Genomic DNA, 144,179 nt, shown 5'->3' with positions numbered 1-144,179 from the left:
TGAGAGGCCCGCATACCGCAAAAAAAATAAAAAAATTAAAAAAAATGGTGAATCAATCAAAGGGTGATTGGAGAATTGTGGCAGGTTTTGGAGTCCCATCAAGGAGACAGTCTGGTGTAACAAACAAAGGATAGACTCTCCTTCAGAGACTTAGACCCTAACAGTTCCACTTTTTAGATTTTTTGGTAAGTTACGTACTGACTCTGTACCTCAGTCTTGGTCTGAAAGATGGATAGAATAAGCATCAGAGAAAACTTGTACAAAAAATAATTTTAACTAGATTGCAAAAGCAACCAATTATGAAAAAATTAACTAGTGAATGTGTTCGTCTCATGCCTTAAAGAAGACTTACACTATGAAGATAATTGATTTAATTCACATCATCCGCATCTGCCTTTTAACACTTCAAAAGGCTTCTTCCTACTTTTGATGTTTTCTTGCCAAAGCATGTTTTTTTTCCAACCCTACTGCTATTATCTGGATGGCAGACATTTCTTTCCTACCAAACTAGAGAGAAAAATTCACTAGATTCATTTAGTTTTTCTCTAGGTATCTCTAAAAGTTACTAAAGTAAACTTTATCTCCACATTTATTTTAATTAATCCCTATTCAAGGATTTTCTCTGAGAACACAACCACAGCTTTTCCCAAGGATACCATCACTGACTGTCTGTCAGTTACAAAGCAAACCCTTTCGAGTTTGCTCAGGCTGCACACTTATATAACCATTTCATTCCAAGGATCACTGAGACCTTTGCTGGCATACACACCACTAAGCAAACACAACGTATGGAAATTCAGATTGACCCAAAAGATAAATATAATATGGAGAATATTTTTCTTTACAAAAGGAATTGCTATAGGCTTTGTTCTGCCTATGCTGATGCATATCATCAAACACATTTTAAAAACATTATTAAATGCTACCTGTAAGTCCACTCTGTCAGGTGCAGTGGAGAATGACTGACTGCCCCCAAGGAATTTACAATTAGAGCGGGGTAGAGCTATGTAAAAAACTAACTGTATCTCAAAAACTTTAAATCAATTAGAAATAGGGGTTCAACCAACATATTGTAAATGTGGAAAAAAGAGAATAATACATTCTGATTGAAATATTACTGAAGATTTAGTAATTATCATATCATAAGCATTAACATATCAGAAACATTCTGATAAACTGGTGCAACAGACTGTCTTGGTGGCCTGCTCATATCTCCTACCATCCCTTTTACTGGTTTGGTTGATGTACCCAAACCCTAGTCGCTGTAGGGTGCTTCAGCTAACAGTTCACACCGCCAATCCTCCATGGAGGCGTGCCTGTGGATGACTGAAGCTACCTTTTCTTGTTTGTTTTATTTTATTTTAACATCTTTATTGGAGTATAATTGCTTGACAATGGTGTGTTAGTTTCTGCTTTATAACAAAGTGAATATACATATACATATACACATATCCCCATATCTCCTCCCTCTTGCGACTCCCTCCCACCCTCCCTATCCCACCCCTCTAGGTGGTCACAAAACACCAAGCTGATCTCCCTGTACTATGTGGTTGCTTCCCACTAGCAATCTATTTTACATTTCATAGTGTAAAGATGTCCATGCCACTCTGTCACTTCGTCCCAGCTTACCCTTCCCCCTCCCCGTGTCCTCAAGTCCATTCTCTACATCTGCATCATTATTCCTGTCCTGCCCCTAGGTTCTTCAGAACCACTTTTTTTTTTTTTTGATTCTATATATATGTGTTAGCATACGGTATTTATTTTTCTCTTTCTGACTTACTTCACTCTGTATGACAGTCTCTAGGTCCATCCACCTCACTACAAGTAACTCAATTTTGTTTCTTTTTATGGCTGAGTAATATTCCATTGTATATATGTGCCGCATCTGCTTTATCCATTCATCTGTCGATGGACACTTAGGTTGCTTCCATGTATTGTAAACAGAGCTGCAATGAACATTGCGGTACATGACTTTTTTTGAATTATGGTTTTCTCAGGGCATATGCCTAATAGTGGGATTTCTGGGTCGTATGGTAGTTCTATTTGTAGTTTGTTAAGGAACCTCCATACTGTTCTCCATAGTGGCTGTATCAATTTACACTCCCACCAACAGTGCAAGAGGGTTCCCTTTTCTCCACACCCTCTCCAGCATTTACTGTTTGTAGATTTTTTGACAATGGCCATTCTGACTGGTGTAAGGTGATACCTCATTGTGGTTTTGATTTGCATTTCTCTAATGACTAGTGATGTTGAACATCTTTTCATGTGTTTGTTGGCAATCTGTATATCTTCTTTGGAGAAATGTCTACTTAGGTCTTCTGACCATTTTTGGATTGGGTTGTTTGTTCTTTTGATATTGAGCTGCATGAGCTGCTTGTATATTTTGGAGATTAATCCTTTATCAGTTTCTTTGTTTGCAAATATTTTCTCCCACTCTGAAGGTTGTCTTTTCGTCTTGTTTATGGTTTCCATTGCTGTGCAAAAGCTTTTAAGCTTCATTAGGTCCCATTTGTTTATTTTTATCTCCAGTACTCTAGGAGGTGGGCCAAAAAGGATCTTACTGTGATTTATGTCAAAGAGTGTTCTGCCTATGTTTTCTTCTAAGAGTTTTAGAGTGTCTGACCTTACATTTAGGTCTTTAATCCATTTGGAGTTTATTTTTGTGTATGGTGTTAGGGAGTATTCTAATTTCATTCTTTTACATGTAGCTGTCCAGTTTTCCCAGCACCACTTATTGAAGAGGCTGTCTTTTCTCCATTGTATATTCTTGCTTCCTTTATCAAAGATAAGGTGACCATATGTGTGTGGGTTTATCTCTGGGCTGTCTATCCTGTTCCATTCATCTATATTTCTGTTTTTGTGACAGTACCATACTGTCTTGATTACTGTAGTTTTTTAGTATAGTCTGAAGTCCAGGAGCCTGATTCCTCCAGCTCCATTTTCCTTTCTCAAGACTGTTTTGGCTATTCGGGGTCTTTTGTGTTTCCATACAAATTGTGAAATTTTTTGTTCTAGTTCTGTTAAAAATGCCATTGTTACTTTGATAGGGATTGCACTGAACCTGTAGATTGCTTGGGTGGTATAGTCATTTTCACAATGTTGATTCTTCTGATTCAAGAACATGGTGTATCTCTCCATCTGTTTGTAACATCTTTAATTTCTTTCATCAGTGTCTTATAGTTTCCTGCATACAGGTCTTTTGTCTCCTTAGGTAGGTTTATTCCTAGGTATTTTATTCTTTTTGTTGCAATGGTAAATGAGAGTGTTTCCTTCTCTTTCAGATTCTTCATCATTAGTGTATAGGAATGCAAGAGATTTCTGTGTATTACTTTTGTATCCTGCTACTTTACCAAATTCATTGATTAGCTCTAGTAGTTTCCTGGTAGCATCTTTAGGATTCTCTATGTATAGTATCATGTCATCTGCAAACAGTGACAGTTTTACTTCTTCGTATCTGATTTGGATTCCTTTTATTTCTTTTTCTTCTCTGATTGCTGTAGCTAAAACTTCCAAAACTATGTGGAATAATAGTGGTGAGAGTGGACAGTCTTGTCTTGTTCCGGATCTTAGAGGAAATGGTTTCAGTTTTTCATCACTGAGAATGATGTTGGCTGTGGGTTTATCATATATGGCCTTTATTATGTTGAGGTAAGTTCTCTCTATGGCTACTTTCTGGAGGGTTTTTATCATAAATGGGTGTTGAATTTTGTCAAAAGCTTTCTCTGTGTCTTGAGATGATCATATGTTTTTTCTCCTTCAATTTGTTAATATGGTTTATCACATTATTGATTTGCATATACTGAAGAATCCTTGCATCCCTGGGATAAATCCCACTTGATCATGGTGTATGATCCTTTTAACATGCTGCTGGATTCTGTTTGCTAGTATTTTGTTGAGGATTTTTGCATCTATGTTCATCAGTGATATTGGCCTGTAGTTTTCATTTCTGTGACATCTTTGTCTTGTTTTGGTATCAGGGTGATGGTGGCCTCAGAAAATGAGTTTGGGAGTGTTCCTCCCTCTGCTATATTTTGGAAGATTTTGAAAAGGATAGGTGTTAGCTCTTCTCTAAATGTTTGACAGAATTCGCCTCTGAAGCCATCTGGTCCTGGGTTTTTGTTTGTTGGAAGATTCTTAATCATAGTCTCAACTGAAGCTATCTTGACGCCATTTGCCCCATTGCCAATGGCCCATTATTGACTAAACAGGAGTCTAAAAGCCTCTCTTCCTGTCTCAAGGTGGGACAGTGCTTGTGGTGCAATTTACATTCCAGCATTCCCCACTGTATCATGATGATGACTCTTCCTACAACTACCAGGGATTGGTTTCTTCCACAGCTTCTTCCCCTCTACATTGTTTCCACCCCTCAGATTTTACCCTGAAGCAGCTACAAACCCTGAGCTTTATCAGCTGGAACCAGGAAAGTATGCCTGGGAAGGATGTTAAGGGTGCTGGACCAAGGCTGGCAAAATGTAAGCCTGGATAAAGCAGAGTTTATCAATATGGGGGCCTCTCCACATTAGACAGATTTTAATGTCCTGGTAAGAGCCCCAGTCCTAAAGCACTGCGAGGAAGGCTCTTAGACACTTGGGAAAGTGTTAGCTCCCATTAAATGGGTAGCAATACCAGAACTGTCCTGGCAGAGTATGAAAAAGGATCAAAGGCTCAGAGGAGTGGGCTTGCTAGAATGGGTCTATTATATAAGTCCTCAAACTCCTAGTGGACTGTGTTTTTTGGAATTCTCAGAGGACTCTCCTTACTTGGTGGACTAGCTACTGGTCTCAGCCTCAAGGAACAGACCCTGAGGGCAGCAAGCCTTGTCCTGTAGGGTGGATCTCTCCAGAGTGTATTTTAAAGGGACCCCTGTTGAGTGTGGCCAAATGGACAAAGTCTGAATTCACAGATCAAGTTTCCTTTAAAAAATAAAAATATATGGGAAATAAGCAGAGAAAAATAGAAGGGAACTTAAATCCTTCCAAGAAAATCAGTGAGATTGGAAAAATGATTCTGAATTAATCAGAAATGCTCTCTCCTCCTTAGAGAAAGGCAGTAACAATGGACATTGATCAATTCCAAGGTTTTGTGTCAGGGCCAAGTCAGGACCTGCATCACCCACTCCTTCACTGTTCAGCCTAGCATCTTGGAGTGGGAGATTAGGGACTTGCTATGTAAACATGAGACTCTGGAAGCAGCACAGAGCAAAACCTCTACATGCCCGTGAAAGCTCTTTCCCATCAGGAAGGAAAACACTGTAGATGGTACTGAGTGTACCATAACAAGAGCAATTACAGCGAGAGAGATCACAGCCTCAAGGATCAGTGCTTCTGTTACTCTGTCACAGAAGGAGCATTTGGAGTCATTGACACATGGTGTGCTGGGAAGGAACATAATGTTAGCCCCAGAGATAGGTGCTCCATAGCCATGAAAAGTATGGCCCTCCTCCTAGCAACATCTGTCACCTTTGCTGTGCCCAAAGTGTCGTTACTGTAGCTTTTTTCAGAATATATTTTAGGCTTTCATTTTAGACAAGATATCACACGCACATCGCCATCGACCCCATTACAGCATTTGCTGAGACATATGGGAAGAAGAGCGAGGAGCAGGCTAGCACTGGAAAAAGTGAGAAAAGAGCAGAGCCAGGATTGGTTCTCATTGTTAACCCAGAGTTTACCCAGAATGGAATCCTAGAAGCAAGAATGTTTGCAAAACAGAAGGTATGTTAGTTGTTTTTATAACATAAATCTCTTGAAATAAACTCTGTCCAAAAGCTGTCACACCTGTGTTTGAAGATCATATAAGTCAGTACAACATATACAAAATAAGGCGCTCAGTGTTTGCACACACTGGCAGCTCCACTCCAAGCACCATGCATGATCTGTATGTCTTTGGTTACCGTTAAATCTTACATGTTAGTAATTTCTATCTGAAATCAGCTGGGCACTGGAAAAAAAAAAGCAATCTGCTTTGATTTAACCTGTATTGTTCCTAGGTTTGCTTATTATAGCAAAGCAGCCACAAGACAGCACCACAATCCTTTGTGATCTTATGCCAACCATCTAGCCTCTCTGAGGTATAAATCTGTCATCTGAAAGTCTCTTCTTGGAGTTTCTAACTATAGACCTGCTGACTCTTGGACCCGAGATTCATGTGTAAGTTATTTGCAAGGTCATGAGAAACCTATGTCAATAAATTGAATTCAACTGGTCTACTGCAGGTTGGGTTCTCCAGAATCAGGGCTGAGGTAAGAGACTGAGGGAGTTGTTTATTAGGGATGAACGCCTGGGAAGGGAAGGAAGTGGGAGTAGGATGGGGCAGAGGGAGAAAATGAATAGTGATGCATGACACAGCCTCAGCCAACCCAGCGAGGTTATATGGAGTGAGTATTGTCATTCAGGGTATCCCGAATGGGGCAGGTATAGCCAGGCTGTTAAACCTGCTTCATGATCTCAGGTGCTGTGGCTTCCTACAGTTGAGCAGAACCCAAGTGGCTAAAAATTAGAGATCGTCTGTTTAGCACACTCTCTGCAGTGGGTCAGCAAGTTCTTTCTTTTTTTTTTTAAATAAATTTATTTACTTTATTTATGTCTTTTTGGCTGCGTTGGGTCTTCGTTGCTGCATGCGGGCTTTCTCTAGTTGCGACGAGCGGGGGCTACTCTTCATTGTGGTGCGGGGGCTTCTTACTGCAGTGGCTTCCCTTGTTGTGGAGCATGGGCTCTAGGCGCATGGGCTTCAGTAGTTGCAGCACGCGGGCTCAGTAGTTGCAGCATGCAGGCTCTAGAGCGCAGGCTCAGTAGTTGTGGTGGGCAGGCTTAGTTGCTCCACGGCATGTGGGATCTTCCCAGACCAGGGCTCGAACCCATGTCCCCTGCATTGGCAGGCAGATTCTTAACCACTGTGCCACCAGGGAAGCCCAGCAATTCTTTCTTGAAGAGGGATCTAGACGCTGCATTTCCGTGTCTGCCATATAGTTTCAAATTGACGGTGTCCTCTGGGTCCTAGCAGTAGAAAATACTTTTCTGGGAAGAATTTTTCCTGATTCATGCCTCTTAGATTAAGTTCATCAAAGTATAAGTTCAAAATAATAAAGTATCAAACATGTAAGCAAATAAGCCAGTGTGAGAGAGAATCAGAAAAAAATAATAAAACATTTAGACACCACACAAGACTTGAATACTGACTATAAAATGTTAGCTTAAAATGAATTTTTAAAGTAAAGATATATTGAAAGTATGATTAAGAAACAAAAGGCCATCAGATTGACTGGGTAACTTCATATAATTCTACGGAACAAAATTTGAAATTCTAGTAGAAATTATTGATCTTCTAGGAAAATTAATTTGGCAGAATTGGCCCAATTGAGATTAAAAAGTCCAAATAGGCCATTTACCATAAAAGTATTAAGAAAATTGTAAAATAACTTTCGGGCTAAAATGTACCAGGTCCAACTGGTTTCACAAGAGACTTTACTGGATTTTTCAAGATCAAGTAATCCTAAAGCTATTTAAACTATTCTAAACCCTAGAATAAAAGAAGAACTTAAAAATTGTTTTTATGAAGTAGATTAACATTTATGTCAAAATATATTAAAATTGCACAAAAATTGTAGACATCTCCTTTTAGAAAATTGGCATAAAAATCTTAAATGATTAGCAAGGACACTTGCAAAACACACTAAAAAACAATACATCATGACTAACTAGAGTTTATTACAGAAATCTAAGGTGATTCAGTGTTGGGAATCTGGTAATATATTCATCACATTAAAAGAAGTAAGGAGAAAAATCGTGATTTTTTAATGAAAATTTGACAAAATTCAAACTCCATTTTAAAAACCCAATTAAATAGACAACTTACTGAATGGGAGAATATATTTGCAAATCATATATCTGATAAGGGGTTAATATCAAAAATATATAAACAACTCATACAACTCAGTAGCAAAAAAATCCCAAACAATTTGATTAAAGAAATAGAGAATATGAATAGACATTTTTCCAAAGAAGACATACAGATGGCCAACAGGTACATGAAAAGAGGCTCAACATCACTCATCATCAGAGAAATGCAAATTAAAACCACGATGAGATATTACCTCACACCTGTTAGAATAGCTATTATCAAAAAGACAAGAAAAACTAGTGTTGGCGAGAATGTGGAGAAAAAGGAATCCTCATGCACTGTTGGACTGTAAATTGGTGTAATCACTATAGAAAACATTATTCAGATTCCTCAAAAAACTAAAAATAGAACTACCATATGACCCGGAAATTCCACTTTTGGATATTTATCTGAAAGAAACAAAAACGCTATTTCAAAAAGATATATGCACCCCCATGTTCATTGCCGCATTATTTTATAACAGCCAAGACATGGAAGCAACCTCAATGTCCATCGATAGATGAATGGATAAAGATGTGGTATATATCTATAGAATGGAATGTTATTCATCCATAAAAAAGAAGAAAATTTCGCCATTTGTGACATGGATAGACCCTGAGGGCACTACGCTATGTGAAATAAGTTGGAGAAAACAAATACCATATGATTTCACTTATATGTGGAATCTAAAACCAACAACAACAACCCAAACATTGAAATCATAGAGAGAACAGAATGCTGGTTACTGGAGGCATGGGGTAAAACGTGGGAGAAATGGGTGACAGTGTTCAAAAGGTACAAACTTCCAGTTATAAGATAAATACTAGGAATGTAATGTACAACATGATGACTATAGTTAACACTGCTGTATGGTACACAGGAAAGTTGTTAAGAGAAATCCTGAGTTCTCATCACAAGGAGAATATTTTGCCTTTATTTTTTTCTTCTTTCTTTTCTATTTATTGTTTCTATAAGAGAAGATGGATGTTAGCTGAATCTATTGTGGTAATCATTTCACAATGTATGTAAATCAAGCCATCATGCTGAACTCCTTGAACTTATAAATTTTCCAGCCTAATACAAACCTGCTGTTGTCTTCCTACTTAGAACTGTAATTTGTTAACATAATTGCTTAACCTTGAATTTAGAGGATATAGACGATTCAGACACTAGGAGAAAATCTCTCAGCATTTCAGCAGACTTTTCTACCCTTTTGAAGTAAATCCTCCTTATTACCTCTTTTTGAATTTCATAAAATCTATCATCCTTGCTTTGAGCTTTGGCAGGTGGGAAACCTCCCTGCAACTGTGTGCAGTAGACTCCTGACAGTAAGTGAAGTGAGCTTGAATAAGCATGGAAGATCATGACTAACCAATCCAATAGCAGGTTGCTCTCTTACAAGAGAGAGAATTGTTAGAATTCACAGAAACTTGAAAATAGCAAAAGGCATTTCAAGCACTTAGTCCCAGTCCTCCTTCCTGCGCCCTTACAAGTCTATAAATTCCACTCCATTAATAAATCCAGGTTCTAACTAATAAGAACCTGCTGTATAAGAAAATAAATAAAATAAAATTCAAAAAAGGAAAAAGGAAGGAAGCAAGTATGTCATCAAGTTTTTTCAAGATTCAGTGACAGATTAAATGAATAGTGACCTTCTCCGTGATGAAAGGATCCAGGAAAAGGAGTATGTTTGTGAATAAAGGTGATGAATTTGCAAAAAAAAAAAAAATAATAATAATAAATCCAGGTTCTTAGGTTTGAATCTTTAAGCTCATCTTTGACTCCTCCCCTTGCTCTCTCCACAACAGGTAGATCAACTGGTCTTACTGGCTCACGCTGTCTCCTAAACCCATCCCTCCATTTCTGTTTAGCACTGCTCTAATCCCATTCTGAGCCGATACTCCCCCTCTTCTCCCAAATATCCCATAAATTATAGCTGGTTGAAGATAAGAAGAAAAGTTGCAATGATGATCACCTTTTCCATCAAATCAGATGTTGACTCATCTGCAAAGTTCACAGTACACACCCTCCAGAGAATGACGTAAAGGAAACTGGGCACGCCAACTTTTTCTTTCAATCTTAAAATCTTGGTTGACGTTGGCAATCCTGGCTCCCCGGCTTTTTGGAAAGTGTCCCTGTTTTTGGCACTAAATTCAACCTTTTCATATTTACACCAAATTCCTCATATTACTTACTGGTTATGTCCTCCCAGTGGGTATATGTTACCTATTTGGATTATTTACTTTTAAAAGAAAGGAAGAGAGAAAAAGAAAAGAATAAAAAAGTGAAAAGAAAAAACCCAAGCGGGTAGAACCCAGAGTCAGCGGGTCACATTTAAAGCCCCCTCAACTCAGGCCGCACATTAAATACTGCTTTCATTATGTTCAAGTCCAAAGTCCTTTTCATTACACTCAAGGCTTTTACCGCTTCTCTCTCTCTTAATCCTGTATCCCATTACATATAAAATCACTTGGCCTGGAAGTATGCCTGCTTCACTAAGTCCTGCTTTATTATTTCCACAGCAATAAGAGAATTAGCTTTTGCACGTTGCCAAAGTAACTGAGTATTTCCCAAAGAACCCAAAAACTCCTTGAGTTCTATATCAACCCACTCACTCCCAGCCAGTGGTTTTATCATCAGAATTGCACTCATTAAAGAGGTGGTGGGACTTCCCTGGTGATGCAGTGGTTAAGAATCCGCCTGCCAATGCAGGGGACACGGGTTCGAGCCCTGGTCCAGGAAGATTCCCACATGCCGAGGAGCAGCTAAGCCCATGCACCACAACTACTGAGCCTGCACTCTAGAGCCCACGAGCCATGACTACTGAGCCCGCGTGCCACAACTACTGAAGCCCGCGTGCCACAACTACTGAAGCCCGCACGCCACAACTACTGAAGCCCACACGCCTACAGCCCATGCTCCGCAACAAGAGAAGCCACCACAATGAGAGAAGCCCACACACCGCAACGAAGAGTAGCCCCTGCTTGCCGCAACTAGAGAAAGCCCACACGCAGCAACGAAGACCCAACGCAGCCAGATAGATTAATTAATTAATTAAAAAAAAAATAAAGAGGTGGTGGGTCACTTCAGACTCTGTGGACATGGAGCTGGCTGAGTAGTCACTCACCCAGAAGTAGAACATTTATATAGGGAAAGTCTGCATGACATTTTGTGCCCTTCTAATAGGCAACAGATAACAGTAAAGCAGGAAAAGTCAAAGTTACCACGACTCTTTCTTAGGCCCCGACTTTCTGTATTGATCATGAAGACACACTTCAGAGTATTTATCCATATTTTATTAGCGTTGTGGCTCATAGCTTTTGTTGTATTTTAATTTAGCTTCAATTCAACAAGTATATTTTTGGACACGTGATTCTAACTCAGAACCATGCTGGGTTCTGTGGGGTAATGGAAGATTGTGTCCCTTTATAAGTTAAAAAAAAAAAAAAACCTGAAGAAAGCAGGAATGTTGTTTACCTTGAAAATGCATCATTTTGAATAATACTGGATAGAAATATATACCTAGAAACTAAACTAAGGAGAAAAATGTGACTTCCAGGCTAGGTTTTGGTACCTATCTGAGAATGCAGAAATGTGTTTTACTCCTTTTCTTATCAGTCAGTATCCAGTGAAGAAAACAGAAACTGCTAGAGGTATTTCCAACAAAAAGCGCTTTAATTCAGGGAACTGGTGTTTTGGGAGGTCTGGCTGAGCAAAACAGATAGGGTGTTACCCAAAGACCAGGAAGCAGCTACTGCTGAGGGGCCAGAACCAGGACCCTAGACTCATCACGGACCCTGCTGGAGATTTGGCCACTGCAGTGGAGAAGGACATGTCCCTGCTACCTTTACCTGGGTCCCCCATGCTAACTCTGTGGGGCAGCTGTCACTGAGGCTGCTGGACCCAAGGCCACCACTGAGGAATGTGAAGTTGCCTGCCACTCCCAGAGACCGGAGGAGAAGAGTGCCTGCCTTCCTACTGCCTTCTCATTTTGCTTCCATTCCTCCTATTGGCAACACCTATCTGAAACCCAACCCCCAAAGGAATCTAAGAAAATGGCTCCAGTCTTTCTGGAAACAGAAGAATGCATGGAAAAGAGGGGCTGTGATTGAGTGCTGGCAGACACTACCTGGTACACTTAGAGATTTTAAGAAGAAAATAACGAGGTAGAAATGATACCATTAAAATAGGCTTGTATCTTTACAGTTCTGGGTTAATACCAGTTTTAAAAAATGCCCATTAAAAGAACTGTACATAGTTTCAAGAAAAAATTTTTTCTTAGAGAATAATACATAATAAAACAGGCTATTAACTCTAGCTAGCTTTTAAACTCTGCTTACTAGAAAAATAAAGAAAAGCCAAGTTCATGTGGAATACCATTAAGCCAATCTTCAAAGTTAAAGAGATTTTCTAATGTGAAACTTTACTTCGCAGTGAAACAAGAAGCTGACACACAACATCATTCATTCATCCACTCAAGAGTCTGAGATGGACGACATGCATTGTTCTAATTTCTGTGGGTAGTGCACGAGAACACCCGTGGCTTTATCTGCACCTGCACAATTGAGATAGTCTGCCAATAAATAATTACAGCCTACTGTAACAGATGTATGTACAAAATACAACGGAGGCATAGTGATGGAGTGAGAGAGAACATTAGAGGGCAGAAGAAGTAGTATACGCAAAGCTACAGATGCACGGAGAAATTCTGATGCATTTGGGAAGCGCTATTGAACCGTTTCACAGTATCAATTTCACCTTGTTACTTTTCGATATCTCAAACCCTCCAGTGGCCTCCTTCACACCAAAAAGAATCCCAAAGTCTTTACAAGGCCCTGTGTGATTCGCCCCCTGGCTACCACTTGGGCTTCAGCTCCTCCCACACTGGCTTTCTTGCTGTTCCCTCTGCCCAGAATTCTCCACCTCCAGGTCTCTGCCTGGCTCTGCCTTTGCCTCAGTTGGCTTGCTGCTCCAATACACCTCATGAAAGAGCCTTTCCTGACCTCTGTTACTAATAGAGCTTCTCTCTTCTAACCTTGATTAACTTTTCTTAATGGCATTTATCTCTAGCTGACATGATATATTTATACTTGTATATTAAATACAGTCAGGGCCAACTATACTAGTTATTTTATGTAAGAGACTTAAGCATCTGCAGATTTGGGTATCCATGGGGGTCCTAGAACAATTCCCTGATGGATGCTAAAGGACGACTGTACTTATACATACTCATATACTTGTACATTACGTACATATAGATTGGCATTATATATCACTTATACATTATTTGTCTCCTCCCCCCCACACACATGGGGACAAGGACGTTGCTTTATTCACTGCTGTGCTGTACGTCAGCACCTAGAACAGCCAAGTACATACATGGTAGATAATCAATAATCCCTTGCAAAATGAACTAATACATAACTGAATGAACAAATGAATCGACGAGTAGGAAAAAGGGTGAAGACCTGGACAGATCACCCTGGTGGGAAAACAGAACGTAGTATGAGGGACTCAGGCCTTGTATTTGATTGGGGTCAAAGAAGTGCCACCAAGGTGGGTGAATACATGGGAAAGGGAGGCCCATCAGTTTCTTCAGGTTCCGAATTTTGCCTAGCATTGGCCCTTTGGCAAATCATTGTGGCTTTTCTATTCAATAGGAAATGCTTTTGCTATACTTAGGAGACTTTCGAGGGGGAAACTCTGCATAGTCTCACTTCAAACTTTAGCCTAAAAAAAACCAAAACAAAACGGGGGAGTTATTTGCTTCTAAGCACGGTAGCCAGAATAAATTATGGAAAGATAAAAATATCACAGAACTCTGGTTGAATGACTAACTTGTAATAAATCCCCTGCCCAGCCTCCCTTCCCAATCCCTGTCTCCCACAATAATTGCAGGGAAATCTCTTGGAGATACATGTAGTGAAAAGTGATCAGTTCCAAAGAAAAAAATGGAGTGGGGAGTGAGGGGTGGGTGGTGGCGGGAGATTAAAATTAGAATGATGACATGGCAAGTAAAATTAACACCAGAAAGGGAAAAGAGCTTGAAATCCAAGTCAGCCTGACAAACAGCACCACTCAAACAGCTGCTCCCCAGCTATACTGAGAGGGTTGGAGAGCGCTCTGCCTTTCTTTTTCCCAAGGAACCTCTCCCAGTTGACACCCTATGTATCGCTCCTCCCAAGTCCGCCCTGACACTCTCTCATTCTCTTCCACTGTCTCCCTGACCTCGGATCCGGGCTTGTTTTCCTTGGTGCCTTGCCAAGAAAAAGATGTAAATTCCACATAAATGTCAAGCAAGGCCCTGAAGCCCCTCCTTGACCTAAAAAGTTGGTTTTCCTCGCTGCTTAGTTAACTGGAGCACAAGCGCAGAGATTTTCTAAATTTATTCAAACTGTAAGACACTGAACCACTGAACAGAGGACATCAGGGAATCTAGATTGGGAAGAAGGATACCTCCTGCTGCCCCAGTAGGGCTTTGTAAGTCGGTTAAAACACAATACAAACAGCATTATAATGACGTAAATTATTTATATAGATGAGCACAGATAAAAGTGAAATTAAAACACCATTAATGAACGTCACCATGTTCTGTTCTGTTTTGTTTTGCTGTACTTTAAAGCTTTTGAGAAGGAAAAAGCATGTTGATGAGGATGAAGAAAGTTTACTAGAATAGATGCGTAATTAACAATTTTTCTGGTTTAGTGAAAGTTCTCTTCAATTCTCTGCCTTTTGCCAGATGAACAGGGGCACAGAAAGCCAGAGAATTACTGCTATAGCAGACTTGCCAGATTTAACACAACAAAAATATAGCAAATAAACATTCAAATTGAACTGAACATTCTGTGTTTTACCTGGCAACTCTGCCCTGTAAGGCTCTTGTCTTATTCTGTGTCACGATTAAAAGCATGGCTTGGAGACCTACAGCTCTGTTATCTTGGTAAACAGTTTAACCTCATTAAGTCTTTGCTTCTTCAAATGCAGAATGAGTTAATAATAGAATGTACCTCATAGAATTTTGAGAATTAAATAATTCAGTCCATGTAATACCACACAGAATGGTGTTCACACATAGAAGATACTCAATTAACTTTTATTATTATTATTATTAAGGGATGGTGAATTTTTAATCAATTAATGCAATTAATTTATAGAGGATTATTTACAAGAAAAATTCAAGCAAGTTTCCATATTTTGATTTTGTTTTATTGTGTTTTTAACTTTAGGAATTGCTCTTGAAAGTAAGAACAAAGGGTATATAAAATTATTACATAAATATTTTAAAAATATATAGAACTACATTTCAGTTCTATATTGGGAGGTATGGGAAAGGAAAAGTAATAGGGGAAGATGGAAGAAAGAAAGACAAAGACAGGCCAATATGCTTGGTTTGGACTGCATGTTACCTTAAAATGTTTTAAGTTATTTTCTAACACTTAAAGACTGGGAGAGTTCACATAAATATACACAGTTCTGGCTCCTCTGCACAAATTCGAACTTCAGGCCCTCCAAGCCTTGAGTAGCAGTTGCCCTTATTAGATGCGGCATACGCATTCCAGTTCAGCCCCTACCATCTACCAGACTTTGAGGCTTAGTGTCAGTCACCATGATTCAATGTACTTGCACTGTTTTCATTCTTAGACCTGGTCAGCTTCACTCATTCATGTCACCTGCCTGGCACAGTAGGGGGGTCCAGGTGTGGCTGCACTAAACCTCCAAAATAATCTCTAACAGCAACCCCAAGCTACCCAAGTAAACAAAACATCTAAGTAAATAACTGGTGAGCTTGGTGAGCTAAAATGACTTAAGACAAATCACCTAGACCCACAGACTTCGAATGTCTTTGCTCAAATACCTCCTAAAGGAACTTTGAAACCTTTGTACCTCTTGTACATTTTTACGTTGAAATCTAAAAAATTCTGTCATATGGTTTAACAGTTGAAATGATATAATTTCTAGCATAATGTAAGTACTAAGTTTTAAATAAAACTCGTATCATTCCTTTAAAGGCACCTGATGGACTCTAAATATGATTGTATATATTCAGCATTTTATACTGAAATTTTAGACTTTAAGAAAAGACTCAAAGATAGTACTGAGAGCTCTCTGTGCCCTTCCCCCAACTTCTCCTAATGTTCATATCTTACATAAGTGTGATATAATTATCAAAACTAAAAAATTAACATTGCTAAAAAAACTATTAACCAATACTAATAATGACAGACTTATTTGGATTGCCCCAGTTTTCCCACTAATACCCCTTTTCTATTCTAGGGTTCTATCCAGGGTACCACATTGTATTTAATTGTCATGTCCCCTTAGCTCCTCCAATCTGTGACAGTTCCTTGGTCTTTCCTTATCTTTCAGCATCTTGACACTTTTGGGGAGTACTGGTCAGGTATTTTATAAAATGTTCCTCATGGGACTTCCCTGGTGGCACAGTAGTTAAGAATCCACCTGCCAATGCAGGGGACACAGGTTTGAGCCCTGGTCCAGGAAGATCCCACATGCCGCGGAGCAACTAAGCTCATCTGCCACAACTACTGAGCCTGCTCTCTAGAGCCTGCGAGCCACAACTACTGAGCCCACGAGCCACAACTACTGAAGCCCGTGCGCCTAGAGCCCGTGCTCTGCAACAAGAGAAGCCACTGCAATGAAAAGCCCGCATACCACGAAGAAGAGTAGCCCCCGCTCGCCGCAACTAGAGAAAGCCCGCGCACAGCAACAAACACCCAACACAGCCAAAAATAGATAAAATTAAATCTTCAAAAAAATAATAATAAAATAAAATGTCCCTCAATTTGGGTTGGTCTGATGTTTTCTCATGGTAAGACAGAGGTCATGGATTTGTGGGAGAATTCCACAGAGATGATGTGCCCTTCTCATTGCATCACATGAGGGGCTACATGATATCAATATGTCTTTATTATTGGTGATGGTACCCTTCATCATTTGGTTAAGGTGGTATTTGTCGGCTGTCAGCTTAAACTTCCTAGACTTCAACTGTAATTAATAAATATATACTTTGAGGTAGACACTTTGAGACTACTTAAAGAGCCTATTTCACTTGTTGAGTATCCATGGACAGGTCCTGCCCACAATTACTCTAGTGTTCTAAAGTGATTTTCTATTTCCCTTATCCCTTCTTCGTTTATTAACTGGAATTCGTTTGTAATGAATACTTACCCCTCCTCCCCCATTTATTTATTTAGTTATTTATATTAGCATGGACTCATGGATACTTATCTTATTCTTTAGGTTATTAGTCAAGAGTTCTCCAGAGAGACAGAATGAACAGGACATGTATATACATATATACAGGTTGTGTGTGTGTGTGTGTGTGTGTGTGTGTGTGTGTGTGTATACATGAAGAGAAAGTGAGACAGGGGTTTTAAGAATGAACTCACACTAATGTGGAAGTGCAACTCTAAAATATACAGGGGAGGCCGACAGGCTGGAGACCCAGGGAAGAGTTGTAGTCCGAATCCTAAGGCAGTCAGCTTGCATAATTCCTTCTTGCTCAAGGGAAGTCAGTTTTTGTTCTATATTCAGATTTCAACTGATTGGATGAAGCCCATCCACATTATGGAAAGTAATCTGCTTAATCTCATCTAAAGAACACCTTAACAGAAACGTCCAGAATAATGTTTGACCAAATATCTGGGCACCATGGTGGAGTCAAGTTGACACATAAAATTAACCATCTCAGGTTATAATCCAAATGACCATTATTTATTTTCTTTCTCAAATTTTTCCAACTTTACCCATTAGGAGTTCCTTCAGGTTGACTCCTATGTTCTCTTGACAAGCTTCTACCCTTTTGTACTTTTATACTTTCTGGAACTATGACATATTTCAGGCTCATCTTGTATTTTACCAGTCCCAGCCCTGGAACCAACCACTTCTCCAAGGAACGTTGTTCTTTTTATGGAGAAAGATATTTAGAAACAAAGATCTAGGCACTGAGTGTGCCCACTGCTACTGGGGTATCAAAGCTTGTAGGACCTCTCAGTGGACAGAGCTAAGAAATGTGTGTATGTACACTTATCTACACATATGCACAAATACATATTTATTTCTGTATCTATCTCTTTGCATATTTTAAAACATGAGTTTACATTGATACCTCTGAATCTAATTTAGTGCCACATGGTTCAGTTCTAGCCTTCTCCCTTCCCTTATTTGTAATGTCTTTTTCCAACAGTGAGAAACCCTTTCTGACATTATGTACAACACATTAACTTGTTTGTTCCATTCTAGCTTATATATAGTTTCAGTATTGTTAGCCCATACTGCTGCAGGAAACACATTTACCAACCAGTGTTCAGTGACTATGTTTAGTAATTTTGTCTTTAGTCTTACATTATCCAGTCAAAACTCTGCTTTTCAAAGTTACTTAAGTCAGTTCCTTTCATTCCCACCCGCTTCAGTGCAGTTATGCCATTCCCTTGAACTACGGTTAAAATCATTTGTCACAGTCTATCTTTCATCTTTAGTTCCTTCCACATCATAGTCAATCTTTTCTTTTTATTTACATACAGTAGAATTCTCTCTTTGTGGTGGACACTTCTGTGAGCTTTTACATAGTCATATAATACCATGATAAATGATCTTAACACTTTGCTGTTTATTAATCTTTTTTCTATGCCTATCTGTGTCAAAATTAACATTATAGTATTACTTCCATCCTATCTGGGAAACAGTATGCCACTAGAATAAAAAGCCTAGTTTTACAGATCATGGCCACTGTTTAGACTTCATCTACTTCATATTGTCTTCCCAAGGATCAAACGAGATCATCATATAACTTTGTTTAGTAGGAGATAATTGGCTTCAAGCTTTTGTATTACCATCCGTTTCTTTCTCTTGTAGAAATATAGTTTTGGCTCTTGTGGATATTAAAATGTATAAATTCATCTTTAAAAATAAAGTGAAATAAAAATAAGCGATCTTTCATTATCCAAGCTTATTATAGGATCTCGTGATCCATATGCTGATTCTAAAGATACTTTTCAAAAGCCATATCCATACATAAATTTACACTGGCAACAGTCCTTTCTTCCTGCTGTAGTGCTTTAAAATTCAAATGCAAAGAGACCATCCTGAAATTTTCTTGCCTTGTGAGCAACATGCTCCATGAAGGCCTAAATTTATCTCCAGCCCACATAGATCCAGTCTTCACAGAGTTTGCTGCTATGAATTTTAAGAGCTGGAATGAAGAATAGTAAAATAGAGGTCTGAGAGATTACTTGTGCTGAAAAAACTCAGCCGCACATCAGTTTAGATATCCTTTCTGAACATTTAGTTTCAAAGAAGGAGACTTACAGAGGAACCGATTACAGACTTGGACTCAAGAAGAAATAGGAGGCGTGAGTCAATACACCTACAGAGGGTAGCTTGTGTTCTGTCCCCTGAAATCAGAAATGGCCTTGAGGAAAACTGGCTTGTGGCACCTCCCAGACAGTAAAACTGGAGTTAAAGGAAATGGGGTGAAAAAAGATTTTTGTAGTGTGTCCCTAAATAAAGAATTTTAAAATTTATGATATCTGGGGACATGAAGAAATATTGGGTAAAGAAGTTAACTGTGATATTTCTAGGTATCAAATGAGAGATTGTTATTTTTAAAATGGTAAAAATGGTTCTCCATCTTTGTTTGCAATGGAACAGAGGACATAGGCCTGGTCTGTGACATGAAAAAGATTGGTTAGGTAATAGGAATTTCCCAGCAGGGAGGACTTTCAGACTGTGGAATGGTTAACAAGTGAAAGTGCTGGGTTTCATTAGCGAAAGCGTTTTGGAATCCATATTCGCTCTTACATTTGTTACTTCCTTTTTGGGGAGGGTGATAGGAAAATGCACTTGATCACTAGCCTATTTCCAGTGTTCTTCCCAGTAACTAACTCATTCCCCAGTTAAGGGACAGGTAACAAGAGTTCACCCCCATTGATTATGGAAAGAACAAGACTCACGATGGAAATAGAAAGCTAAGCAAACATAGATGGTGAATGTTATTGGAAAGAAATCTGAGATGAAAGGGGAAAATTGTGAGATGAGAAGTAGTGTCTGGGAGTGAGCAGTGGGCAGAAGAGAGAGAGACACTAGAAGGAGGGACTTGGGCAGGGCAGAGGGAGGGGTGGAGCCAGATGACCACTCTACTTCTCTCCAGGATGAGACTTAGAAAGATGAGAGGAAGAATCTTTAGGGCCATCTAGGTCCAGACATGTTTATGAAATGGATAAAGTTTTGCTAGCACAGTTCACCTCCCAGTCCCTCTCTCATTCGAACATTTCCAGACCCTTGTGCCCTGTCCCTGGTCAGCCAGTCCCTCTAGCACCCTAGCATGCCCATTTAATCCTTTCTCTTCTCTATCCTCTAAAACTCAGAAATTGAGGGAGGTCTGCCTTCATATGGATCTCTTCTTTTTCTTTTCCTTAAATATGCCCACAAAAGCAAGCTCTATCATTATTTTCTCATTTTCTAACTCCTGAGGATTTTATTTCTTCCCCTTCTGCCATCCTCCCTCAACGTCCCCGCATTGTGTTTCAAGTTTCCTAGATCTTGAAGGTGTCTTGTGAGGATGCAATAATACATGTAAACAGTAGGTTGTTCAAGTGCCTCCAGATACTCCAGGATTCTACCCCAGAAATTCTGACTCACTAAGTCTAAAAAAGAACTGGGCTCCAGATTTTTTTAAAGCTCCCTTGGTGATTTCAATGGACTTTCTACTTAGGAACAACTGGATTAATAGATATGTCAAAGAGAAGGTAGAACTCACCCTAACATTCACATCAAAATGCAAAACAGTTATCTTGACCAAGTACTCTTCAAAGTACTAAGCATTATATCTGTTTTCTGTTAGTTGATGCATCTTCTTCATCCTTGTGAGTGTGTGTGTGTGCATATGTGTGTGTATAATCTCCTTCTCTCTACAGATAGATAGACTGATATTTGCATTTTTCCTCTTTCTAGTTTCGTCTTCTTTCATCCCTTTTTCTCCTTTTTTCTTTTTCTCCTACTTCCTCTGACCGTACTATAGATTTACACGCTCGAAGTTAGGCCACGGATGCCCCCAGAACTTTTGCAACAGGGGAGCTAAAACCCAGCAATAGTGTGAGAAAGGAAGGCAAAGTTAGCAATTTTCAACCTAAAAAATGAGTGGCCCTGGGGCAAGGAGGGCACAGGAAGACTTTTAAGGGATGTAAAGGCACTCATAGTTTTAAAGGAATTAATTTCTCAACATTCATTTGCACTCTTTCTTAACATCAGGTAAACTCTATTTTCCATCTCCTTTTTCACAATATCCCATCGGCTACCATAAGTCATACCCTTGGCCATTAGGAATCTCACTATGGTACATTGTTCCAAGGGGTAACAACTTCCAAGGTGACAAACTAAGGAGCCATTGCAAATACTATCTTGGGGAACCTCATTTAATGAGTAATCAAAGTAGATCAAACCTATCTTAATAAAAGCTTCCTGTCTTCCTGTGTCTTATATCAATTTGACGAAAGTAAGAAGAAACTGGGTATTAAGATGATTTAAAATCAAATATGTTGTAGAACGTGGTCACTGAGAGTGATGATTTTCCTTTTACAACTTTAACCTCTCCATCCTTAAACCATTATCAAAGAATTAGTTACTAAAGAAGGTGCAAGCAAAGCAAATCAACAATATGAAAGAAAATATAAAGGCTGAAAATGGATTTTTTTTTTACTTAAGTGTGAGCATTGTGTTTCCATTTTTCTCAGTAGTCATCCACAGAATGAGTGATTAAGTGGAATAAAAAGTACCCATAAACAACCAAAGAAGAACGAGAAGTACCACATCATTCTAATTACAACAAATAAGACCTGCAGATGCAAATTTAATGTGATATCACTTAAACTTGGGGAAATTAAAGCATACAATAAAGTAATACAATTAAGAACCTATTTTCAGAGATTGGTTCAAGATGGTAGAGTAGAAGGACGTGCGCTCACTCCCTCGTGTGAGAGCACCAGAATCACAACAAACTGCTGAACAAACATTGACAGGAAGACACTAGAACTCACCAAAAAAGATACCCCACATCCAAAGACAAAGGAGAAGCCACAATGAGATGGTAGGAGGGGCGCAATCACAATAAAATCAAGTCCCGTAACTGCTGGGTGGGTGACACAGACTGGAGAACACTTATACCACAGAAGTCCACCCACTGGAATGAAAGTTCTGAGCCCCACATCAGGCTTCCCAACCTGGGGGTCCAGCAACAGGAGGAAGAATTCCCAGAGAATCAGACTTTGAAGGCCACCGGGATTTGACTGCAGGATTTCGACAGGACTTGGGGAAACAGAGACTCCACTCTTGGAGGGCACACACAAAGTAGTGTGCACATCAGAACACAGGGGGAAGGAGCAGTGACCCCAAAGGAGACTGAACCAGACCTACCTACTGCTGTTGGGAGGGTCTCCAGCAGAGGCGTGAGGTAGATGTGGCTCACGGTGGGGATGGGGACCCTGGCAGCGGAAGTTCTGGGAAGTACTCCTTGGCATGAGCCCTCCCATAGTCCACCATTAGCCCCACCAAAGAGCCTGTAATCTCCAGTGCTGGGTCGCCTCAGGCCAAACAGCCAACAGGGAGGGAACTCAGCCCCACTCATCAGCTGACAAGAGGATTAAAGTTTTACTGAGCTCTGCCCACCAGAGCAACAACCAGTTCTACCCACCACCAGTTCCTCCCATCAGGAAGCTTGCACAAGCCTCTTAGATAGCCTCATCCACCAGAGGGCAGACAGCAGAAGCAAGAAGAACTACAGTCCTGCAGCCTGTGGAAAGCAAACCACATTCACAGAAAGAAAGATGAAATGAAAAGGCAGAGGGCTATGTACCAGATGAAGGAACAAGACAAAACCCCAGAAAAACAACTAAAGGAAGTGGAGATAGGCAACCTACCAGAAAAATAATTCAGAATAATGATAGTGAAGATGATCTAGGACCTCAGAAAAAGAATGGAGGCAAAGATCAAGAAGATGCAAGAAACGTTTAACAAAGACCTAGAAGAATTAAAGAACAAACAAACAGAGATGAACAATACAATAACTGAAGTGAAAAGTATACTAGAAGGAATCAATAGCAGAATAATTGAGGCAGAGAACAGATAAGTGACCTGGAAGACAGAATGGTGGAATTCACTGCCATGGAACAGAATAAAAAGAAAAGAATGAAAAGAAATGAAGACAGCCTAAGAGACCTCTGGAAAAACATTAAATGCACCAACATTTGCATTATAGGAGTACCAGAAGGAGAAGAGTGACAGAAAGGACCTGAGAAAATATTTGAAGAGATTTTGTCGAAAACTTCTGGAACATGGGAAAGGAAATAGCCACCCAAGTCCAGGAAGTGCAGAGAGTCCCAGACAGGATAAACCCAAGGAGAAACATGCCAAGACACATAGTAATCAAACTGACAAGAATTAAAGACAAAGAAAACTTGTTAAAAGCAACAATGGAAGAACAACAAATAACATACAGGGGAACTCCCATAAGGTTAACAGATGATTTCTCAGCAGAAACTCTACAAGCCAGAAGGGAGTGATACTTAAAGTGATGAAAGGGAAGAACCTACAACCAAGATTACTCTACCCAGCAAGGATCTCATTCAGATATGACAGAGAAATCAAAAGCTTTACAGACAAGCAAAAGCTAAGAGAATTCAGCACCACCAAACTTCTCTAAGTGGGAAACAAAAGAGAAGAAAAGGACCTACAAAACAAACCCAAAACAATTAAGAAAATGGTAATAGGAACATACATATTGATAATTACCTTAAATGTGAATGGATTAAATGCTCCAACCAAAAGACACAGGCTCACTGAATGGATACTAAAACAAGACCCATATACATGCTGTCTACAAGAGACCCACTTCAGAACTAGGGACACATACAGACTGAAAATGAGGGGTTGGAAAAAGATATTCCATGCAAATGGAAATCAAAAGAAAGCTGGAGTAGCAATACTCATAACAGATAGAATAGACTTTAAAATAAAGAATGTTACAAGAGACAAGGAGGGACACTACATAATGATCAAGGGTTCAATCCAAGAAGAAGACATAATAATTATAAATATATATGTACCCAACATAGGAGCACCTCAGTACATAAGGCAAATGCTAACAGCTATGAAAGAGGAGATCGAGAGTAACACAATAATACTGGGGGACTTTAACACCTCACTTACACCAGATTATCCAGACAGAAAATTAATAAGGAAACACAAGCTTTAAATGACACAATAGATCAGACAGATTTAATTGGTATTTATATGACATTACATCTGAACACATCAGATTACACTTTCTTCTCAAATGCACACAGAACATTCTCCAGGATAGACCATATCTTGGGTCACAAATAAAGCCTCAGTAAATTTAAGAAAATTGAAATCATATCAAGCATCTTTTCCAACCACAGTGCTATGAGATTAGAAATAAATTATAGGAAAAAGAAACGTAAAAACCACAAACACATGGAAGCTAAACAGTACATTACTAAATACCCAAGAGATCACTGAAGAAATCAATGAGGAAATCAAAAAATACCTAGGGACAAATGACAATGGAAACACGACGATGCAAAACCTATGGGATGCAGCAAAAGCAGTTCTAAGAAGGAAGTTTATAGCAATACAATCCTACCTCAAGAAATAAGAAAAATCACAAATAAACAATCTAAACTTACACCTAAAGGAACTAGAGAAAGAAGAACAAACAAAACTCAAAGTTAGTAGAAGGAAAGAAACCATAACGATCAGAGCAGAAATAAATGAAATAGAAACAAAGAAAACAATAGCAAAGATCAATAAAACTAAAAGCTGCTTCTTTGAGTAGATAAAAAAATTTGACAAAACTTTAGCCAGACTCATCAAGAAAAGGAGAGAGAGGATCAAATCAATAAAATTAGAAATGAAAAAGAAGTGACAATGGACACCACAGAAATACAAAGCATCATAAAAAACTACTACAAGCAACTCCATGCCAATAAAATGGACAACCTGGAAGAAATGGACAAATTCTTAGAGAGGTTAACCTTCCAAGACTGAACCAGGAAGAAATAAAAAACACGAAAAGACCAATCACAAGTAATGAAATTGAAACTGTGATTAAAAATCTTACAACAAACAAAAGTTCAGGACCAGGTGGCTTCACAGGTGAATTCTATCAAACATTTAGAGAAGAGCTAACACCCATCCTTCTCAAACTCTTCCAAAAAATTGCAGAGGAAGGAATACTCCCAAACTCATTCTATGAGGCCACCCTCACCCTGATACCAAAACCAGACAAAGATACCACAAAAAAAGAAAATTAGAGACCAATAGCACTGATGAATATAGTTGTAAAAATCCTCAACAAAATACTAGCAAACAGAATCCAACAACACATTAAAAGGATCGTACACCATGATCAAGTGGGATTTATCTCAGGGATGCAAAGATTCTTCAATATATGCAAATCAATCAGTGTGATACACCATATTAATAAATTGAAGAATAAAAACCATATGATCATCTCAATAGATGCAGAAAAAGCTTTTGAAAAAATTCAACACCCATTTATAAAAACTCTTTATAACTCTGGGTAAAAACTCTCCAGAAAGTGGGCATAGAAAGAACTTACCTCAACATTATAAAGGCAATATATGACAAACCCACAGCAAACATCATTCTCAATGGTGAAAAACTGAAAGCATTTCCTCTAAGATCAGGAACAAGACAAGGATGTCCACTCTTACCACTATTATTCAACATAGCTTTGTAAGTCCGAACCACAGCAATCAGAGAAGAAAAAGAAATAAAAGGAATACAAATTGGAAAAGAAGAAGTAAAACCGTCACTGTTTGCAGGTGACATGAAACTATACATAGATAATTCTAAAGATGCCAGCAGAAAACTACTAGTGCTAATCAATGAATTTGGTAAAGTTGCAGGATGCAAAATTAATGCTCAGAAGTCTCTTTCATTCCTACACACTAATAACAAAAGATCAGAAAGAGAAAATAAGGAAACAATCCCATTCTCCACTGCAACGAAAAGAATAAAATACCTAGGAATAAACCTACCTAAGGAGGTAAAAGACTTTTACTCAGAAAACTATAAGACACTGATGAAAGAAATCAAGGATGACACAGACAGATGGAGTGATATACCATGTTCTTGGATTGGAAGAATCAACATTGTGAAAATGACTATAGTACCCAAAGCAATCTACGGATTCAATGCAATCCCTATCAAATTACCAATGGCATTTTTTACAGAACTAGAACAAAAAATCTTAAAATTTGTATGGACACACAGAAGACCCCAAATAGCCAGAACAATCTTGAGGGAAAAAAGCAGAGCTGGAGGAATCAGACTCCCTGACTTCAGACTATACTAAAAAGCTACAGTAATCAAGACAATATGGCACTGGCACAAAAACAGAAATATAGATCAATGGAACAGGATAGAAAGCCCAGAGATAAAGCCACGCACCTATGGTCAACTAATCTATGACAAGGGAGGCAAGGATATACAATGGAGAAAAGACAGTCTCTTCAATAAGTGGTGCTGGGAAAACTGGACAGCTACATGTAAAAGAATGAAATTAGAACACTCCCTAACACCATATACAAAAATAAACTCAAAATGGATTAGAGACCTAAATGTAAGCCCGGACACCATAAAACTCTTAGAGGAAAACATAGGAAGAACACTCTTTTACAAAAGTCACAGCAAGATCTTTTTGACCCACCTCCTAGAGTAATGGAAATAAAAACAAAAATAAACAAGTGGGACCTAATGAAACTTAAAAGCTTTTGCACAGCAAAGGAAACTATAAACAAGACAAAAAGACAACTCTCAGAATGGGAGAAAATATCTGCAAACGAATCAACAGACAAAGGATTAATATCCAAAACATATAAACAGCTCATGCAGCTCAATATTAAAAAAACAAAAAACCTAATCAAAAAATGGGCAGAAGACCTAAATAGACATATCTCCAAAGAAGACATACAGATGGCCAAGGAGCACATGAAAAGCTGCTCAACATCACTAATTATGAGAGAAATGCAAATCAAAACTGCAATGAGGTATCACCTCACACTGGTTAGAAGGGGCATCATCAGAAAATCTACAAACAACAAATGCTGGAGAGGGTGTGGAGAAAGGGAACCCTCTTGCACTGTTGGTGGGAATGTAAATTGATACAACTACTATGGAGAACAGTAGGGCAGTTCCTCAAAAAACTAAAAATAGAATTACCATATGACCCAGCAATCCCACTACTGGGCATATACCCTGAGAAAACCATAATTCAAAAAGACACATGCCCCCCAATGTTCATTGCAGCACTATTTACAGTAGCCAGGTCATGGGAACAACCTAAATGCCCATCAACAGACAAATGGATAAAGAAGATGTGGTACATATATACAATGGACTATTACTCAGCCATAAAAAGGAATGAAATTGGGTCATTTGTAAAGACGTGGATGGACCTAGAGACTGTTATACAGAGTGAAGTAAGTCATAAAGAGAAAAACAAATATTGTATATTAACACATATATGTGGAATCTAGAGTAATGGCACAGATGAACCAGTTTGCAAGGCGGAAATAGAGACGCAGATGTAGAGAACAAACGTGTGGAAACCAAGGGGGGAAAGTGGCAGGAGATGGTGGTGGTGGGATTAATTGGGAGATTGGGATTGACATATATACACTAATATGTATAAAATAGATAAGTAATAAGAACCTGCTGTATAAAAAAATAAAATTAAAAAAAATGTTTGAAGTTTAAAAAAGAACCTATTTTGTCAAATTTTATAATAAAATGTATATAGATATACACACATATGTCTCATGTATATATATATTATATGTAGTATAAATAATAAAATCTTCATTCCATCCTTTTAATTTACCTTATAAAAAATTTCATATTTACCGTATTCTACATATTAAGAATACATAAAAATACAGAGTAGCTACTGGATAAACTAGTTTTTAGTAGTATATACTTCTTTCTTTTGTTAATACATAGGAAAAGTTTAATCTTAACACCTAAAGAAATTAATGGAGTTATCTCTGACTTTTCATACATAATTCTTTTTTAATTATTCCCCAAAGCTGAACATCAGAGTCTAATATATGAATGTATACCCATTTATTCAAGGAATACTATCCCTCTTAGCATCCTCTTTTCTTCTTAAATAAATTATATTAGTTATTCATATAATGCATTAGTAAAATTAGTAATGAATAATTATATAAGTTTTTGTCTTTAAAATCTTCCAAAAACTTACAGTAGTTATATTAGCTACAGTAGTATTCATTACATTAGTTCTTATATAATTTTAATCTTGAATTGACTGCTTTTTATATTTTATGAGATTTATACCATAATTTATCTTAGACATTTTTATTATATCCTGAAAATTCATTATTTTTTAATTGTTTATGTAAACTGAAAAAGGGAGCCAGACTCCCTTTTGACTGAAGTCTAATTTGACTGATTCTGTTGATTGTGAGGATTGGCTTTGTTAATTACATTAAATGGCAGATATTATACAGAAATTTATGTTACTTCAGGTCCTCCAAGAAGCACGTGCCAAGACAGAATTATATAGGCAAGAGACTTACTAGGAAAAAATCCTATGGAGAAAAAGGAGAAAGGAGCTGGGGTTGGCAGGATAGCCTTTAGACTACAATGCAGTTCTGACACCTACAAAAAGAGAAATTGCTACTGTATCAGTTTCACCTTGGAAACTGGAAAGAGCATCATTCCCACTCTTGCAACAAAGAAAAAGCTAGAAAAATGTCAAATTAACAAGTTTCCTTTAACCAATCAGACAACCGAGGGCACAAGGCAAACAAATGACCAGAAATCTGCGGACGGGGGCTTGCAGGGAGAAGCAGTTGCTTATCTCTGGTGGATGCTGTCAGATACCACAGATACCAGTAAAGAGTCAGCTGAATAAAGTTAATAAATTACAAAGGGATGAGTGTAGGCCAGTATGACAGTGTGAAGCTCCTGAAGACCAGATATCCAGAGATAAAAGGTGTTCATATTTCTTGCACGCTTTTCCTCCAAAAACCTCACAAGGCACTCACTAAAATGATTGGGAAGAATCTAGAGAAAGTTCCCTTGTGGTACAGTTTTGGAGAGGAATCAACAACCACCTCTGAAGAACTCTGACTATACAGTTCAGATGTTACCCATCTCCTGAGCCTATCCAAATTCTGGTCTGGTTTGTGTTTATTGTAGACCTAAAATTCTGGAAATGCAAGCACCACAGAGATTATCTGGGCCAAATAGTTCACTGTAAAGTTGAAGAAATTAAGTTACCTATCCAAAGTTAAATACATAGCACAATGCAGCATCAGAACTAAAGCCCAAGTCTCCTCAAATGTCCATAGTACCTTTCAATAACTCTTTCTTATTCTTTAGCTGTGGTATGCATATACATTCCAGCCTAAACGACACATATGGGAACACTATAAAATCTTAAGTTAGATTTCCTGTTCAACCTTCAGAATTAGCCACATTACTCTAGCTAATGTGTGTGTAAATGAGACAAACATACTGTGGATAATATTAAAGTCAGAAATGCTAATTGGCATTTCTGCTTTGGACAGGTGAAGCGGGGCTGCATTTCTCTACCTGAGTAACGTTGGCAAATGAAAATACAGACCGTTGCACAGAGTGTATTATTTAGTTTCCTGATTGGCACCCCTTCCCAGGGATATGATCAATCTCTTTCATTAAATATGAACTCACTTATAATGCATCATCAGAACAATTCAGAGAACAGAAAAAGAAAGCGAGAGAGAAAAGAGAAAACTCAAGATTGATTTGATATTAACAGTTGAAAACATTCAACATCTGGATTTCATACATGAGTAAACTACTAAAATAAATTTAGTTTGAATGAACACTCATTTCTTAGATTGAGTAGTTTTAAAAACCTAATAAATTCAGTCGCTCTGATATACTCATATATTATTTTAGAGGAAGTAATTTTTATGCCCAAAGTCAAATTATGGACTACACATATAATTGCATATGAATAAAAACCTGCCTCAAATTTTTCTTCTCAGCAATGTGCCTTTAGGTTATATGAATCTGAGTAATATTATATGCACAAATATATAAAAGACATGTGAATGAATATTTACCTTCAAAAATATAGGTTTTATTCAAAGAATAGCACTTGACTATTTTGCATTTCTATAAAATAAAATTATACTGCAATTATAACATATTACATTTGTCGAATATAGCTAAAGCACTGCCTAGAGGGAAATTTATAGGATGAAATGTTTCTATGAGGAAAGAAAAGAGGTGTCAAATCAATTCAGTAAGTTTCACTTGAAGATTAGGAAAAGATAAGTATTAACCCCCCCCAAAAATAGAAACTATGACTTAATAAAAGAGCAGGTATTAATGAAATATATAGCAATCAGTAGAGAAAATTAAAGTACCAATAAAAGAAGGCAGAAAAGATATTATTTTCAACAAATGGTACAAGAACAACTAGATATCCTCCATATTAAAAAAAAAGAAACTTTAGAACCATTGATCTTTATATACAGTTTGCAAGTGTTTTAAATAGAGTTTAAAAAGAATTATGGAGAAAAACACCAGTTCATTAAGAGTTTTACCATGTGTTATTCAGGAGTGTTAATGTTCTGGGGAGGGGGCCTGAGGGGGGATAGAGAAAGTTAAGGAAGAGAGAAAAGTATTGCATATGTAGATTTAGTATTCAATAGAAATTGTTATGAATATTTAAGTTGTATTACTATTTGAATATTTTTCATCACAGGCATGAGTTAATTTTATATAAAATAAATTTTCTTTGTAATTTCAAAAAAAAATTGAAAACCAAAAAAATTAAAAAGCTGATTCACTTTGTTATACAGCAGAAACACAAGGTTGTAGAGCAATTATACTCCAATAAAGATGTAAAAGAAATTTTTTTTTAATTAAAAAAAGAAACTTTAATCAATCCTTATCTCACATAATGTACAGAAATTAATTCAAGATGGATCAAGGACTTAAATGTAAAGCTTAAACTACAAAGTAGAAGGAAATAATATCTGCTCAACTTTGGTGAAGGTAAACTCTTCTTAGAGAGGAAACAAAAAGCATAGACCACCAGAGAAACAATTGATTAATTGGACTTTAACAAGTTAAAAACTGTTACTCATGAAAAGACACCATTAATAAAATTAAACAGAGAGCCAGGGACTAGGAGAAAATATCTACAATACATGTATCTAACAAAGGACCTGTATCCAGAATTTATAAAAAACATTTACACCTAAATAATAAGAAAAACAATCCAATTAAAGAATGGGCAAAACACTTGAAAAAACATTCCAACAGAATGCATAAGAATGATCAATATGAACATGATAACTGCTCAACATCATTAGTCATCAGGAAAGTACAAATTAAAATTACAATGAGATGCCACTTATATCCACCAAAATGACAAAAAGGCCTACACCACCAACTGCTGGTGAGGATGCAGAGCAAAGAATACAACCAATTCTGGAAAACCGTTTAGCATTTTCTGCTAAAGTCAGAGATATACCTAGCCTACAACCCAACAATTTCAGGTCTAGATATTTACTCAATAGCAATAAAAGCATGTCTGTTAAAAGGCTTGATAAAAGAAAGTTTATAGGAGCTTATTTATAATAGTCAAAAAAACTGGAAACAATCCAAATAAAATATCACTCAACAGTAAATATCAACAAACTGCTGAGACATCCAACAACATCAGTGAATCTTGAAAATGTTATATTGAGCAAAAGAAGCTAAGCACAAGAGTCCTTTATAAAACTCAAGAACTGGCAATGCTAATGTTTGATCATTGAAATCAGACTTGTGATTATCTATGGTGGGTAGGAACTGACTATAATGGGTCACAAAAGTACTTTCTAAGGTAATGTAAATGACTTATAACTTGATTGTCATGTTGGTTATACAGGTGTATACATTTTTTGAAATCCATTGAATTATACATTTAGGATCTACACATTTCACTATTTACAAATTTTACCTCAACAATAAAATGATGCAATAAAAAGTTAATTCCTTATGTACACTTCAGTCACTGCAAATAAGAATTGTAAATAATTATAGGTATATTGGGGGATTTGGCATCCTTTTTATGAGCCAGACATTGCCAGATTTATGTCTTATAAAATATAGTTTTTATTAAAAGAATAACTCGACTATTTTTGCTAGTTCTTATTCATAGCATTTTATTCATAGCATTCTGTATTGATGTTTTTAAAACAAAGCATTGTTATGATGTGTCAAATACCTAAGGCCACTTTCCTTCTCCACATTTCCATAACTCATGGAGGGAGACTGAACAGTACGTGGCATTTTGGCTTACACAATAAAGTTTATCCTTAAGAGCTATTCACAGGGAAAAGATGGTTTAAAAGGCAGATCAAGATGAGCTAGGTCAAATAATACCATAATTAAAAAGCTGGAAAAAAATAGCAGACTAAATTTGTGCTAAAAATAGTTAATATCACTGGAATTTTGTCCAAAGAAAACAATTACAAAAATATATTGTTAATATAAAACAGCTGGAGATTTTGTTTAGCAAATAAGAATTTTTTATTCTTTATTAGAAAGCAACTTAATTTTTTTCAACTCAAGGGTCTTTTCCTGGCTACTTGCTGTGCATAGTAGAAATTAGTTTCTTACTCACACTGGGAGACCAACTCCAGCTGGTTTTATTCATATCGATTTAAAAACAGGTAAGGAGAATAGAGCTATCACAATATATAATTTTTTTATCCTAATAATTGATATTTTTAAAACTTTCACATTGTTAGAGAATATTTGTAAACTAATAAAGCCTAAAAAGTTTAAGACCACATACAGTTCTTTGTTTCAAAGCCTCCTGAAGCTTGAGAGAATTACTGGCTTTACAAATTAGAAAAGAGAGAATTAGTGAGTTGTCTTCCTAAAATTGCCCAGCTGCCTCTAATTTGGGAAAGATAAATGCAGGTTAGGAAGACCATTGGAAGCTGCCAAACACAAGCATTAGCAGGAAGCCAAGCTGAGTGGGAGGAGAGAGACAGCAATCCATCTGCAGATAAAGCTCTTGTGAAGTTGGGGAAGTTTTTTTCTGAGGAAGTGCCCCGGAAAGTTCATAATAATTTCTTGAACGCTTGTAAAATTCATAGCAGCAAGGCATCAGCAGTAGCTGTTCACACTTTATACACCTGAAACCTTCACCTCCAGAAAGTAGAGTTCTGTCTCTTTTGAATCGTTTTCATGTACATTAAAAGGAAACAGTGGGAATAAGGGATCACACTTGGACCAAATTAGGATACAACGGCTTTGGATGAATCCCCACAGTACGTGAATAACCACGTAGGGCACCAAGAAGATGACCGGTCATTGAAGGGTAAACCTAATTCTGTGTGTCTCCTATCAACATACTGCATATGAAATAATAAAAGAAAGATTATACTGGTTTATAAAACACTTAAAGCAAAGAAACACTAATCCTTCATTAAACATTTAACACTTCCTGTGTCCCATGTATTTTATGTACACACTTTAATTTTTAACAATCCTGCAGCTGAAATAATGCCAACTTCACTTTACAGATGAGGAGACACAGAAAGACTGCAATTATTTGTCTGTCTGTCTACATGGGTTCCTTGAGGGCAGGAATAGTATTTTACTTGACATATGGCCCCAAGGCATAATAACTAGTCCATATTAAACTCAAGAAGTATGTGTTGAATAAATGAGTAAATGACTGAATGAGGTACAGTTGGGCTGACCTTGCAAAATACATAGGATTGGAATAAGCAGAAGCAGGGGAGTGAAGGTGGAAAAGAAAACCAGGAGGAATATCCGGCATGTGAACATGCATTTTATCAAAGAGGGATAGGCTTATAAGTACAGATGATAACAATTTCAAGAGCTATTAGGAAAGAATAACAGAATTTCCTTCTTTCAATTACTTGTTCTTGTACCTAAGTCAATTCACAAATCCCATACTGATGTAAAACACCAAACTTCAGTGTATCATTCTGTTGGAGTCAGAAAAAACACAGACTTCTGACTTATATAAAACTTTATACTCTGTTCAAATCGATTTGTGCGTGCATCCCCTATATTCGTCTTCACGTCAAGTCACTTGAATCAGCAATGATTAAACATTGCTGAATTCTGTTTTGATACACTCTTAATTTCAGTTTCGACATGATGTAAAAATGTCAACTCTCTAGAATCTGAGAACAATCACTCTTCGCATGTATTTGTTAAGATTATAATTCAATTCTGCATTGTGTATGGGAGAGAAGAAATTCAAATTCAGTTTACATTTCACAAACATCTTGCAACAGCTGTCCACAAGATCCTATGAAAAGCAGACTCTGACTCTCGGTCATTATCACAAACTATTCATATTTGAAAGATTCATAGTTTAGTATGTACTTTCCTTTCCTGATTACATAAATATGCACATTTATGGGAACTTAATGGAAATATTTCCTCCTGAATCATTAAGGTTGAAAATTCAGTATAGGTATATGTTTTTTAACATTCATTGATAACATTTTAATCTATTTTTATGTGTATTAGATTTTGTTTACTGTAAGAAATGTTCTTTAAAATCTGCAGTGCATTAAATTTAAGTTGGTAAAAGGATTATCAGAGTTCTCTCCAAGTCAAGAGCATCCAGGGGACTTCTAGTTCCCAATCCAGCAAGTAAAAGCTTAGAAGTCACCACTTCGCCCTAACAAGTAAAAAGCTAAACAAACTGAAAAAGCAACAACTCTTCTTAGATCTGTAAGAGAAGTGAGGTCACAGGACGAACCTCTACCCCCAATATTGGAGAGAAAGACAGGCAAATACAGAGAATCACAACCTATTGGAGCAGAAACCTCCATGGGAACCAGTGCCAGGGTAGGGACCCTGAACTGTAATTGATGAATTGCTAGAGGCTCAGTGTGGACAAGTCTGAGAGAGAGAAAAATCCAGGGGAATCCAGGCATCAGAGATCTCCACATTTTGTAAGTTTTATTTCCTGGAGCTCTCTAAGATTCTCACAGTGAAGATTAGAGAAAAATCCCCTCATGCTTAGGGGGAATGGGGAAATAAATCATTTCAAAATATGCCAGATTATTCAGTTCTTTTGAACAAGCTCTGCCCTCAGGAGAAACTATTTAACCAGAGACAAACCTACTGGGACTTTATCAGTGCCTAATGGACCCGGGAGAAGGGAAATCCCCAACTCCAGCTCACTCTAGCCCATCCTGTCCCACTAAGTGGGAAAGAAAAATGAAAACAAAAACCAAGAAGTACGTGTGAAGTTCACAATCCAGACTCACTAAAAGACTGACACTCACAGGACTACAGAAGCCTTCCCCTCCCCCTACACCTTACCACCACTACTAAAGTCCTATATTACAGCAGTTCCTTTTACCCAGTTAATGACCCATTATTAAAAAAAAAAAAATTACAATATATACTAAAAGACAAACAACACAGTTTGAAGAAACAGAGCAAGCATCAAAGCCAGATCCAGATATGGCAGAGATATTGGAATTATCAGACCAGAAACTTAAAACAGCTATGATTAATATGCTAAGGGTTCTAATGGATAAAGTAGGCAAGGATGCATGAACAGATGGGCAATGTAAGCAGAGAGATGGAAATCCTAAGAGAGAACCAAAAAGAAATGCTAGAGATCAAAAACACTGTAATAAGTGCAGATAAAATGAAAACTTTTGTTTTTCTTATTCTTAATTAATCTAAAAGATAAATTCATTCAAAATCATAGCAAAAATGTATTCGACTATATATACACTCATGTATACTTATATATAAGTGAAACAAATGACAGCAATGATACAAGGGATGGGAGGGAGGAATCAGGATTGTTTTGTTGTTATAAGGTACTGGTACTACCTAGGAAGTGGTATAGTGGTATTTGAAAGTGGACTCAGATTAGTTGTAAAGGTATGTTGCAAACTCTAGGGTAACCATTAAGTAACACTTAAAAAAAAAAAGGCATAACTGATGAGACCATGAGAAAATTAGTAAATATAATAAAGAGAGGAGAGACAATAGATTCACATAAAATACTCAGTTAAAACCAAAAAAGACAGAAAAAGAATGGAAGAAAAGAGTAGAAACAAAGAACATGGGTAACAAATATGAGAGATATTACTACAACTATATCAACAATCACTTTGAAAGTCACTGGTTTAAATGCACCAATTACAACAGAGATTATCAAAGTGTATCATAAAACAATACGCACCTATATGTTGCCTACATAAAACTCACTTTAAATATAAAGACAATTTTTATACAGATTAAAAGTAAATGATTGGAAGGAGATATTCTATGCTAATACTAATCAAAAGAAAACATGAGTAGCTATATTAATTTTAAATCAAGCAGATATCAGAACAAGGAAAGTTACCAGGGATAAAGAGTGGCATTACATAATGATAAAGGGGTCAATGCTCCAAGAGGACATAACAATCCTTAATGTGTTATGCACCTAACAACAGAGTCTCAAACTGCATGAGGCAAAAACTGATAGAACTGCAAGGAGAAATAGATGAATCCACTTTTATAGTTGGAGACTTCAACATCCCTCTATTAGAAATAGATCCAGTAGGCAGAAAATCAGTAAGGACATAGCTGAATTCAACAACACTTTCAATTAACCGAATATAATGGATATCTACAGACTACATACTCCAACGTGATACACATTTTTCTCAAGCCAAGAGCATCCAGTACTTTATTTTTGACTAAACTTTTTTGGTTCTCCCTCAGGAAGTCTTTCTTTTAAATATATATTATGATTCTATGAAATATACTGTGTGATAGTTCTTAAAGTCCAAAATGAAATTTCATAATGCCCGTTATGGAATGACACATTATTCCTATAAAGCAACATGGTGTATTGCATCTATAAGGGTACCATAGCATACTACCTGGAGTATCATTTGGAGTGGAAAGGGAGTCTTATTGTGACACCTAACAAGAATAAAATAATCTTATATCCAAAAAAATGTGGAAAATGTTTCTTCTCAACCAGGTATTGGTAGCTCTCAACCTGTGGAAAGGAAAAATTATGACCAGTTCACTTAGGACGACACACTAACTTAACCATTTGGGCTCTCTAAAGAATTGCTTTGTGAGTCTCAAAATCCAATTCACTGTGAATATTACTACGAATATTACTGTGTTCCCTGGAGAGATTCCTCCCTGTGCATAAAAGTCTACACACTCATTGAGTCCAAGGTTGAAGGGATGTGCATAGGTTATGTAGTATAATAGTGAAACAGGACACACTCAGCCTTATCCTTTTGTTCCTAGTCCTGTGCATTCTTAAGATAAGACAGCAGCATCCATTAACCAGCTCTACCCATTGTTTCCCAGTCTATGCATTCTGGCTGTGAGGGAGACACCACTTATTGGCCAAGGATTTAAAGCATGTGCTGTATCCTGTAGGACAGCGCTCCAACTTCTCAGGGTGTTGTCACCTAGATGGTGCCCTAACTGACCCTTTAGTAGGCCATGCCAGAGTTTTATCAAGTCAGGTATTTCTGGGTAATAGAGACATGGTAAGATTGGTGAATTCTGTGAGCATGACCTATTGTCTCACTTCTGCCTCTGTAAAGCAAGTTCCTTGATTGAAGGTAATATAATACATGATACCACAGATGTCACATCTGTAACCAGAGCTGCAATTGGCATCATCATCTGATTATCTTTTTTTTTTTAATTTATTTATTTTTGGCTGTGTTGGGACTTTGCTGCCGCACACGGGCCTTCTCTAGTTGCGGTGAGTGGGGGCTACTCTTCATTGCAGTGTGTGGGCTTCTCATTGCGATGGCTTCTCATCGCGGAGCACAGGCTCTAGGCGCGCGGGCTTCAGTAGTTGCCGCATGCAGGCTCAGTAGTTGTGGCTCACGGGCTCTAGAGCACAGGCTCAGTAGTTGTGGCACACAGGCTTAGTTGCTCCTTGGCATGTGGGATCTTCCCAGACTAGGGATCAAACCCGTGTCCCCTGGACTGAGGGGGATTCTCAACCACTGCGTCACCAGGGAAGCCCCATCATCTGATTATCTTTATGATAATCCACAGCTTTTCTTTAAGATCTGGATAGGATTTGCACCAGCCCAAAGCATAATTAAATGGGACTGTGGTAGGAATCCTAACCTTCCAAGTATTTGGTGGCATCAATTCCCCCATCGATGCAGTATTGGTTTTGGTTTACTTTTTCTGGGGGAAAGGAGAGATCTGGAGGACAGTTTCAGGGACTTTCACTTGGCCCTTTCTATTATAATAATCCTCACTGCACAAATGAGGAAACATATGGGAGAATCCTGCTAGTTACTAAGCACATGCATTTCCACTTTATATTCTAACCTTGGGGAAATGAGCACAGGATGGTTCTGTGGTTGCCAGGCACTCATTGCTGAACTGATTTGGGGCAGGAACCAGCTTACTGCCTAGCCGTCACAGACTCCCAGTAAGCCACACTGATGTTTTGAATCTCTGGAGATCAGAGTCATCTCAGAGCCAGTATCTAAGAGCACTTAGAAGGTCTGGGTATTTGTTTCCTCCTGCGCACTGTCAATGAGATAGGTCCCACTGGAGAAGGCTTGGAGGAACATACACAGTAAACACACGTTTGTGGAAGAGTCATTCTTTAAAGAGAGCCAGTCTCTCCCCACATAAAGAGTCTGTGGGTCTGTGTTAAATTAATTAAACAAGAAAGCCATTAGACTGAGGGAGCTCTAATGCCATGGCAGCAGCGTACATAAGGAAACCAAAAATCTAAGCCTGTAAATGTCTCAGGGTTATGAAATCAAAATGCTAAGGACAACCAATCACAAAGACCCAACTAGGCTTTAAGTTATAGCCAATCAAATAATTTCTGTTCTCCAATTGGAAAAGAAGTAAAACTCTCACTGTTTGCAGATGACATGATACTATACATAGAGAATCCTAAAGATGCTACCAGAAAACTTCTAGAGCTAATCAATGAATTTGGTAAAGTAGCAGGATACAAAAGTAATGCACAGAAATCTCTTGCATTCCTATACACTAACGATGAAAAATCAGAAAGAGAAATTAAGGAAACACTCCCATTTACCATTGCAACAAAAAGAATAAAATACCTAGGAATAAACCTACCTAAGGAGACAAAAGACCTGTATACAGAAAACTACAAGACACTGATGACAGAAATTAAAGATGATATAAACAGATGGAGAGATATACCATGTTCTCGGATTGGAGGAATCAACATCGTGAAAATGACTATACTACCCAAAGCAATCTACAGATTCAATTCAATCCCTATCAAACTACCAATGGCATTTTTCACAGAACTAGAACAAAAAATTGCATAATTTGTATGGAAACACAAAAGACCCCGAATAGCCAAAGCAATCTTGAGAAAGAAAAATGGAGTTGGAGGAATCAGGCTCACTGACTTCAGACTATACTACAAAGCTACAGTAATCAAGACAGTATGGTACTGGCACAAAAACAGAAATATAGATCAATGGAACAGGATAGAAAGCCCAGAGATAAACCCATGTACATATGGTCACCTTATCTTTGATAAAGGAGGCAAGAATATACAATGGAGAAAAGACAGCCTCTTCAATAAGTGGTGCTGGGAAAATTGGACAGCTACATGTAAAAGAATGAAATTAGAACACTCCCTAACACCATACACAGAAATAAACTCAAAATGGATTAAAGACCTAAATGTAAGGCCAGACACTATAAAACTCTCAGAGGAAAACATAGGAAGAACATTCTTTGACATAAATCACAGCAAGATCCTTTTTGACCTCCTACAGAAATGGAAATAAAGACAAAAATAAAGAAATGGGACCTAATGAAACTTAAAATCTTTTTCACAGCAAAGGAAACCATAAACAAGACAAAAAGACAACCCTCAGAATGGGAGAAAATATTTGCAAATGAAGCAACTGACAAAGGAATAATCTCCAAAATTTACAAGCAGCTCATGTAGCTCAATATCAAAAAAACAAACAACCCAATCCAAAAATGGGCAGAAGACCTAAATAGACATTTCTCCAAAGAAGATATACAGATTGCCAACAAACACATGAAAAGATGCTCAACATCACTAATCATTAGAGAAATGCAAATCAAAACTACAATGAGGTATCACTTCACACCAGTCAGAATGGCCATCGTCAAAAAATCTACAAACAGTAAATGCTGGAGAGGGTGTGGAGAAAAGGGAACACTCTTGCACTGCTGGTGGGAATGTGAATTGGTTCAGCCACTATGGAGAACAGTATGGAGGTTCCTTAAAAAACTACAAATAGAACTACCATATGACCCAGCAATCCCACTACTGGGCATATACCCTGAGAAAACCAAAATCCAAAAAGAGTCATGTACCAAAATGTTCCTTGCAGCTCTATTTACAATAGCCCGGAGATGGAAACAACCTAAGTGCCCATCATCGGATGAATGGATAAAGAAGATGTGGCACATATATACAATGGAATATTACTCAGCCATAAAAAGAAACGAAATTGAGTTATTTGTAGTGAGGTGGATGGACCTAGAGACTGTCATACAGGGTAAAGTAAGTCAGAAGGAGAAAAACAAATACCGTATGCTAACACATATATATGGAACCTAAAAAAATAATTTTAAAAACTGGTCCTGAAGAACCTAGGGGCAGGACCGGAATAAAGATGCAGACGTAGAGAATGGACTTGAGGACACGGAGAGGGGGCCAGGGTAAGCTAGGACAAAGTGAGAGAGTGGCATGGACACATATACACTACCAAATGTAAAATAGATAGCTAGTGGGAAGCAGCCACATAGCACAGGGAGATCACCTCGGTGCTTTGTGACCACCTAGAGGGGTGGGACAGGGAGGGTGGGAGGGAGACGCATGAGGGAGGAGATATGAGGATATATGTATATGTATAGCTGATTCACTTTGTTATAAAGCAGAAACTAACACACCATTGTAAAGCAATTATACTCCAATAAAGATGTTAAAATAATAATTTCTGTTCTTTGTTTCCACACTTTCTCAATATAAATCTTTCCCCTGGTTCCTTTTGGCAGAACGCCCCTAACCACTTAAGGTTTGACACGGCCCAATTCAAAGAGATTGTACTCAAATAAACTCTTAAAATGTTTAATATGCCTCTATATTTTAACATCTGTGAAATAGCTTAAGTTTGAGAACTCTGGTAAAAGACCAAGATTCCTCACTACCATACTTTAATTATTTTTCTGACCTTCGGAACTGGAATTTTTCTGCTCATATAGAACCATACTGCTATAGTGGATTGAAAGGTGGCTCCTAAAAAGATATAACCATGTCCCAGTACATGGACCTGGTACATGTGACCTTATGTGAACAAAGAATATTTCCAGATGTGATTGCATGAAGGATCTCTAGATGAAATCATCCTGGATTACCCAGGTAGGCCCTTAACCCAATGACGAGTGTCGACATAGAGACAGAAGAAAAGACACAGACACACATAGAGGAGGAGGCCCAGTGACCACAGAGGCAGAAATTGGAGTGATGCAGCCAAAGCAGCCGAAGAATGCCTGGAGCCAGCAGAAGCTAGAAGAGCAATGAGGAATTCTCCCATAGGACATGCGGAGGGAATGAGGCTCCGCTGAACCTTGATTTTAGACTTCTGGCCTCCAGAACTGTGGGAGAAGAGATCCCTGTTGTTTTAAACCATGCAATCTGTGGTTATTTGTTACAGCCTCTAAAAAACTAATACAGCAGTCCATTTCATGCCCATGGATCTGATCATCAATTAACCATTGTTATAAATCCCTGCAGGAACAAACCACTCTGCCCCTAGGGTTCTTATTATAACTGCCCACTTTTTTCTGATGCTTAAGTTTCAGCCTCACTTCTAGCACTGGGGATTGCATTATTCCCATTAAACCAGGCTGTCAAATTCCACTGCAGCCACCACTGTCATCTCCAGCTTACAGGGAACAGTCACCACAGAGTTTTTCAAGGATCATAATCCACTTACGATCGCATTTTTTAATGTCTTGGTGAAGACCCTCTTGTGGAGTATAGACACCTTTAAGAGGCATCTGAGAAAGTTGCACATAACAGATCCACTCCAACAACCCATCTTCCTAATATTTTCCAGGGGGAGTCCTGGCATTTCAAGCTCACTGATATAGGTCACTTTTGAGTTTAGGCTCCAGTTAACACATATAGCAATTCTCAGGGCCTCAAGCCAACACATTAAATCTTGAATTCTAGGCAAGAACATCAATTTGGCTTGATATAATCTTTTGTTTTACCCTTTTTAGTCTAACATCCTTACAATAAATTCTTATATATACTCCCCTGAATCTAAGTAAAAATTGACACACTCCTGAAACTCTTTCAGTATATAGGCTAACTCATACCAGACCATACATTGTTCTTCCTCACCAGTATCCTTACCTAAGCATGAGATCTAACCTGGGTGCACATCTAATTGACAAGACAACACTACACACATTACAATCAGGCTTCAGACTTAATCCTTAGCCACGTATTCCCTGTATATGCAGGAGATAATTTCTTTAGAGCTGACTTAAGGGCTTTCTGAATTTCTGTCTGGGTCTGTATTGGACATTTAAGGCTTTCAATATATCCATTTCTTTATGGACTCCCTCTAGTGTAAGAATACCCATCTTATGCCACAATCTTTGTCATCAAACTGACTAATTGCATTTCATCTCCCTAAGCTTATCGGCCATCCTGCACCCCGTTCCATGCCTCCACTGGCGAAGTTTTGAGTAATCATGATGCTACCACACACTGCATATTACCAGTGTCCCATTTCCTATATGGAGGGTACCCACATGCTCTTCAAACATGTAAGCAGCCCGAGCCTAGGATTACATCTTAAAGTCCATTTACTGGGACCACTCTTGGTACCAATTACTGCTTTGTTCATGGTCCAGCAGAACCTGTTGGCAGATTCAAACTGGCTAATTTGAGAAGTATTTAGTAAAAGGACTGTTTACAAAGGAGATGACATTGTTTAAGGAAATCAAAAAGAAAAAGTGAAGCACCTTAACCCAGCTACAAAAGAAAGCCATTATCACCCATAAGCTGAAGAAGTAAAGAGAAGGAATGAGCCCCAGAACTCAAAGAGAGTTGAAGAGTAGGAGGGATGACCGTCCAACCACAGCTGTGGTCTTAGGCAGATAAAAGCAGTCACTTGACAACAACAGACCAAAAGGCAGATGGGAGAAGCCAGGGTAATAAATATCTCAACCTCTTTCTCTCAGACCTCAAATTTCCTGCTGATGCTTCCTATTGACCAAACCCAACTGAGGAATATTGTGCACTCATTGATGCACTGCATAAATATCAGCCTCCAAGGGCACAAAGATGAGAAGAGAAGGGGGGAAGGTAGAACTGAAGAAGCACATGAAGAATATCCGGGAAAAACCATATGCTTTTATCTTTTATTACACTTTTTGGATTTGGTTTGCAGTCAAATGCTCTACCACTGAGCTATCCCCCTTATTTGCTAATATTTTGTTTAGGATTTTTGCATCTATATTCATAGTGAAATTGGCCTATCATTTTCTTTCTTGTACTATCCTTGTCAAATTTTGATATCAAGGATATGCTGGCCTCATGAATTGGGGAGCATTCATTCTTTTTCTATTTATTAGAAGAAGAATATCTAGTTAGTAGAATCAGAATCTTTCATTCCTTTAATGCTCAAAAGTGACACAAGATCATTTTAATTGCGTTACATTGGACAAAGCATGCTACATAATCCTGCCTCACTTCAAGAGGATGGAGAATTGCAATCAATCACCCAGTGTTCCTGGAAAGAGAAGAGAAACAGCATTTTGTACCTCTTGACTCATTTCCCTTTTTTTTGTTTTCCATTTCTAAGGTTATCTGTATCAAGAACTGTGAAGTATCTGAAATGCTTTCCTAATTGCAAGGTAACAAGTTTGGTGCCACAAGTTCATAAATGATAGTAAAAGACATGAGACTCCTGGGTCAGAGATAAAGCACAATTTATTTTTCACAGAAACAGCAGCAGCCAGAAGATCAGCATTTTGCCCTAAATCCCTCAGGGTGACACAAAGTCCAGATGACACATGCACACTGTGAGCTGCTTCATAGACTGGGAATGCTGGGCTTAGAGACTATGAATCTTTTACAGGGAACAGTGAACAGTATATCTTCTAAGACTGCTTGCTTTACAAACATCCTTGAAAAAAGGAGAACTAAGTACCTCTGCTCAAAAGACGTGCAGAAATGTTAAAAACCTATGGAGAATTGTTTCCCAACTGACTTCTTGTTTTAAGCCTACTTGCATACCCAATGTAGAGATTAATTCTCCATTTATATTGTGAATAATAATTTATCAAAATAAAGTAACTTCTTTTGCTCTTTTTCTTCTTGATTTCATCCTCGATATTAATATTGCCACCAATTATTTTGTTGTCTATTTGTATATGACTGATATAGTTTTACTATATATCTTTAAATGTCATTTTATTGGGGGTACATATCTGGTACACAGCTTGTAGTTCACTCCTTTGATACCATATAAGAATAACTATCCTTGGGCTTCCCTGGTGGCGCAGTGGTTGAGAGTCTGCCTGCCGATGCAGGGGACGCGGGTTCGTGTCCCGGTCCGGGAGGATCCCACGTGCCACAGAGCGGCTGGGCCCGTGAGCCATGGCCGCTGAGCCTGCGCGTCCGAAGCAGCGGGAGAGGCCACAACAGTGAGAGGCCCGCGTACCGTAAAAAAAAAACAAACAGAATAACTATCCTTTACTAGAATTTTAACCCATTCAAATTTATGCACTGTGATATTTTTAATCTTGTTTTTCTCTTATATATACTTCCTATTAACCTAAAAAAACAAACAAAACCCCTTTATTTCACAATAGTTCTCAAGTTTGTCGCTATTCCCTTTTTCTCTCTAGAAATGTGGAGTTTATAATTCCATTTTCATTCTGCTAGCAGTTGCCTTTAAATTTTTTAACTAAATATTTGAATACCAACTTTCCTACCTATATATCCATTTACTCATCTCCCCTTGAAAAGATTTGGAACACTTTTATCCCTCTGAACCCTCCTACAGCAGACATTTAGTGACAATACTCAGGGTATTTTTTTGTTGTTGATTCATATTTTTGTTTTTTGCAGTATAGATTTTTATTTGAAAATTTATTTTTGTTCATTGCATTGTTTCATAACCATACAAATGATGATCATTTAGAAAGGATTGAAGTTGCAGTGCTCACTGCCATTTCTCATATACAGTATCATGCCCAGACCCTACCTCCATAGTTTCGAGGTCAGCTGGAGGACAGAATGAGTACACATAGACTGATGACATGCTTCCTGCCTAACAATGTCTTCCTGTTGTCTTCACCAAAAAAAATTTGCCTGAAAGTAAAATTCTTAGGTCATTTTTTCACCCTCAGAATTCAAAAGTCTTCAACAGAAGTGTTCCTCCTTTACCTTCTGGCACTTAGTGTTGCAGAAGAGAAATCTATGCTGTTGTTATTGACTTTTTTCCTTGTGGCTTTTCCTCTTCAACTTGAATGCTTATAGAATTTGTCCAATATTTCTGAAATCCAGAAATGTCATGAGGTTGTGTCTATGTGTATCTCTATATTAATTTTCCCAGTACTTGGTAGATCCTTTATACAGCTATGGATATATGCCTTTTTAGCTTAGGGAAATTAGCTTTAAATCTCCCTTTGCTAATTGTTTCTCCTTCTCTACTCCATTTTAGGCTTATGTTATTTCTAGTGTAGACAAAGCAAAGCTGTTAGACTTATCATTTTTGCTCATCTTCCTCATTTCTTTGACTTTTCCTCTGAATTCAAGGGGACTATCTTTTTTTTTTGACGGCACCGTGTGGCATGCAGGATCTTAGTTCCTCGACCAGGGATCAAACTCATGCCCCCTGCATTGGGAATGCAGAGTCTTAACCACTGACTGGACTGCCAGGGAAATCTCTAGAGGACTATCTTGAGCTAATCACCCAATCCCTGTATTAGCTTTAGCTTTCAAGTACCAAATCTGCTCTTCATTGCCATTAGTGTGTTGTTTATTCTAATTCAGCAATTGTTTATTTTGTTGTATTTATTTATTTATTGTAATGATTTATGTAATAGCAATTTTTCCCAGTATTTTTTTTCCAAAAGATGAAAAATGCTATCAAATGTCCTTAATATAGTTGAGATCTGTTAAATGAATATTTGTTCTCATTCTTCAAAAGGATCCCTTTTTTGATTTTTGAATCTTTACGTATACAGTGACCATCTTTTTTCAGCTTGTTTTTGCAATATTGGGATATAAAACTTTGTTCTGTTCTACTGTTTAGGCCTCTATCCATATAATATAGTCCTAAAGGAGAAAGAAGGAAACACCTTCTACAGTTTCATTTGTTAGTGGGCCAGGGGAGGTGTGCTCATCAGGTCATAAACTAGAGAAAAGCAGGTCCTTCTACGGCAGGGGAGTTTAACTTCTTAACTGGTTGCTGTCCAGTACCCTAGTGCCAGGATTCTAGTAGGCAGCAACTGGACTTTTTCCCTGCTGGCTGCTCTCTAGCCTGACACCATCTCTAGCCCCTTCTGCTGTGGATTTTTGGAGACCTGTGTAAAATGAGAGCTGTAGTTCCAATGGGATGGAAAAGAGTTTCCCAGAAGAGTTGACCTTATTAAGCAAAGTCTCTCTGTTGTTGAGCCTTTTTTTTTTTTTTTTTTTTTTTTTGCTCTTTGTGGTTATTTTCCCAGCCCTAAATTAAGGTGCTGCCCCTTTTCATGTATGATTCAATAGCTCTGGTTGCCTGCCCTCGCTCTGCCCCCCACCAGTTGTACTCCACAAGTCTTCCATTACTATAAGCAAGTGCTTTACTCCTAGGGCAATAGAGGAACTCTCAAAGTCCTCTACTTGCCCCTATCTATTGCCCCCTCGCTGCCTGCTGCCCCAGCCCTTCCTGCTGCCTCCTCTGCTCTTCCTACTCTGACCTGGGGGTTTCTCCTGAACTGTCTTGTGAAAACCTGGTTATTTCCATTCCAGTGTAAACCCACTTTTGTCTGTGTTAAATTTTTACCTGTTTATTAGTGATCAGAATGGTCCCCAATCTAATCCTATCTGCAATTTATTGTTTAGAAAGTTCCCAGAACATCTGAATTGTCTATGAAAACTTGAAAATAACAACAGCTTTATAGTGCTTCCCTTTTCAATGTTTAGTTCCTTAAAGACAATAATCATGTGCCATGCTTTTGCTAAGTAAAAAAACTGTGGATATCCTAGAAAATATGTTGCTAAAATGTTGGTAAATATTTATGTAGAATAAATATTAATATTTAGATTGAATTCCTTGACTCCTTGATCACTAAACTTGAGAGAACAGCCTCATTAATTACTGATTGAAATTAAGAGAATTCTCTCTCTATATATATATATAATATACACATACGCACATATATACTTATATATAAGTATAATATATACAAATATATATGTTGTGTGTGTATGAAATATTGCTACTTGAATTATAGCTCTTCACTTTCACTTTTAATTCTTCTCTCTAGCTGGATGTCTTCTCTTTAGCCAGCCAAATGCACTCTCCCACTTGTCTCCTCTGATCTTTGCCCTGAAGCTATACGAATTATGTCCACAGACTTCTATTTTTTCTGCTTTCCTTTCGGGTTCTTCCAATGGGAAACCCAAGCAAGAGACTGGAGGAAGAGAGAAGTATGAGGTCTGATATTTATTTCTCTAGCTCATGAGATCACCTAGGGCCCTGAGAGTTGCTCACTGATCTCAGTTATCTCCTTTACACTCTCTTTCTGGGTTCCCAGACCGTTCCCTCCCCGGATCCATTTGAGATTAGGGTAGACACAGCTTACCTGATAGTGACCCTACATTCCTACACTATTCCCTTAGTTTCCCTACACACTGCTCACGCTTTATAAGAAGTCCCTTTGTAAATAAACTCTCCTTGAATTATCCTATTTTGAACGTATTTCCTGTTAAGATTGACTCATATACCGTTGTTCATCATTGTACGTCCCTGACATGCATGTGGTCAAGGTTATTCCTTTGGTTTATTAGGGAAAGGAATTGTTATAGTTTACTTGACCATTTTTATTGTTCTTACAGAGTTTCATCATTGCCCCACAGGGAGTTTTTCTACCATAGAATAAAATATAGTTCCACTGTTCACCCTGTTTTCCAGTATGGAATGAACTTTTTTGTTTGTTTATAGTTTGTTTTTTCATTGAAATTTTGAGAAGAATGGAAGATGAAAGTAGAAGATAAAATGTGAAGATTCAAATCCCTATATTAAAACATAGCATCTTTTATCCTATATGTAAAGATTTTCATGAAAGAGTATTCTATAATGTTTCCTCTCATCCGTATACTGACTATTCTCCTGTAACTACGATTTTTTCTAAAATAAATTTTTTGAGTTGAAAATTAAGCCTAGCTTTTGTTTGTCTGTTGATTTTAAGTATAATATAATGTAGTTGAAATTTTTAAAAATTTTAATCTAAAAATAAAATGTTCTCTTTAAAATATTAATTTCAGTAACACAATTATATTTAAATTTAACACTAACGATAAAGCATTTGTATAGGGATGTTTTCTCTTCATACAACTTATGACACTATGAAGAACAATTAAAATCAATAAAAGATAAAATTCTACTACCGTACTGTGTGACCTCTGTATTACTCTATTAGCAGTGGACAAAAATGCTGATCATCAAACAAATAGTCCTGGATCTTTTAAGGACTAGGCCTGTGGATATCTATAATCTTAGATGTTGGTTCTGATTGATGTTTCTTTCTGATCTCATCTACTTCACCATCACCAAGTAAAAATGAAGCCAGCACTGGAATTTGTGAAAAATAGTTCTTAGCCAGGAAATGTTTGTGTTTGATCTTGTGAATAAACAAGGGTTCATATCCCTGAAAAGAAAAGAAAATCAAATTCTATTAAATGTCACAAATATATTTTGCCAAGTAAAAACACTTTTATGCCTCAGTGCCTTTACTTCTCAGTTCTTTCAGCCCAGAAAACATTTATTCTCACTTTGTCCATCATCTTTCGGGGCTCAGCTTTTATGACGCTTTAACCTGGAAGCCTTTCTTGATTCTCCCTCTGACCTCTCTAAGTCTAAACTAACCCCTCCTTCTTATATACTTGCAAGCACTTTCATGTATTTTAATTGTAATATTTAGTTCATTCTGCCTTGAATTTCACTATTTACTTGCAAGTCTCTTCCATGATGATAAGAAAGGCTCCTTAAAGATTCAAACTGAGTCTTTTTTTTTTTTAATATTTATTTATTTATTTTGGCTGCGCTGGGTCTTAGTTGCAGCACGAGGGATCTTTTTTTAGTTGTGGCATGTGGGCTTCTTAGTTGCAGCACTAGTTCCCCGACCAGGGATTGAACCCGGGTCCCCTCCATTGGGAGTGTGGAGTCTGACCCACTGGACCACTAGGGAAGTCCCTCACACTGGGTCTTTTTCATACATGTGTGTCTTGGCACCATAAGGTAAAGAGTCAATCAATATTTTTGTGTGAATGCTCTTGTCACCTTAGTTCTCTATAAATCTATTTCAATACTGATACAATTACCCACTTGAATTTTTTTTTCTAAAATTAGTCCTTCCCTCTATATCTCCAGAGTTCAAAATAAAGATCACAATGGTGCTGTGACAATGTAAGCTTCTCTTTAGTCACCCTTTTTACTACCTTAGATATGAGTCCCTGCACTGTTTCTCTTGTGTTTCTCTTCTGTCTTCTAAATAGAAAATAACTTTCCTGCCTTTATCAAATCTTTGTGCCTTTCCATTTTTATTTGTTCATAATTAATTTTTAGGCTTCTTGTCTCTCCACAGCTATAGCAGCACTTTGAACTTTCTCTGTAATGTAGCTTTGCCACATTATAAGACAATCTGTTTTCTAATGAGAGGGGCACGATGCTAGTTGCCAACCCAATATTCATTCTCTCTTGCATTCATATTTAGAGGCCCAACTCTATATAGGGGCCTTATTTTGTATTTTGTGATGTGCTCAGCTTTCTTAGGCTTTATTATAGCTAGGGGTGGCCATATGACAAGTTTCTGACATATATATGTGTGTGTATGTGTATATATATATACACACATATATATGGCAGAAATATATATATATTTATATATACACACATGTATATATGTACATTTGTAAAAAAGAAGTCATTGGATAAAGCTTACAGGGAAGCTTTTTAGGAGTGGGAAGTACCTTTAGGCTTTTGCCATATCTAGGAGGGGGATATAATGCAGAAGATGAAGTAGCTATCTGTCTCTAAGAGTACACAATCATTAGGGTTAAAGCCAAAGGTTAAATATGGCTGAGGAAGAAGTTAGAAGGCCTGGGTTTCTGAGAGCATTGTGGAGCTACCATACAAGTCTCCAGATGCCAAACTCTGGATCCCTATTATATAAGACAACTGACCCCATATTTGATTAAGTCATTATACTGCTTAGTCTGTTATTTGCAGCTAAACTCAAATGCAACTGAAACAATGAAGTATTGTATCCATTACATTTCCTTGCTTTTCCCCAAGCACTTATCACAATATCCGGCAGATTGAAAAGCAAATTCTGGTTGAATTAATAAATACTGTCTATTCTCTTTATTCTTTTTTGCTTTCTGTTTTTTTTTGGCTGCATTGGGTCTTTGTTGCTGTGTGCGGGTTTTCTCTAGTTGTGGCAAGCGGGAGCTGCTCTTCGTGGCGGTGCGTGGGCTTCTCACTGCGGTGGCTTCTCTTGTTGTGGAGCATGAGTGCTAGGGGCACAGGCTTCAGTAGTTGTGGCATGTAGGCTCAGTAGTTGTGGCTCGCGGGCTCTAGAGCGCAGGCTCAGTACTTGTGGCACACAGGCTTAGTTGCTCTGCGGCATGTGGGATCTTCCCAGACCAGGGCTCGAACCTGTGTCCCCTGCATTGGCAGGCGGATTCTTAACCACTGAGCCACCAGGGAAGCCCCTCTTCATTAATCTTAATTGACTCTTCTTTTCAACCAAATCACAAATACTACCTGTACCTCCTCCTAAAATTTGTTTTGTGAAAGGTTAGGTATCTCTTTACTAAGATATCTCCTTACTAAAGATCCTTCCATAGTGTCAAGTCAAGATAAAGAAAGCCCTGGAGAAAAGGAGCCAAAGGATGTGGCATTCTTAAAGAAAGCATTATGTAGAAATATCCTGGGCTTATTTTAAAGTTTCCTCTCTATGGTATGTATATATACACAATGGAATATTATTCAGCCGTAAAAAAGAATGAAATTCCACCATTAGCAACAATACAGATGACCTAGAGAGCATTATACTTAGGGAAATAAGTCAGAGAGAGAAAGACAAATACTCTATATTATCACTTACATGTACAATCTAAAAAATAAAACAAATGTATACACCAAAATAGAAACAGAGTCACAGATACAGAGAAAAAACTAGTGGCTGCCAGTGGGGAAAAGGAAGGCAAGATGGGAGTATGGATTAAGAGGCACAAGCTACTATGCATAAATAAATAAGCAACAAGAATATATTGTACAGCATAGGCAAATATGGCCATTGTTTTATAATAACTTTAGAGTATAATCTATACAAATATTGAATCACTGTGCTGTACACCTGAAACTAATATAATATTATAAATCAGCTATACTTCAATTTTTTAAAAAAAGTTTCCTCTCTACAGACAAATTCACCAGGTCAAAATACTCATTTAACCTTATTCCAACACTTCTTAGCCCATATTTCATTCAAGAAGTACTAACACATTTCTGTTATACAACATTAAATAAAACATGTAGAGAACTTTATAGGTTTTCAAAGTGCATAAAGGCAAAAAGTAATCATCAAAGATGCGAATAGCACATTATGGTACATACAATAAAAGGAACAATAAGTAACTCTTAAAGAGTAATATAATATGGAAAAATATCCATTATCCCCATTTTATAGATGAGAAAACCGGGGCATTGAGACATTAACAAACTTGCCCAACTTCTCCCATAAGTGATAGAGCCAGAATTCAAAGCTCTAATCTACTCTAATCCTTTATACCAATTTCATGTTTTTTGCTAACCTTTATAAAATTTTGCAAAGCAAAGAAGGAAGGTCTTAATGTCCTGCAGATCGTTAATGACAGAAATGGGGAAATACTGGGTCAGGTGTCTTGACTTTAAATCCACTATTGTCCTACTCTGGCCATTGCACACACCAGGAGAAACTGATCTGCCTCATATACAGTTCAAAGAACAGAAGTCTTTTTCCATGCTTTTCCTACAATTTGTATCATGATTGCAAGAGTCAAGATTATTTTAAGTTTTGAGTAGTTTTTTACTCAATGAGATAGCAAATACCTCTGTGCATTTAGGAAATTCTGGAAATTACAACAGGACATAAACTATTCTTTAAGTAGGCTGAATATTAATACTTAAACGATTACACCAGCCCAAAACCATAAAAAGGCAAATTTTTCAGTTTGTCCGAAATGACAATTATATTTGAAGTCATTTCTTTATTTACACTAGGGTTGCTTGGCATAAACGGAGCTCTATTTACAGAAATTCAGTAAGATCCTGAAATTAGAAATGCATGTGAATAGAACATTTAATTTGATACTGCAGTAATTTGATTAAATACACAAAGGGAGCTGTGTGTATGAATTGAAGAAGCAGTGGAATATCAGCTTTGGGAGTGAACTTCAATCCCGCTATGGGTCCTATATGAAACACTATTGCTAGTATTGGCTAGGCTTTCAGTGATTAAATATTTATGAGGCAGCTTAGTTTACTAAATATAATATTTAACATAGCTTCAGTTTCTTGTTACCCTTTCCTTCAGTCCCTAGAGTAAAATTTTTCTTAGCCTGACTCCTAATGGAAAATTATTCAAAAAAGTTAAAACTTTAACTAGTTTCTCCTCTTTACTCCTTCCCCCTCCCTAATAAAAACACAGGCAGGAAATAGCACGATTCAAAACGACTATTATATTTGAAGTCATTTCTGTATTTTCCCTTAGCTGACATCTTGCATGGAATTAAAGTACAGCAATTTAATTAGCAGAAGGCAGAGAATCAATATCAGATGTTGGGATCATAGGCTTGCTTAGTATAAACGGAGCTTTCGGGGAACTCATCAGGGACCCCTCAATTCTGTTCATCAAAATGTTTTACAGATTGCATCTTATAAATTACTGGAATTAAATGGTATTTAATTTTTACAGTGCTTTCCCCACTCCTAGTTAACTGGAAGCAAATGAAAAATGAAGCCTCAGAACTATACCCCATCAGTATGATTGTCATTTAGGGCACAAAATTATGAACAGAATTTATTTGAGAATCTACCGTGCTTTTAGGCAGACTTGTGATGATTAATCAAAGGACAGACTTTAGGTTTCAAAATACCTATCTGGTGATAATATTCATTTATTCATTCAACAAATACTTATTAATTCCCTAGTCTGTGACACTGTTGTAGGTATTAGAGATATAGACACAAATAAACAAAACAATATCCCTGTTCTTATGGAATTTACTGTGGAACTAATGTGCTTGAACTTGCTATTATCAGGAGGGTCTGGTTTCATGTTAGGTACTTGGAAGACTTTCAGATGTCTTATCTTTACCTTTTAAGTGTCTTAGCTTCCTTTCAATTTTAATCTCTGCCGTACATACCATCCATGTATTTTGTTACTGTTATCCATGGGTTCTCTGTTTCTTAATCCAATGGAAGTATTTAACTTATGCATGGAATGTAGTAAAAGGCAGTCAAGTTACCTCTAATAATTCCAATGACCAAATTAAGGTCCCAAATAAAGTTTGACCTCCTTACCTCTTCAACACTCTTTAGCTTGAGATGAGCAGTGCCTTCATCTTTGGTAAGAAGAATGCAGTTCCAGGGCGACCACTCCAAGGACTTATCCCACCTGACCATGACCAGATCATTGAGATCGTTCCAGGTACTGAGCACTGACTGGGATGCCCAGATGTTCTCAGTCAGGTACTGAATATCTTGTAGCTGCATGTCAAAACATTTGTGAAAAACAATGTTTTCTTCTAAACATAAAATTTTAAATTATTCTATTACTTGAGAAAACAAATTATACTGAGTATATTTTTTAAAGGAAAACATTATTCATGAGGTTTTCTGCGCACATGGCTTATTTCTCATCAAATCTCTGCTCATTCTGCCCAAACCATAATATGTTACCAATCTCACAGTCATGACTGCATCTTTAACCCAGAGTAAGCTGTGTATATTTCTTCCAATATGCTAACTTTACCTTACATTTATATGGTATTAAGTACTTTTCAAAATTCATTAGCAACTATCATCTTATCCTCAGGGTTACTGCAGATCATTTTATTCCCATTTTACAAATGAGGAAATTAAGATTTAATAAAGAATAAGCAATTCGCTTAGCGTTATTAAAAACTTTATTGTTTTAATGAAAAAAGAGGGAAAAGGGAAGAAATGAAATAACTGTTTTAAAACTTTTTAAAAAATTTTTAAACCATATTAGCTAAAGCTCTTGAAATGACTTTCTGTCACAAGGTCTGCATATATAAACTCAGAATTGCCAGAGAGGCAAGCTTCACAAAGAATAAACATGGGAAAGAGAAACATTATTTTAATAGGTTTGGATAGGAAAGCAGAAATCTTTTCTGTAAAATCAATGGACAAATTTCATCCATGATTGGCAACATTTACTGATCATACCTGCATCAGGAAAGCAATTTTAGAATCATCTTCATAATCAGCTTCTGAATAGTAAAGTCGTTGAAGTAAACATTTGTACTTCAAACATGATTCTCGTTTTTGAGTCTCATTGTCAAGGTTAATGCAGTGGCGACAGCGGTAAATGTGGTGTGAGGTGGATGATACAGCAAACTCTGTAGAAGGCAAATAGAGCTGGCAACTGAGGCAAAAGTAAATCTTCTTATAAAACTTCAGTGGATCTTGAGGGACCTGAAAGAAAGAAAGAAAGAAAGAAAGAAAGAAAGAAAGAAAGAAAGAAAGAAAGAAAGGAGGGAGGGAGGAAGGAAAGGGAGGCAGAGAAGAAGGAAAGGAAAGGAAGGAAGGAAGGAAGGAAGAAAGAAAGAAAGAAAGAAGGAAAGAAAGAATGAGAAAGAAGGAAAGAAAGAAAGGAGGAAAGAAAGAAAGAAAGAAAGAAAGAAAGGAAAGAAAGAAGGAAAGAAGAAAAGGAAAGAAAGAAAAAAGAAAAGAAACGAAAGAAAGAAGAAAAGAAAGAAAGAAAGAGAAAGAAAGAAAGAAAGAAAGAAGAAAAGGAAAGAAAGAAAAAAGAAAAGAAACAAAAGAAAGAAAGAAAGAAAGAAGACAAGGAAAGAAAGAAAAAAAAGAAATAAAAGAAAGAAGAAAAGAAAGAAAGAAAGAAAGAAAGAAAAAGAAAGAAAGAAAGAAAGAAAGAAAGAAAGAAAGAAAGAAAAGAAAGAAAGAAAGAAAGAAAGAAAGGAAGGAAGGAAGAAAGAAAGGAAGGAAGAAAGACAAACTATAACAGCCAGGCCAAATGCTAAGGGCTAATTTATCTTAGAATGAGATAACAAGTTGGTTAATTTTAAAGTCATATTTTTTCCTTAACTTCCTACTCTATACAAAATTTAAATTTCAAGTAGTATTCATTTACCCTACCAAAATATTAAAAATCTCTATTATTCATAAACTTTTAGATATACATGGTAAAATCACCTAGAAAATTAACTGACTGAAAAAAATGAGTCGGTAGAGGCTTTGAGTTGCAATAGTAAGAAAACTTCCCAAGAAGAAAAGAAAAGAAAGTGCTTTGGCACTTATTTTTAAGAATTTAGATTTTTGGTGCTATGCTGTGTTAATTATTTTTACAGGCAATAGCTAGATTCACACAGAAATTAAAGCCCACTAAACCAAGTGTTCTCATTTCATTTATCTTAACACTAAATTTAGATTGGCTCAATTATCAATATTCAAAATTTGAAATTCTGCATTATATGGTAGTTCTATTTTTAATTTTTTGAGGACCCTCCATAATGCTACATTTCCACCAACAGTGCACAAGGATTCCCTTTCTTCCACATCCTTGCCAACACTTGTTACCCTCTGTCTTTTTGAGTAGACATTTTAACTTTGGTGAGATGATATTTCACTGAGCTTTTGATTTGCATTTCTTTGATTAGTGATAATGAGCACTTTTTCATGTACATGTTGGCCATTTGTATGTCTTCTTTGGGAAAATGTTTATTCAGGTCCTTTGTCCATTTTTAAATTGGATTAAAATTATTTTGTTATTGAGTCGTACACGTTGTTTTTGATACTAACTCATCGGATAAATGGTTTGCAAATATTTTCTCCCATTCAATAGGTTGCTTTCATTTTGTTGAATTCTTTCCTTTGTTGTGCAAAAACTTTTTAGGTTGATAAAATCCCATTTGTCTATTTTTGCTGTTGTTGCCTTTGCCTTTGGTGTCACGAGCAAAAAATTGTTGCCAAAGCCAATGTCAAGAAACATTTCCCCTATGTTTTCTTCTAGTAGATTTACAGTTTCAGGTTTTACATTTAAATAATTAATCCATTTTGAGTCGATTTTTGTATGTGGTGTGAGATAAGGGCCCAATTTCATTTTTTTTTGCATGTGGCTGTCTAGTTTTCCCAACACCATTTATTGAAGAGACTGTCCTTTCCCCGTTGTGTATTCTTGGCTCCTTTGTTGTAAATTAATTGACCATATAAGTATGGGTTAATTTCTGGGCTCTCGATTCTGTTTCATTGACCTATGTGTCTGTTTTTATGCCAATAATATACTGTTTTGATTACTATAGCATTGTAATATAGTTTGAAATCAGGAAGCATGATGCCTCCAGCTTTGCTCTTCTTTCTCAAGATTGCTTTGGTTACTCTGGGTCTTTTGTGTTTCCATACAAATTTTAGGATTTTTTTTTCCTATCTCTGTGAAAAATGCCATTGGAATTTTGATAGGGATTGATTGCACTGAAGCTGTAGATCACTTTGGGTAGTAAGAACATTTTAACAATATTAATTCTTCCAAAAATTTCTTAAATACAAAACAAACAATAAAAGCATGATCCATTTTAAAACTGAACAAATTGAACGTCATCAAAACAAAAACTTCTGCTCTGTTAGAGATACGGTTAAGAGAATAAAAAGACAAGCCACAGACTGAGAAAATATTTGCAAATCATGTGTCTTACAAAGGACTTATATGCAAAATATATTAAAAATTTCAATAACGAGAAAATAAGCAACTCAACTGAAAAAATGGCAGTGACAAAAGATGTTGAGACACTTCACCAAAAAGATATATGGATGTCAAAAACATGCATGAAACGATGCTTAATATTATTACTCATTGGGAAAATGCAGATTAAAACACTACACACCTATTAGAATTCCAAAAATGAAATAAAAACTGACAATACCAAGTGCTGACACGGATGCAAAGCAACTGGAACTCTCATACATTGCAGATGGAGTGCAACATGGTATAATCAGTTTGGAAAAATGTTTGGCAGTCTTTATAAAGGTAAATATGCATTTACCATATGACTCAACAATCCCACTTCCTAGGTATTTAACCCCAAACAACCAACTTACACAAAAACTCACAATTGAGTGTTCGTAGTGACTTTATTCACCAAAGCCCAAAACTCTAAACAATTTAATGTCCTGCAATTGTAAACAGATAAACTCTGGCACACCCAGACCATAAAAATATTATTCGGTTACAACAAAAAACTAATGATACACTAAAAAAATATGGGTGAATATCAAATACAATATGCTAAATGAAGGAAGCCAGTCTTGAAAGACTACAGGCATACCTTGGAGATATTGCAGGTTCAGTTTCAGACCACTGAAATAAAACGGATAATAGCAATAAAGCAAGTCACACGAATTTTTTTGTTTCCCAGTGCATATAAAGCTATGTTTACACTATACTGTAGTCTGTTAAATGTGCAATAGCATTAAGTCTAAAAAAACAATGTACATAATTAAAAATACTTTATTACTTAAAGATGCTATCATCTGAGTCTTCTTTTTTCTGGTGAAGGGTCTTGCCCTCCTTAAGGGCTACTGATCGGTCAGGGTGATGATTGCTGAAGTTTGGGGTAGCTGTGGCAGCTTCTTAAAATAAGACAACAATCAAGTTTGCTGCACTGATTGACTCTTCCTTTCATTATGCTAATGGTTTCTCAGTAGCATGCAATACTGTTTGACAGCATTTTACCCACAGTAGAACTTCTTTCAAAATTGGATGACTCCTCTCAAACCTTGCCACTGCTTCATCAACTAAGTTTATGTAATATTCTAAATCATTTGTTGTGATTCCAACAATCTTCACGGCATCTTCACCAAAAGTAGATTCCATTCCAATAAACCACTTTCTTTGCTCAGCCATAAGAAGCAACTCCTCATTTATTAAAGTTTTATCATGATTTGGAGCAATTCAATTACATCTTCAGGCTCCACTTCTAATTCTAGTTCTCTTGCTATTCTCACCACATCTGCAGTTACTTCCTCCACTAAAGTCTTGAATCCATCAAAGTCATCCATGAGGGATGGAATAAACTTCTTCCAAACTCCTGTTAATGTTGATATTTTGACCTCTTCCCATGGGTCACAAATGCTCTTAATGGCATCTAGAATGATGAATCCTTTCCAGAAGGTTTTCAATTTACTTTGCCCACATCCATCAGAGGAGTCATTATCTATGGCAGCTATAGCCTTATGAAATGTATTTATTTATTTTAAAAAATTATTGAAATATAGTTGATGTACAATATTATGTTAGTTTCAGATGTTCTACATAATGATTTAACATTTGCATACAATATGAAATGATCATCTGGATAAGTCTAGTAACCACCTGTCCCAGTACAAAGTTATTACAATATTATTGACCATATTCCTTATGCTGTATATTACCTCCCTGTGACTTATTTACTACATAACTAGAGGTTTGTACCTCCTAATCCCCTTCAACTATTTTGCCCCCACCCCCGCCCCGACGCTCTTACTTCTGGCAATCACCTGTTTGTTCTCTGTATCTACAAGTCTCTTTTCGTTTTGCTTTGTTTTTTTTACTTTTTAGATTCTACTTATAAGTGAGGTTGTGCAGTATTTTTCTTTCTCTGTCTGACTTATTTCACTTAACATAATACCCTCTAGATCCATCCATGTTGTAGCCAATGGTAAGATCTCATCTTTATGGCTAATACTCCATTGTGTGTGTGTTGGTGTGTGTATATATATATATATATATACATATATATATATATATATACACACATACCACATCTTCTTTATCCATTTGTCTATCAATAGATAATTAGCTTGCTTCCATATCTTGGCTATTATAAACAGTGCTGCAATGAATACTGGAATACATATATCTTTTCAAATTAGTCTTTTTGTTTTCTTTGGGTAAATACACAGAAGTGAAATTGCTGGGTTACATGGCAGTTCTATTTTTAATTTTTTGAGGAAACTCCACATTGTTTTCCATAGTGGCTGTACCAATATAAATTCTACCAACAGTGCACAAGGGTTCCCTGTTCTCCGTATCCTCACCAACCCTTGTTATTTGTTGTCTTTTTGATGATGGCTCTTCCACAGGTGTGAGGTGATATCTCATGGTGGTTTTGATTTGCATTTCCCCGATGATTAGTGATGTTGAGCAGATTTTCACGCGTCTGTTGGCCGTCTGTATGTCTTCCTTGGAAAAAGGTCTATTCAGGTCCTATGCCCATTTTTAATCCTGTTGTTTGTTTTTGATGTTGGGTTGTATGCATTCTTTGTATATTTTGGATATTAACCTGTAATTAGACATTTCATTTGGAAATATCTTCTCCCATTCAGTATGCTGCCTTTTCACTTTATTGATAGTTTCATTCACTGTGCAAAAGATTTTTAGTTTGATGTACTCCCACTCACTTATTTTTAGCTTTGTTTCCCTTGCCTGAGGACACGTATACAAAAAATACACTTAAGACCGATGTCAAAGAGCATATCGCCTAGGTTTTCTTCTAAGAGTTTTAAGGTTTCAGGTTTTACATTTAAGTCTTTATTCCATTAAGTTGATTTTTGTATTTGGTGTGATAAAGTAGTCCAGTTTGATTCTTTTGCATGTGGCTGTCCAGTTTTCCCAACACCATTTATTGAAGAGACTGTCTTTTCCCCCAGTGTGTGTTCTTGCCTTCTTTGTCATAGATTAATTGTCCATATAAATGTAGGTTTGTTTCTGGGCTCTCTATTCTGTTTCACTGATCTATGGATCTGTTTTTGTGCCAGTACCATACTGTTTTGATTACTGTAGCTTTGTAGTACAGTCTGAAGTCAAGAAGCATGATACCTCCAGCTTTGTTCTTCTTTCTCAAGATTGTTTTGACTACTCAAAGTCTTTTGTGTTTCCATACACATTTTAGAGCTATTTGTTCTAGTTCTGTGGAAAATGCCCTTGGAATTTTGAAAGAGGCTGCATTAAATCTGTAGATTGCCTTGGATATTATGTGATTTTAACAATATTAATTCTTCCATTTGTTTATGTCATCTTCAATTTCTCTCATCAATGTCATAGTTTTCTGAGTACAAGTTTTACCTCGTTGGTTAGATTTATTCCTAGGTATTGTATTCTCTTTGATGTAATTATAAATGGGATTGTTTTCTTAATTTCTCTTTCTGAGAATTTCTTATTAGTGTATAGATATGCAATAGATTTCTGTATATTAATTTTGTATCCTGCAACTTTACTGAATTCATTGATGAATTCTAACAGATTTTGGTGTTATCTTTAGGATTTTCTCTACATAGTATCATGTCATCTGCAAATAGTGATAGTTTTACTTCCTTCTTTCCAATTTGAATTCCCTTCATTTCTTTCTCTTGTATGATTACTGTGGTTAGGATTGCCAATACTATGTTGAATAAAAGTGGCAAGAGTGGGCATCCTTGTCTTGTTCCTGATCTTAGAGGAAATGCTTTCACCTTTCCGCTATTGAATATGATGTTGGTTGTAGGTTTGTCATATATGGCCTTTATTATGTTGAGGTATGTTCCCTCTATACACTTTGTTGAGAGTTTTTATCACAAATGAATGTTGAAGTTCGTCAAAGCTTTTTCTCCATCTATTGAATTGATCTTATAATTTTCATTCTTCAGTTTGTTAATGTGGTGTATCACACTGATTTGCAGCATTGAACCATTCTTGCATCCCAGAGATAAATCCCACTTGATCATGGTGTATGATCCTTCCAGTGTGTTACTGAATTCGGTTTGCTAACATTTTGCTGAGGACTTTTGCATCTATGTTCATCAGTGATATTGGCATGTAATTTTCTGTGATGTCTTTGTCTGGTTTCAGTATCAGGGTGATGCTGGCCTCATAGAATGAGTTTGGAAGTATTCCTTCCTCTTCAGTTTTTTGGAGTAGTTTGAGAAGGACAGATGTTAACTCTTTTTTAAATGTTTGGTAGAATTTCCTGTGAAGCAGTCTAGGCCTGAACTTTTATTTGTTGGGAGTTTTTGATTACTGATTCAATTTCATTACTGGTAATTGGTCTGTTCATATTTTCTATTTCTTCCAGGTTCAGTCTTGGGAGATTGTGTGTTTCTAGGAATTTATCTAGTTCTTCTAGGTTGTCCACTTTATTGGTGTGTAACTGTTCATAAGAATCTCTTATGATCCTTTAATTTCTGTGGTGTTGGTTGTAACCTCTCTTTCATTTCTGATTTTATTAATTTGGCCCCTCGTTTTTTCTTGACGAGTCTGGCAAAAACTTTATCAATTTTGTTTATCTTTTCAAAGAACCAGCTCTTAGTTTCATTGATATTAGTCTCTTTATTTCTGCTCTGATTTGTATTATTTCTTTCCTTCTACTAACTTTAGGTTTTGTTTCTTCTTCTTTTTCTAGTTCCTTTAGGTGTAATGTTAGGTTGTTTGAGATTTTTCTTATTTCCTGATGTAGGCTTGTATCACTATCAGCTTCCCTCTTAGAACTGCTTCTGCTGAATCCCATTGATTTTGGATCATTGTCTTTCCATTTTTATTGTCTCCACGTATTTTTTTTTTATTTCCTCTTTGATTTATTCAGTGACCCATGTTTAGCAGCATATTATTTAACCTCCAAATGTTTTTACTTTTTGTAGTTTTTTTTTCTTGCAGTTAATTTCTAGTCTCATAGCATTGTGGTTGGAAAGGATGCTTGATATGATTTCAATATTCTTAAATTTATTGAGACTTGGTATTAACCTTCATAAAAATAAAGAGAGTTAGGGCTTTGCTCTGGAAGAGGCTTTGGCTTATGGAAATGTTACGGCTGGTTTGATCTTCTATCTAGACCACTCAAATTCTCTCCATATCAGCAATAGGGCTGTTTCATTTTCTTAGCACTCATGTGTTCACTGAAGTAGCACTTTTAATTTCCTTCAAGAACTTTTCCTTTGCATTTACAAGTTGACTAACTATTTAGTGCAAGAGGCTTAACTTCTGGCCTATTTCAGCTTTCGACAAGCCTTCCTCACTAAGTTTAATCATTTCTAGCTTTAAATTCTCCAATTTAAAGGGAGAGGTGTGCAACTCTTCCTTTCACTTGAACTCTTAGAGGCTGTTGTAGGGTTATTAATTGGCCTAATCTCAATAATGTTGTGTCTCAGGGGATAGGGAAACCTGAGGAGAGGGAGAGAGTTGGAAGTACCACCAGTTGGTGGAGCAGTCAGGACACACACACGTCAATTAAGTCCGCTGTTTTATGTGGGTGAGGTCCATGGTGCCCCAAAACAATTACAATAGTAACATCAAAGATCAGTGACCACAGATCACTGTAACAAATATAACAATAACAAAAAAGCCTGAAACATTCCAAGAATTACCAAAATGTGACACAGACACACAAAGGGAGCAAATACTCTTGGAAAAATTGTGCCAACAGACTTGCTCAATGCAGGGTTGTCACAACCTTCAATTTGTAAAAAAACAAAAAAAAAGAAAGAAAAGAAAAAGAGAAAAGAAAAAGAACACACACACAGTATCTGCAAAGCTCAGTAAAGTGAAGTGCAATAAGACATGGTATACTTGCACATAGCATATCATTCCATTTATGTGACACTCTAGGTTAGGTATAACTATAGAAATAAAATTCTGATCAGTGTTTGCCAAGGGTTAGGTAGCCAGGGGAAGGGCTGATTACAAAGTAGCAGCATGAGGGAATTTGGGGGAGGTGATAAGACTATTTTTTATCTTGATTGTGCTGTTGGCTGTTGATTATATGACTCTGAATTTGTCAAAACTCACCAAAAGGATTGAATTTTACCAAAGGTAAATTTAAAAAGTGAATAAAATGATACAATGTTATATGAATGTGTAGAATATTAAATTCTATTATACTACTGCAAGCATATAAAAACTGAGTAAGTCTATAGAAGACTAAAAGGTAGCTTGGAAAAATGAAACAACGATGTGAATAAGAAATAATTCAATGGTCAACTTTTCTCTTGAACTTTTGTTATATTTTGAAATTATCTTGCAATACAGTTAAGTTTCAAAACTTCATTAAAAAGAAAGAATATAAAAAATAAACAATTTTAATTTTTCTAAAAATTTTGACTAAATATTGAGATTTTGTTTATGTTAAAAAAGCAAAATACATGTTTAGTCAGCTTCTTAAATAGATTATTAGTCTAAACATAATCACTGGAACAAAACGCTGTTTCAAATTCTTTAGTAAACCACCCCCCCAAAACTGTACTAAAGGTGTTTTAAATAGTTTTGCAAAGTAAGAAGGCAGTAAGGCACTTATCTTGGCTTTAGAGAGAAAAATCCCCAAAGGAGGCTAAACATGTTAGAGTTGGAAAAGGTAGTTTAATTCAAATACGTATTACATTTGAAGTTCTCGCAGGATATCTATGTGGATCTGTTCAGTAATAATTATAACTCCGTGATAAGTATTATAAAGGAACACAAACAGGTGCATGTAGAATCTCAGATATGAAGAGTTTAACTTTCTCTGAGGCCTAATGAAGGAGGGTACATGTGAATTGAGTCTTAGAAAATGAAGAGGAGTTGGCTGGGTAAAGTAGGGGACAGCATTCCAAGTGGAAGCAACAGTACATGGAAAAGCATGATGGTGTGAGAGATCATGATGTGTTCCACACACTGTAATATTCAACTGGATATTTAATCCAGAGAGTAGGAGAGAATTCAAGCTTGGAAATACAAACAGAAAAAGTTAAATGATTCACTTATCAACATAAAAAATATCATTCAAAGGAGATTTCACCAATAAGATGGTCTTCCACATGGACCCCCTAGTAAAGTATTAAAGCAAAATCTGCATATACTTCGACTTACTATAGCACGTCTTAGAATTTTGATAAAGGAATACAGGGAAGAAAAGGTAGAGTACCTTAAGGTGTCTTGCAACTTCTGGATTAAACAGAGGTGTTTTGATGTACTGAAAAAAGAGTGTTGCAATCCTTTTTCTGAGTCCTTCAAGGTTCTCATGTTTGACTCCTCTCATCATAAGGTCAACCTCCCTGTCAATCAATTCTAGAATTTCTTGAGTCAGTTTACAATCATGTTCCTGTGTAAAACACAACCATATTCAGTATAGAATTTTAAAAATCACTAGTTTTTAAAATTATCACCCAAACAAACTGAAAACTACATTCCAAAGGTAACAAAACATTGCTGACATAAATATAAGTTGGTGCCACTAATTTAGAAAAAATTTTGACGTTATCTAGTAGAACTTAAGATATGCATAATCTACAACCCAGCAATTCTACTCTTAAGTGCTTTAAAAAATGTGCACGGAGTCATCGTTCACACCAGCTCAAAATGAGAAACAACTAAATATCCATAAATAAATTGATTACATAAATAATGACGGCTTATTCATACAGTAGAGTATTACATGATATATGGACATGAATTAACTAGAGCTATATATAGTAACAAGTTTAATCTTACAAATTAATGTTGAGCAAATGAAGCAAGGCACAAAATAATACATACAGTCTCATTCCTTTTAAATAAAATCCAAAAATAAACAACACTACACCGTATTATTTAGAGATGTATACAGAGGTGGTAACTATGAAGAAAAATCAAGGAAATGACTACCATGAAAGTCTGTATGGTAATTACTTTTAGAGGACGAGAGGGTGAGTTGCAGATATGAAGAGAAAGGGGGACGTTGGCAATGTCCTGTTTTGGGGCCAGAGGGCAGTAACAAGATTGGTGCTTTTATATTTGGTAAACTATACACGTATATTTTATACATGTTTTCTGCATGTTTATATAATTCACAATAATCTTTAACAAAGTAATAGAAATGATGGTGACTGAATAAGAAAGCCCAAGTAAGAGTGAAGTGATTAAAGTAGAAGGATTTAGAAGTAATAAAATAGAAGTAAGTTCCTCCGACTGCCCTCCGACTACAAAAACCATAGTTTGAATGAAGGAGTCAGAGGGTAACGTCAGTAACTGTAAAATAATGCTCTTCTCTTCTTTTTAATATGTACTTGGTATGGCTAATACAAGAGTCTGCATCAGTGGTCTTTGACCCTGAGGGCACATTAGAATGACCTAGGGAAGATTTTAAAAGATTTTAACAGTGCCCTCACACTTGAGAATCTGATTTAACTGCTCTGAAATGGGGCCTAGATATCATTCCTATTCATTTATTCTCAAACTCTCTCCCTTTCTCTGTGTATCTCTTTCTCTCTTTCAAGCTCTCCAGATGATTCTAACATACACCCAGGATCAAAATTCACTGGTCTATATTAGCAACTGTCATCAAAATAATACTTATTATTTATTGAGGGCTCCCTATTTGTAAGCATTGAGACACATAAATTATATATTTTATTTATATTCTATATACATACGTATGTATAAATATATACACATATATATATGTGTATCTTCAAAGCAACTAATTTTACAGATGATGAAACTGATTTTCAGAAATATTAAATAACTAATCTACGGTTGTGCAGCCACCATAAACACAGCCAGACATCGAGTCATGCTTAAAAGCCTTAATCCTCCATCAAATACTGTTAAATAAATGTATATGTGGATATATTAGGTTAAACATATTAAGACATGCACAACTTATCTTTTATGAGTCCATCCTTTGGTTTTTTTAATTAACCAGCTAATGGTCCTAATTATGTCAAGTAAGAATATTTCTACTGTACTCTCTACCTGCACTCTCCTTTTGCCAATTTGGTCTTTCTACTGCCCTCTACAGATACCATGCTTATTTCCCACCTCTGGACCTATGGCTTCTCCCTCTCTTCCTATCTCTAGCTTCAAAGGCATAGTCACTTGACAAACATCTCTGAAAAGGCTGTCCAGAAAAAAGGCAGTCAATGCCTTATTGAGTCCATGCCTCTGCTTTCAAGGTGGGCAGAAATATGAGAGACCTATGGGGACTTACCTTCCAACAAGAACCATTTACTCAACTACTTAAAGTGCCTTAAATCAATAACTGATGAGGAAAAGGAGGTAAAAATACTTATACTAATGCTGCATTAAAATTGCTAAAAATAAAATTTTCATTAAAAAGTGTGAAAATATATAGCCAATAATTGCTGTTTTATTGAACTGAGTTGAGTACTAATCTCATGCTGTATATATCTACATTCATTGCAAAGGTAAGGATACATCTACATTTAGAATATTCATTGTGTTATATTTACTTTTGTATGTGTCATAATATATAGTTTGAGAACTTGTAGATAAATGTTAATGCATAAACCATATCCTCCCCCAATTATACCCAAACAATATGGTTGTTCACAAAATAAAATTCATATATATGGACATTTATTATCTTTATAATTACTTAATACAAACCATCTTGTTTATTTTAGTATTCAATTTTTTTATTGATAGTGGTAGTGATACCCAAAAACTAAGAGAAACTAACGTACCTTTACAGTATGTTTGAGTGTTAACAGCACATCCAGTCTCTCATCTTGAGAGAGATTTTTCAGCACAATGCAGTTATAGATGTTTTGCAGCTCTCTGGCTCTGATGGTGAATTGTGTATCCATCTCAATTATTTTGCCATCAAATCTTCTCCATAGCTTTGGAGCTGAACACTTTAAAATAATGTTTATAATTATCAGTTAATTAAAAGTTCAAAAATAATTTTGTTCCTTCTACTATAAGTTAACCTTATTATCATGTGCTTTATGGAATAAAACTATCACTAAAACTTAAGAAAATTATTTGAAGAATTTGTAGACCATGGGAAAGTAAAACAATTTAGGAAAAAAAATATGAGAGAGCTTTAGTCTGCAGAAGTACAAACACTTCCTCAGGATTCAGAATTTGCTACTAATTTGTACTAACTAGTATGATGGTTAGCTTGATGGATTTATGAAATAATCCCTGGGGAACAAAGCATGCTATTTAGAATGCTAAAAAAATTATCTACTTGGTTCAGTTATACTGAGTTGTATGAATGTGTCTTGATCATGCCTTGCCAATTGAGAACAACCCTTGTGGAACAATGATTACAATCCTCAAGGCATTAGACCTACAGATATAGCAATATGGGACTCAGTTACAGTTCTGTTTCCTATAAAAATAAATCTATAACAAGTTCACAGTTCTTCACAAAGCAGATGTCCATAGGGAAACAGCTGTATTTAGCTATTTTAGCAGTGCTGTGGCCCCTGCCTCCCTGACAATGGCTAAGATTCTCACTTCCTACTTCCAAATCTAGCTTGGTGCCTCCCAACATAGCCCGTCTCCTGAACTGAGGGTCAAAGATGGAGCTAACTTGCCCTGAAGCTCATGTGAGGAGTCCCAGGCTAAGAATTCAGAGAGAGGAAATGGAGTGAGTCCTCCACTGACTCAGGACCACAACAAAATATTTAAAGACTATGTTTGCCAATGCTTTTGTTCCCTCCTACTCAAACTACTGAGACTTTAAGAGAAGATGCATTGACCTAGAAAGAGCACAGTGAAAATTCACTGACTCTTCTACTTTAAGGTATAAAGCTGCTCAGTTTCTTTCCCTGATTATAATCTATCAAAAAGGAGGCTATGTTGATCACAATTTCTAACTGTCCAAATGCTGCATTTTTGTAGACTGATTGGTAATTGCTTTGGAGACCTGTAGTCCAATTTATGCCATACTTGCAAGCATTTAAATCTTAGATTTGATATAATTTAAAGTTTAAATAGAAGCCCATGTATCAAAATAAATCATCAGGAATGTAGAATAGCCAAATAGAGAAACCATTTAAGGCTGTATTTAGTATGACAGTAGTATGAATTTTTAGTTACAGCCTCAATTTACCTTTAATTTTTTTACATTTCATATTAGCTAAATTACATTGAAAACTACAAAGCTACCATTTAACAACTATATTTGATATGTTTTCAAAGTAATGGCATCATTTTCTGATCAAAGGTAAAATGAATGTTGTGCAGAGCTAGGAATCTCCATCAGAAACTTTAGATTCTCAGTTCTAGTTTTAATCTAGCAAATGAGAAGCTGCAGCCCTATGATTAATTTCTATTTTTAAGCCATAAATCTAATATTAAATAATATACAGTTAATTAGCAGATTGATAAAATTAATAAAATTTATTAAGGATTACAAAAGGGAAATAGCTCAATAAGAAAATATTTTATGATTTAATTATTATCACTTAGAAATTTTAAAAATATATTGTTTTAAATGGTTACAGCCTTGTTTGGGGTAGGCCTCAGAGTGTTACTGAAATCTAATGTTTGCTGCAAAGCTCTTTTTAAAGCCTTTAAGGAATAAGCAATCTTAGGCTAAGTTTCATATAGCAATATTCTAAAGTCTAAAGCCTTAATCTTTGCACACAGTTTTCCTCAGGGTGGCTCTATTAAATGTAATTTCCCTTCTTCCAGTAATGTGATCAATACCTTTAGCTCTTCAGGCTGATAAGTTATTTCATTTGTAATAATCCAAGTACAATAACCTTTTAATGAAATGCTTAGTCCATCTACTTTATTGTGGTTTTTTTCAGCTGCTGTATTGATTTAACTCTACCTTCCCTCCAAGTTTTTAGCCCCATCTAAGACACTGTGATATAGTAATACCTTGGATTTTTTCCAAATATATTTAACATCCAAATTGTTTCTACCCTTTGATTTTTAACTTAAATCCTAACTTTTCTATAAAGATTCCTAACTACTATGGTTTGAAACCACTGAAATCACTATTATCTGTCCTATTGTACATGTAAACACACACACACACACACACACACACACACACACACACACACAGTATGCAATGGGGCAATGCAATTTGTTCTATAATTACAACTCTATTTCTCCTTACAGGTTATAAGAAATAAATTTCTTATGTAGTTTTATATATTTCACAGGGCCTACAGTATTCATTCATTCATTCAGTAAGTATTTATTGTGTTTACTATAAACTGGTCAGTGTACTAGGTAGCAAGTAGATAAATTCTAATTTCATGAACTCTTAAATCTAAGAGCATAGAAAGATTAATAAATAATTAAAAGTTGATTATGCTTGATGATGCAGGTAAACAGGTAACTACAGTTTGATATGAAGCACTTAACTGGTGAAAAGAAAATAATATCTAAGATAAAACCTGAAGAATAACTAGGAGTTAGCCAGATTAAAGGAAACTGAGTGATATAATCAAAGATTCCTAGATTTGAAGTTTGAGTTCCCTAGTGTAAGCACTGAAATGACATTTAAAAAATCTGTTTGGCAAAGTTGTTTTTATATTTGGATTTATTTCTGCCAACACTGATAACCTGGTCTTCAAGTCTAAGCTTCTCTGATTGCAGGCCTTAAGGTATTTCTTTTATTCTGATGCAGGAAAATGTCAACTTTGCTTATTTCTCTTTCTATGTCTTTTTTTCTTTGAATGCTTTGACTACAATAAGAGATGTACAACAATCATGTTCTTAAATTGCTTTAGAAAACAGGAGCATAATAAATTCCACTTAGCTGCCAACAAATGAAACAGCATAGCCTCTGGAGGAGAGGAACAGAAGAACAGCAGGAAGACACATTTTGAGGAAGGGAAGGTGGAGAGATAAAAACCTTGAGAGCAGCAAGCTTCCACAAAAGAGAAGAAATGGCTGCACTGTGAGAGACGGTCTTTTCTTTCTCCTAAATTAATACTCTAGACCCTCAGGGGACAAATTAAGAATAACACTAACCCCCCAGAGCTACTGGGTAGTGATCAACTTTTCTTTTACACAGCAAAGTGGTTTTGTCCGTCCATAGAGGACACCCCTGTGTACTGTGGTACTCAGAGAGAGGCAAGAGCTGGTTGCATTTTTCTATCCCATTACCTGTTGGCCACCTGAGTAAGGAGAAAAAAAATTAAATGACACAGCTAAAGTAGATTGCAGTTTTTTAGCTTGTGATTGTGAGAAGTGGTGTGTAAATCAAAGAGAATCAAAGAAGTAAATGGCCTTGACTCTAGCGAAAACCTCTTGCAGAAATTCAAATTGTCTCTTTACACAGTTTGGGTAAGCAGTACCCAAGATATATTAGAAACTGACTGATGATTTTTCATTCAAATTTCTTGACCTGAATTTCTTCACCTCTGTCAATTTGTGAGTTTTTAACATTTGACAACCGGTGGATGTCAATGTTTGATGTGATAAAATTACAAATTTTTTCACTAATGCTTCAAAAATTTTTAAACTTTTTATGGAGAATGAAGGCTTAGTATAGAGTCCCTAATAACTGATTAGTTCAGTGCTTTTATTGGACTAATTTAAAATAGTAATCATTCACTACTCAGAGAAATTCTGTGTCCAGGATAAGAAGATAAAAAATAAAATATTAGTTCAATACACTACATAATACTTAGACACACTGAAGTTAAACTAAAACCAAACCATAAAATTTTATTTTCCAGAGTTATTTCCAAATTATGGGAAAGTAAATATTCTCTTTACATATCTATATGTTATGGTGCTAAATGTGGATCTTAAAATCCGCATCATGGCCCTGGTTGTTAGCGTTAACATTTGAAAAAACTCTGACCTTATCTAGCCTCAGGGATTACTTATAAGCTGTTTTTTCTTAGCAATCAAAAAAACTGTAGAATAAGTTACTTCAAGTTTCATGAAATCAACACTGACTCCTCCTGAATATTTATTGGAGACAATGCTAGGCATGGGTAGGGTGGGATAGGCATAAAACAGAATAGAACTGATATAACTATTTACAACAAAAGACTATAAAATCTACCTTAACTGTTTTCTATGATGTTTATCATGGCACCATATACAAAAAGGTGATTTAAATGACTTTGTATTAGAATAACAAAGATTTCACAATTTACTATAACAGGTTAAAAGCAGGTCAAAAGTCACCGTTGGTCAATATTTTTAAAGAATGGACTAATTAGGGTACGTAATGGACTGGGGATTGACCTCAAGTGCAGCTGTTCCATTCCGTGGTTGTGTTTTGTCTTGCCCTGTATAACACTTTGGTCAAAACTGAGGTAAAATTCTCTTGTATCAGCTAAAATGTCCATTTCCTCTAAGTCTTAGCCTGGGGATTGGTGAGATTAACTGGTTTATCAGCTGGGGTGACCACAGGTTCAGAACCCCAATTCTAAAACCTATGACCCACACAAAAACCTATGACCCACAAAAAAGCCTTTCCCTTGATTTCTACAAGTTTTTGTGGCTAACTTTTCCATCCTTCCTGTCATCTTCTGATCCTGCATCTTTGTGTGCTGCCCTGAATCAGTCATTAAGGCCCAGTCATTTCTCTTGCTCCTTTTCCTCTTATGAAAAAAAAAAAAATCATCTTGCACTTAATATTTCAATTATTAGTGATATAATTAATGAAGTTACAAGAAGCCACATTGTGTCCCACTGCCTTCTAACTGTCCTCCCTCTACTCTCTCTCCTGGCAACACTCGAAAACCTCCGTTTTCCTGGGATAGAGCAATTCTTCCCATACTCAGGATCCTTTAGGGTCTCAGATTCTACCCCAAAACGTATCAAAGTATTTACCAAAAAAAAAAAATCTTCCTTCCTCACAGGAATTCTCATGAACAAAATCTCCCCATCTCATCTTTTTTGGCGACATTTAAAGAACTTCTTACAAAGTTATACTTCATGACAGAGAGTAATCGTCATCAACTGGCTCCAGAGGCGCTTTTATATGTTGGGACTTGATCTACCTTTGGACTCTCTATAATTTAAAACATGTTTAGGGACAATGCTAGACATGAAGCTGGAGGTTGGGGGGTGGGGTGAGGGGTGTGCAGGCATAATGAAGAATAGACATTGTATAAGTATTTACAACAAGAATTTAAAATCGCTTACAGGAAACAAAGCAGCAGATGAAGCACAAGCAGGAAGTCCTGTACAAGGTTCAGCCTTAAATAAGGAAGGTAAGTACCACCCATCTTCCCTGTCCATTGGCACCTGAGAGGCCTCCAGCTCTTTCTTGTGCCCTGGGTCCATGCTGTCCTCTTAAGGTTAACAATCAGACACATAAGGAACACAGTTCCCAGTGATGAAGCTGGATTCAACATAGAGCAACTTGCTAAAGGAATAAGTTTAGTTCAAAATATGACTCTGGAGAAGTATGAATATTATGGCTTCCATACAGTAGAACTCAGCTATTCTAGAATGAAGATATTCAAGAATTTGAAATGATAGTATCTACACTGCATATTTTCTCATAGTACCTGAAATATAAAATTACAAATCATTGGGGCTTCCTTGGTGGGGCAGTGGTTAAGAATCCACCTGCCAATGCAGGGGATATGGGTTCAAGCCCTGGTCCGGGAAGATCTCACATGCCACAGAGCAGCTAAGCCCCTGTGCCACAACTGCTGAGCCTGTGCTCTAGAGCCCACGAGCCACAATTAGTGGAGCCTGCACATCACACTACTAAAGCCTGTGCTCCGCAACAAGAGAAGCCACTGCAATGAGAAGCCCGCACACCGCAAGGGAGAGTAGCCCCAGCTCGCCACCCGCGCACAGCAACAAAGACCCAATGCAACCAAAAATAAATAAATAAAATAAATTTTTTTAAAAAAATTACAAACCATTATTTATTTCCCTTATTTTTCCTCCCTACCTTCCTCCACAAGCACTTATTGATACTCTGTGATGAGCACTGAGCTAGGATATGAGGCTATGCAGATAAAAGATGGCTCTTGCCTTAAGAAACTCAGAATCTAGGAAGGATTCAGACATGTAAACAGATATAATAAAAACTGACCACAATGTACTAAGACAAAAATGAAACAGAGTCTTATGAAGGTATATAGTACAGGCTAAAGTAGGAGGATCAGTGATCCTTCCCGGAATAAGGGACATCTGAGCTTGTTTTGAAGGGTGACTACTTGGTTACTGAAGAAGGAAGGAAAGGATGTTCCATGTAGAGGCCACAGCAGATGCAAAGGCATTGAGAGCATGTGGTCTTTCTGTGAACGTGCAAGTAACTGAGCATAGCTGAAACAGTATGGCTGTAGTGTGCAGAGATGATAAACAACTGTGGGATGGGTCAGGTGTGCCAAGAATCGACTATAAAAGTCCTTGTTCCTTGAGGGCAACAAGGAGGGCCAGGGGCAGAGTTGTGTTGAATGAGGTCCCTATGGCAGCAATACGGATGATGGAGGAGGGAATTAAGAAGTGAGACTGGAGGTCGAAAGCCTCATTTGGGGACATAAAGTAATCCAGATGGGAAGGAAATCCAGATCCAATTAAATCAGTGTCAAGCTTACACACACAAGGCGAGACCTGTCTCATGACAGCCTCTCAGAGGAGATAGGGAAGCAGGAGAGGGGAGCTGTTCCATAACATCTCAGAAGCTTCCCATCCTCTCCAGTGCCAGCAGGATCACAAGGCATTCCACCAAGACTCAGATTAGCTGTGGTTCAAGTCTTTGTTTACGTGGCGTATTTGGATACACGCAAGGTCATCAAGGTGCATGGCAGAGCCACTTCCCTGTAGGCAGTGGTAGTGAGTTTGGAAAGGAAGAAGTAAAGAACTGAGGAGATTGTTAAAGTAATAGAACAGACAGTTTGGTGGCTAAGTGGGACGTCAAGAACAATGCCCAGGTTTCTGTCTGAAGCAACTTAAGTAGATGATGAAACATTCACAGAAGATAAATTATGCAAGTGTTACAGAAGAGGATCAGTTTGGAGGTGAGGGGTCAAGGAAAGGTAAGATGATATGACTCAGGGGTTGACATGTCAACTTGAGGTTTACTCTGGGGACATCCAAAGAGCAATGATAGTAGGCAATTCAGGATGTGATTTGGAAGCTCCTAGGAGAGGTCTGGCCTGGAACTGTAGGGAGTTCCAGGATGCAGGCAGTAGTTAAAACCACAAGAAAAATTGAGATCAAACAGGAGAGCGTATAAGTAAGGTGAGTGGGGGGCATTTATAGTATCAAAAAATATGGTTTTTAAGAACAAATGTTCTCAAATAACAAGAATCATACAACCAGAATCACTACACGAGAATATCTTGAAGAACTCCATCCCTTTTCTTCTGGTGGCTGGATTGGCTTTTAATTGTTTGGAAAGATCAAGTTTATAAAAGGAAATTGGTCACTATGGAAACAGGCTATTCAATATCAAGCAGGCAGTTTCACCACAAAAGGGTAATTACTTTAGTTTTTCCCTTAATTGTATGTTTTCATGGTTTTCAATAATCATATATCCTTTGGGTCAGAAATTTCTAGTCACTTAATGAGCTGGTGAACAAAAGCAGAAACACTAGTCTATAGCTATTTCCCCCAGGTTGCTTACTATGGGGCACTGCAGATCCAGACATTTTGTGACTTCAATACTCTACATTTTATCAGGGTGTGCAATTCATCTAATTTCTATAGCCAGCCTAAGTCTAAATGAACAGAGTCACAAAAGTGGTGTCTCCATTTTTCCCTTCATAGCTCTTTTCTTAAGAACACGTTAATTTTATGTGACTTGTCAATCGTTATTCTAGGCTGCAGTGAAAATCTAAAGCTGTATAAGAAGAAAGAAAAATATATACAAAATTTAAATAAATATGTCACCAAAATACTAAACAAAATTCACACAAATTCTTACAATGTAAGTCTCTTCTTTAGTTCATTATTCTATGTTTTTAAATTCAGGATACATTCATATTTAAATAATTGTTACTTCAATAACCTTATCCAAAAAAGCTTGTATCGATGCTTCCTGGTTAGCCGTATAAGCGATGTATCTATGTCTCCCAATGGAAGCAATTATCTGGGTCTCTTTTTCCAGGAGTTCACACAAAGCAGCTTTCCTTTCAGCTCCAGTGAAAGACTGGTTAATGCGTGCAAGTTCTTCTTGCCTCCAGACTAGAGGAATAACATAAAAGACTCTTGAGTTTTTAAAATCCCACATCTTTACAGAACATTTTTTACTATCACCTCCAGACAAGTGTATTTTATTTTTATAACAATCTAAATAAAATTATATTATGAATAGAATCATTCATATTGTACACCTGATATATGAAAAAAATAGGATGAAATGAAAGCTGAGAGATGTAAAGCAATAAAAGTAGAGTCAAACTAACAGAAGCTGTAAGACATCAGTACAGATCATGTCAAATTATGCCTCCAAGTAAGCATGCACACCCCCCAGTACTGGAACAAATATGGCTTGGATTTGTGGCAGCCATGAACGTGTCCTGCTCAGATCTCCCTCCAAGAGAGTACCTGTAGCTAGGAGTACAGGTGGCTGACAGTACCAGCTATAGCACTTCGGATCTGCCGCCATATTGGAGCAGAGGCCACACTTTTCCCACACTTACTCCCAGTCAATGAGTAAGAACCATGGGAGAAGCAGGGCCTGGCCATGTCTGCCCAATAGTGGTCTCTTCTGTGGTCAATCAGAGCTGACCGTCAGGCCGGCTCAGACTTCCTCAGAACTCTACCTGTTTGAAGATATCCATCCCTCGTCCTCATTCCTTCCCTCTCTGCTTTCACAGGTGTCAACCTACATCTCAATCTGAAGACTTTCTTTGCCTTTCCCTGCTCTCTCTTCCCTGTATCTTTCACTTCAAACTCCATCTTGGTGTCTGCTTCCCCCAGTACCCAAATTGACAGTTTTATGTAGAAATGTTGACTTCAATTGTTTTCTTCATTATTAGCACTTTTAGAACGATTTTCCATTTCTTTACAAAACCCTAATTATATCAGCAAATGTTATAAAGTAATTACATTTACACTTTACTCAAACCAATGAATTAAGTTAGAATAATATCTACAATATTTTAAAGTGTTGGTTACTATCAACAAAGACTGTGTTGCACATTACTATATATAAAACAGATGATCAACAAGGACCTACAGTATAGCATAGGGAACTCTACTCAGTACTCTGTAATAACTTATATGGGAAAAGAATCTGAAAAAGAATATATATATGTATATGTATAACTAAATCACTTTGCTGTACACCTGAAACTAACACAACATTGTAAATCAACTATATGCCAATATAAAATAAAAATTAAAAATAGAATGTGTTGCATGAAATACATCCTAAAACAAAACCATAAAATGCCAAAGAATAGTACTTTTATAAACTCACTTTACCTAAAGATTACACCATATTCTCAAAATTAACCTCAGAAAATACAGACTGCAAGATCCTATCCCAAACTTAAATCAAAGTGGCTGGGCTCAGAACTTTTTATTTTAACAAGTGTTCCATTCAATTCTCATACATGTTAAATTTGGGGAAGAAAACTGTTTTATATCCCATATTTCAAAAGTGTCAAACTTATTTATATTAAAGGAAAAATAATGTTGGAAAGAACCTTAGATTTTAAACAGTTCAACACCCCTCCCCATCTCCCAGCAGCTTGGACAGGTTTAATTTGCTCACCCTGGTCCTGGTCCTAGCCTGTGAGGCTAAACAGTCAGTCTATTCTTTGCGCCGCATGGCATCGAAGACAGCTGTCACAGTCCACTTAGGCTTTCTCTTTTCCAGACAAAAACACTTCCCTTTCTTAAACTGCATATTATTTGACATAATTTCATGTCCTATCCAGGCCTAGTTCCTCTTTAATATATGGCATACCAAATTTCTGACAAGATGGAGGTTTATATACAGGCTGTTAACTCCAACTTCTCTCTCCTAAGTTCTTCTAGAAATGATACAGGAAACATGAAATGGGGGAGGAGAGGGAGAGACCGGAAGCAGTACTGAAAATCAGAGAGAGGTGTGATCCATGTGATAGAAATCTCAGGGCAATTTCCGTAAGACACAGTGCAGATTCGACTGGAAGACACTCAAGGAGGCACAAATGTCGTCCCCCAAACTGCTGTTGTTTCATCTCAGAAAATGAACCCTCTAGCAGAAGGTAGTAAACCTTAACTCAGGACTCAGAACTAGAGAAAATGGTAGGCTATGAATCCATTTGATAGTTTACCTGTTTTAAGAACGTCTTTGAAAAACTTTAAGAAGGAATAAAAAAAGAATGCTTACATTTCAAATCATTGCAGAAAAGAGTAACAATCATAAATGTTTGTGCAGAAAAAGACAAAAAAATTAGAAATAAAAAGCATAAAGCAAGATGAGAGAAGCAAAATCAAGCATAATCATTATATTGAAAAATATGAAATGGTTCGATTTTTTTGACTGAAAATAAAATATTATGGTTTTTTAAAAATTCAATGACATGATGTTTTTGGAAGGCACAAAGTGATGCCAAAGACTAAGGTTAAACATAAAAGGATGGTAAATATGAACAACAAAAAAGACAGATACAGGGCTTCCCGGGTGGCGCAGTGGTTGAGAGTCCGCCTGCCGATGCAGGGGACACGGGTTCATGCCCCGGTCCGGGAAGATCCCACATGCTGCAGAGCGGCTAGGCCTGTGAGCCATGGCCGCTGAGCCTGCGCATCTGGAGCCTGTGCTCCGCAACGGGAGAGGCCACAACAGTGAGAGGCCTGCGTACCGCAAAAAAAAAAAAAAAAAAAAAAAAAAAAAAAGACAGATACAGCAATATTAATATATTGAAAATAGGGGGGAAAACACTCAAAATTCATCCCTTGGGAAAGAAGATAATTTTATGATGAAAGGTATGACTCTCATGAATATTTATACTGAAAATCACATCCCATCAAGCTATAAAAAGCAAAACTTGTATCAGTTATAAATACTACTGTAGTGAGTATATTTTATATTATATAAACATAAATAAAATACAAATGAGTTAATCTATGACAGTCAAGTAAAGAAGAATTAAAAACAAAAAATATCTGACACAGTATGATTAACCAATTTAAATTAATTAATATACATCAAGCTCTGAACACCAAAGTCTGAAAATATATCTTATTTTCGAAGTTCTATGAAGCATTTATATAAAGTTATATAAATTCTAGGAGTAGGAATGGAAGAAAACATAAATCCCCCAAATCAGAAACATCGAAAACTGCATTTTTTGACACAGTACAATTCAACTACAATTAATAACAAAAGTTTAAAAAAGAAATATATTCCCATCTGCTTGGAAATGTAAGCAATACTATCAAAAATAACATTTTAATCAAATAAGAAGTAAAAGGTATGAGTGTCAACAATTAAGGAAAGAAAAATAAAAGCACTACATATCAAAATGCATAGGATGAAACAAAAATTGCAGTAAGGTCAATTTGGGGGAATTTTACATAAGTAAGCCTCATATTTAAATCAGGCACCTGAAAAGTGTGTATTGGGGCAGGGAGCCGGGCAGAGTTATAAAAAGATGTAATGTATGTGACAGTTAATCACAAGCCTCCTCTGGAAGGTCATGTCTTCTGGGCACACCTCCCATTCTCCATGAATACTGAAAGGTAACAGTATGGCTTTGATCCCCTGGGACATACATTTGGACTGTGAACCTGAACTCATTTGAGCCATATTTGTTTTCTGCTCTTCACAGAACATGGAAGCAAAACAAAAGTAGAAACAGTGACCTACTGTTCTTTATTCTGAACAAACAATTCCAAAAAGTCACTCTAGTCTTTGACATTCATCACAATTCTTTTCAATGTGAACTTATTAGGTGCTTTACTACTGGAAAGCCATATTTACTTCATTAGCCATGTAATTCTTTCCTTTTATGTAGAGACGATTTATTACTTTATTGTCAGAATGATGAAGCTTCAGAGTCTCATGAACTACACTCTGGCCATAGAATCAAGCCTATTTTTTATCTGAACTTCAAAAATCCTAGTTCCCTGATCTGGTTATTATATCAATACTTGTCAAAATCCTATCACTTCTTCGCCAATTCAAAATACTCAACTACAATTTTTGAGCAATTGTTATCTGAAAGAACTCTATAAAGTTTGATGGTACATACAAAAGTGAGAAAGACATAATGCCTTCTTGAAGGAGCAAACGTGTCTCTGCCTCTCCCTAGTTGGATAGACTGTAAAATCCTTCCACTGGGACAGAATTTTTGTTTGTCATTACATTTATCTTTACCCAAAAGCCTGACATTTTTCACCATTAGTTTTAAAGACTTCCTTTGGGTAAATCAACTCTTGACATAAGATTACTTCCTCTTATCTTCTATTAGATATGATTCAATCAAGTAAAATGTATTCTTCTGTTGTTATATTCCAGGCATGATTACTCTCTCATCGTGTTGCAGGGATATTTCAGAATATATTACATTTATATATAATTTATATAATTAGAAATATTTTCCTTCTTCTATTAAAATTTCAAGTTTACTTTAATACTAGTCCCTGCATCGAAAGGTAAATATCTCAAGTCATGTTGTTTCTGGCCCTCCTCTGTTATAACCACTGCCTTTCATGATATCTAGTTTTATAATTTTATCATATTATTTCTTCCTCCTCTCAAATTTCAATTTGAAATCATCCTGATCAGGTCAAGGACTTGTCACTTGTGTTCTTTATAAGAATCCCATTCTGTCTCTTACCAGGAATACATTATTCAGATACTGTACAGTTTGGTCTATTCAAAAAGAGGATTTGTAAATTTAAAAGCTAAATTGTGTTCAGCAAAAGGATTGTAAATTTAAGGGCTAAATTATGTTATGAAAGTCCAGAAAATCCATGATTGATGAGCTTATCATTTAAGAGTAGTTTTACCAACCAAAAAGCTTTAAAACTTTGACAATATCCATATACTAAAAGGCAGTATATGAATAAAGAGGAAGATTGCTTGCTTGTGGAAATAATAACTGAGAATATTTACCTCATGGGATTATATGGATGTCCCCAGAAAGCAAATAAATCTGAATGATATTAGTAAGCGTATTTTACTTCCCAGTTTTACATTAGAAACCTTTGGGACCAGTAATAAATTTAGGCCACTAGGATATTTAAGCTATTCTGCCAACCTCAAAAAGCAATATACTGATCTGCTAGATTAATCCTTAAGTCCTGGGTGAATCTGGAGCTATACATATGTGTATTCAAATACAGTTATATCCATATATATTCAGATTTTGTATTTTGCTTAAATTATTAGTATGACTTTTAAAAAGGAAACAACCCAATGAAGCTAATTAGAAATATGAAAATAATGGACCTTAATTCCAATAAAATTCTCCATTAGATGAACAAACTCCCTGTAAATCTACAGTAAAGGATAGAACATGGCATCAGAAAAATACCATGACCCACTACTAATAAGGAATAGAAAAACACAGACACCAGGAACAGCTATATAAAACTGATTTTATAACTGATTTGACAGTTTCCAGAACTATACAGAGAAGACATTGAGAAAAATGAGAGATTCTTCCTGCTTTCATAAAATATATGCTCCCTGGGAATGATAATAAAAGCAAACAAAAAAAATTGGAATCCTACATTAGTTTGCTAGGGCTGTCATTGCAAAGTACCAGACTGGGAGGCTTAAATAACAGAAATTTATTTCCTCACAGTTCTGAAGGATGGAAGTTCAAGATCAAGGTGATAGCAGGATTAGTTTCTCCTGAGGGCCTCTATCCTGGGCTTATAAAGAGCCACCTTCCTCCACTGTCTTCACATGACCTTCTCTCTGTGCATGTCTGTGTCCTAATCTCCTCTTCTTATAAGGATACCAGTCATACGGGACTAGGGTCCCATATGAGCTCACTTTTTCTTCATTAGTTCTTTAAAGGCCCTATCTCCAAATACAGTCACATTCTGAGGTACTGGATGTTAGAACTTCAACATCTTAATTTGGGGGGAACATAATTCAGCCCATAACAGATGTCAATAACCTCCAATATTTTTAAAGAAAAAGATATGAAAGCAACCGGTTCCCTTCAAAGAATACATTTATCTTATAACCTTAACTTACATTCTTGAACAAATTACCTAATTTCCAGGGTCTGAAGTTCAATTATAAAATGAAAGGATAGCACTAAAATATAAAGTCCATACACATTTTAAAATTTCTGAGATCTAATAAACTTGCTATGTCCAAACAAGAAACAGCAGAACATACAATATTTTGTCTGTCACTGGCAGTTTATACGCATCTGCTTTTTAAAATTCTTATCACAGACTGGAAGCCTGAATGGAAAAAAACCAAGAAAGATTCAGACTGAAAGCCCAGGGCCAGATCTGTCAAAGGACTGGGGCCAGCGAGTCGCCAGAAGCTAGAAGTCAAGGGACCTTGAGATCAAGAGGTAATAATTAGAGATGAGTCAGAAAACACCATTTCCACTAGTTAAAACAAGACAAAGGGTAGAAGATTCAATTCAACAAACATTTATTAGACATAATGAACAAGGTCCTATCTGGTGTCCTAGGTACAGACATGGACAGTTAAGAGAATGGTATGCACAGAGAATAATGGGGCAAGGAAAAGAGGCTCTGAGCCTAATCCATGTTGATAAGAGACATTTCCTCAAGATAATGACTCCTATACCGAGTCTGAGATAAGAGTGACCAGTCAGATCAATGAAAGAAGTTGCCCTCAACATACTGATATAAGAAAAAAAAAAAAAAAAAAAAAAGACATAAAAATCAAACACTGTTGGGGCTTCCCTGGTGGTGCAGTGGTTGAAAGTCCGCCTGCCGATGCAGGGGACAGGGGTTCGTGCCCCGGTCCGGGAAGATCCCACATGCCACGGAGCGGCTGGGCCCGTGAGCCATGGCCGCTGAGCCTGCGCATCCGGAGCCTGTGCCCCGCAACGGGAGGGGCCACAACAGTGAGAGGCCCGAGTACCGCAAAAAAAAAAAAAAAAAAAATCAAACACTGTTGCCCAGAGATAGTCTTGTCTTTGATACAGCATATTATCTTATACAGTTAAATTCATTTTCCTAAATTGATATCATTTTGCTTTTATTACTAAGCAACAGGTTACCTGGAGGAAAAGTTAAACTTTATTAGGAGTTGTAATTCAAACTATGCAATTGTCACTATGAGCCACAAGGGGGCAACAGTTTCAAACACTGGAGTAAAGAATATGGAATGAAAACTATAGTAAATAGAAGAGCTATGTAAATTACTGAGCTTGTGAACCAGAATTTTAACTACAACAAAACAGAACTTTAAATTATTCTTAGAGTTCTAATTTAGAATTTTAGGCCTGGAAGAAAACTAAGAGATGTCTCTTTTATGTAAGAAATTTCATTTCCATTTTCTTCCATTTATCAAAGAGATAGATGTATTACTATTGCTTGTTAGACCTAGTGTTTAATTGTATCATCTTCAGTAAATAGCATATTATCATATAGCTATTTAAATAGACCTGATATCTGACACCTAAAATTGTATTCGATTAGAGAGGAAAGGATGACCTGAGTAACAGAGCACATAGTAACGTCCACAAATAAACAGTATATAAAGAAACAACGTTATAGTAAGAAAATTTACTTAAAGTTAATATTATGAATAATCATAGAGAAGTCAAAGACTATTATTTCTTTGGATAAAAAGACCGTATTCAACTAAAAAAATAACTGAGGCTACTTTTAATTTTTTTAATTCTTCTATGTCATCACAAGAGCCCAACTTCACTTTCTGGTATCTAAGGTAACAAATAACTCTTCTGTTCTGGTTACTTCTACTTTAGAGGTACTCTTGGGAAAGCAGAAGCTAGAGACAGTTGCATGGCTACATCCTTGGGTTTCCCTTCATTCATTCACTTATTCATTCTACCAGTATTTGTTGGGCATGTGAGCTAAACACAGAAAAAGAGATCATCCAAAAAATAAATGAGTCATTCATTTACGGAGCTTACAGTCCAGTAGTGAAATTAATGTTAAAAAAAACGTATTGTGGTGTTATAAATGAAAAGTTGGTATGCAGTGAGAACCATAAGATGGTAATAGGATGTCCCAGTTGCACTGTCAGTCACAAAAGGCTTTGAGTAGGTGATATTTAAGCTGAGATTAGAAGGTGGGTATTGGGGAAAAGCTTCAAGAAGAACAGTGTATATACTGCCCAAAGTAGGGAGTGATTGACTTGTTCAAGTAACGGAAGTTTTTAACTGTGTCAATGACTAGCACACATCCTATGGAAGAAATAAGCCATAAAATCAAATGTGTAGAGAATATATATACATATACATATATATATATTTATAATCATTAGTAGAAGGGAATAAAAAGGTATCTCCTGTAAAGAGCAGAATCAGAGACAGAATGCTGGACTGAGGGGTTCAAGACAGTTCAACTCTGAGTTCACAAATTCCCAAGACCATCAGAGAAACAGACTGGACAATACTTTCTCTTTTTATCTCATAGGGATGAGTAGCAAATGAGATAACATACTAAAACTGAATAATTCACAGAGCTGTAGTCACATTTTATTCATCCATTGTTAATATAAAAGCGTTTCCAATTTCACACCAGCCTTAATTCCTGTCCCAAATGTAAGACATTATTCATCTTTTAAAATTCTCTAGTCCAGATACCCCAGACATCTTCCTAAAATAATAAGGTTCCCCTTTTGTCTTTAGTAAACCTGTTTTTCCTACTAATGAAAAATTATAAAATTAATATTTTATGCAAAGCCTATTTCAAACTTACGTTCCAGTGCATTGTAAAGAAGTTCAAAATCTTCTTTTGTTTGAGGATTATGCCTCCGGTAATAATCCAATTTCATCCACTCTTCTTTTTCTCTTATCTTCCTTAGTTCTTCCTGTGCTTCCCACTGCAACCTTAACATTTTCTGTCTTTTTAAATTGTCTACCACAGCTTTAGCATGCCATCGTCTGTAGTAAGTCTGTATCACAATTACCTATACTTAAAGAAAATAAAATATGGTCAACCTTATTACACAATGAAAGGCAACAATGACTATTTCTATTCCAATTCAATAAGTACTAAAAAATACTGAGAGTCTAGTTTCAGCTCTATGCCATGTATTCTCACATACATTATAACAGAAAGGTCATAGATAATGCACATCAGCTATCTGACTTTGAAATCTAGTAGCAAGTATACCTTCACAGGAGGCAGTTAGTATGAAGTTAAGAGCACAAGGTCTGGAGTACAGCTTAGTTTAAATCTTCCCTCTGCTACTCACTAGTTAGTTAATTTGGGTAAGTTACTTGCCATCTTTGTACTTTAGTACCCTCAGGTGCAAAACAGTGATAATAATACTATGCATATAAAGTGCTTACCTCAAGCCTGGTACACCACATGTCCTCAATAAATACTATTACTGTTATGAATACTATGTACTGTTACCTACTTTTTCTTAATTGTCATTAGCATAGGCTCATACCTTTTAAAAAATGGTATTTACTAACTACACAGTGGGTAGGTTATATGTGGAAACCACCGAAGCAAACATGTATTTATTAAATTGTAAGAAAAATATATATGTCTGAAGGTATATAATACAGTACTAGAGTTACAAAAAGCTTGCGATATAACTGAGAGATTTTTTGTTTTTATTTAGTAAACTCATTTAAAAAAAGTAAAATATAGAGAGGCTAGATCAAGTTTGAGGGTAGAGAATATGCTGACACGTCCCTTCCCCTCATCCTAACCCCTGATGACTACAGAAAAATTATAGAAGCAGAAATCAATAAAGATATTGGATCATACTGAAGGAGTCCTCCAACAGAACAGAAACTTTAAAGAATTCCCTTCAAGAAAGGAGGCACATGGAATAAATTGAAGAAGGAATTAGTATTACAGCTCTTTTAAAATTTGTCTCAGGTTTTCTGGTCCACACCGGAAAACCCCCCACAGAGCAAGGGTGGAATTTGAAGGAATCTACAGCCTAATCATGCACTGGAGAGGCAAGCTAGAAAACACAGAAGTGTCTCTAAGATGTTTCAACCCCAAAACTGGTGGATCCTGTGAGCAGAAGGGGTCTTAGGGCAACTAACAAGGTGACTGCTTGAAAAATGCAAAAGGGACAGGCTCCTCTAAAACAATTTAGGTAAAGAGCATCAGAGGTATTTGCCTCTAGGCAAAAGTGGTTGGTGTCCCAGAAAGCTGGTGACGCCCAGAATGAATAGAAGCCCCCTCTCCAGAAAACTAGCTGCCTCCCAGAATCAAGCCTTGCACATCCCTGAAAGCCACTGAGGTAAGGCTACAGTAAACAAATGTGTTGTAGCACTTTGGACATCAGAAATTTCAAATACTCTTGAGTACACACCCAAGAGTAACCAAAGATTTGACAACAGCCAACAGAATAAAAGGTTCCTCATTCAGTGTAGAGGAATTTACATTTGTGTGAAAGAGAGTTACTAGAACAGAGGTCCTCAAAGTATGGTGGCCAGCCCACCAGCAGCAGCAGCATCTGGAAAATTGTTAGAAATGCGTATTCTCAGGCCCACCCCACAGTTAATGAATCAGAAATTCTGGGGTGGGCATGGATTCTGTATATTTACAAATTTTCCACATGTTCTGCTGCATGCCAAAGTTTTAGAACCACTCTTTTAGAGTAAAACAAAACAAAGCAAAACAAAAAACAAGACCAGACTAGATAGAGTTAACATTTTCAGAGAGAAAGGAAAGGCTGTTGAATCAATACAAAAGAAGGAACAAAAGACTGTGACAACATTTTTATCTTTGAAATTAAAAAAAAAATCAGTACAATGTGTTTATCTTGGGGGCTATTAAACTTGTTAAACTCATTAAGGATACTAAAACACAGTTGTTTAAACAACTTAGTTTTTCCCTTCTCGCATGATACTCCAGGGATTGGCCCAGGGATTGGCAAGCAGTTTAGGACTAGTAGGAAGCTCTGTGCTGTATTACAAATGGCTTCCTACTTGTGTTTCCTAGTGGCTGATCTTCTAGTCAGTAGAATGGGGGAAAAGACAAAAGAACTGCAATCCAGTCACTTTAAGAGCAATACCCAGAAGGGGCACACATCATTTCCCCTCACATTTCTTTTTTCCAGGCCTTAGTTCCTTGGCCTCACCAACATAGAAAAGAGGTTATAAAATGCAGTTTTCAGTGTTGCAGCCTCATGCCCAGGTTAAGCTTTACTACAATGGGAAGAATAGGTTCCTATAATCTATTCTGCTGATCTACAGAACATGCAGAGTCTAAGAGGGAATTAGTAAGCAAGAAACTTAGACAAGAAAATCTTTTAGAATGCACGTTGAAAGGTCGTAAAAATTAGAAAGAATGGAGGAATATTAAGAGCCATGGAAAATAAATGTAGACATTCCAAAATATGTCTGATACAAGTTCCAGACAGAATGAAGAAAGTTGGATTAGAGAAATTGCTCAAAATATAATAGAAGAGCATTTCCCCAAACTAAAGACATGAGCTCTCAGATAGAAAGGATCCATCACCAAGTCTCAAGCACATCACAGTAAGGTGACTAAGGATTAAGTGAAAATTCTAAAATCTTCCAGAAAGAGGAAACAAAGAACTGAGAATCCCATTGACATCAGACTTTTAATCAAAAACAGCTTCAAAGTTATAAAATAAAATAATTTTGAAAATAAGTTTGAATCTAACCTTCTACACCCACTCAGACTAAAACCCAAAATGAGGTTCATTCAATAGGACTTAGATGGTTCACCTCCCATGTGTAATATCTGAAATAATTACTAGAGAATATGTTCCAACAAGAACAATAAAGAGGGGGAGGCCTTCAAGACGGCAGAGGGAGTAAGACATGGAGATCACCTTCCTCCCCACAAATACATCAAAAATGCATCTACACGTGGGACAACTCCTACAGAACACCTACTGAACACTGGCAGACCTCAGACTTCCCAAAAGGCAAGAAACTCCCCAGGTACCTGGGTAGGGCAAAAGAAAAAAGAAAAACCAGAGACAAAAGAATAGGGATGGGACCTGCACCTCTGGGAGGGAGCTGTGAAGGAGGAAAGGTTTCCACACACTAGGAAGCCCCTTCACTGGTGGAGATGGGGGGTGGGCGGGGGGGAGCTTCAGAGCCATGGAAGAAAGCACAGGAACAGGGGTGAGGAGGGCAAAGCGGAGAGATTCTCGCACAGAGGATAGGTGCCGACCGGCACTCACCAGCCTGAGAGGCTTGTCTGCTCCCCGGCCTGGGTGGGCGGGGGCTGGGAGTTGAGGCTTGAGCTTTGAAGGTTGGATCCCAGGGAGAGGACTGGTGTTGGCTGCGTGAACACAGCCTGAAGGGGGCTAATGCCCCACAGCTAGACGAGAGGGAGTCCGGGAAAATGTCTGGACTTGCCTAACAGGCAAGAGACCATTGTTTCGGGGTGTGCGAGGAGAGGGGATTCAGAGCACCACCTAAATGAGCTCCAGAGATGGGCGGAAGCCGCAGCTATCAGGTCGGACACCAGAGACGGGCATGAAATGCTAACACTGCTGCTGCAGCCACCAAGAATCCTGTGTGCAAGCACAGGTCACTATCCACACTGCCCCCCTGGGAGCCTGTGCAGCCCGCCACTGCCAGGGTCCCGTGGTCCAGGGACAGCTTCCCTGGGAGAACACACGGCATACCTCAGGCTGTTGCAATGACACGCTGGCCTCTGCAGCCGCAGGCTCGCCCAGTATTCCAATTATAACTAATGTACCCATCCCTCCCCCAGGCCTGAGTGAGCCAGAGCCCCCTAATCAGCCGTTGCTTTAACCCCCTCCTGTCTGGGAGGGAACAGATGCCCTCAGGCGACTTACACGCAGAGGCAGGGCCAAATCCAAAGCTGAGCCCCTGGGAGCTGTGCAAACAAAGAGGACAAAGGGAAATTTCTCCCAGCAGCCTTAGGAGCAGCAGAGTAAATCTCCACAATCAACTTGATGTACCCTGCATCTGTGGAATACCTTAATAGATAACAAATCATCCCAAATTGAGGTGGTGGACTTTGGGAGCAACTGTGGACTTGGGGTTTGCTGTCTGTGACTGACTTGTTTCTGATTTTTATGCTTATCTTAGTACAGTTTTTAGTGCTTGTTATCAATGGTAGATTTGTTTATTGGTTTGGTTGCTCTCTTCTTTTTTTTTTCTTTTATTATTACTTTTTTATTTTAATAATTTTCTTTTTTAACTTTTTATTTATTTATTTTTTCTATCTTTCTTTTCTTCTCCCTTTTATTCTGAGCTGTGTAGCTGACAGGCTCTTGTTGCACCAATCTGGTGTCAGGCCTGAGCCTCTGAGGTGGGAGAGCCGAGTTCAGGATATTGGATCACCAGAGACCTCCTGGCCACACATAATATCAATCGGCTAGAGCTCTCCCAGAGATCTCCGTGTAAACACTAAGACCCAGCTCCACCCAACGGCCAGCAAGCTCCAGTGCTGGACGCCCCATGCCAAACAACTAGAAAGACAGAAACACAACCTCACCCATTAGCAGAGACGCTACCTAAAATCATACTAAGTTCATAGACACCACAAAATACACCAACGGACGTGGTCCTACCCACCAGAAAGACAAGATCCAGCCCCACCCACCAGAACACAAGCACCAGTCCCCCCAACCAGGAAGCCTACACAAGCCACTGAACCAACCTTACCCACTGGGGACAGACACCAAAAACAATGGGAACTATGAACCTGCAGCCTGTGGAAAGGAGACCCCAAACAGAGTAAGTTAAGCAAAATTAGAAGACAGAGAAATATGCAGCAGATGAAGGAGCAAGGTAAAGACCCAACAGACCAAACAAATGAAGAAGAAATAGGCAGTCTACCTGAAAAAGAATTCAGAGTAATGATAGTAAAGATGATCTAAAATCTTGGAAATAGAATGGAGAAAATACAAGAAACGTTTAACAAGGGCCTAGAAAAACTAAAGAGCAAACAAAAATTAATAAACAACACAATAAATGAAATTTAAAATTCTCTAGAAGGAATCAATAGCAGAATAACTGAGGCAGAAGAACGGATAAGTGACCTGGAAGATAAAATAGCAGAAATAACTATCACAGAGCAGAATAAAGAAAAAAGAATGAAAAGAAATGAGGATAGTCTCAGAGACCCCTGGGACAATATTAAATGAACTAACATTAGAATTATAGGGGTCCCAGAAGAAGAAGAGAAAAAGAAAGGGTCTGAGAAAATATCTGAAGAGATTATAGTTGAAAACTTCCTTAACATGGGAAAGGAAATAGTCAGTCAAGTCCAGGAAGCACACACAGTCCCAAACAGGATAAATCCAAGGAGAAACATGCCAAGACGTGTATTAATCAAACTATCAAAAGTTAAATACAAAGAAAAAATATTGAGAGCAGCAAGGGAAAAGCAACAAGCAACATACAAGAGAATCCCCATAAGGTTAACAGCTGATCTTTCAGTAGTAACTCTGCAAGCCAGAAGGGAGTGGCAGAACATATTTAAAGTAATGAAAGGGGAAAACCTACAACCAAGATTGCTCTACCCAGCAAGGATCTCATTCACATTTGACAGAAAAAGTAAAACCTTTACAAACAAGCAAAAGCTAAGAGAATTCACCACCACCAAACCAGCTTTACAACAAATGCTAAAGGAACTTCTCTAGGCAGGAAACACAAGAGAAGGGAAAGACCGACAATAACAAACCCAAAACACTTAAGAAAATGGTAATAGGAACATACATATCGATAATTACCTTAAATGTAAGTGGATTAAATGCTCCACCCAAACACCTAGACTGGCTGAATGGATAAAGAAACAAGACCCATATATATGCTGTCTACAAGAGACCCACTTCAGACCTACATACAGACTGAAAGTGAGGGGATGGAAAAAGATATTCCATGCAAATGGAAATCAACAGAAAGTAGCAATTCTCATATCAAACAAAATAGACTTTAAAACAAAGACTATTACAAGAGACAAAGAAGGACACTACATAATGATCAAGGGATCAATCCAAGAAGAAGATATAACAATTGTAAATATTTGTGCACCCAACATAGGAACACCTCAATACATAATGCGAACGCTAACAGCCATAAAAGGGGAAATTGACAGTAACACAATCAGAGTAGGGGACTTTAACACCCCACTTTCACCAATGGACATATCACCAAAAATGAAAATAAAAAAGGAAACAAAAGCTTTAAATGACACATTAAACAAGACAGACTTAACTGATACGTATAGGACATTCCATCCAAAAACAACAGAATACACTTTCTTCTCACGTGCTCATGGAACTTTCTCCACGATATACCATATCTTGGGTCACAAAACAAGCCTTAGTAAACTTAATAAAATTGAAATAGTATCAAGTATCTTTTCCGACCACAACACTATGAGACTAGATATCAGTTACAGGAAAGAAAACTGTAAAAACTGCAAACACATGGAGTCTAAACAGTGTGCTTCCAAATAACCAAGAGATCACTGAAGAAATCAAAGAGGAAATCAAAAACTACCTAGAAACAAATGACAATGAAAACACAACAACCCAAAACCTATGGGATGCAGCAAAAGCAGTTCTAAGAGGGGAGTTTATAGCAATATAATCCTACCTCAAGAAACAAGAAAAATCTCAAAATAAACAACCTAAACTTACACCTAAAGCAATTAGAGAAAGAAGAAGGAAAAAACCCAAAGTTAGCAGAAGGAAAGAAATCATAAAGATCAGATCAGAAATGACTGAAAAAGAAATGAAGGAAACAATAGCAAAGATCAATAAAACTAAAAGCTGGTTCTTTGAGAAGATAAACAAAATTGATAAACCATTAGCCAGACTCATCAAGAAAAAACGGAGAAGACTCAAATCAACAGAATTAGAAAGGAAAAAGGAGAAGTAACAACTGACACTGCAGAAATACAGAGCATCGTGAGAGATTGATTACTACAAGCAACTATATGCCAATAAAATGGACAACCTGGAAGAAATGAACAAATTCTTAGAAAAGCACAACCTTCCGAGACTGAACCAGGAAGAAATAGAAAATATAAACAGACCAATCACAAGCACTGAAATTGAAACTGTGATTAAAAATCTTCCAACAAACAAAAGCCCAGGACCAGCGAGCTCCACAGGCAAATTCTATCAAACATTTAAAGAGCTAACACCTATCTTTCTCAAACTTTCCAAAATATAGCAGAGCGAGGACCACTCCCAAACTCATTCTACGAGGCAACCATCACCAATACCAAAACCAGACAAAGATGTCGCAAAAAAAGAAAACTACGGGCCAATATCACTGATGAACATAGATGCAAAAATCCTCAACAAAATACTAGCAAACAGAATCCAACAGGACATTAAAAGGATCATACACCATGATCAAGTGGGGTTTATCCCAGGAATGCAAGGATTCTTCAATATATGCAAATCAATCGATGTGATAAACCATATTAACAAACTGAAGGATAAAAACCATATGATAATCTCAAAAGATGCAGAAAAAGCTTTCAACAAAATTCAATACTCATTTATAATAAACTCTCCAGAAAGTAGGCAGAGAGGGAACTTACCTCAACATAATAAAGGCCATATATGACAAACCCATAGCCAACATCGTTCCCAATGGTGAAAAACTGAAGCCATTTCCTCTAAAATCAGGAACAAGACAAGGTTGCCCACTCTCACCACTATTATTCAACATAGTTTTGGAAGTCCTAGCCACAGCAATAAAAGAAGAAAAAAAATTAAAGGAATCCAAATTGGAAAAGAAGAAGTAAAACTGTCACTGTTTGCAGATGACATGATACTATACACAGAGAATGCTAAAGATGCTACCAGAAAACTACTAGAGCTAATCAAAAGTAGCAGAATAAAAAAATTAAGGCACAGAAATCTCTTGCATTTCTATACACTAATGATGAAAAAATCTGAAAATGAAATTAAGGAAACACTCCCATTTACCACTGCAACAGAAAAATAAAATACCTAGGAATAAACCTACCTAAGGAGACAAAAGACCTGTATGCAGAAAACTATAAGACACTGATGAAAGAAATTAAAGATGATACAAACAGATGGAGAGATATACCATGTTCTTGGATCGGAAGAATCAACATTGTGAAAATGACTATACTACGCAAAGCAATCTGCAGATTCAATGCAATCCCTATCAAACTACCAATGGCATTTTTCACAGAACTAGAACAAAAAATTTCACAATTTGTATGAAAACACAAAAGACCCCGAATAGCCAAAGCAATCCTGAGAAAGAAAAATGGAGCTGGAGGAATCAGGCTCACTGACTTCAGACTACACTACAAAGCTACAGTAATCAAGACAGTATGGTACTGGCACAAAAACAGAAAGACAGATCAATGGAACAGGACAGAAAACCCAGAGATAAACCTATGCACATATGGTCACCTTATTTTTGATTAAAGAGGCAAGAATATACAATGGAGAAAAGACAGCCTCTTCAATAAGTGTTGCTTGGAAAATTGGAGAGCTACATGTAAGAGAATGAAATTAGAACACTCCCTAACACCATACACAAAAATAAACTCAAAGTGGATTAAAGACCTAAATGGAAGGCCAGACACTATCAAACTCTTAGAGGAAAACATAGGCTGAACACTCTATGACATAAATCCCAGCAAGATCCTTTTTGACTCACCTCCTAGAGAAACGGAAATAAAAACAAAAATAAACAAGTGGGACCTAATGAAACTTAAAAGCTTTTGCATAGCAGAGGAAACCATAAACAAGAGAAAAAGGCAACCCTGAAAATGGGAGAAAATATTTGCAAACAAAGCAACTGACAAAGGATTAATCTCCAAAATACATTAGCAGCTCATGCAGCTCAATATCAAAAAAACAAACAACCCAATCCAAAAATGGGCAGAAGACCTAAATAGACATTTCTCCAAAGAAGATATACAGATTTCCAACAAACACATGAAAGGATGGTCAACATCACTAATCATTAGAGAAATGCAAATCAAAACCACAATGAGGTATCACCTCACACCGGTCAGAATGGCCATCATCAAAAAATCTACAAACAATAAATGCTGTATAGGATGTGGAGAAAAGGGAACCCTCTTGCACTGTTGGTGGGAATGTAAATTGATACAGCCACTATAGAGAACAGTATGGAGGTTTCTTAAAAAACTAAAAATAGAACCACCATATGACCCAACAATGGTAGCAATGACCCAACAATCCCCCTACTGGGCATATACCCTGAGTAAACCATAATTCAAAACGAGTCATGTACCACCATGTTCATTGCAGCACTATTTACAATAGCCAGAACATGGAAGCAACCTCAGTGTCCATCAACAGATGAATGGATAAGGAAGATGTGGCACATATATACAATGGACTATGACTCAGCCATAAAAAGAAACAAAATTGAGTTATTTGTAGTGAGGTGGATGGACCAAGAGTCTGTCATACAGAGTGAAGTAAGTCAGAAAGAGAAAAATAAATACCATATGCTAACACATAAATATGGAATTGAAAGAAAAAAAAAAAGGTTATGAAGAACTTAGGGGTAGGACCAGAATAAAGACGCAGACGTAGAGAACAGACTTGAGGACACGGGGAGGGGAAAGTGTAAGCTGGGACGACGTGAGAGAGTGGCATGTACATATATACACTACCAAATGTAAAATAGATAGCTAGTGGGAAGCAGCCGCATAGCACAGGGAGATCAGCTCGGTGCTTTGTGACCACCTAGAGGGGTGGGATAGGGAGGGTGGGAGGGAGATGCAAGAGGGAGGAGATATGGGGATATATGTATACGTATAGCTGATGCACTTTGTTATACAGCAGAAACTAACACACCATTGTAAAGCAATTATACTCCAATAAAGATGTTCGAAAAAAATCAAAAAAACAAAATAAAATAAAATAAAAAATAAAGAGAACAACAACAAAAGAATAAAGAGGAAAAATTAAAGAAGTAAGCAAAAACTTCCAAAAAAGGTTTTAAGCTAAATATAACACATTTGAAAAAATTTATATATTACATTGATGTAAATATATAAAAACAATAGGAAGTTATAATTATATAGTAAATTATAATGATGTAATATACATACAATTGTAATTCCAGATCAAGTCCTCACTGAACAGGAGGAGTGAGTGAGGAGGAAGAAGAAATGAAGAAAAGCCTGCTAGGGTCCTTGACTTGTTCATGGACAATATATAGAGCCTGATTAAATATGCATTTGGTATTAAAAAATTAAGTCCATTAAAATTTTTTTATGAGTAACCACTAGAAAAATAGAAACAAAGTACCTACTTCTGACCTATGAAAGAACAAAAAAAATGGAAAAGAAAACTTTAGTCAAACCAAAAAAAAAAAAAGTTAGTAAAAATAACAAACAAGAATAAATAATAAATCAAAAACAAAATGAGATGGCAGTAATGAGTACAAAAATATCAGTAGTCACACATAATATAATCTTGCTTACAACAAGAAAGATATAAATACCAAGCACTGAACTCAAGAAGTTCAAGAATAAAATAAACATGATACAAATAAAAAGGTATCTATCAAGATAGAAGAACGTATTAAATTGAAATTTACTCCTTTTACTGTCTTTTAACCAATCCCTCTGTTTACAGTTCACATCTCACTTCCATCTTCCACAGAACCTCCGAGTTCACTTTCCGAGATTCTGTGGGGCAAACTGATTTGGTTCTTGACGCCAGCCCCCTTGGCAGGCATTTAGATTTTCACTTCCTCTGCTCAAGTAAGTCAATGCTTCCCCATCTGCTTTACAACTTTAAAAAATCGACTGACATTTACTCTTCTCTCTTCCCATATATTCTTTGTTCCTGTATGTTTATGCTTTTCTTATTCCCTTAATATCATTTTATCCGAGTTTGGAAAGTGTTGTAGTGTAGTGTAGTGCTGTTCATTTCCCCACCTAATAGCCTTTCTCTCCGACTTCCTTACTAACAAAATCTCAGTCTTACTGAGGAGCAACAATATGAAACTTTAAAAATGTAATTATCACATAGTCCCAGCAGGGACAGTGAAGTCACATGACCCAGTTCAGGTCAATGAGATGCAAGTTGAATCACTGGCAGGGGCTTTCAGGGAAAATTCTTGAATGGCATCCATGGGACATGCTCCCTTGATGTCTCCCTTCTTGCAGAATGCAGACATTATGCTGAAGGTTCATTAACCATTTTATCATCATATAGTAACAAGTTCATGATAGTAAGATTAATTATTAGAGTGGAAGGGTAAAAGGAATTCAGGTTCCTGATGACATCACAGAGCCACCAGCCAGGCCCCGTACAGTAAGAAATTAAAAATTCATTTGGACTGAGAAAATAAGAATCCATCAGGCTTGAATACCAGGCACGAATAAAGTCAGCTACAAAATTAATAGGAAGCAATATTTTTCCCAAGGACACTATGCAGGTTGTTATGACATTAGTAAAATGTCATAACAACCCCTTCTTTGAGTGACTACTATTTTCTTTCTCTCTGAGAAACTTTGTTCTCTAAAATAATAATCTATCATAAACTTTGCTGTCTGAAATTAGATCACTAAGAATGAAACATCCCACTCTTGCCTGAAGGATCTGTGTTATTTTGACAGAGAGAAGCAGCCTTGATTTACAACGAACGTGCTGAACTTCAGAGAAGAAACACATCCACATCTCTCTCCTAACTTTGTTACCAAAGGAACAGGACTCTTTGGTCCATGTCTCAGTCCAGACTTGATGCTGACCCATCTACACGCAACCTTGTTGGACAGAGACAATCAAAATACTGTAACACTTAAATTTCACCAAAACTTCACTCCTCCCCAAAAGTCTATAATAACTCCCCCTTTTCCTTTTGTGTAAATTAGTTTGGACTGAAAACGTAAACATTTTCAGGCTGGAATAATTGCAGGCACTGATAAAGTCAACTACAAAGTTAGCCGCGTGGTTCCCCTGCTGAGCAGTCTCCTTCAGTGCAATGAGTCAACAGACCGAGACTACAGGCTCCTCTCTCAACGTCCTAAGCTGACTGGGCTAGAGCAGCAGTCTAGCTCCAGGTTTCTTGTCACGCAAAAAACAAAATCACTGCTTTCAATTCTTTTTATTCAAGCAAAATGATGCTAGGAAGTAGCAGAGATAAAATGCATATGCTTTGTATGTCATGTTTAACTGATATCCCAAATGTTTAACAGGGTAAAGGTGTCCACTCTTCCCCAACTGATCAATGTACTTCTGAGCAAGACCTGCAATTTTTCATGAAAATTGCAAACTTACTCTAAAATTCATATGGAAGAAAAACTTGCGTTAATAGTCAAGACAGTCTTGAAAAGGAAGAACAATGAGGTAGAACCTAATGGACCAGGCCTCAAAATATATTACAAATCAGTAGTAATTAAAGCAATACATTACTGACATAGAAAAAAACGTATACATTAATGAAAGAATGCAGAAGTCAGAAACAGATGCATATATATATGAAAATTTAGTATACATTACTGTGGAGAGAATAAACTTGAATATTCATGGTACTGAGCAGTTGGCATTACATTTGGAAAAAATAAAATTTAACTCTTCTTCATATCATTTTTAAAAATCCAGATAAAGTTGTACACACACACCAACTATAAAAGAAAGTTATACTTATGACTGTGGGATGAAACAGCCTTTTATAACAATACATAAAATGCAAAAACCATAAAAAGGAATATTAATAAGTTTGACTATAATGAAAGACATCATAAACTAAGTATGAGTGATAGGTGGAGAGAAAATATAAAAATATATTTAACATCTATAAGGAGACAACAATTTTTTCAAATAATATGTACTACTGGTGAAGTCAGCATGGAATGGGCTCTTATAAATGGTTTATGCATACATCATTTGGTACAAGATTTCTGAAAAACACTTGGTAATATCTAAAACTTTTAAAAAGTCATCATTTTTTCCCCTAGTAATTCAACTTCTAACATCTTCTCTAAGTATTTTTTAAATGCACACTACAATTTATATAGCATTAAGATTTTGATGAAAACATGTCTAAATGTCCTAAAAAAGAAAGTAATTAAATTATAGTGTTAACATTGTGGAATAAAATAATGCCGTTAAATTGTTTATAATAAATACTAAAAGGTAGAGAAATGATTGTGATATAATGTTAGGTGTACAAGAAACTTCTTTAAAGTTCCATGTATAATTATCTCCCAATGGAAAGAAAAAGAAAAATCTGGGTGAGGAATTTTTTGCAAATTTTTTTTATGATTAATGTCATTTGGAAAAAAAGAAGGAAAATACTATATTGACTATGTTTAGGGTTAGATATTGAATAAATTTTTGTTTAAAATGTATGGTGACAGAATATCAACAAAGAGACAGAAATTTTTAAAAAAAGAACCAAGTGGAAATTTAGGAGTTTAATAGTAAAATAATTGAAATGAAAACACAAAAAACAGGCTCAACAGCAGATCTTAACTGGCAAAAGAAAGAATAAGGAATTTGATGATAGATCATTAGAAACTATCCACTCTGAAGAAGAGGGGGAAAAAAGGTAAAGGAACAGAGACTCAGAGATCTTTAGGACACCATCAAGTATACAAGCATACACAAGTACTAAAGGGAATTCTCCAAACTGAAAGAAAATGATATTAGATGTTAATTTTAACTCAAATGAAGAAATAAATAGCACCAGAAAAAGTAATTATGTAGGTAAAATATAAAAGACTATATAAATATATTTTCCTCTTTTCTACTCTTATTTAAAAGTCAATTGCACAAAAACAATAATTATAAAAGGAATTACAGGGCTTAGAACATAAACAGAATGTACATGTTTGTATGATAATAGCACAAAGAAGAAGGGATAAACTTGGAGTTCTATTGGAGCAAGGTTTCAATACTTTATTAAATTTCAGTTAGTATTAATACAAAGTATGTTGCTATAAATTGAGATGTATATTCTAATCCCTAAATTACACTTGGAGCAACCACTTAGCAAACAACTAAAAAAATTTTTTAAACAATAAAGCAATAATAAAAAAGACAACCTCACTAAAATTGGACAAAGTATCTGAATGTACATTTCTCCTAAGAATATATATAAATTGTTAATAAGCACATGAAAAATATTCAGTATAATTAGCCATCAGGGTATGCAAATCAAAACCACAATGAGATACCACTTCACACTCACTAGGATGGCAATAATCCAAAAGTGCTGATAAGGATATGGAGAAATTGGAATCCTCACACACTTCTGGTGGGACATAAAATGGTGCAGCTGCTTTGGAAAACAGTCTGACAGTTCCTCAAAAAGGTTAAACAGAATTACCATATGAGGGCTCCCCTGGTGGCACAGTGGTTAAGAATCTGCCTGCCAATGCAGGGGCAAGGGTTCAAGCCCTGGTCCGGGAAGATCCCACATGCCACGGAGCAATTGGGCCTGTGCGCCACAACTGCTGAGCCTGCGCTCTGGAGCCCACGAGCCACAACTACTGAAGCCCGCGTGCCTAGAGTCCGTGCTCCGCAACAAGAGAAGCCACCGCGATGAGAAGCCCATGCACTGCAACAAAGAGTAGTCCCTGCTCGCCACAACTAGAGAAAGCCCACGCGCAGCAACAAAGACCCAACTCAGCCAAAAATAAATAAGTAAATAAATAAATAAATTACCATATGATCTAGCAATTACATTCCTAGGCAGATACCAAGAGAAATGAAAATACATATCCACATAAAAACTTGTACGTGAATGTTTATAGCAGCCTTATTCCTAACAGCCAACAAGTAGAAACAAATCAAATGTCTATCAACTGATAAATGGGCAAACAAATTGTGGTATATATATTGACCTACCTACAGTAGGTATATACAATTGGGTACATACAATGGAATATTATTTTGCAATATAGATTGCAATATATTGATACATGTTGCAACATGGATAAGCCTTGAAAACATTATGCTAAGTAAAAGAAACCAGTCACAAAAGACTCCACATTGTATGATTACATGTATATGAAATGCCCAGAATAAGCAAATCAATAGAGGCAAAAAGTAGATTAGTGGTTGCCTAAAGCAGAAAGGAGTGGAGGGAAATAGGGGCTGGCTGCTATTGGATGTAGGATTTATTTCTGGGATGATGAGAATGTTCTAAAATTGACTGTGGTAATGGTTGCATAACTCTGGTTACACAGTAAAAAGTCATTTAGTATTCGCCTATAATAAAAGTTATCTTACCGCCTTTAATCTTTTAGCATGGTATTCTGCTGCTGAAAAATATTTTCCTGGTGCTACCAGTTTATCAGTCATATTTGATACATACACACCAATTTTAGTCATCTGTGTGGATGTTGTATTTGTAGTTTGCTGGAGCTTTCTTCTCTGAAAAACTGTCTAAAATAAAAACATTAAAAAAATTTAAATAAATATCCACTATATACACATAAAGTGAGTAAAGAACATATTTTCCTACACATTTAAGTTAATATCTTTTATTATTTTAATTACCATATAATTCCCTAGAAGATTTTAATTTTAGAGAGCTACACAATAAAACATTTTTTGATTCTGTAGCTTCAAAATCCTACATGGAAAAATAAAAATATTACCTGTGTATCCCTACAAAATGCATTCAGTTTTTCAGGAATCTTTTTAGGTACAGTTTGTGTTCCAGCATTGTGATATTCCATTCCTGTTACTTTATGTCTGAATCCACCAAGAAATGGTTTGTGAAAATCAGATTTTATAATCTCAACACCTACTTCCTGGTACTGATCAATGCCTGAGGAGATAAAACCAAGATTAAATGAAAGTTCAACTACAAAGGGACTCTAAAAAAATACTTTATCTAAAAGATATCAAATAACTAACCAGTTTGTACTCTGACAGTTATGATTTGAGAGGCATCACTTGATCTATCTAGTCTTTTGATTGGATATAGAAATGGATGTAAAGAAAAGATTTCAACTTGGACAATATCCTGGGGCTTAACTCCATGTTGTAGTAGCGTCTCATGGTCTTTAATAAGGATTCCTAAAAATGAGATAAAATTATAAAAAGTGTTATGGCAAAGAAATGATTATATGTACTCATTTTAAGGGATGGGAAACATCAATGGTGCTTATATGAACACATATTGTTTAATTACCAAATAGCGTATTGATGATGTCCACCTCTTGCTGTATTATTAGTATCAAAAACTCCACAATGGAAAAAATTAAGGTGGTACTCCTGAGCAAGAATTCAGCATTATAAGTAAAGTAAAAATACAACTCTCAACTAATCAGAAATACAAATATACAATAACCATGCAATTATAAACATTTAAAAATAAAAAACACATTCTATAATATAAGCAAAATCATATTCTAAACATCGATTCTCTAAAAAAATCACAATGTTGTATACATAAGCATAGGACATATCCATATCAGGGAAAGCCTGATTATTTTAATACACACTCCTAATGTATACACTCAGAGTTCTAAAGAATCCCTTCCTTTCTGTTTCTATAATCAGAAATTCATATAAATTAATTCATGCCAAGGTAGAGCTAAGACTCAGTTTTTTGCTGAAAAAAGTGTACATCATCACCTTACTTTTATGTTTTATTGCTTCAACTTATACCCCCAACCCCACTGGTTTATTTCATAAACTGACTATAAATTTCTTTCTGTATTTTAAGGCATACATAAATACGTACAATGTTACTGGCTGCTGCTTTGTATAATGATAGAAACTATAACAGTTTTCCAATGTATGTTCTTTCTAAATTACAATTAGGAATTTAACATAGCAAAGGTTTGTTTTACTCATTCTTAGAAATATGTCAGATACCACTAGTCTATTTTAGCTATGTTCAAGAAAGCACATTCAAAAATCTTTGAGTTTTGGGCTTCCCTGGTGGCGCAGTGGTTGGGAGTCCACCTGCCGATGTGGCGGACGCGGGTTCGTGCCCCGGTCCAGGGGTATAAGTTGGGCCGTGGCCGTGGCCGCTGAGCCTGCGCGTCCGGAGCCTGTGCTCCGCAGCGGGAGAGGCCACAGCAGTGAGAGGCCCGCGTACCGCAAAAAAAAAAAAAAAAAAAATTAACGTTATATGGATTTTGCAATAGGTTGAATAATGGCCCTAAAATATATCCATGTACATTCCTAGAGTCTATGGATGCTACCTTATATGGAAAAAGTGACTGCAGATTTTATTAAGTTAAGGATTTTGAGATGGGTAGATTATCCTGGATTATTCACATAAGCCTTAAATGTAATCATAAGTGCCTTTTAAGGGGAAGGAGGAGGGAGATTTGACTACAGAGAAAATGATATGACAGAAGCAGAGAGAGATTTAAAGATGCTATGCTGCCGACTTTGAAGATGAGGAAGCCCAAGAATGCAAGAAATGCAACTCTAGAAGCTGGAAAAGGCAAGGAAGCAGACTCTCCCCAGAGCCTCCGGAGAACAGCCCTGCTGACACCTTGATGTTATCCAAGTGAAATTGATTTAGGATTTTTGGCCTCCAAAACCATAAGCAAAATAAGCCACTAAATTTGTTAATTGTTACAACAGTCATAGGAAACTAACAGAGATTCCTCTTCCAACTAACATAGAGCCCTCTTCAGCCCTCTAATTGTTTCTATTGTAGGCTTAGTCCCACCAAACTTGGACTCCAGTTCTAGTACTAGAAGAAAGTACCTGTCTTAGAGAGTGGTTGGCACAGAATCAAGCTCTTTTTTTATTGCTGCTGACATAAGCCAGTGGTGATGCATGGTATTTACACATAAAGAAGAAAAGTCATGAAGTGCAAAGAAATAGATTCTTAGGTACCACTGGCCAGGTGCTCAGTCTCAAAGTGCTCTCTCTTCTCCAGTTTTGAACTTCACCTTATAGTTAATGCCAAGCAGTTCCAAATTCCCTTTTTGGAGTCATACCTATATTTAAGTTCAGACTCTGCCACTCATAAGCTTTGGGAATTTGCAGAAGTTCCTCAAGCTTTAGTTTCCATCTCTCAAAAAAAATTAATAGTAATACCTACCTCAAAGGATTTTTGTGTAGATTGAATGATAATGTGATAATGTAGGCAGAATATTCTGTAGAAGGACTAGCACATAGTAAGTGCTCATTGAATTAGCCATCATCATCAACATGATCATTATCATCATCAGTATCATTATTGTTACAATAACTATTTAAATTTTAGCTTTGTTTCCTCAATCAAGCTTTAGTAACCTGTTGTTTGAATACATGAACATCTTACTATTGGAGCACATTCATTACAATAGTTTTCTAAAAATAATTTTGAAACAGAACTGATTGTTTTTCTCTGATTTGGCAAGGAGGAAGAACTTCATAGGTATGGCTTATTCCTTTTTAGCACTTCGGATTTTCCCACCGAAAAAATGTTCTTATTGCCCTAGAAACTTGTGGCATCTTTATAAGTTAATATCAAACTTTTTAAAATAAAATATTATGATCTGTGCAGGCATATTCTACAGAAACATTTCCTGAGCTATTCTAGTCTGCTTAATTCTATCACAGTTACTAAGACCTCAGCCTCTCATGACACAAGGCTAATATAAGGTGGGCTACTCAATATTGCCCACAAAATATAAATAAAGTTGAACATCATCAGAATGTGAACTGATCTTAATGTACAGAAGACTGATAAACCATTTTCAGTCCTCTTCTTTTTCTATATATACATGCTCATTCATCATCTATCTTTTTAACCTCATTTCCTCCTACTTCCCATATATAATTTACTTCTATTCCCTCTAAATTCCTTACTACTTCCCAAAAGTCCCAGGTTTTCTCACCTCTTTGGGACTTAGCAAAAGTATTATCACTTTTATCAGATGAAGCTTTCTAGAATCTCCCAGTTTCCTTCCTCGCTATTCTCACAGTTTTTTGAACATATCTCCATCAAAACATTTACACACTGTGTGGTAACCACAGCATACATCTTCTTCCTTCCTAGTCTGTAAACAACTTGAAAACAGGGATTTTGTTTCATGTTTCTTTATATCTTTGGCTCTTAGCAAAGTATTTGGAACAAAGTATGTCCTCAATAATAATGTGTTGAATGAATGAATATATAACCACAGTATAATGTTCAAACAGTAAACATGAAGATATTTAGTTTAACAAATCAAAGAGAAGTCTTGATAAGTTTTATTAGCCTCCAAGCTTACCTGCACATCTCATCTGCAGGACATAAGATGGGACATCTAATAGAGATGAAAAATGATCCTTGAGGCGTTTTAGAACAGTGTCAACTTTAAAGGGCATTATAATTTCCTGGCCCACAGGAAGAAGTACAACTTTTACTGTAGAAAAAATAAGAGAAAAAAAGAATCACAGTTAAAAGCAAGGGTCAGCATCATAGAATCCACAGGCAGAGAAATATGGGACAATTTGTAATCACATAGAATGCAGGTTGTCTCTGCCATGTTCTCCCACCACACCTCCATAATAAGAGCTACTGTTCATTTTCTAAGAGGAGAAGTGACAAACATTCAGTTGCAGCATTTTGCTTTGAAAATCAATGCATAATCTCAAGAATTAGCATCAATGGTCAATGCCTGCTCCCCCAACTCCAGCTCAAAGTTCAGATCTCTCTTGCATTGCCTTATATGAGGATCAGTGCACGTTCGAGATTACCTCCTTGCCCAGAATACTGTGAGAAGGAGGAAATGAAACTAAAGTGCTTTTAAAGATTCTTTTAAAATCATTTAAAATTTTTAAAGATTCCCAATATCTGGTATATATAATTCAGATATAAACATAGGAAACATCTCTGAACATCAGGTGTTTTTGTGTAGTATTACAAAGGGAGACCCTGAGACCTGAACTTAGAAACATACATGCTTTGATTAGATATTTATACCATGCATCAGGAAATCAGTGTGTACTCATGAAGTTAAGAAAAACCAATAGGGAAATTTTCAAAGAAAATTTTCCTTGACCTTGCGATGACAAAAGATTATCTAAGTCCATTCTTCTTCCCATAATTGATTTATATCTATAGCTGGCAAAATGCAAAACAGAAAATCATTGTTTTTTACAAATATCTGGAATAACTATGCACAAATCTACTTTTCACAAAAATGGACATTATGTAGCTCACTCCCAACTCTATAAAATAAAAATCAAGACACATGTTAAAAATAGAGAAAAACTGTTACTATAAAATGATTACCTGTTCAGAAATTATAGGGAGGGTATATAATACTTAAAAACTAATTATGATGGGGTAAACTTTTTACTTTTATATCTACAGACTTTAAATTTTAATGGAGAAGATATAAGTAAGATGGAGTGGAGAGTACACATGTAGACCAAAAAGTTTCATATATTTCTAGATGCCTGACATGACAGTTTTCATAAAGCTCTATGAGACATTCATCACTAGTCCCAGCATGAAATGTAACAAGGCATTATTGATGCTAAGGTTCTTTAGTCTTGTTAAATATTATTTTCACAGTTCTCTCTTAGTAAGAGAACACTCTCACAGATGCTACATTATCAGAAGGCTATTTTAATTGTTTACTGGATTCAACATTCTATGATTAATGTATTTTAAATTTTCCATAGCAGTGACTTCCTAAGCTTTGGGAAGGGAAAGTTTGTTCAGGAATCTGTGAGCCTCAGGAAGTACAGGACCAAGACCACTTTTTTTTTAAATCATCATATATTTGGTAAAAGCTATAATCACAGAATTATCAAAAAATGGAGCCCAAATTCACAATGAATAATGTAATTGAGGGATAATAGCTTCAATTAGGCATAAATGGGCTTGATTACTTTTCCTCCTCCTTTTTATTCTTACTTGCAAGAGCTAACTACTCCACTAGATTCAAAAGCTACATTGTACCAGCCAGACTAAGCTGCTGTTATTGTTAAATGATGACCCATGTTCTCCACTCTATGGATGGAAACTCTCTCAAAAGTTATGGACAAGGGAGGAAGGAGCAGTCAGTTAACCACCCAGGTAGAATTCTCCATGTAACCACCTTCTTGCTGCTCCCCTTCTGCTTTGTTATCAAGAATGTAGTAATAACTTCCACATGCCATGGGATCAACATTATGTCTTTAAAATTAACCCATAATGAAAGACAACAATGATTTTTCTGAAGCTTAATATAAAGTTAACACTAAGCAGAAATATGGAAATATGTAAAAGCAACGAGATATGTAGAATGAGTACTGTATATGAAACTAGAAAAATATGGTGTCAAGTTCCCATCCCCCTACTTGCTAGCTATGTACAATTAATTCCAAAATGGCATGCAAAAGAATTACAATTATACTCAAAAATTTCTCCCTAAACATTTTAAGAACCTATTTTATTTTGGAAAAACAGAGAGACAACACTTTAAAATTTATTGATGCTCCTTTATTTAGGGAAGTAGATACTGCAGAATAAAGGAGAGGCTTCACACATAATTAAGAGATTCAAGTGGCATAGCCACAGAGGTTTGGTGGATAAGAGAGTGGGAAAGTAATATCAAATATAAAATAAATCTTCAAGCAAAAGCAAACAAGAAAAAACAACCATTCTTCAAAATGAGGCGGAAAAAATACCCTATCATCCCTAGGTAATACCTGTTGCTGACGAATCTTTCATTGATGTTTTCAGAGATTCCTCTACAGCCTTTATTTTTTCCAGAAATGCCAGAGAATCTTTTGAATACTGTTCAGCTGACTGCACTGCATTATCAGATTTAGCTAGAGACTCTCCACCGTCTCCTGGAGAATATGAAACTTGTTCATCTGCCGTAACGTCTTCCATGAGTTGCTTGACATCATTTAGTTCCAGGTTTAAAACGCTCTGGTCACTCGGCTCCTCAACACGTTTTTCACGGCCCCCACTAGATGGTTCTAGTTCAGATTCACAGTCTTCAGTTTGATCTGACTCTGGAACCTCTTCTGAGGGAACTGGAATATTGGTAGTCCCAAAAGCATCCTCTCTTTCTTTTGATGAATCAACATTCTGAGCATCAGATCCTTCCTCCTGGTCAGACATTGTCCTGAATTAAAAATAAATAAATAAATAAATAATACATATATATATATATATATATATATATATATATATATATTTACTACACTTAAAACTTCTACACCAAATATCAAATTCATTGCTGGCATACAGCAATGTTCAGAGTATACTATAATGTGGCTCATTATTTTTTTAATATTATCTTAGTAATGGCATTAGGCGAAAAACATTGGTGAATTTTTAATAAAAACACCACAGAAAGTAAACATGTGTACCAAAAAAAGAACCTCAAAACACAATAAATTTGAGAGAAATATTCTATGAAGAATATATTTTAAAAATTCTAAAATATATTGTCATCTCTTATTCAATGAACAATGCCTTGTGAAAGAAAAATTTTTTTCAATAGCCTTTTTTCTAAAAAAGTCTATTTATGCTTCTGACATTGCAACTGAATAGAAGCTCCAAGGAACCTGACATCTCCACAGCAACTATATGCTGGAAAGTACACACTGTAGTAGCTTTGCTCTCACAAATTGTAGCAGAGGTGTCCAGTGACCTCTGTCCCCCAAAACAAACATATCAACAAACAAATGTGGGTTGATCTTGGAGCTAACTAGGGCCTAAGCTACAGCAACCAAGAGTTTTAGGTTGGGAAACAGTACGACAGCATACAGGAGCTTGGGCCAGAGTGGGCCAGAGCAGCCCAGAGCCAGGCATCAGAGGCAGGAGCTGGATCACAGCAGTGAGAAGCCAGTATAGCCAGGAGCCTACCTATAGAGGTTGGCAGCCAGGGAAAGGGGATAGGGGAAGTGATCCTGAGGCTGATTTCCGAGGCAAAAGCACAGGGAAGATTAAAACTTGAAATAGTAGTGCGATGGAAAAGTTGTGTTTGGGACTTTCACTTAAGCATAGATCCTTATGGAGAAAAAAATTAACCTTAGTGAAGTTCTCTGGCTACCAGATGACAAATTAAAAATAATTAATAATAACAATATCCTGAATAAAAATGTATACTTGTTGAATTCAATGAATACAGCATTAAAGCTGAAGAGAGAACTAGTGAACTGGAAGATAAATCAAAAGATTGTATATAGACTGTTGCAAAGAGATAAGGATATGAAAAATATGAGAGATTAAGAGCCATGGAGAAAAGAATCTCCCTGCCAACTCAAGGGGACTTGGGTTTGAGCCCTGGTCCGGGAAGATCCTACATGTGCGCAGCAACAAAGACCCAACACAGCCATAAATAAATAAAAGAAAATTTTAAAAAAATATATTAAAAAAACAACAAAGAGTGTGCAACAGAGACTGCACGTAGCCTGTGAAGCCCTTTTCAGAAAAAGTCTGCCAGCCCCTGATCTGGCATGTGCCAAATTGGAGTCCTAGAAGAAAACAAAGATGGAAGGGAGAAAATATCATAAAAGGTAATGGCTGAAAAATTTTCAAAACCGATTAAAAATATGAATCTACAGGTCCAGGAAGCACAATATAAAAATATACTTAACAGGATAAATAGAAATAATTCATAGCCATTTATATTGTAATTAAATTACAGAATAACAGAAAATCCGAAAAGCAAACAGTGATCAAGGACATATCATCCACTGTTTTGAATCATATTTGCTGGCATTAATGCAAAGGAAAGAAAAGTAAAATCACTGCAATTTCTCATCAGAAAAATAGAAGCCAAGGCAATAACAGACTAATTAAAGGAAGGTTAGCACATGACTAATTAAATTAGCACATGACTAATTAAAATAATAGACTAATTAAAGCTATCAACCCAGAATTGTACACCCAGCAAAACTATCTTTCAAGAAGAAAAACAGAAACATTTACAGACAAGTTATCACCAAGATATCTGCTCTAAAGGAACTTCTAAAGGATACAATTGAAGAGGAATAAAATAGGCCCAATGTAAGTCTGAAGCGCAAGAAGGAAAGGCTAACAAATAAATCATAAACATATGGGTAAACCCAAATAAATATTGTCAACACAAAATAATAGCAGAAAATTAAAATATGAGACAATAAGAATATGTAACTGGGAAGGGAAAGATGACAATAAACTATTATCAATTCCTTATACTGTTTACAAAATTGAGAGCTATGATATTCTTAACTCTAGACATTGTTAAATTAAATATGCATAGTTAAACTTCAAGAACCAATAAAAGAACTGAAATAAAGTTTTAAAATTCCAGAACAATAAAGAGAAAAAAAATGAGACAAAACTGAACAAAACTTCAACTTTTAAGAAGTTCGAGAAACTTCTTTAGGCGCTCACCCACACACAAAAATCTTCCTTTTGGTTATTTTCTCCTATAACAAAGTTTAGTGGCCTGATTAGAAAGAGAGCACCATAAAGAAGCCTTACCTCCTAGCAACATAATTATCTACCCTTTTTGGAGAATCTGAGATAATGCTTTTGTTTCTATCTGGTGGGTCAGCCTCCCCCCAAAATGGCCAAGACAGCATCTTCTAAAACAGCAACAGCAACAAAATCAAAAACTTCTGCTCTTCAAAAAAGACAACTAGAAGGATCAAAAGGCAAACCATACACTGGGATGTAGTTTTTTGCAAAACTCTTAATCTGATAAAGGACTTGTACACAGAATATACAGAGAACTTGCAAAACTCAATAATAAGAAAAAAAAAACAGTGAAAAAAATGAGGAAAAGATTTAAACAGATCCATCACCAAAGAATACACACAAGAAAGCAAATAAGCAGAGCCAGGACAAGATTGAGGCAAGCGTGGCACCTGCGCTACCTTATACACGCACTTGCACCTGAGAATAAATGCCTCCTAAAATTTTAGACCTAGTTGCCTCACTCTAACCCTGGCCCTGAGTACAAGCACATGAAAAATGCACAATATCATTAGTCATTAGAGAAATGAAACTTCAAATCACAATGAGATTTCACTACACATCTATTAGAATAGTTTTTTAAAAATTTTAGCCCAACAATAGCCAGTGAGTATGAATACAAGTGGAGCTCTTTCTTATACCTTGAGGCAAAAATGAAAACTGATATAGCATTTGAGATAACTGTTTGTCAGGTTTCTTGTAAAATTAAACACATTTATCATATGACCCAGCAATCTGTATCCTTTACCCATGTGGAATGAAAAACTACATTCACTCAAAATCTTCACACAAAAGTTAATAAAGGCTTTATTTTTAATCACCAAAAACAAGAAACAACACAAACGTTCCTTAGCTGAGGAATGGATACACATACTATGATGCATTCATAAAATGGAATACCACGCATAAATAAAAAGGAATAAACTATTGATACACACGTGTGAATCTCAAATAAATTATGATAAATGAAGAAGCCAATTCTAAAGGCTACATACTGTATTGTTCAATTAAGTGAAAAAGCAAAGTTCTTGGTTCACAACCTCCAGAATTCCCTGGGTAAAACAGAAATTGAACCTGGTACACAGAGGGCAAGGACAATCGAAGAAAGAGGCAGACCGCTCCAGACTGCAGGTGGCAGGTTTAATAAGCAAGGACACTTACAAAGGAGGATTGTCTTAGGCAGCCTAAAGACAGTAAGTCTCAACATCTACCCGCCAAAATCCTGAGTTTATGAGATCTTAACTGGGTTCAGTCAGGTATACAGTTCCGATGGTCTCAATAGCACATCTCCTAGTCCAGGAACAATGGGCAGAAGGTACATTCCAAGGACAGGAGAGGGAGAAAGAGCCTCCGATTGCCCCCCTGGGTAGTGGGTAAACCGGAGGTCATGTCCTTTCAATGACCTCTCCTCCACCAAAAGCACATACCAGTATGTACAATGTTACAGATACGACTACTTTTGTATATGTGTAGAATACCTCTGGAAGGTGAACTGGAGGACAGAGAGTTGGGGAACATGGGTGCAAGACAGATTTTCACTGTTCATTCTTTTTACTGTTTGAACTTTTAATTATGTATTATGTATTCAAGGGTAAATGTTATAATCTTTAAAAAGTTGTTTAAAAAGAAAAAAAAAACACTCTACTATGATTGCATACAAAAACGTCCCCCTTTCACCTACAATGCATAATTTCGTTGGTATATCCAGAATATTAGTGTAAGTAGTAAGGCAGAGATACAGTTTTCCCTTCTACCAAATAGACTTGTTGAGCTTTTAAGTTTCTTAAGAGGGCACAGCAAAGACCGTGGGTGGAGAGGAGTGAAAGAGGAATGTCTGAAAGCGCTCTATTTACTAAAGACGAAAAATGGTCACCATGGATGGCTAAACATTTTCTAATGCCAGACTGGGTTGCACACACGTCTTGCTTCTATATTATTAACCGTGATAAACACTCGAGGTGGGAGGTGAGGTACACCTCCTAGCTTGATGCCGCTACTTCCGAATCCCAAATTAGAGATAAGAGCCAGAAAAGGAGCCAAGAAAGATGGGATGCTTTGCGCAGTTTTTGGGTTTTGGTTTTTTTTGCGGTACGCGGACCTCTCACTGTTGTGGCCTCTCCCGTTGCGGAGCACAGGCTCCGGACGCGCAGGCTCAGCGGCCATGGCTCACGGGCCCAGCCGCTCCGCGGCATGTGGGATCTTCCCGGACTGGGGCACGAACCCGTGTCCCCTGCATCGGCAGGCGGACTCTCAACCACTGCACCACCAGGGAAGCCCATTGCACAGTTTTTTAGGCAAAGGTGAAACATTCCCGAGTGGCCATACAGTCCCCAGAGCCCAGGTTGCATCAACGCCCCGCACAGAGCCCTCGGAGTCAAGCGCCTTAGTCACCCGCTCAAGGTCGGCCTAGGGGTCGGGCCAGTCTAGGTCAGCCAGAACCTGTCCTCCTACCTAAGAAACGCAGTTAGTCGGGTAGAAGCGGTTTCCCGGGCTCCTAGAAAGCCAACTCCACACGCCGAATTCTGTTTCCGGTTGTATCCTAGCAACCTCCCCGGCACCACTCCCGCGAGAAGAGGCGGTGCCCACGCTTAGAAAAGAAGGGTCGAGTGATGGAGCCACGGGAGGGGGCGGGGCCAGGGGAGGGGCAGAGAGAAGGAATGAAGCAGAGGTTGGGGCGGGGTGAGGGAGAGAGCGGATTTGTTACCTACTCGCTACCTAGGTCCGAAAGTGGTTATGATGGTAACCACTCTCTAAGCTGTCTTTCACACTTGTGAAATGGCACAGTTCTCCGAACCAAATACTGACAGCGATTCGCGCTATGGATATAAAAAAATCAGGGTTAGAGAAAATGTAAATATGAAGTGAGAGTGAGGACTTAAGCAAAGGAGAACACAGGTGTACAACAGGTGCCTACTTGTTTTTCTTAAATTTGGAACTTGGCTCTTAACTCCCTTGCAGCCAAACAGAAAAGGGAGTTAGCAGCTATTAAATAATTCCGCTTTTAAGTCAGGAGAAGCAAAGTTATTGTTAATCACTGAATTATAAACGCTTTTTTTCCCCTATGACTATAAATTCTTTAAATTGAGAAGGTTTTTAAAGAAGCACGTATTATTGCGGGAAAGGATCAATTGTGTTCTTATTGTATATGTAGTAACAAACTTCATGTGGCTTCATAATAGCTAACATTTATTATTATTTGTTACTAAGCACTTACATATACTTCTAATTTAAATTTTACAATGACTTTTTAAAGGAAGAACTATGATCAGCTTCCTCTTACTAATGAGGAAACTAAGGCTCAGAGAGGTTTGGTGGGGGAACCAGAAATAAACGCAAGCAGTGTGACTCCAGAACCTCCATTTTTAACCACTATTCTATGCTGCCTTTGACCTAAAACCGTTTGATAGTTAAAAAGGATGTAAGATTAATTAATAAAATTAAAATTTGTGTTATATATAGTACAGGTCCATTCTTCCTTCATAATGTTCAATGTCTTCATTCCTTTATGCCATTCTGTTGAAATTGCATTCTCCTCTCCCCAATAACTTCCTAATGGCCAATGTAATTTTTTTCCGTCTTTATTTCATTTTAAAATAGATATTTCTTACTAGAACAATATAAAATATGTGTTATATTCTCAGATGAAATTGGCTTTGCTAATGGTTTTAGATTAAAATGTTTTTGTTTTTGTTTTTGTCTGCACCCGGTCTTAGTTTCAGCAGGATCTTTAGTTGCAGCACGCGGGATCTTTTTTTAGTTGCGGCATGCCAGATTTAGTTCCCTGACCAGGGAGGGAACCTGGGCCATCTTCATTGGGAGGTTGGAGTCTAAACCACTGGACCACCAGAAAAGTCCCAAAGCATATGCATTTAAATCATTTCATGAATCCACATATTCATGAAGAGCAAAGGTCATTTTGATAACCACTAGTGTTAGTCTCTCATGAATAAACCAGATGTTGCTGGAGATATGCAGACAAATTCTTCCCAGTGATCCCTTACTCCCATCTTCAAAATCATAATGTATCTTAAATTTTACTAGTAATGAGAATTTAATTGGTTTTAAACACTCACCTTTCTGGGTTTCCTGTTTAAAATGTATCATTCACTGCCCTCCCTGTTAGGGACAGTATGAAAAGCTAGATATAGTCATAGAGGCAGGAGATGGAGGCATGAAAACCTGGTGGTAGATAACTTAAGTACTTCACCATCTTAAATGTGACTTGATACCCACTATATGTTCATATTTTATTTATAGTTTGCTGTGGAGGCGATTTTATACAACTCAGTTTTACAATATAAGCCTAACTTAATTGGTAGGCTTCCCAGGTAGTCTATACAAGTTGGAAAGCACATCAAAATCACATACATACATATGTGTATATACACACACACAGAGATATACGGTTGTTTGGTTATATAAAATAAACGTAAATGCAAGCTGAAAATAACCAATCAGAAAAAGACCCTCAATTCTAAAGGTGGAAAAGTAATTTAAAATACCATTTTACTTTTCACCATAAACCTTTGCATTTTTCTCAGGATTTATTGCCCAAAATGACTTACCTTTATTTCTCATGAAATAAGAATCCACCTTTATTTATCTCAGCTTTTATTTATACATTTCTTTTAAAGTATTTTTATTTTTACAAAGACGCCATCTAGTGGCTTTATGAAATCAAGCATTTCAAAGTATTTCCCATTGTTACTTCATGCTAAAATGCAAATGAATGAATCAGAAAAAAATATTAGAATAATTTAGACCAAGGACCTGAAAATTATTCTTTAGAAATTATCTGTAAGAACTGAATTTGGATCATAATACCTTTATGAGCTTGTTAAGAGACTGGAAATACAGATCCATAGTCCCTTTTCTGAAAACTTAAGGGACAGATGTGTTTGAAATTCAGGTTTTTTTCAGATTTTTGAAAGGTAATATGGACAAATACTGTATATTCTGTAACACCTTCAGTGGGTCTGGGGAAGTACTCCAGAAGCAAATACATTAATACTTCTGTAACAAAATATATTCATAATCACATTAAAGTGGGATAAAGACCATAAACAGTCTTTTCTCAATTCAGGTCAGGGTTTGCTTCCAAATGAATTATTAAAACACTTCCCGTTTTCAAACATTTTTGGAGTTTATAATTTAGATATGGAATTGTGGACAATATTTTACCCTAAGAAAAAGAACCAACCCTCCAGTCACAGAAAAAGAGAGTTAAGTGAAATATTATCATAAAATAGTAATGTTTACCTTTAGAAATGCCTAAAATGTTCACCTGAAAAAGAAACCAACATATTTGAAGATTATGAGAAATCTCAAAAAAGAATCTCTGCAATGCTTTTCATTTAGTCATGTATAGAAAGAAGCGAATTGACCATTCATATCATGTACGCACACAACAAAAAATAAGCAACTAATATAAAACGAAAGACCACTTTGAAAATTCTATGTTAGCAATGTGTGGCAAGTTAAATTTGAGTTCTATAGTACATTCCAAAAAAAATTTTTTTTAACTTTGGTTTTCTATTTCTTGTTTCTATATATGATTTGCCATGTTCCCTTTCCCCTGCCTCTGTTTATGAAACCACGTGTTGAAATGTCATCATTCTCAGCCCAGATCCATTGTGTGACTCTTTTGAGCACTGTCGACCCTCATTAGACATGTAATATGAATAAGAAACAAACTTTTGTTGTATTAAGACACTGGGATTTAGGGGTAGCCTATTCTAATTCACTATTTTTCTCATATTTTCCTTCACTAAGGAGAGTTTTGGCTAATTACCTCTAAATGAAAACATTCGAATAAATTTCTTCAGTCCCCATAAATAATTCAATTTCTGTATCACATTCCCACTTTGATTTTGTTGGGGAAGAAGAAATTTTCCTCTACCCTTCCAGAGTCTTCTGCCTGGTCAAAGAATTAGGTTGACATGAGACAGATTAACAAGAGAAAATCACACAAATTTTAATAACACGTAACATGGGAGAGACCCAGAAAGACTGAGTAACTCACCAAAATGGCTGAAACCCTCACATTAAATACCATCTTTAGCTAAAGACAAGAGGATGTTGTGAGTAGTGGTTTGGGACTTCAGAGGGGAGGAAGGCATTTCACAAGGATATAGAAGAGCGAATGTTTGGTAAATAAATGTTTGCTGGGCCATGCAGAGACAATGGAACACGGAAGTTTTAACAGACTTTGCTAGGTTCCTCCCTGTCTATACACCTAGTTCATACTATAGTTATGTATGGTGATAGCTTCCTTCAAAATTTCTTCCTGAGTCTTTTAGGCCTTGATTGTTTTCAGCTCAAAATAATCTGCATACCACAGACATATTGGGGTGGCAAGTTTTGCTCCCCTACAATTTCTTGTGAATTCTATTGAAAATAAACCTCTTCATTCTCCTCTAAACCAAACTCCTATCTTCTCATTTACTTTTTTCTCCATTGTAATTGTAGTATAGACTGCCATCCCACCAAGTACTGAGTTTCAAAGGAAATTCTGAACTAAGATGCAAAATACTACTCATGGTATGTTTGGTGATTCGTTGCTTTACCCTAGACCCCAGAACACACTTGCATAGGCAGTTTCTTTAACTTCCATTTGTCTATATAGCCCTTGAGCGTGGGAGTAAAAAGAAAAGGCTGATATTAACCTATATGTGGGAATTTTCTTCGATGGAGCACTGTTGATTTTCTCCCTTTGAAGAAAAAATGTGAGGGTAGCAAACTGCCCTCCAGTGATTAAGAAGCCTGATATAGATAACTGGGGACGTGGCAAGGGTTCAAGCTCTAGTCAGTCCTCTCTTCAGTTGGAGAACACGGTAGGCAAGGTCCTGCAAGACCTGAAGATCTTGGCTTTTTGAGAAAAATGAAAGTGATCTTCAATTTCATGGGAGAGTTCCTGGGTAAACAGTAGAACACAGACTCTGGAATACTGTCTTGGCTGTTAGAAGGAATTAGAAGAGCTGGCCCAGTGGGAAGGCCCATTTGAAAAGCCTGATGAAGCATCAGGTAAAGAGACTTAACTTCTGAAGGCAACACAGCAAGTCTTCCCATTGTAGTAGGTCCTAAATTCAGCTACTTAAGAATCTGGTGACAAGAGTCATGTGGATTTGAGGAAGCTCTCACCTGGACCCAAGTGAGAGGCAGGCAAACCGGCTAGGTTGACCAGCTGGGTTGACCTGGGGAGAAGTTGCCCTGCACTCCACTTTGCAAATGTGGACGAGGCAGCCCTCAGGGACCCTTGCACTTAAGAGAGCTGGCCTCAGGGCCTCTGGGGCCCCTCCAGCTCAGACATGGAGGCTGACAGGTTGCTCACCCCTGCACCCACCAGCATCACAAGAATAATGTAAGCTGCCTGATCTTCTCCATTTGATAGATTTGACAGAAGATTGCTTTCCTTTTTATCTAGTATCCTAATATTCATGGCTGTGCTCAAAAATAAATCTGCTTTGCCTTGTAACCACAAAAAAGCTCAATTAGCTTCACTTCTCTAACTATACTTTAGGATTAGAAAAGGAAATTAAAACAGAGATAAGCTTCCTTACTTCCATCCTTAATTCTGAGGGAAAGGAGTCAGGGAGTGGAATAATGGGGAAGAGGCAAAATGACACCTGAGGTCTGGCAGCACATGATGGCTGCCACTGCTGGCATGATATCCCTTCTATTCAGAAAGGCAGACAACTTCCCAGCTTCTCCTGATCAGAAAGGATGGCAACCCTCAAGGCTGAGCCATATCCTGTGTGCCCAGGATAGCCATGGCTTATACCTACTACTCTTATCACACTTCCTTTCACTCTCACAATCATTACACAATGAATGAAAAATTATATGCTTATCCTAGATATAAGCCATTTTCATCCCAAAGGAAAGAATGCCAGAAATTTGAATATTCTGCACTCAGTCCACAGACTGGAAAAAGGGGGCATCACTTTGCTGCTACTTTCTTCTTTGTCTGCAAAGCTCAAACTGATTAGCTTCTTTTTCTTGAGGTGCCTGGATTAGGGTGATTTACTTGAATGAGACCTATGAGGAGCCCAGGGAGACTGAAATGGGCCACTCGGAAAACTACTCAAATTAGTCTAGAAGCCACTCAACAACAACTGAAGATCTTTAAATAGAAGAATCAGCTGCAACAGATCAGGAAAGGTTAATCTGGAAGTTTATAAAAAGCACCTGGAAAACATCTGCAGCCATAAAAATAATCAGGTGTAAGATTATAGGGGCAGTTGGAATGGCAGCTAGGAAGTGTAAAAGAGTGGACCACACAGTGATGTCTTTAAGATACCTATCCCATTAACATTATCTGCCTATGATCCATATGAAGATTTCTGTACAAAATGAAATCCAGTTTATTACTTTAGTTTTTTACAGGTACTTTGACAGAAAAAGTTAAGAAAGCAGATCTACATTCTTTTTTTTTTAGATCTACATTCTTTTGGTGCAGTCCAACCAGTACAGGCAGGAGGGACAGCATCCCAAGAATATTCATAAAAAAATATAATGTTTAGGAGCATGAGTTCTGGAGCAAGACTGTCTAGGTTCAAAAGTTAGCTCCACATCTTACTATGTAGCCTTGGGTATGTTATTACACTGTCTCTTTGCCTCAGTTTCTCCAGGGTTCCCATGTTGCCTAATTGCAGGGGAGCACTACTTGCAACTGAATTCTGGTTTCTTTTTCTGGAAAAATTTGCAGCATCTGACTCTTAAGAGTTGTAATGCAGATCTAATGAGTAACATTAGTCAAGTACTTAGAAAATTGCCTTTTCTATTAACAAACATTAGTCATTATTATTATTACTATGACTACTACTGCTGTTCTACAACTAGCATTCTAATTTCTGATGTAAACATCGTATAAGGTCCCCTTTTATTAACAGCCACAGGAGCTCTGCTGGTGAAATATATAAGATGCCAAGGATCATGGGAGAAATGGAGCTGGAAGTATGTATCAAGTCACCTTTCTGTTTTCATGTACCCAAAGGACCTGAAAAAATTGTTGGCCAGAAAAATAGCTTGAAAGCACCTATGCAAACATGCTTTAAGATCATATATTTTGACCTCAGTAAAATTATATATTAAAGCAAATGGTTAGAACTGAAAAGGAAGATATAAATCATAGATTCTACTTCTTTTACAGAGAAGGAAATAAATAGGTTCTTTTGAGAAACTGACCACGTGCCTCGACTTAGTCACTGAGTTCACGGTAGTGGCTAGAGCCTGGGAATGAGAGCCCCTGGACTCGTCCCCAAACGCTTTTCCCACTTCCCACATAGAAGCGTCCTCTTGCAGTCTGACTGCTAAAAATTAACTCAATCCACTTTAAATATTCCTTTAGCATTCAATTTGCATCTATATAAGGGGAGAAATACTGTAAAAAAAGAAAAATACATTTTTTTCCCTCATTCCAAAAATTCTAAAAGGTTCTGTTTGGCCACAAGAGATAGCAAAACACATATATACATGCACACACACACACAAGAAACAAAAGTACTTTGTTCTTATCTTTGAAGGTAAGAACTACCAAATTTAAATACTTAGAAATGATAGGAGGCTAGGTAGAAAAGGTGAGGACATATGAAAAGTAATTTTATTTTTGTTTAACCTTAAACTTACCAAACTACTTCTTTCTTTGAACAGCATTTATCTTGTCTGATACCCAGCTGCACTCATATTGGAAATTAGTGAAAACTACGTAATGATTCCACTTTGAAGTTATAACCATACAACTAAGATGTTTTGAATATAAGCCTATCTGTAAGTCAGATAAACTTTAAGAACTCTTAGTGTCTCTTCTTTTACAGAAATTCTATCTCTATCCTACTGTACTTCAGTTGATCAAGAAAACTAAAGGCAAAGGGCCAGAAAGCTAACTTCCTTAAAAATGAGACAAAAGGAAAAGTTTTTCCAACTACCACTATAAAGAAAAATTTTTCTTTCAAATACCAAATCAATTTTCTCAAGTGTACAATGAATTCTAATTTGATAGGTATTTTTCTTACTACTTCACTTCAAACAGTGACCTATACATTTGTTTAAACAATAATAATAATTAGGTACCTTTTATGTTTTTTCAGAATAAAAAAAGTTAAATGATGTGTTGAAGATACTACTAAAAATACTTCACCTTTTGAATATGGCCCCTGCATTGGAGATCTATAGGAATTTTTCCAATTAACTTTCAAATCTTCCCACAACATTTCTGTTTTAAAAAATATTTTTGAAATAATTTGAATGAATGCTCTACAAATCAAAAACCGATTCAAAGTCCCTATTACATAATCAACGATTTTATCAAGTTTCCTATATATGTTCTGTATCAGTTTTCTTGACTATAAGATGTCAATAATATGGAAATATTTTTAATAGAACAGAATATTTAATTACATCAGTTTCCCATAAACACACAAGTCATTTAATGATGTTTATATTGGCCATTTCCACTGGTTGGCAAGAGGCTCTTCCACTAAAGGCTCCCATGGTCTCCACTGCACCATTTTTCTTGCCAGACTTAGTTCATTTTCAGCCTGTTAATAAGAAATTTTTAAAAGATCATTTGATTATATTGTCTAATAGATATTTATCACAGCTAATAACTGAAATATAAACTAGTAGAGCTACTTCTTTCATATTAATACATAATAAGCTGTTCCACCATCACATGTTGAACATCATTAATTAAATTACCTTAATTCTCACAGCTACACAATCATCATGAGTAAGAAAGGATGGCTTTTGATTTCTTCTATTTGATTAAAATTTGCTTTTATAGTGTTCAAAAGTTTAGTTGGTGAGTTTTTGATCTTAATTGTCTGTTTCACCATTTAGACTACAAATTCTCTGAAGAAGTATGTCTCTTAATCTATGTTAATGGCTTTCAAACTTTATTTTACCATGGCCCACTGCTTAAAAACATTTTTTTTTAACTAAGGGATCCACAAGATACACATACAACTAAAACAAAACTAAAAATATCATCACCTTTACTAGCTGTCATACACTCTATTTTCTATTGAATGTAAAAAAAAAAAATACTAGTCACAATCCACCTAAACTGATTTCATGATCCATAATCCTTTAGACACACAATCTGTAAAATTGTGATCTGTGAAGTGTAAGAGAATACAATAGTTGTATTTTTATTGATCAATCAAATCAATTTCCTTAATCAGATTATGTTACATTTAATTTTTCCTCTCAAACACAATTTACAACACATTTAACAAATATATTTTAGCTATCTTTTTTTTTTAAACATCTTTATTGGAGTATAATTGCTTTACAATGGTGTGTTAGTTTCTGCTGTATGACAAAGTAAATCAGCTATACATATACATACATCTCCATATCTCCTCCCTCTTGCATCTCCCTTCCACCCTCCCTATCCCACCCCTCTAGGTGGACACAAAGCACCGAGCTGATCTCCCTGTTTAGCTATCTTCTTATTTCACATTTTTTCCACAGCAAAAAGACCTATGACAACTCTGGCCAACTTAGAAGAAGAACACTGTTGAACACTCGTCAGGACATCAGAGAAAGAATTCAAACACAGAATGAATGCTTAGTTTCTATCAGAGGCTATAATTCTCCAGTTAAAAGGCAATGCCTCGGGACTTCCCTGGTAGTGTAGTGGTTAAGACTCTGAGCTGCTAATGCAGGGGGCCTGGGTTCGATCCCTGGTCCAGGAACTAGATCCCGCATGCATGCTGCAACTAAGAGTTCGCATGCCACATCTAAGGAGCCGGCAAGCCACAACTAAGGAGCCCGCGAGCCACAACTAAGGAAAAAAAAAAGGCAATGCCTCATTTATGCCAGTGGTGCGAAACAGCCAATCTATGTTTAGCAGCAACAGTCTAAATGTATATAAACAATGAGTTAAAAAGAGTAGATAAACAGAAATCTGGGGGTAGAGGTATTTCCTAATGCTGAAATGAGAAAATACTGATTAAAACAATCCCTAAGGATGACTCTCTCTCTGAATGCCCTTTGACTTTTGTCTCTTGAACATTCATGCCTTCTCTATACCCCCAAAAAGTCACTGCATGCTGAGGAGGGTTCCTACCCCTGAATACCACTTAAGTCAGCCCTACTTCAGGGAGCTGGACTCAGCTGGCATGTGGTGCCTGTAACCACTCCCTCCCTCTTCTCTGGCTTCCGACACACTACCCTTTCCTCATTCCTCTCATATGTCCCTCTAGAAATGGGCTGTCCAGTACGGTAGCCACTATCTACCTGTGACTACTGAGTGAGCACTTGACATGTAGCTAGTTCAAATTCAGATGTGCTGAGAGTATAAAATACACACCAGATTTTAAAGACTTAGTATAAAAAAAAAGTAAAATGTCTTAATTTTTTACATTGATGATATGTTTCAATGATATTATTTTAGATCTACTGGGTTAAATAAAGTATTATTAAAATTTAACCTTAGCATAGCACATGAAAATTTGAGAACTGCACAGATAACGTAAAAGTACTTAATGTACCCTAAGACTATAACTGCATGATAAATTAATGTACTAGCTAAACTAAAGTTATGATCAAAGTGAAATCAGGTAAAGAAAGAGGAACAGAAGGAAGACAATAATAATAAGTTTGCATTAAATTCCCATAACACTTTATCTAGTACCATATCCAACCTGGCAAATGAATAGGAAGGCCAAGAAAATAGGCCTCTGAATGACTGAAACAGTCTACATTTATAGAAAGCTGTCTGAATACTCCATTCTTCTTTTAACAGAGCCATCTAACAATTCTTTCAAATTTATATATTATGTCTATTGGTAAGAGATTTTGATAAAATCAAGCAAGAAAATGTAAGAAAAAAATGTTTACTTTTTTTTAAATATGAAAAACGTAAAAATTACATGAAACAGAATTAAACATTTATCAGACCCTTATAAGGGGAAGACATTCTAAACCTATATATAATATTGGGAAGGAGGGGAGATTAAAAGGGGAGTGGGCAGAGGGAGAGTGATTTGACCAAGTAAAATATTTTAAAACCTCTACATATGGGAGAGAATAGTTAAAGTCAAAAGGCAAAGAACAGACTAAAAAAAGAAAAAAAAAAAATATAGCAAAAATTTAAGGTTAATATCTTTTATTTGAAAAAAACCTCAAAGAAATATATAAGAAAAACACTAAAAACAAATGACAGAGTAAAAACCTTAATATAAATTACAAAACACAAAATACAAAAACATATTTTAAGAATTTAACCTTCAAGAGTCAAAACTACATTTTAATTTTATGACTCAAAAGATCTGTATTTTTCCATATTAAAAATATAGTAACCATTTAAAATGTAAAAATATATGTATCTAAAAAGATAATTATTCAAATAGCAATAATACTGTGTTACTAATTTGAACTAAGGGAAGGCTAACAAGAACATGCTAATTAAATTCTAAACTTCCAACAAAAGCCTCATAAATTCAAATTATAATCAATGATAAATATTTAACTGACATACATATGTCAGAGTATGCATTTTCTTATGTGGTTAGTCTTCTATTGGATGAATTGATATAAATTAAAAAGTTTAGTTTTCCTTTCTTTCTGGAATGTGAGTTTTGTACCTCTATAACATTGTGCCTTTGAACATTTGAAGCTAAACATCTGAATATTCAACTTTTCTTTACCTGAAGAATCACCTCTTCTATTTGGCCTCCCTGAAGTTGCTCTTCTAATTTTTTAACATTTGGTTCCTATAATTTAAGGGAAAAAAAGAAAAAAATAGTTAAAGAAGCACAAAAAGCACTTAATATGACAAATATAATTAATTTTTCTTTCATTGTACCCTTGCTAATTTTTACCAAATATCTGGTTAAGAGCCATTTCATCTCTCTACTATTTTATTGCTTTTCTGTCTTAATATTAAAAGCGTTAAACGTTTATTGATGTGCTTATCAAGGGTAAGAATATGTTTAATTCAGTTTTTCTAAAATATGGATTTTAAAATAATACTTTATTTTCTTAGTACTTCCTATATTTCCTCTTAAGCATTAGCATTAAAAATAAATGCTACCCTATGACCCAGAACTCTACTCCTAGGTATATGCCAAACAGAAATGCATAATACATTAACCAAATGACATGTTCAACAATGTTCACAGCAGCATAAATTACATCCCCAAACCAGAAACAATCCAAATGACCATATATAAGAGAATAAATAACTGTAGTATTTGAATGTAATAGAATATTATAGAGCAATGAGAATGAACAAATTACAACTATATGCAACAACATAGATGATTCTCTCGAACATATTATTAAGCAAAAGAAACCAGACAAATACATATTGATGATTCCACTTATAAAAAGTTCAAAACCAGGCAAAATGAATCTGTGGTGTTAGAGGTCAGAAGAATAGTTATCTTCAGGAGGGTAGTAACCTTGAGAAGAACAAGAAAGGGTTTTGGCATTCTGGAAATGTCCTCTTTTTTGATTTAGTGTTGACATGTGTGATTACTTTGTGAAAATACATCAAGTTCTATGCTTATAATGTCTGCACATTTCTTTATGTACATTATTCTTCAATAAAAGGTTACCTGAAACTATCACAACATTGTTAATCGGTTATACTCCAATATAAAATAAGAAGTTAAAAAAAATAATTAAAAATAAAATAGCCACTGTGCTTCCCCACTTTGACTCCAAAAAAAAAAAAATGTTAATATAGTAACTAGAACATTCAAAGACATATATTTATTTTCTAGTAGACCAAGCTTTTTGAGAGCCAGAAACCATGATCTATATATACACATGCATATGTAAATAAGGTATAAATAGGGTAGCTTCTTGGCCTATAAATGGAGTGAAAAGAGGGAAAAAAAAAAAGTTACTTTCTACAGGAATTGGCATCTGTCTCAGGGCATCTACTGGCTGACCCAAGATATCTCTATGGCTTGCTCCTCCACTTCCAACCAAGTCTTTGCTCATACATCTTCTTAGTGAGAACCATTCTGATAATTTATATTGTGGTAGGCTGGAATAATGCCTCACAAACTGTACATGAACTAATCCCTGGAATCTATGAATGTTACTTTATATGGCAAATATTTCGCAGATGTGATTAAGGATCTTGGAATGGGAAGATTATCCTAGATTATCTGAGTGAGCCCTAAATACAATTATAGGTGTCCTTATAAGAGAGAGGCAGAGGGAAATTACACATGGAAGAAGAAAAAGTAAAGACTGGAGTGACTCAGCCACAAGCCAAGGAATAACAAAAGCCACCACAGCTGGAAAAGGCAAGGAATGAATTCTATCCTAAAGCCTCCAAAGGGAGTACAGGCCTGCCGACACCTTGATTTTGGCCCCTGATACTAATTTTAGCTTCCAGAAATATAAGACAATAAATTTCTATTATTTTAACTCACCAAGGTTGTTGTAATTTGTTACAGCAATCATAGAAAACTAATACATATTGTAACACCCCTCATCACCCTCATACACACCATTCTTCCTTCTTCCTTCTTTAATTTCCTTCACTGCACTTACTATGTTCTAACACACTAACGGAATGTACTTTTTTTTTTTTTTTTGCGGTACGCGGGCCTCTCACAGTTGTGGCCTCTCCCGTTGCGGAGCACAGGCTCCGGACGCGCAGGCTCAGCGGCCATGGCTCACGGGCCCAGCCGCTCCGTGGCATGTGGGATCTTCCCGGACCGGGGCACGAACTCGTGTCCCCTGCATCGGCAGGCGGACTCTCAACCACTGCGCCACAGGGAAGCCCTGGAATATACTTCTTTATTCACTTATTTTTCCTATTTATTTCTTTGGCTCCCATCATTAATGTATAATCTCCAAGGCAGGGATTTTTATGTTTTGTTCATTGCCATGTAGGCACTAGCTTCCATGCCCAGAACCATACGTAGCATATGATAGACATGCATTAAGTGTTTCTTGAATAAATACAAAGTAGTTAGAAAAGAGAGGGAAACAAAGCAGATGAACATGTTTGAGAAAGACTGTTTAACTCAAAATGACTGAGCTATGAAGCCAAAAATTAGTAACAAAACAGGGAAGCTGGTCACTGTCACGATACCCAGGAGGGAGAATGCAGAGAAGGCAAGGAATATTCAACATTATTTTCAACTCAGGAAAAGCCTGTGTTGGGAAAACAATTCAAAATTTGTCTTACTTAAGTTGGGTCAATAATGTGAGTTTTATTTACTAATGGCATAATGCCACCAAGCTTAATAAGGTACCATGTACTGAATGCTCACTATATGCTTGCACCTGTGTTAAGCACTGTACATATATAACCCATTCAGTCCTAACAACAAGTGTTCAAGGCAGGTATTATTATATCCAAGTTACAGATGAGGGAATTGAGACAGAGAAAATGGGCAATATGCCAACTCACAAAGTAAGTATTAGAGCTGAGATGAAAATTTTGGAAAGACCACAAACCAATGCTTTTCACCACTATGCTATTACTATCTCCCTAGTATAATCTGAAAAAAATATTTACTTTTATTTCCATTTTAGACTTAGACCCTTTATAATCATTACAATATTCCCTGAAGATTCCATGGCTCTATGGGCGGGATTAAAAATCTGTGTTAATTTTATCAAACAGCATTCAGCAATACAGCTATTACATAGCGCTTGGTGTTTTTAAAAATTATTTGTATACAGCCTTTTGGATAAACAAATATTTCTAAGGACCTTATTAAGTGTCAGGCACTAAGCTAGATTCTTGGGATAAAAAGATGAATGCAATTCACAAGTAGTTTATGGACTAGTACAGAAGACATAAAAGGCTTCACAGAGGAAGTGATGGATCTTGAGGACTGAGTAAGAACTGCCTGGCATACAAGGTAAGGGTATTCCAGGAAGAGGGAAGAGAAAATACAAAGAAACCAAAAATAAAATTGCATGGAACTCACATAACTGTCAGAAGTCTGGTATTACTGAAGTATAGTGTACAAAACAAGAAATGACAAGATAAGACTGAGAAGATAACTTAGAGCCAGACCTTGGGGGGGCTTCCATACCATGCTAAAGACTTCATCCTATAAGCCAGTGGCTCCCAAACCTGGCTATACGTCAAAATCATGCAGATAAAGGTAGCTAGATGAGTTTCACACAATCAGCCCAGCATAAATCCTTAAATTCAGCCTTTGAGAAACACTGAACAGGAAACCACAGTAAGGTTTTAAGCAGGAAGATCTCATGATCAGATTTACATATTGAAAAAAAAACTCTATTGGCAGTGTGGGGCATATAATGAAATATGATAGAACTAAACACAGACCAATTTAGTTATAAGGCAACTGAACAGCCTAGGTCAGAGAAAAGAATTTTAGAACTATTAAGTGAAAGCAATGACAGTGAACTCTTCTTTGGGTGACATTGGCAAAAGTAAAGGAAAATATAAGGATAAGTTTCCTTTTTCTTTTAAGGTAGGAAAAAGCTAAATACATTTTGAGGCTAACTAAAAGATGATAATAAAATGGAAGGCTAAAAGAAAAACAGAGAAGAAATGATTAAAGGGGAACACGGTTATGGAGAAGGAAAGCAGAGAATAAAAGACAGTTGAAGAGACTGACCTCATGAAAAGAAAAAGAAATTTCTTACTATGAGATGGGAAAAAATGCATAAGCCCATTTTCCTTAAAGAAAGATGAATTCAAAAGAAATGTTAATTTCCCCTTTAGAGACCTGTAATCTGTGAATTACTTCCAGAACTGCCAAGATAAGAATAAAAACTCCAAATCGAATTGCACCGTTTTGCCATATACCTGCAGAAAATGTAAGAATTCTCTCTGGACTACAGAGTTTGGTGATCTAATAATAAGAAAACTATATTAGGGCCACTTATTACATGTATAAGTGGTCCTAAACTTTTGGAGTTTATGAACACTATTTTGGATAATTACAAAAGTCCATGAAATAACTGCTAGTGTGGAAATTTAACAACAGTGCAATATAGTTTGGTATAAAAGAAGTAGCAGCAGTCTATTGTGTGCCTGTCTAGGGCCTTTGATTCAGAAGCTGTAAAATGCTTGTATTAGTCTTCCTGGGCTGCCATAACAAAATACCATACATAGACTGGATGGCTCAAAGATGAAAAATTTATTTTCTCACAATTCTGGATACTGGAAGTCCAAGGTCAAGGTACAACAGAGTCCGTTTCTGGTGGGAGCTCTCTTCCTGGCTTGCACACAGCAACCTTATTGCTGTGTCCTTACATCGCAGAGAATACGAACTCTCTGGTATCTCTTCTTAGAAGGACACTAATCCTACTGGATCAGTGTACCGCTCTTATGATCTCATTAACCTTAATTACTCCACACTGCAGGGTTAGGGCTTCAACATATGAATTTGGGAGGACACAAACTTTCTGTCCATAACAAAGCTCAATATAATTTTTGGTAGTTAAGAGACTAACTTGGTCCTCTTCTTTTTATAACAAAGCACTTTTTAAAACAGTTATTCCTGACAGTTGTTAAACACAATATACATATTTTTTTCGGTTTTGTTTTCATTCTTCTCTATTCTAAAACTAGAAAAATGAAATAAAGATTGATATATCTATAGATAAGAAGTAAAAGATCAATAAAGGATTAGACAGGTAAGAGAGATAAATGAAAGCTATAATGTTAACTTAAGGAAGGGACTTGATCTTATTCTTTCACTCCTGTATTTACAGTGACTGTCATATAAAAAGTACTCAATAAACAGGAGTTTGATGAATGAAAGGGAGAAAGGATGGAAGAAACGCACGGAGGGAAGGAGAATAGAAAGGAGAGTCTGCAGAATATGCAAAAAGTAATCAACTGAATTTTTAATTTTTTTTTTGTTAAATGTTGCATTGGATACCATACATCCAAGAAAACAAAATCAAGTTAGCTACTTACCGCTTTAACCATACTCAGCCTCTCATTTGTAATCTGTTCTGTATACTTTCTATATGCTGCATTTTTAGGGATTTGTCCAAGAACATCAAGAATCTTTGTATACAATATTTTTAGCCTCTGAAAAGACAAAAAATACAAATTTCCAGTTTAAAATGTCACCAAAGATTTAAAAAGTCTCACCGATTATTAAAAAAAAAAAATTCACAACTATTTTTTAAAAAAGCATTTAACTTTTCCTTGCTGCAACTTCTTCATGTCTATGCCTATCGATCCCTTTACAGCTTAGGAAAAATGTGAATATAAAGATGGAAACTTTTCATATTTGTATGTATGACAAAAGTTGTACAGAAGTTAAAGGTATGATAACAAAAATAAAACTGCATTCTAACTTATTGCTAACAATCTTTTTGGTAAATTAAATCACTTACTAAATCAGTATGTCTCAAATTGAGGTCCTAAGCACCGCAAATTCTGATTTTTAAAAAATTTTTTATTTGGATTTCTATAGAAATAGAAAAATATATAAGCAGTATATTATCAGTATGATCAAATTTAACGGAATGTAGTGATGATACTTCAGTGCTTATGCTTAGTGACTATGATCAAGTTGGTACGACGTGAAGATTTCACCACAGGCTTAACAGAAAAAAGCAGCAAGAAAACTGAGTCACTGCACATATTAAAGCAGCACATATTAAAGCACACTGAACTTAAAGGTCAATACAGCAGCCAGCAGTAAAGTCATACGATAAAAAGTTGTTATAGTAGACCCTAATTCACAGTTCATAAATATTAAGTATAATCATAAATATACATATGTGATGAGAATTTTTCATTATTTCTTTGAAATTTAATTTGAAATTTGTTTTAGTTTAATTGTATGAAACCGGAGATGCTAATACCTAATTTCATTCATATATATTCACCATATATATGAATAAACAAAACCAACCTTAAGGGCCTCTAAGAATCATTTTTCTTAAAAAGTACTCTGCATATTTAGACATTACTTCTATATTTGAATATGATGTTCTGTAATAGAGGGTATTTTACTATACTAATGTAGAGCTTGTTAGATAACATATAATCTAAATTGTGTGTGTGTGTGTGTGTGTGTGTGAGTGTGAGTGAGGGGTGGTTTAGCCTCATTTCTTCTCAATTTTAGCAAAGGGCATGACAATAGAAAGGCCTGGTAAGAGACATGGATTCTAAAATGGGGATGTTAATAATATCAGCTTCATAGGATTTTGTATAACTTAGAACAGTACCTGGCGCACATAAGTTTCAATAAATGTTAGCATTATTATTCTATTGGGGAAAGAAGAGTCACATCAGCAGATGTCAGAGAAGGTTTCATAGAAAAGGCAGCATCTGGGATAGACCTAGAGGGATGGTAGGACTTAAGACATTTGAAGATGTTAGAAAAGGCAATCTTACACATAGAATACATACAGAGGACTGAATGGCAGAAAATACAGGTAATGTAAAGTAATTATTATATAGTTCTATTTCCCTTGAACTGTGTTGTCTAATATAGTAGCCACTAGCCAAATTTGGCCATTGAGCACTTGAAATGTGACAAATCTGAACTAAGATGTGCTGTTAAGTGTAACTACACACTGGATTTTGAACATTTAGTATGAAAAAAAGACTATAAAATATCATTAATTTTTTATATTGATTATATATTGAAATGGTAATATTTTGGATATGTTAGGTAAAATAAAATATATTAACTTTTTCCTTATTAAAAAAAAAGTGACTCCTAGAAAATTTTGTACTACAAGCATGGTTTATATTTATGACTTGCATTATATTTTTATTGGACAGCACATGGCTAGAATATAGGACACAGAGAAAATGCTTTGGAGATAAGGTTGGAGAAAAAGCAAATCAGACTGTATATGGTTCTGCATGGCAAGTTAAAGCATTTGGGCTTTATTATGTGGGCAATTAAAAGATTTAGGGAAATTGTGATTAGATGTGTGCTTCAGAAAAATTAATCTGGCAGTAGTGAGTTAAAAGAATAGGATAAAGGAGCAACAGAGAAGAAGGCCAGTAACAAGGTTCTTGCAATTCTCTACACAAGAACAAGGGACTAAACTGTGGTAATAATAGTAGGATAAAAAAAGAGAGGTCATAATGGAGAGTTGTTATAGAAAAGGATCAACAAAATTCATCGCTGGAGTGAACATGAAGATAAAAGAGTGTAAGAGAAGTATCAACTATGATGTCCAATTCCCAGCCTGCAGAGTAGAAAGACTTTGATACCATCAAGAAAAATACTCCACAGTGGAAGAAACAGATTTAGAAAGGGAAAACCATGAGTTCAGTTTTAGACAATGAGTCTAAAGGCATTATGAACTCATAACGAGTACAAGACATTAACTCAACAAACATCAGTTACTGAGCACATACCATGTGCTAGCATAGTTCTAGCAGTGAACAAAAGAATAAAAAATTCCTGTCTTGATGATAACCTACAGTCCAGTAGAGAGAGACAACATACAAGATAAATCAGTAGAATACAGTCCGTTGAATAGTGATCTGGAGAACCACTGTAAGCACTTTTGTATTTAGAGTGAAATGGAAAAGCAGTGGTGAATTCTGAGGAAAGGAGTCACATGACTTGACTCACATTTTAGCAGGCTGACTTTTGTTGAAAAAAGATCAAACTGAGGCAGTGAAAAGCAGGGAGAGGCAGTTAGGAAGCAAATGCAATTATCCACAGCCATGATGATGGCGGCTGAGAATACGGTAGTAGAGGAGGTGGTGAGAAGTAATCAAAATTTGGATATAGGGCTTCCCTGGTGGTGCAGTGGTTGGGGGTCCACCTGCCGATGCAGGGGACACAGGTTCGTGCCCCGGTCCGGGAGGATCCCGTGTGCCACGGAGCGGCTGGGCCCGTGAGCCATGGCTGCTGAGCCTGCGCGTCTGGAGCCTGTGCTCCACAAGGGGAGAGGCCACGACAGTGAGAGGCCCGCGTACCGCAAAAAAAAAAAAAAGGATATAATTTGAAGGTAGAACCCAGAGGATTTACTGAAGTACCCAATGTGGGGTGTGAGAGAAAGAAAAGAATGAAAGATGATTTCAAGGCTTTTGACTGAGAGAATAGAAAAATGGAACTGCTGTTCACTGAGATGAGCAAACCTGAGAGAAGAGCAGGTTTTAGGGAGAAGATCAGGAACCCAATTTTGGGCATGTTAAGTTTAGGTTGCCTGCCTGACATCCAAGTGGAGATGTCCACTAAGTAATGAAATATACAAGACTTCCATAAAGGGAGAGGTCAGTGTGCTTGCCAGGGAAACCCAAGAGTTATCAGTGTGTAGGTGGTATTTAAAACCATCGGAATGGGTCCAGACACCAACAGAGAGCAAATACAAATAGAGAAAAGACCCAAGAACAAAGTCTTAGAACTCTACCATTTAGAAGTAGGGATATGAGGGATAAGCAGAAAAGGAGAAGGCCAAAAGAAGTAGGGGAAAAAAAACACACCAGGAGATTGAGGTGTCTTGAAGCACAGAAAAGTGTTTGATGGACAGTGCCAGATAAGTCAAATGCTGCTATTGGGTTAATAAAGATGAGAAACGTGAGCTGACCATCGGATTTAGCAGCATGGTGACCTTGAAAAGAACAGTTCTGGCCAAGCCTGACTGGAGTGCCTTCAAAATGGATAAGAGAAATAGGAGACCGTTAAGTACAGGTAACTTTTGAGTTACCTGTAAAAGGGAAGGAAGGAGAGAAATGGCGTGATTATAGGAGGGAGGAGAACGATCCAGGGAGGTCTTTTTTTTTTTTTTTTTGATGGAAGAATGTCTGAATACTGACGGGAAAGACTTACTAGAAGAGAAAACTGATGACAAAAGGCGGCAACTGCTAGGCCGCTATCTTTGGTAATCGAAATTGTACAGAATCTAAGGCACCTAAGAAAAGGTGAGGCGGGGGAAAAGGTGGGAAATGGCGATACAGATCTGGGAAGACACTCGCAAAAGTACCAGTGAGCCACTAGAATGCCACGGAAAAACTCAACAAGAAAATGGTTTGAGAAAGAGATCATGGCAAAACAACCAAACAAAAACGTGGTACCAGATAAACCAAGTACTAAATACCGCTGTTGACTCCAGAGCTCACGCTGAGTTGTAATTTGGGGCTTGCAATATCCGTATCCCGTTAACCATTGAAGAAACAAGGTCGCAGGGTTCTAGGCTTCCTTGGAAACTCAGGAAGGAAGAAAAGAAGTACATACCTCGTGTGGACTCTCACATACAGCCAATCCCACAAGGCCAGTGGTCTGTTCAAAAAACAAAACACGATTCGTGCTGTTTACTACAATTCCCCGCGTACCCACGCTAAGACAAGCAAAACCACTACTGTTCTGGCTTAAACCGGCCTAAAACCAGCTACCGGTCTCTCAAAGCCGCTGGTTCGGAGTTTTCTTCTCCCTCTCCGATCGGAGCCGCTAAACTGGTCACCCCTAAGGGCAGAGCAAAATGAGTCCCCCAGAAGCACCGCCAAGCCCGTGACAGTTCCGGACACCACCCGCGGGCTGACTCCATCCCCACAGTCTAAATTCCGTCAGTGACCTCCACCCGCCTCACCTTCTTCAGCAAGCCCGCCATGACAGCGCCGAGCAACCAGGACGCGCAGCCCTCTGGGAACTCGCCCAGACCCGCTCAATCCACCACAGAGGCCGCCATTCCGTCACCCTGGAAACAGCTTGGCCCCGCCCCCTAAGGCTCTTTACCGGCGCAAAGGCTCTGCACCGCCCATTCCTAAAAGAAAAAGTGACGCATGCGCAATGAGTGCACAAAGCCTCTAAACCAGGAGGGTGGGGCAAAGGTTACGTTAGGTGTCTTATGTCTCAGTTCTTGTCTCGGTCACGCTGCCTGCCTACCCAAAGGTTGGGGGAAACCCTCCAAGCTACAAAAACACACCAGGAGATTGAGGTCATAGTCGCTCTAGGAACCTGCATTAGTCTTAACCTTTGGTGAATTCCTCTCTTCTACAGCGTAGTGTGCAGTAAAATGAGGGTGGTCGTGGAGCTATCGTCTAAGTGATCTCTTAGGTGCAAAGGTTAGTTCAGTATCCTCAGTCTTATGAGGCAAAGCAGAGCCAGAGGACACTTCCCATCGCAAGCCTTTTCTCTTTCATTTTACTCACTGAAGTACAGCATCCATTTTCTCATTTTCCCAGGTGAAGTGATACCGGACCATACCCCTTTTTTTCACTTACCTCTACAAACATGTACTGAACACCCGTTATGTGTTAGTTGCTGGGACATAGTTTGTAAAACAGCATCTCACATCGCGAGATTTACAGAACAATGACGAAGACATGCATTAATAAGTAATTTGTTAAGTGTTCCAAAAGAGGTTTGTGCCAAGTGCAATGGTAGCAGGGAAGAAGAAACAACTGAAAATTGTGGGATGACTGGAGTTAAAAAGGGCATTTGCTTAAAAAGTCAATGGGAGAAGAGCACAACAAATTGAGAATATATATAACTTAAATGTTAAAACAACCCACAGAATGGGAGAAGATTTTTGCAACCACATATAATCACCAAAAGATAAGTGGTGCCTAGAACATGTAAGGAACTTAACATAAATCAGTAAGAAAAGAACTATGAATTGGGAGATTGGGCTTGACATATATACACTACTATGTATAAAATAGATAACTAATGAGAACCTAATGTATAGCACAGAGAGCTCCATTCAGTGCTCTGTGGTGACCTAAATGGGAAGGAAATCTAAAAATGAGGGGATATATGTATATGTATAACTGATTCACTTTGCTGAACAGCAGAAACTAACACAACATTGTAAAGCAACTATACTCCAATAAAAATTAATTTTAAAAAAAAAGAACTAATAACCAGAACAGGTCTTCCTGCTTCCATTCTTGCCTACCTCTCTGGAATATATTAAATGAGTTAATATATGTAAAGTGCCTGACTCAGTGCATGGAACACAGAACCACACAAGTGATTTTGTTATTTTTTATTTTGCTGTTGTCATTCTCAACCCAGTAGCTAGAACAATCCTTTTAGAAAATACTTCGTTCAAAATTCTTCCATGATTTTTCACTCAAGGTGTAAAAACCACAGTTCTTGCATCGCCTACAATGTCTCACATGACTGTCCCCTCTGCCCCTCACCTCTCAGACCTAACCTTCTAGCCCCCTTCTCTATACTCAGGTAGCTGCTCTTCTAACCCTTTCTTTGGAAAGCCCTTCCACCACCACCAGATGGGTGCATGACTCACTCTCTCACCCCTTTCAAATCTTTGCACAGTTTTACCTTCCCAGTGTGGCCCGCCCTGGCCGTGAGATTTAAAACTGCGGATTGCCACAAAGACATTCCTTACCCTCTTCTCTGCTTCAGTTTTCTTCATAGCCCTTAGCAACTTCTAATATGCTATCTAATTATCTTACTTATATTGTTTTTGGGTATCATCCTTTCTAGAATATAAGCCATATGTGAATGGAAATTATTTTCTACTATATCGCATGTGCCTGAAATAGTACCTGGTACATAATAGGCACCCAATTAATATATTTTTAGTGAATACAGTAGAAAAATAAACAAAAAAATGACTAGACAATTGACAGTAATGGAAACAGGATGAGTCAACAGACATGAAAAGGACTCAACCTCCCTGTTAAACAAGGAAATGCAAATTAATTATAATTTTACTGCCATCTTATGGACAAAAATTAAGGACTTACAATACCAAGTGTTAGCAAGGGTGTAAAGCAACAGGAATACTCATACACTGCTGATGGGAATGAATTGGTATAATCACTTTGGGGAATAATTTTACAGTAGTTAGTTGAAGATGTGCAAAACCTATGACTGAAAGCCATGGGTGGATTTGAATTTTGTCCCTCTGGGCACAAACTGACACTGAGTAATAGATTAGCTTGATCATATGCTCCTCTCTTCTCTTAGAATAGCTGCCCCTAGAAACATGAGCTATGGGGATATAATCTTTCCAGTTCAGATTACCCAAGAATTAGGCTTTACCATAACTTGCATCATAAGTTCCAACTTCTATATTTAAATCATCCACTATTACAATTCAGGACAGAGTAAATATATAGTAATGAATATGCATGTGTCAATGGCATTTTAAAGATACACATGTGCATGGATGTAAACACATACATAAAGTAACTATTGATTTGGAACAAGTCATCTGATGTACCCATTTACTTCTACAAAGGTGATATATATATTTGGACACACTAGATTAGATTCAGAAAACCACATTAGGACTGGGAAGAAATGCCCCTCTTTTTCAAACCAGACAATGCTGAAATAGTCACTGGAACTTAGATGAATGGAAATTTATGAGGTCACAGTCTTTGTTCCCTGTCTCTCCAGATTCTTAGAATTTTTGCCGTTGTGGGATGTGTTCTAGAATGTAGAATCATGGGATTATAAAAGATGCATGTGTTTTCATTGGTTGTAACTTTGGGTTCAGGCTTCTGCCGTATGACATTTGCTGAAGACACCACTGCTAAACAGACCTAGCTGATCCTGGCTAAGGTACTGCATAGATAACCAGTTCTATGTGGTGGGAAATTGTGTTAAGTTTTCTGAGCTAATCCCTTTGCAGAGGTGTGGGGCTATGTATGGAAGGGGCTTGATAGTGGTGTCCTATGGCTGGTGGCTGTAGAATTAGCTACAAAGGGAAATCAACCCTGGCATCTGTGATATCAGAAGGGGATTTGGGAATGTCTTAATGTGAGTAGCAAGGGCACCAAATGCACTATATTCTGAGGTAAGAGTTCCCAGATAAATGTTGGAATCCTCATCAGGAAGGAGACAGATGTTCAAAAGTTCTTCTGCAAATAAAGTTAGCAGGCCAGGTAACTTAGAGTTAAAATCTGTAACACAATTTTCTCTGCAGGACCTCTAGCCTACCCAACAAGGGAGTTCTTGTTTCTCCAAAATTAATTAACTGGAAGGGTTAGGACCTCCTACACTGCTTCTTAATGACACAGACTCTTTTGTGAAGGACCAGATCTTACCCAAAGTTAAACAGTTAGAGTATTTGCCTAGAATATCTTCTCAGGAAGATTTTACCTGAGAGAGGGATGAGAAAAGGAAGAAAACATCTCAGTTTTCAGGGCAGGAGGAGCTCATTCCTGAAAATCTAGAGGGGATGAGTACTGCCTTGGTCACTTTCCCCTTAGTTTTCATGTCAGGGGGCAGAAGTGAAAATAATCTCAACTCAGGGAGTGTTCTTTCCTCTCCCAACTTGGTAACCAAAAAAATTCATTTTTCTGAAGTTAGTTCTTAGAACAGACCTGACATATTAAAATGCTAATAGTTTGGATATTATCCATCTCTTATGTATTGGATATTATCCATCTCTTATGCCTCCATTCATATCAGGCGTGTTCAAAACGATTTGGATTTTTTTCCTGGATTCTTCTTTATCTATGCTACGGATACTTCTAAAAAGTGTTCGTACCAGATAACTGGGTGTTTCCAATATGGTAGTTTTTAGAACTTCATTCTAAATTGGGCTGTAAGTCAGATAAAAGCCATTACCCAGTTTTATCTGAGTGGCTATTGGCTTCCAGGTGTTTGACTTGTCTAATGTGTAAAAATGGAGCTAACGAACACTCCCACCCAGATTTGAATTAAGTTTAACAATTTAGATTAAACATAGGCTATTGAAAAATAGAGAGAACCTATGGGACGATGGAATAATAAAGATGTCTGTGGGGACATATCTAGCCCCACTTCTATGACGAAATGCTGCCACTTCTTATTTAAAAGCAAGAAGGAGGGACTTCTGTGGTGGCACAGTGGTTAAGAAGCCGTCTGCCAATGCAGAAGACACGGGTTCGAGCCCTGATCCGGGAAGATTCCACATGCCGCGGAGCAACTGAGCCTGTGCGCCACAATTACTGAGCCTGCGCTCTAGAGCCTGCAAGCCACAACTGGACCTGAGCACCACAACTACTGAAGCCCGTGTCCCTGGAGCCCATGCTCCGCAACAAGAGAAGCCACTGCAAGGAGAAGCCTGTGCACCGCAACAAAGAGTAGCCCCCGCGCGCCACAACTAGAGAAAGCCGGCATGCAACAACGAAGACCCAACGCAGCCAAAAATAAATGAATAAATTAATTAATAAAAGCAAGAAGGAAAAAAAATGATGAAAGGCAGGAAGTTGTTTGAGGAAATAAAAACTATTTTGTGAGACTAAAATAAATATTTATTAACATAAGAATATACTAATAAAATGGTAATAAAACAATAATTATTTAAAAAATATTTTAACAGACTTTAGAAATAGGAAGATAAAATTAGGTATAAGAAAAAAGTTGAAAATGATGAAAAGATATAATAAATGTCAATATTGTATTTTTAACTAGTCTCTTCCAAAGTAAAAGGACAAATTAAGTGAAATAAAATAACCAAGATAAAAATGGGAGGAGGGGGAGACAACAGCTAAAGTAGAGAAGGGACTTCAGAAATATGAGAGGAAGCATATGACTATTTTTAAAAACTGGATAAGCAGCAGAAAAACTAAATAATCTTTCATTAAACAAATGTATATTGATTGCTTACTTTGTATCAGAAGCTGCAGTGGGTCCTAGGGTTCTGTCAGTGAACCAGACTGACAGGTCTCAGTCATCAGGGACCTTTGTTCTAGTGGCTGAACACGCAGTAAAAACATAAATCAATTAGTAAATTAAATTACCAAATGAGATTATTTTCAAAAGGGAATGAATTAACTGTGTTAGGACACATGGATACCTAGCGCAAGAAAACCTTTCTGAGAAGGTGACATTTATTCTGAGGCATGAAGAAAAGGATCCAGTCATAAAATGTGAGTTAAAGAGTGTCCAGGCAGGGCTTCCCTGGTGGTGCAGTGGTTGAGGGTCCGCCTGCCGATGCAGGGGACGCGGGTTCGTGTCCTGGTCCGTGAAGATCCCACATGCCGCGGAGCAGCTAGGCCCGTGAGCCATGGCCGCTGAGCCTGCGCGTCCGGAGCCGGTGCTCCTCAACGGGGAGAAGCCACAACAGTGAGAGGCCTGCAAAAAAAAAGAGTGTCCAGGCAGAGGGAGTAGTAAGGGCAAAAGTGTGAGGAGGGAGAGTGCCGTGACTGGAGTGTGACTAGGGTAGAAGGGTGAACAGTAGAGTGGCAAGGACCAGGTTGAAAAGATTGTGCAATGGGAATGGTTTAAACATGGTATTTTACTGTCTAATTTACACTTTTAAAAGACAACTCCAATTAATATTGGGAGAATGGATTGCAGCAGGGAAGGAATAGAACAAAGAAATGGTTAGGAGACTATGCAGTAATCTGCGCAAGAATGATAATGGTTTGAACAATCTTGTAATAAGATTGGCAGTGGAAGAGGGCAGATTCATTGTTTAATTTGAAAATGAAACCAACAAAAGCTACAGCTAGATTGGATATGAGAGGGGAAGGAAAGGACAAATGAAAGAAGAGCTCCTAGGTTTTTGGCTTTAGCAATAAGGCAGGTAAAAATTCATACCAAAGAATTTTTTTTTTAAGGAAAAGAATGAGTTTCAAAAGTTTAAACAGATAAATATTAGCCAAATTATAGACTAGAGAAATAAAATAGCAAAACCAAAAGATGAGGGTTTCAAAAAGGAATATTGGAACTCATCAGACCCAATATTTAACACCCTCACACAAAGTGAAGCAAAGATCTTTGGCTAAAGCAGCTACCAGCACCCAATGGATATTCCACTTCCTACCTCCTCAAAGATAGGGCTCCCTATATTAAGACGCATGGGAGCCTAAGGTGCTTGGGTCATTTCAGGACCAAAAAGAAAAAACTGACTGGAGGGGACCCTTTTAAAAAATAATTATAAAGCCAAATACCGTTAGGTTGTTCTAGTTGCTTTTCCCTTCTACCCTCAAATGCATCAAAGCCCACTTACTCTGAAGAGTCCCACAGAGGAAAGCAAACTGGGAAAAAAGTCATGTTTTACTGGAAGCATTGAGCAAGACTCTCAGAGAGTAAGGAAAGAATAAATTTAAAGAGTTGCTCACACTAGGGACTGGCACAAGGAGAAATGGACGTGAAACCCAGAGTGATGACAAAAGAGAAAGAAAATCGTCAGCGGCCTCCAAAACTTCTCATTAAAACGATAGAAATTATTATAAAGGTATCACAGTGGAGTTTTAAAAATATCTTTTAGTTTATAAATTTCAAACCTCCTTTTAATATTCTTTTAGGGTCCTGAATATGAATCCATATGCTTTAAAACTTTTTGGAAACTTTTATCTAAATTTCATGGTCAACATAGCTTTAATTCCCAAGAGCTCCTTTATTTCCCATATATAATATTATATAACATATATATACTGTAGTAAAAAATAGTCTCAGGGAGATTATACATTCAGGCAACTTGGCCTTTCTCTATTACAACTGAATGCTGTAATATAGAGATATAAAGTATCCAAAATTACCTTTGTTCCCCATAGAAAGCCAGTTAAGTTGACTTCATAAGCCATGTAGTAAGTTCGCCAGGAGGTGGTGATAAAGAGACAGATGTTAATGGCAATCTTGGTAACCTTATACCATTGACGGGGTGAAGAACTTATTTCTTTTAGATGCTCTGGCAAATTCATTTGCTAAGAAACCTAATAAGCAGTACAGCATAAAGGACTTTGGTCTAAAAAGTCTCAGATACATGTAGACAGCAGGAAAAAAAAATCCAGTCCAGGAATGGCTAGGACCCAAAAGAATTAACCTGTCATTTCAAAAGTCATTACTAACAACAGTAAATAGCAGGATAAGGCGGCCTTGACTGTGTGGCCTTCTATGACATTCAAATGTTATTGCATGCATTTTTAATAGTTGGAGGATGTGTGAGGTTGACTTCAGGGGCAGTAAAAGAAGGAAGGAGGTGGGGAGTCAGTATGGCACTGTCAGCGCCTGGAGGAAGGAAGGCAGTAGGGAAAAGGAACAGGCTGAAGAAAGGTGAGCACAGGTATTAAAAATCCAGCTGTAAGAACTGGAACCTGCATACCCAGCTTAAGGCCAATCAACAAGGTGGAAAAGGGAAGCTAAATGGAATTCAAATAATATCCTACAAGCACGGTATAGCCGTGATGGTTGTAGGGGACATGGTGGTGAGACTCTTTTTTTAAAATATTTATTTATATGTTTATGTATTTATTTATTTGGCTGCATCGGGTCTTAGTTGCGGCACACGGGGTCTTCAATGCCAATCTTCATTCGGAATCTTTACTTGGGAGCTCGGAGTCAGCCGCTGGACCACCAGGGAAGTCCCAGGTGGTGAGACTCTTGAGGAAACTGAGAGGCAAGCATATATATATATATATATATATATATATATATATATATATATATTTTTTTTTTTTTTTTGCCGTACGCGGGCCTCTCACTGTTGTGGCCTCTCCCGTTGTGGAGCACAGGCTCCGGACGCGCAGGCTCAGCGGCCATGGCTCAGGGCCCAGCCGCTCCACGGCATGTGGGATCTTCCCGGACCGGGGCACGAACCCATGCCTGCTGCATCGGCAGGCAGACTCTCAACCACTACGCCACCAGGGAAGCCCCGGATTTATTTTTAGTCATTTCACTCCCAGCTACACCAGATGAAGCAATCAATGCCACTACCTTCTTTCCTTTTTGTCCCAAATTTATGTTAATTATCTCATATCTGTGTTGTCACGGCATATAACATCAACACTCTGTTCTGTAACCTTAATTCTTACATTTCTTTTATTATTAGTTCTACAGTAAATATATTTTTTCAATATTCTCTGCTGTCGAGGATGGGAAATTTTTCCCCTACCCCTCTTGATTATTTTGGCTGGTCTAGTAATTAAATTGACACAAGGCAGATTAACAGGGGAAAACAATTAATTTTGCATGTACAGGACTTCATAGAAATATGAGACTCAAAGAAGTGACCAGAGCAGGCAGCTTTTATACCTTTTAGACAAAGAAACAATACATTTGTGAAGAATTGACAAGACAAAGAAGTTTGGGCTTGAGGTATTAAATTGGTAAACAAGTACAAGTTTTGTTTATACACCCTTCTTGGCCCTGCACTTCATATCTCTGGAGATAAGGATGTCTCTTCGCCTTCTGGTACAGGGAAGGTGCCTTTCACATGAGAGATTTATTTCCTCCTTTCAGGGGAGCAAAAAAGGGTCAGAGTGTCCTTCTCAGGCCAGCCGTTTCTTACATAACTTTAATTCAAAATAATTAATATGCCAAAGTGGCATATTTTGGGGCGTCCTGCCCTGACCTCCATCACTGTTAATGATGTCCATACATCATAGTTACCCGTCATTTATTGTTTGGCTGAATTAATCCCTTAGCCGTTTGTTTTTTTTTTTTTCCTACAGGTGATGATCAAATCTCATCTGAATTTATGCTGATTTGTTATACATGTCAGCAATTTCTGATTACAGCAAAGTGATTCAGTTATATATATGCCAAGCATAGTACCTTGCACATAGAAATTACTTTTAAAATATATTTTTTTGTTTGTTTGTTTTTGTTTTTTGTTTTTTGCGGTACGCGGGCCTCTCACTGTTGTAGTATCTCCCATTGTGGAGCACGGGCTCCGGACGCACAGGCTCAGCGGCCATGTCTCAAGGGCCCAGACGCTCCGCGGCATGTGGGATCTTCCCAGACCAGGGCACAAACCCGTGGCCCCTGCATCGGCAGGAGGACTCTCAACCACTGCGCCACCAGGGAAGCCCAAAAGAACTGATTTTTATATTAATGGCCCTTTTTCATAAAATGAGATAAAAATGAGCTGAGAGAGATTTTTTTCAGAGAGAAAAGGCGTAGGAAAAGGAAGTAACGTTCCTAAATTTAGGAGCATTGTATGTGCGTCTTATGAGCCCCTAAACGTAAGAACACTGTGTCTTTCTTCTTCATACTGAGAAGCAGGGCAGAGGGGGAGAAAGATGGGAAATCTCTGAAATGAAGCCTGGACAGTTAGTGAGATGATTCTGGAGCAGAAGACAAACCGAAAGGTTGCTAAGTCCTGTGGTCCGTTCTTAGTCTTCATCTTACTTAACCTAGCAGCAGAATTTGATACAGTCGATTGCTCTCTCCTGCTGCAAATGTGTTTCTTTCCTTAGCTTGCATTCTGTCTTGTGGCTTTGGTTAGCCACAGGGCTCATCCCTTGAATGCCTTTATTTTTATGTCCTTGTGTATTCATTTGGTGAGCTCATCTAGCCTCATGCCTTCATGTATCACTAATTTGTTTTTCCAGCTCAGACTCCCCCCACAAATGTGGACTCACGTTCACCTGCCTCGTTAACCTTTCCTCTTGGACTTTAACAGTATTTCAAGCTGTACGTGATCCAAGCTGAGGTCCCTTTCCTCCCCTCTAAACCTGCTCCTTCTGGGACCTTTTCGATCTCAGTTTATGGCAACTCTATCCTTCCAGTTGCTTAGACTCGATCCTGGTCTCCCTTCTCACAAACCCAACATCAAATCTAAGACAAATTCTGTTAATTTTACCTTCAAACAGAGCAAAATACCTGCATGTTAGATGGTGAAATGTTGTGCTCATTACTGTATCCCGAGTGCCCAGAAAAGAAAGCCCCCTTGAAAGTATTCATTTACACTGACACTGGGTGGTCCAGACCTTCAGGATTGTAGCCAGACTTTCTAAGCTGCATCAAAACACTTTAACAAAACCTCAAAACTCAACTTGATTTTATATTTTTGAATTATAGTATTCGAATTCAATATTTTTGAATTAATACTTTGAACTATTTAATATTTTTGAATTATAGGAAATGTGAAAAATTGTCTTATTTGTACTGTAATTGCATATGAAATCCTCAAATCAAGCTACAACTAAGCTGCATATAATGTATGATAGTAGAAATTCCATTTTGGAAAAATCAGAGTGTTTTGTCCCAGGACTGACACTATTTACTAGAGGTAAATCTAAGTCTAGCAGAAATAATTACATTTTTCTAGTTTCCTGACAGAATCACTAAGCTTAACTTTTATACTGGAGTTGTTTGAACAAAATGGTGAATCAATTTTGAAATGTAAAAAATAAAGATCTGAATGCAAGTGGGGGGCAATACCAGGATCTCTTAATGGTAATGAATTTACACTGAAATTTTAAAATTTTAGCATGGTAAGTTTTCCTCATCAAATTCATAAAATTTTTCTGAAACAGGTAAGGTCAAAATGCCCTTTTTCATAATTAACTACTAATTGATGGAATATCATGCATGAGCAACTTCAAAAAATCAAAACGTAACGACAGGTGCACATGAAAAGATCAATTCTTTTCAGAAAGAACAGAAGAGAATACTGGATTTTCAGTAATTCAAATTTTACTTTGGTTGTCAATATAAAGCTCTATTATACAGTGTTGAGTATAATGATGTTTAGTTTATATAAAACAAGATACTAAGATTAGTGAGAGTCCCCTTGCCTTAGCACTATCAATTTAGGATATGTAAGAGGTTAGAAATAGGAAAGATTAGAAGAAAAAGATTCAAAATACTTTGAGTATCCATTAATGTAAAACCGATCTCTCTCTCTTTAAAACTCAAATGTGTGTGCGTGTGTGTCTTTTATTCTCTGACCCTCTCCTCCATGGCCTACTTATGTCTTATCTCTCTTACCAAATTTGGGCTTCTTTTCTACTTATTCTCTCTGCACAAAGGGTAAACTTCTTCAGGACTAGAATAGTGTGTCCCACTGTCCCACCCCATCTTGGCATGCATGCCTTGAGCGGTCTAGCACCACATTCTGCATATACTAAAACGTCTGCATGTATAGAATAGACAACTGAATGAGATAGTTGCTTTAATGTCCATTTTATGTCCCAGGAGTATGATACTGTTAGTAAGCCCTGTGTCTGTAGAGTGATTACTATTTTTTCAAAGAACTTCTGTAATTATGCTCTTATTTTATTCTCATAATGATATGAAGTAATGAGAGCAGTATTATTACACAGGTGGGAACTAAGGCCCAGGCATTTCAACGTTTGCCTTAATTCACAAAGACATGGACAAATCTGAGACTAAAATACAGATTCCCTGCTTTCTTTTAATTCAGGGTTCTTTCTCTTGATGCCCTTGAAATGTCTCTCACAGTATTGAAAATTAAGAGCTTTGTTCTAAAAAAAGAAAAAAAGAAAGGTCGACCTGCTTTCTTAAAATTCACTTTGCGTCAGTTTTAATTGAATCAGCCGTTAGCTAAGTTAGACATGATACAACTGCTAACCTACATGAACAAGTCACCAGTGTTCGGCAAACCATTTAGCACATATTTGACGCGTGCCTTCTATGTGGCAAGGTCTTTACCAGACACTGGTGATGAGGTGGGAAATGTAACTGGGGGCCAGTACAGAATACTCCCCACTTTTTGCCCATTATTGGTTTAGTGTGCTTCTACAGCACTACCTTACTAAAAACTACCCTCGCATCACTTGCCTTTGTGCTGCTGTGTGGAAGCAAAATGACGGAGTGATGTCAGCAATGCAGTTTCTCCCAGGGGCCTGTGACGTCAGCGCTCCTGATAGAAGGCAGTGCTAATACATTTGACTCACAGTTTCAGTTGTGTTCCAGTCTGAAAAAAACAAACAAAACAAAACAGTAGAAAGCACAACAAGAACAAACAACCAATTATCAAAGTAATGGTAAGCATACTAAAATAAACGATTGCTTTTCTCACCAT

General features: G+C 36.9%; 2 protein-coding genes across 2 annotated transcripts; both read right to left on the bottom strand.

Moving 5' to 3' along the window:
* Positions 1–48,744: 48,744 nt before the first annotated feature.
* IQUB (IQ motif and ubiquitin domain containing) lies at positions 48,745–106,250 on the bottom strand (the record flags this gene model as incomplete). Its single annotated transcript, XM_082662480.1, has 12 exons — positions 48,745–48,927; positions 53,847–54,032; positions 54,735–54,983; positions 64,427–64,603; positions 66,966–67,136; positions 75,191–75,366; positions 84,013–84,223; positions 99,473–99,628; positions 99,844–100,016; positions 100,106–100,267; positions 103,417–103,551; positions 105,830–106,250. 12 exons carry the CDS (start codon positions 106,248–106,250, stop codon positions 48,745–48,747), a joined length of 2,400 nt encoding a protein of 799 aa, XP_082518606.1.
* Positions 106,251–118,952: 12,702 nt separating this feature from the next.
* On the bottom strand, positions 118,953–132,211 carry NDUFA5 (NADH:ubiquinone oxidoreductase subunit A5). The gene is made up of 5 exons (XM_082662060.1): positions 132,084–132,211; positions 131,732–131,776; positions 127,486–127,602; positions 122,255–122,320; positions 118,953–119,137 (listed from the first exon to the last, which is right to left on the bottom strand). Exons 1-5 carry the CDS (start codon positions 132,102–132,104, stop codon positions 119,036–119,038), a joined length of 351 nt encoding a protein of 116 aa, XP_082518186.1. The 5' UTR covers positions 132,105–132,211; the 3' UTR covers positions 118,953–119,035.
* Between the last annotated feature and the right edge of the window lie 11,968 nt (positions 132,212–144,179).

This window comes from Grampus griseus, assembly GCF_964374135.1.
Source record: "Grampus griseus genome assembly, chromosome: 9".
In the NCBI taxonomy this organism is placed as follows: Eukaryota; Metazoa; Chordata; class Mammalia; order Artiodactyla; family Delphinidae; genus Grampus; species Grampus griseus.
This window is presented reverse-complemented; position numbering and strand designations above follow the sequence as displayed.

Excerpts from the sequence above, each read along its gene's own strand:
- NDUFA5 (XM_082662060.1), bottom strand. The coding sequence starts at position 132,104 with ATGGCGGGCTTGCTGAAGAAG. Across the intron at positions 122,321-127,485 it reads GGCTGAGTATGGTTAAAGCG|GAACCAAATGTTAAAAAATT; the intron begins GTAAGTAGCTAA and ends CTTAAATTATAG. Across the intron at positions 119,138-122,254 it reads TAGAAGAGGTGATTCTTCAG|GCTGAAAATGAACTAAGTCT; the intron begins GTAAAGAAAAGT and ends TCTTATTAACAG.